Source organism: Arachis hypogaea, chromosome 16 (assembly GCF_003086295.3).
Source record: "Arachis hypogaea cultivar Tifrunner chromosome 16, arahy.Tifrunner.gnm2.J5K5, whole genome shotgun sequence".
In the NCBI taxonomy this organism is placed as follows: Eukaryota; Viridiplantae; Streptophyta; class Magnoliopsida; order Fabales; family Fabaceae; genus Arachis; species Arachis hypogaea.
The window spans coordinates 22919918-23064096 of record NC_092051.1 but is presented as its reverse complement, the minus strand read 5'-3'; the positions used below and the strand labels follow the sequence as shown (position 1 = coordinate 23064096).

Sequence of the window (144179 nt, the reverse complement as noted above, 5' to 3'; positions counted from 1 at the left end):
TCGTATCAAATTGAGAATCACTTAGGCTTAGTTTGGTAAAGCTTTTTGGAGAGGTGTTTGTGCTTTTAAAAGGCACAAACACCTCATTTTGTGTTTGGTAAATTAAAAAGTCCAAGTGCTTGTGTTTGCAGCTTTTAAAAGTTAGGGGTGCTTTTGAAAGCACTTAACAAGGAGCTTTTCAAAGTTGGCTTGTGCTTTTTAAAATTTAAAGTCTAATATAACCTCATATGTTAACTAATTTTCAAATTTAATACTTGCATTTATGTCTATTATAGTATTTTTAAATTTTAAAAGCTATTTTACCAAACGTAATTGTTGTTGCTTGTGTTTATTGAAAGCTATTTTTAATTTGATTTACCAAACATAAATGCTACAACTTTTATAAAGCCATCTTTTAAAAGTTAGTTTTTATAAGCTACTTTTGAAAAGTAAAAGCTTTACCAAACTAAGCCTAAGTAAAATAACCTGAAGCAGATTGGCCAATGAGTTATAGCTCAAATGGCATAGTCTTTTCATACTCAATTAAGAGATTGCGGATTCGAGTCTCCTATCTTTGATAAAAAAAAAAAAAAAACTGGAGCAGATTGATAAATTGATTACAAATCAAGTTTATTGAGAATTATAAAACTTGACTTAGTACTGATTCCATTATTCTACTCTTGGAAAAGAATATACGTCCTTTTTGTGTTGGCACTTTGGAAAACTAGCTACTTTCTTCGGTCATAGCCTTAAGAAGTAAATAAGAATCAATATATACATCTGAGAGTAACATATATACGGTAATACTTTTACTGAATTAATTAATGGCATTAAGCAGATGAATTCAAACAACAAACAAAAAGGTCCAATTCATTAGTTACCTAACTCATCCCGTAAGTGAGGATCCTCATCCAGTGATTATAGAACTAGTGTGCTCCTGTTTGTTCGAATTAAAAGCTGTTGCTATCAAATTGAATCGTAGACGCCGTGTATTGTGATCGATCTGTGCATGTATTTCTTTCGTTTGGTTCTGAAATTGATATAAACATCTGGATGGTTGCGATTAAGATTTTAAGAACAGGGATGCCACCTTTGTAAAAATGATGGTATAAATATAAATACATATGTATCGGGCACTGCCCATTGTTAAAATTAGGGGTGTTTAAAACCCGTTATGGACCGAAACGTATTTTGTTGGATTCGGGTTCAGCTTTTTTATTTGTTTTTTTTTTTTTGGTCGAGCTCGGGCTTTGTTTCAAATTACCTAATTCGGTCTAAAGTTGTCTATTGTGATTAAAATATACTAGCGATTTAATTCTGCCACTTTTTTTTATGAGATTTAAAGTTAATTATTTTAATAAATTTTAAAATTTTAAATTCGAATAATATAAAAATAATAATATAGAATAATCAATGATAATTAAAACATGTTCAAATTAAAATAATCATATATTATCTATCTATAAATAATAACAATATAAAAATGATTTAATTATAATAAACACATACATCATCTATCTACAAATCTACAAATAACATAATTCATAAAATAATTATTACAATAATATTTTATGGGATTTTATATAACTCAAAGTCATAAAAATAAATAGAAAAATACAATTGTTTACAAAAAATGAGCCATATTTAAAAGTCATATTTTTTTTTTGTTTAGGGACTTTTTTTTTAAGTGGTAAGTCAAAGTACGGATCTGTATTTGAAGAATCTTTCTTGTGCCTACAAAAAGTGTAAAGAAGAAAATTAATTATGTCCTTTTTTTTGGTGATTATAGATCAAACTATAAGTAAAAACGTTAAAATAAATCTAAATTTATTTCTGAATTTGTACCTAGAAAAAATCTTTAGCAATTCCTCATACATTTTCTTATCAATAAATTCTTGAGCCTTGAAGAACTACAAAATTTAGAAATCAATAAAATATACCATAGGCCAATACAAATTTCATTATATTTGAACGAAAAGTTAACAATAAAAAATATAAAACCTGCAAAATTGAAATTTCTTGTTTGAGGTTGGATTTCCTACACATGCACAACAAAAGAAGCCATTAAACCCTCTGTAGAGCATTCAAATCTATAAGTATCCGATATTACCTATATTTTGTGCGGTTTCTTAATCTAATGATAGGTACCTGCAATGTTGTTCTTTACTAACATCAGTTAGTTCCGCTCCTATGAGTTTGTTGCTGGAAAAAGAAAAATGTTTAATTTATTATCATTAGTTTAAAATTATTTTTTGTAACTTTATTCAATATGGGAAACATAATCTCCGTTACAATCTCAGAGTAACCTTTTAATATTTTAGGCATATACTTTTTTCCTTCATTTTTTATTAGTAAAAGAAGAACATAGAAGGGGATAGATAATAGGCATATCAATAACATTCTGATTACGATGATTGCGTTACCTTGTATGTTGTTGGAGCAGTATTTCCTTTTTTATCATCTTCCAGAATTGGGTCTTGTCTGTTTTAACCGTTCCTCCCCAACCAATAGAATAAATTTGAAGGGAATGAACTTATTAGATAACATATGATTATGATTACTAACATAGAAATAGAAGTATGTATATTGAATGCAATTTTGACAGTAATTAACTTAAAAAAATTACTTTATTGTCTATTGGTTTGATTGATGCAATTGCTTGCTCATCTTTCCATGCACTCCAGAGATTTTAGAATCCTTCTTCCTGTAATTGATATTTGTTAATATATTTCTAGTATATCTAGTATGTCTTAGTTAATGGTAATTAGTACGTACCTGTTGCGTAAAACAAATCTTCAAGGTCGTTGTTTTTATCTCTTGGCATATATTGATGAGCTCATTTGAAATCAAATTGTCTATTTAAAAAATATAAGTCGTTAGTCCTCAATAAATTGAAGTTTGTATACAAAGATATCTATATCAATAAAAAAGATTTAAAGATTAAAATTATATGTAGACTGAATTGTACCAAGAAGTAACTACACACACACTTACTAAGAACATAAATTACCTGTTGGGAAGGTAACAATATTTCTTTGAAAACTATATTTATGGTAAATTCTCCACTTGTTCCATCTATTTTTCCTTCTTTGACTAAAATTTTTGTAGTTGACTGAGAAATACTTCGAGACAGAGCAACATATAATTGGCCATGGCTAAATACATGTTTAGAAAGATAGATCCCTACTTTAGGAATGGTCTGTCCTTGTGATTTGTTTATTGTTATTGCAAAACTCAACCTTACAGGAAATTGCTTCCGGATAAGTATAAAAGGCAGTCCTGAATTTTCTGTTGTTTTGTGTTTTATCCGAGGCAAGAAAGCTCTTCTTTCACAGTGATGACCGGTTGAAATTTCTACGTCTAACATGTTTTGAAAAGTTCCACGACATAGTAACCTTGTACCATTGCATAAGCCGGCCTTAGGGTCTATGTTTCTCAATAACATCAAAGGTGCACCTCTTTTTACCTTCAACACATGAGGTGGCAACCCGCCTGTAGAAACTGAGTTAAGGTATTCTTGTTGATATAAATTATTAGCATCTCCTTCTACCTCATCAAATGAGACTAAATTTTGTTCTTCTCCTGGAAACTGGTTGATAATTATATCATTAAGCTGTTGCACATCATGATTTTTTGGCGTCAATATTGCCCTTTCTACCATGTAAGAAGTGTCCCACCCATGTGATTGTAAGTTTGGAAATATTTCTTCTATTAACTTGTGTAACGATGTTTCACCCTCCCATGGAATTGCCATATTTGCTTGTATCCGTACAAAGTCTTCATGTATGGTGGGCTCAATTCCATCACCAATGCGTATAAGATACTCAGCAAAAACATGATCATTAGAAGATCGCATATTTTGTCGCAAATGGAGAATTTTAGTGGAAGCCCATAAATGAGACTTAACTATAGAAGCTGAAATCATTTGTGACTTACTACCTTTCGGTACCACAGGCAGTATTTGGCAGAAATCTTCTCCCATCACCATCACTTTTCCTCCAAATGGCATATCGTTTGCTAATATATCTCTCAGAGTGTGGTCTAATGATTGCACCGATTCTTTATTTACCATAGGTGCTTCATCTCAGATGATTACCGTTGTTTGTCTAATCAGCTTTGCAAGATCTGATTGTTTGCTTATGTTGCAAATGGATGATGGTTCTGCATTAATTGGGATCTTAAACCTAGAATGAGCTGTTCGACTCCCAGGTAATAATGTTGTGGCTATTCCTGATGATGCAGTTACCAAGACAATATGACCCTTATTTCTCAATTCTGCAATTATAGCTCTGTAAAGAAATGTTTTGCCTGATCCTCCTGGCCCATCAACAAAGAACACTCCACTTTCTCTTCGATCAATTGTATTCATAATGCACTTGAAAGCTTTAGATTGGTCATTGTTCAATCTTGCTACGGAACACAGGTCTTCCTGAGGTACTTCGACAGACAGTTCTTCTTGGATAACTCTGGGTATTGAGTTGTCATTGTCATTTTCATGAGTTAGAGCTGGCAAATCGTATTGTGTAATCTATTTTTCGTGCTGAAGGAGTATATCATTTATATCCCTGAGTAGCCGATTTGTGAACACTAAGGCTGTTGTGGTGCTGGCTGACGGATAATCATCCACCATAAGATGGTTGCAAACACGCACGGATGGCAATCGTAAAACACATGGCAATCGTAAAACAGAAGCCTCAACCAAACACGCACGGATGCTACTGTCACTCTCTAACAATCCTCAGTGTTGAGCAGATTGCTTGAAGGACGAATATTGGACCCCATTCACTATTAGCAAGTCATCCCAACTGATTAGTCCTCTGACATTAGATAATAGAATACGCAAATAGAATTTTTCTCCTTCTGAAGGTGATACAGTATAAATTCGACCGATGGATCTTCTCTATGTCTTGCGCTGACGCCATTCCTTTTTCTTGTTGTGCCAAGTGTAATACTCTGGAATTTTCCTGTACAGAAGATGCCTAGATTGTTGGTCCTCCTCACGATTTAGGGCAAAGAACTCAGTGAGCATTGTTCTAGAGAAATAATCATCATTAAGTATTTCAGGAATGGTTTGGTGATCATAGAAGCTCACTTGATGTTGATTTGGCAAATGAATTTGTAACCTTTCCACTGATGGATACATTCGGTAAAGGTTAAATTTAAATATTCTCCAACATGCCTCTGGAGCAGCGATCCATCTTGCATCAACAAACTGTTGGACCTCGTCAACATTAGAACCGTTGTGAACTTCCATTGCAACTCGGTCTGGACCCTTGTAGCAATATTTGCAGAGATACTTTATACTCTTTATGCTACTACATATCTCAACATTAATATGACAATCATACTTTAGTAGTAGCCAAGGGTTGTACGGAACTACCCATCTATTGTCAACTGTGACATTTTGGTTAATCGGTACTGAAGTGTCGAATCGTCGCCTATATTGCGGATATGAGTCGTCACCTCTTCGTGTTTCTGCTGCGAACTCTTTTGGGTAGTTTCGTTTATATTGGCCATTTTTCATACAGGGCGAAGATTGATCAAGTATTCCGCAAGGACCATGAATCATATGTTTTAACACTGCATCATGTAGGTGTGGTTCTACTTCTTTAGATGGTATCTCTGCACGTACCAAACTATCATAATGCTCCGGATCAATTAACTTGTCATTGTTCTCTAAGATTAACAACATATGTACATGTGGCAACCCTCTTTTTTGAAACTCAGTGACATAAATATAGCTCTTCACCTTTTTCAAGACACCCTTAGTAATTACATCCTCTTTTAGCTGTTCAAATTTGGCTCGAAAAATTCTTGTTGTTAGATCTGGACGATATTGTGGAGTTTGAACTGGGTTGAGTTCTGAAGTTATTTCAGTCCAAGATGGATTGCATGTCATTGTGAGAAAAATATCTGGCTTACCCTCTTTAAGAACAATCGCAATTCCATCTTCATATCATTGGGTCATGTCGCGACGGCTACCAATGAACGACGATGGTAATATTGTTCTTTTTCTTCCAATATTTTCTGAAGACAAATATATAGAGAAATATTATTAGTTTTAATAATTATTTTGGGTAATTCTTAATGATTTACGAAGTAGAAATTAGATACAATATTTACCTGCATTGGTTTCTCCTGTGTGCAAAGCATCTTGTAAGCCTTTGTATAATTCAGCCCGTAATTTCTTCTGTCTAGTTCGAACCCATCTTAACTTTCCGGTTTTAATTTTCACATAGTTATCAAAAACATATTGTTGTAGTAGTCGCCCTGCTTGCAATACGGTGGAATGATCATCGGGGCGGATCTACAAATTTTTAAGAATTTGCAAAAAAGATTAGATACATTGAATAATTTTTTGGCAGAATTTTATTGAAGTCTATACTGCGTAGGAAATGGGAATTTGTACCTGGAGCATATAGCTATTATATGTTCGGCATGATACTTTGCCGCCACTTTGACTTCGGGTATTGATATCCCATCCATGAGTTCCAAATGGAAAAAGAAGAGGATATTGTAGTGGATCGTAATAGCCAACGAATTCCTGAATCCTTCGTAGGCTACCAGCATGAGTTTGCACCTTAATATCTCGCCCACGAATCATTGTTTCAACGTCATCACCAACAATTATAGCTGCTACCCGCGACGCAGTTGGAAGACTATATTGTGGCTGATTAGCAGGTCGCTCTCTAATGACCAAACAACACTCATGTACATCTGACCGTTGTGCAAGCTGGCGAAACACATGGAGAAAAGGATTATACCGGTGTAGCAATTGTTGTAACTTGAAAACTAATGTTTCATGTAGTTGTGTGTTCTCCAGCATCCTATTCTGCAACTCGTGGTCAGTATCATATATGTACAGTTGCAAAAACTGTGGCCGCATGTCCTGATTTGGATGAAATCCCCCTATATTGTGATATATTGAGCCTTGAGCACGAAATGTATATATACCACGACCTATTATAGCCAGTTGTTCGTCTATGTGCACACCACACGAAGTGAAGGAAAATACATGATTGTATCCACGAATATGTTTTCTAAAATGGTTTCCTTCTGCAGAGGGGTCCAAGAAGATTTCAAGCATTTACTCGGGGAAGAGAGACTTTTCCCCATTACAGTGTAACAGCCCAGACCACCCGCTAGCACGATATTGTCCGCTTTGGCACACAAGGCCTCACGGTTTTGCCTTTGACGATAGGGATGATAGCCGAAACCCCCCACACTCACTCGTCAAAACGCGTCATGCTAGGGAGAGATATCCACACCCTTATAAGGCATGCTTCGTTCCCCTCTCCAACCGATGTGGGCCTTACAATCCACCCCCCTAAGGGAGTCCAGCGCCCTCGCTGGCACATCGATCCGAGCTCTGGCTCTGATACCATAATGTAACACCCTAACTACCAAAGCTCACGCTTCCGGCTGTGCAACTCTGATAGCTCGGACATTACGATGACACTTATACTATTTAATACTAAAATATGAGCCTGTTTAAAACTTTAAACCGCAAAACCGCTCCCGAAAATTACTTTCGTTCGATAACGTACATCCATAGATACCATACAACTTACAAAAACTCATAAAGAGTACATCCATATATATATATATATATATATATATATATATATATATATATATATATATATATATATATATATATATATATATATATATATATATATATATACATACATATACGTAAATAATATTACAAACATTAACCAATACAATTCCTATCCCTCTTACAGATTATATCAAGATAAAGGCGAGGGTACAATAAACCATAACTAAAATAATACAGAGCATCACAACAACAATTAAATAAGCTCTTCGTAGCTTCTGCGCCCATATCCTGAAAGGGGAAAAAATGTAGGGGGGTGAGAACATCATCCTCGAAAGGGTTCTCCGTAGAGGGTTTTTGGGAATTACTGTAATAGGATACATGAAGATAAACCGTACCAGTGATTAATAACCGACTTATGCCTCTTTTCAAAAACAACTGTTTACAATAAAAGTAAAGTCGGAAATCTTTTCTAAAAGAGGAACCGTTCAATTCTCAAAACATCAAAGCCTTTCAAAATGGTTTATCTATACTGAACCAAAGTAGCCTTTCATATTTTATTCCCAACTAGAAACACGAAACCAAAATCAACCATCGGTTCATCTCATTCCAACCACGGCCCTAGGCCCAAACAATCCAACCATCAACTAATCACCACAATCCAACAGAGTCCCAGATGCAAACACAAATAGGAAGTTCAAGCACAAACAAACAGTTACAGCAAGTAGAACAATTAGCAGTTAATCACAAAGGCAAACCACGTACAATATGCACACCCAAACAATGTCACATAGATGCATATGATGCATGCCTGTCCTAGTGGCTGATGATATCATCTATCGGTTATATAGCCAACCCGACACGTCCTGGTAGCTAACCATGGACAGAAACACCCATCGCGGAGCAAGTAGGTTTGAGCTACAACCCCATTGCTACTACCCGCTCAACCCAGAGCCAGTGGAATAACCACTACTGCGGCTACTACCCAGGCGGGTGTTTAACAGCTCAACCTGGAGCGAGTGGAATCACCACTACTACCGCTACTACCCAGGCGTCACAGTCTCTGACCTGGAGCAAGTGGGACGAACCACAACGCTTGCTACTACCCAGGTATCTCAAGCATATATTCATTCATTTCCAGTCATGGATCAACATCCATCTCAGCCATCCGGCTTAAATTCATAATTCATAGTCAGCCATACGGCCCATAACTCATTCGGCAATCAGCCATAAATCAATATCATACACAGCCATTACGGCTCACGGTTCAATCCAAAACAAGCCAATATTCATAATCATACATAGCCATTCCGGCCCATAACAAAACAGCACTTCCACCACTCAACATCATCAGATTCATAAAACCGGCATTCAAGCCATAAATCACTTTTCTCAAGCCATTTCACTTTGAAAACAAATTTCAACTCTTTTCAGCCTTGGCTTTAAAGATCTCATTTCTCAAATCATCTCAGGCTCACAAGCCACTTCTACTCAAAGTGAGTTCCCTTTTTAAAACAAAGCCACTATCGGCATTCTCTTTCCAAAACTTCCAAAACCATGGCAAGTTAAGGATTTATTTCAAAGTATCCAAAATCACCCACCCAACAGTAGAATTTCATAACAAAAGTTTTTCGGCAGAGTCCCAAGTCTTTAGGGGAAGGTCAACTTACATCAATTCCTTAAAATTCATTGAAACTCTTAAAATCATAGATTCTCAGTTCAAGTAAATAAAATTGAATTTATTATGAAACCAAACCATACAAAATCATAAGTTCCAACCCGGTCCAAAAATCAACTCATTTGAAATAGAACCGGTTCATTTGAATCAAACCGCTTTCAGATTTCTTTTTGGAACCCATTTTTCCAACTCTTCCAAAATGCCTCAAACTTGATTAATCAATCAAAAGTCTAGGTTCCTTTAAAAATCACTAAAAACTCCTTTTTATATTGAAATCAATATTAGAGCATCATTATTTCCTTCAGTGATTCAAACGGTAAAAATAGTTCAGTTCTAAATAAGCCGAACTCAACGTATAAGGTTCATCAAATAAATTAAGCTGGAAAGCATAAATACCCTCTTAATAAATCAAATAATACAATTTCTCAAATCCAAACCTTTTAAATAACCTTTCAAACAAGACTAAGATTTTATAGAAATTTCGGCAGCACCTCCCCTAAAACTAGGACTTTTGCCACCCGGTTCGGGTCCCAACTAAACCGTTCCTCATTCCTTTTCAACAACACAAAATCAGAAATCAATTCAAATCAAGCTAAATCCAACAATCGCCTCAGTGGCGTATCTCAAGGATACTATTTCAAAATCAACTCAATATCAATCGATTTAACTCATTTCCAAAGCTTTAAAGAATCGATTCAACAATAAATCATTTGTCCGAAACCAAGTCAATTAAAGTAAACCAGGATGAACTCAAAAGTGTTCTATCTTTCACATCATCCAAATAATTGACTCAATTCAAACCAATCCTCAACGGATTAAACTCATTTTAAATCTTTAAAGAATCAACTTCCAAAGATTACATTTCACAAAGCCGCACAACAATTCAGCCAAACAAACATTCATAATCATTCGATACAATCAATTTATACATAAGGCCGATACAATCACCAAATACACATTTTCTCACAACAGTATCCATATGTAATAATTCCAATACATAAAGCATAGTTTTTGGAAAGCGCCCCTACCTCAAAACGCAATTCCATAACCCAAACGTCTCACAGAGTCCTTTCTGCCTCAACCCGAGGTCAACAATCAAAATCCCGGCAGCCAAAACCTCGGTTCCAAGCCACTTTCGCAACGGTCTCAACAACTCTAATCGCAACATACAACAACCGAAACTCAATCTCATAGCAATTAACACCATAAACATCAGCGTGAGATTACAGAACAGTAACCAAAAGGGCTTTCATATCGAAAACGCTTACCAAAACCAAGAAAGAACGGCCAAATCAAGCAACGGTAGTCCCGGCGGTGGTTCTGGCAGCAATCGCACTACACCCGATGACCAGAACGGCAGCAATCAGAACTCAAACCTATGTTACCAAACCTCAGAGTCTTTAACCAAGCATTACAGAATACTGACTAAAAGGGCTTTCCAAAATAACACGCTTACCGCAACAAGGGAAGAACTACACCGAGTAGCGGCAACCCCGATGGTGGTTCCAGCAACACCCGCGCCACTCCCGGTGAGCGTAACGGTGAAAGAAGCGATGCAGCCGCTCCGAATGGCAAGCACCGCGACGAACAACGCCAGCGGCCGTGAATGGCAGTAGCTTCGGCGTGGGTCCGGTGGTGGCAACTCGCAATAACTCCAAACGACACCGCTTCAGTGGCGGTTTCCGGCGGCAATGGCGGTGTGCAGCTCGATGGCAGGCTACACCCGCGGCAGCAACGGTAGTCACAGTGGCCCTCTGCCTCGCAGCTCTGCCTCCCTTCCTCCACGCCTCTGTCAGCGACAGCCAAGGCTCCAACTGGCAACAGCGGCTGACTCCACCCAAGGCGACAATGACTGTTCAGATAGCAGCGGTCGCATACGGTGGCGCGCGGCAACAGCCACGAGTCCCTCTCTACGCGAGGTTGACTCCACGCCTTCCTCTTTCTCCAATTCGAACCTGACAGAGGAATCCACGACGGCGACGAGGAAAACTTGACGGCGACGTCGGCGCGGTCACGCAAAACGGCGACCCCGCAGCTCTGACGGCGACCCCGCAGCTCTGTCGGCGGCAGCAGCGCGGCCCTCTTCTCTTCTTTTTCTCCTGGCGACAGCAACGGCGACGGCACTCCTTGTTGGCACCGCACCATCCCACGCCTCCGGCTTCCCCTCCTCTGGCTCACCCCTGACTCGTCACTCTCTCTCTCTCTGTTCTGTTTCTGTTGGAGGGATTTTGGGTGGCAGCGCGTGTTTCAAGCCTTGGGGGGAAGTGTTTGCTAAAGAAGGGTTGCGGCTGCTGGGTTTGTGAAGGGAACCGGGTCATGGGTTAGGGTTTCAGGGTTAGGGTTTCATTTTCAAAAATTAGGGTTAGGGGCATTTTAGTAATTTCAGATGAAATTGGGAATAATGTAGTAATTGAAACCCAAATTAAATCCAACACTAATTGTATATAGAAAAATGCTATTTGCTCATCAATCTTACAAATTATTTTTCATAAAATGCCCAAATCAAAATAATTAGAAATAATATAATTAAACCCTTTATTTTCCAAAGTAACAGTATTAATATTTAAAATATTAATTATTTAATCCGAATCATATAAAAATCCTTATTATTTCACAACTACCAACTTTATAATATAATTATAGAAAATAATCCAGTAATTATCAAATTGGATAATAAATCATAACTTGTCTCAAATTCAATAAATCACAACTTGCCTTAATTATCTTTAATAAAATAGTTTCTGAAATTAAGGCTATAAAGTTCACACTTCCGGCTGCGCGACTCTGATAGCTCGGACATTACGACGACTTTTATACTATTTAATACTAAAATATGAGCCTGTTTAAAAACTTTAAACCGTAATACCGATCCAAAAGTACTTTCATCCGATATCATACATCCATAAATACCATACAACTTGCAAAACTCATAAAGAGTACATCCATATGTATATACATATACATATATAATATTACAAGCATTAACCAATACAATTCCTATCCCTCTTACAGATTATATCAAGATAAAGGCGAGGGTACAATAAACCATAACTAAAACAATACAGAGTATCACAACAACAATTAAATAAGCTCTTCATAACTTCTGCGCCCATATCCTGAAAGGGGAAAAATGTAGGGGGGGTGAGAACATCATCCTCGAAAGGGTTCTCAGTAGAGGGTTTTTGGGAATTACTGTAATAGGATACGTGAAGATAAACCGTACCAGTGATTCATAATCGTGGGTGGATTGTAAGGCCCACATCGGTTGGAGAGGGGAACGAAGCATGCCTTATAAGGGTGTGGATACCTCTCCCTAGCATGACACGTTTTGACGAGTGAGTGTGGGGGGCTTCGGCTATCATCCCTATCGTCAAAGGCAAAACCGTGAGGCCTTGTGTGCCAAAGCGGACAATATCGTGCTAGCGGGTGGTCTGGGCTGTTACATTATGGTATCAGAGCAGTCCTTCCTGTAGAGCCTGAGGAATGGACCGACTATGCTTCAATTGCATACTCTGAGCGTTTGTCATGTATTAGGTCTTGTCGAATGACGAGAATTAGAGCTTTATGCACATGATGGTCTATTGATTAACGCTGTTAGTCTTGCATTGCAAAATTCTTGGTATTAAGTTTGGCCGGCTTAATACTAGTGAATTATGTATATGAAAGCACTGATGGGTTATCATAGATGATATACGAGTTTCGAGTAAAGCGAACTGCGGGTTTTGGGAATGTTGGAAACTATTTCTCGAGGCTATTCAGTTGTGTGTCTTGAATTCTGTTCGAGTCGACCTGTTCTTTCGTATCCTAACTTGAAGTTCTTGTTTGCTAATCCTTTTAAAAAGTAGTTTGATTTTTCAACTCTATTCCTCTATTCATATGCATTCTTGTTTTATCTTAAGTGCATATGCTTGTTTGAAATCCTTGTTGTATCTATCTTTCTCTGTTTGAGTTCTTCTTGATTCAAGTATTCTTTGATACAGCCTTGAACTTGTCTTAATGTGCTGTGACTTTTAACTCCGGGTTCCGAGTTCATTCTTAGAGAACTTGTTGATTCAGTTTTCTTCTTATTTGACAGTGATTACAGCTAATTTTGAGATTTTTATAAAAATTGCTGTTGACTAGATATACACTTATCTATATGTGGAACTTTGAAGATTTCTTATACAGTTTAACAACTATTTATTTCTAATGCCTCGCATGTGCTTTTACTGGTTTATGGAACTGCATTTACCTTAAATTACAATTTGGCTTTCTAGTAATTTTACTATAATTCCAATGCACATCTTCATTTGATTATGTATTTGGATATTTTTCAAAATTTTGAAAAGAAAGGATTTACTACTTTTGTCTCGGTTGAGTTTCGTTTGATAAGCTTTACTTAACTTATTTTGAATTGAGTTTGATTTAGCATGCTATATGATTCATGCCATTGTTGTTCTCTTGAAAGTGTTGGACTCGCATCTTTCTTCTTATGAACGGACTCATTCTCTCCTAAGCTTTCCATCTCCATGAGTGTCATGTTTGACTTTGTTTTTAACTAACCTTTTACATCTTGTGCACATTACCATTGATCTTGGTTTTTCCTCTCTTGTGAATCTCACTCTTATGTGAGTCAACTTGATTTGTTTCAATTTCGTGCACCGTTTATCCTCTCATTGTCTTTACAAGAGTTTTTAGTCAAAGATTTATCCCTGAGAAATTACTAATGGTTAAGTTGTCTTTTTTTATGACTTTTGTATTCTTTTGAGTCAATTGAAAGCTTATTTGATGTCTCATGCCTAGTGGATCTTGTTTGAGCTATCTTGGTTTAAGATCCTTTCTTGCATGGCTTGACTTCTTTTTAGTACATCTTAAACTTCTTGAATGTTCTTCTGAGGTGGTGATTTCAAGAACACTTTTGGAGTCTTGTTTTGAATCTTTTAAAGAAGTTTCGAATTCTCTTGTAAGAAGTTTTAAACGGAATTTACTTTCTGTTGCTTGATTGAGAGTGAAACCATTATTCGATTTTGACAAAATTGTTCTTAAAGTTGGCATGCGCTATTTTAAATAAGGTTTTGGAGAGCTTCCTTGTTTAGTGGAAATCGGTTCGTTTGTAACGCACCACTTATTTTCTTTACTAAATTGTAAGCAAATTTCTACCTCGGAATTTCTTTTCTAAAGAGAGTTTAACTTCCTCTTGCGTCCATGCTATAAATATTATACACGCTTGTTTGAATATGAATTTTTAGAATTTTTGAATAAGCATTTGATTACTTCCAAGTTTTCATGAACTGCTTTTGGTTAAGCTATGCACGTAACTGTCTTTCTAAAATATTTGAGGAAATATTTTAGCGCTTAACCAAACCTGTGTACATGTTGTTTTAAAACTCTATATAATATACTTCAACATGAACTTGTATTAAAGCAAAGCCACGTTTATGTTTTTGATACTCTCTTGAAGAATGGTTGTTGCTTAACTTTTCTGTTAGCCTGCGAGGTGATTTTTTTGCAAAATTTTCGACTCTTTTAACGAACAGAGTATTCGGAAGTATTTTAATCGTGCTCTTGAGTTCTGTGAGCCTTGTCTTGGGTTTGAGATATTCTCTGCTGTAAACCTCATACTTCTTCGACTCAGTTTGAGTTTGTTTCAAACTGATGCGCTAGTTTTCTTCTTATTGATCCAATTGAATTTCCTTGATCTAAGGGTTATTTTTGGAGTTGTTAATCGATTTATTTCTGGCAAACTTCTTTGCTTGAGCACCCTTGTTTATCTGGAGTTGGATACATTCTCTCAAAATCTAGGAGTACTATCTTTGACATTTGACTCTCCTTTCTAGAATCTTGTATCCTTTTGAGTAGACTCGAGAATTGTTTTGATATCACGTGTGATTTGTAGACATAGTAACACGATGCGTTAGTTCTTTAAGACATGATATGTGTATACGGAAGTTGAAGCGGTAGGTGTACAACGTTAGGAGTTGTGGGTGTTCTGTCCCTTGCAAACGAGCTTGCGATTGTTAGGCTTATGATCAGATACGAGAATTGTAAGGTGCTTGATGGAGTTGGAAGGTTGAAGCTTTGAGGTTGAGGTGAGATTAGTGTGTAGATGTTGAGCACGTCGTTGTAACCTCATCCTGTTTTATAACCTTCAATGCCTTACCTTACTATCACATGTTTGACCCATGTCACCTTTTGCATTGAGCCTACCTTGTAGCGTTTGCTTTGCACTCACACTTCTACCTTGGCATCCTTATGCATATGACAATCAAAGTATTTGAAAACCGTATATATGTTTATATTTTGAGATATTTTTGCTTCTTCCTTAAATGTGTTTAAGAGTGAACTGTTATGGAATTTCTTTCGTTTTGTATCAATTTTCGAGGGCGAAAATTTTTATAAGGTGGGTAGAATGTAAGACCCAGAATCTTTGAAAAGTCTTTTTATGATCAAGTCTCAAATCACATAGTTATTTATAGCCTTAATTTCAGAAACTATTTTATTAAAGATAATTAAGGCAAGTTGTGATTTATTGAATTTGAGACAAGTTATGATTTATTATCCAATTTGATAATTTCTGGATTATTTTCTATAATTATATTATAAAGTTGGTAGTTGTGAAATAATAAGGATTTTTATATGATTCGGATTAAATAATTAATATTTTAAATATTAATACTGTTACTTTGGAAAATAAAGGGTTTAATTATATTATTTCTAATTATTTTGATTTGGGCATTTTATGAAAAATAATTTGTAAGATTGATGAGCAAATAGCATTTTTCTATATACAATTAGTGTTGGATTTAATTTGGGTTTCAATTACTACATTATTCCCAATTTCATCTGAAATTACTAAAATGCCCCTAACCCTAATTTTTGAAAATGAAACCCTAACCCAAAAACCCTAACCCATGACCCGGTTCCCTTCACAAACCTAGCAGCCGCAACCCTTCTTCAGCAAACACTTCCCCCCAAGGCTTGAAACACGCGCTGCCACCCAAAATCCCTCCAACAGAAACAGAACAGAGAGGGAGAGTGACGAGTCAGGGGTGAGCCAGAGGAGGGGAAACCGGAGGCGTGGGATGGTGCGGTGCCGGCAAGGAGTGCCGTCGCCGTTGCTGTCGCCAGGAGAAAAAGAAGAGAAGAGGGCCGCGCTGCTGCCACCGACAGAGCTGCGGGGTCGCCGTTAGAGCTGCGGGGTCGCCGTTTCGCGTGACCGCGCCGACGTCGCCGTCAAGTTTTCCTCGTCGCCGTCGTGGATTCCTCTGTCAGGTTCGAATTGGAGAAAGAGGAAGGCGTGGAGTCAACCTCGCGTAGAGAGGGACTCGTGGCTGTTGCCGCGCGCCACCGTATGCGACCGCTGCTATCTGAACAGTCATTGTCGCCTTGGGTGGAGTCAGCCGCTGTTGCCAGTTGGAGCCTTGGCTGTCGCTGACAGAGGCGTGGAGGAAAGGAGGCAGAGCTGCGAGGCAGAGGGCCACTGTGACTGCCGTTGCTGCCGCGGGTGTAGCCTGCCATCGAGCTGCACACCGCCACTGCCGCCGGAAACCGCCACTGAAGCGGTGTCGTTTGGAGTTATTGCGAGTTGCCACCGCCGGACCCACGCCGAAGCTACTGCCATTCACCGCCGCTGGCGTTGTTCGTCGCGGTGCTTGCCATTCGGAGCGGCTGCATCGCTTCTTTCACCGTTACGCTCACCGGGAGTGGCGCGGGTGTTGCTGGAACCACCATCGGGGCTGCCGCTACTCGGTGTAGTTCTTCCCTTGTTGCGGTAAGCGTGTTATTTCGGAAAGCCCTTTTAGTCAGTATTCTGTAATGCTTGGTTAAAGACTCTGAGGTTTGGTAATATAGGTTTGAGTTCTGATTGCTGCCGTTCTGGTCATCGGGTGTAGTGCGATTGCTGCCAGAACCACCGCCGGGACTACCGTTGCTTGATTTGGCCGTTCTTTCTTGGTTTTGGTAAGCGTTTTCGATATGAAAGCCCTTTTGGTTACTGTTCTGTAATCTCACGCTGATGTTTATGGCGTTAATTGCTATGAGATTGAGTTTCGGTTGTTGTATGTTGCGATTAGAGTTGTTGAGACCGTTGCGAAAGTGGCTTGGAACCGAGGTTTTGGCTGCCGGGATTTTGATTGTTGACCTCGGGTTGAGGCAGAAAGGACTCTGTGAGACGTTTGGGTTATGGAATTGCGTTTTGAGGTAGGGGCGCTTTCCAAAAACTATGCTTTATGTATTGGAATTATTACATATGGATACTGTTGTGAGAAAATGTGTATTTGGTGATTGTATCGGCCTTATGTATAAATTGATTGTATCGAATGATTATGAATGTTTGTTTGGCTGAATTGTTGTGCGGCTTTGTGAAATGTAATCTTTGGAAGTTGATTCTTTAAAGATTTAAAATGAGTTTAATCCGTTGAGGATTGGTTTGAATTGAGTCAATTATTTGGATGATGTGAAAGATAGAACACTTTTGAGTTCAGCCTGGTTTACTTTAATTGACTTGGTTTCGGACAAATGATTTATTGCTGAATCGATTCTTTAAAGCTTTGGAAATGAGTTAAATCGATTGATATTGAGTTGATTTTGAAATAGTATCCTTGAGATACGCCACTGAGGCGATTGTTGGATTTATCTTGATTTGAATTGATTTCTGATTTTGTGTTGTTGAAAAGGAATGAGGAACAGTTTAGTTGGGACCCGAACCGGGTGGCAAAAGTCCAAGTTTTAGGGGAGGTGCTGCCGAAATTTCTATAAAATCATAGTCTTGTTTGAAAGGTTATTTAAAAGGTTTGGATTTGAGAAATTGTATTATTTGATTTATTAAGAGGGTATTTATGCTTTCCAGCTTAATTTATTTGATGAACCTTATACGTTGAGTTCGGCTTATTTAGAACTGAACTATTTTTACCGTTTGAATCACTGAAGGAAATAATGATGCTCTAATATTGATTTCAATATAAAAAGGAGTTTTTAGTGATTTTTAAAGGAACCTAGACTTTTGATTGATTAATCAAGTTTGAGGCATTTTGGAAGAGTTGGAAAAATGGGTTCCAAAAAGAAATCTGAAAGCGGTTTGATTCAAATGAACCGGTTCCATTTCAAATGAGTTGATTTTTGGACCGGGTTGGAACTTGTGATTTTGTATGGTTTGGTTTCATAATAAATTCAATTTTATTTACTTGAACCGAGAATCTATGATTTTAAGAGTTTCAATGAATTTTAAGGAATTGATGTAAGTTGCCACTGTTGGGTGGGTGATTTTGGATACTTTGAAATAAATCCTTAACTTGCCATGGTTTTGGAAGTTTTGGAAAGAGAATGCCGATAGTGGCTTTGTTTTAAAAAGGGAACTCACTTTGAGTAGAAGTGGCTTGTGAGCCTGGGATGATTTGAGAAATGAGATCTTTAAAGCCAAGGCTGAAAAGAGTTGAAATTTGTTTTCAAAGTGAAATGGCTTGAGAAAAGTGATTTATGGCTTGAATGCCGGTTTTATGAATCTGATGATGTTGAGTGGTGGAAGTGCTGTTTTGTTATGGGCCGGAATGGCTATGTATGATTATGAATATTGGCTGGTTTTGGATTGAACCGTGAGCCGTAATGACTGTGTATGATATTGATTTATGGCTGATTGCCGAATGAGTTATGGGCCGTATGGCTGACTATGAATTATGAATTTAAGCCGGATGGCTGAGATGGATGTTGATCCATGATTGGGAATGAATGAATATATGCTTGAGATACCTGGGTAGTAGCAAGGGTTGTGGTTCGTCCCACTTGCTCCAGGTCAGAGACTGTGACGCCTGGGTAGTAGCGGTAGTAGTGGTGATTCCACTCGCTCCAGGTTGAGCTGTTAAACACCCGCCTGGGTAGTAGCCGCAGTAGTGGTTATTCCACTGGCTCTAGGTTGAGCGGGTAGTAGCAATGAGGTTGTAGCTCAAACCTACTTGCTCCGCGATGGGTGTTTCTGTCCATGGTTAGCTACCAGGACGTGTCGGGTTGGCTATATAACCGACAGATGATATCATCAGCCACTAGGACAGGCATGCATCATATGCATCTATGTGACATTGTTTGGGTGTGCATATTGTACGTGGTTTTCCTTTGTGATTAACTGCTAATTGTTCTACTTGCTGTAACTGTTTGTTTGTGCTTGAACTTCCTATTTGTGTTTGCATCTGGGACTCTGTTGGATTGTGGTGATTAGTTGATGGTTGGATTGTTTGGGCCTAGGACCGTGGTTGGAATGAGATGAACCGATGGTTGATTTTGGTTTCGTGTTTCTAGTTGGGAATAAAATATGAAAGGCTACTTTGGTTCAGTATAGATAAACCATTTTGAAAGGTTTTGATGTTTTGAGAATTGAACGGTTCCTCTTTTAGAAAAGATTTCCGACTTTACTTTTATTGTAAACAGTTGTTTTTGAAAAGAGGCATAAGTCGGTTATTAATCACTGGTACGGTTTATCTTCATGTATCCTATTACAGTAATTCCCAAAAACCCTCTACTGAGAACCCTTTCGAGGATGATGTTCTCACCCCCCTACATTTTTTCCCCCTTTCAGGATATGGGCGCAGAAGTTACGAAGAGCTTATTTAATTGTTGTTGTGATGCTCTGTATTATTTTAGTTATGGTTTATTGTACCCTCGCCTTTATCTTGATATAATCTGTAAGAGGGATAGGAATTGTATTGGTTAATGTTTGTAATATTATTTACGTATATGTATGTATATATATATATATGGATGTACTCTTTATGAGTTTTTGTAAGTTGTATGGTATCTATGGATGTACGTTATCGAACGAAAGTAATTTTCGGGAGCGGTTTTGCGGTTTAAAGTTTTAAACAGGCTCATATTTTAGTATTAAATAGTATAAGTGTCATCGTAATGTCCGAGCTATCAGAGTTGCGCAGCCGGAAGCGTGAGCTTTGGTAGTTAGGGTGTTACATACAGCACATCTCGAACGTCTCATGGTGAAATAGACGTGCGCTATAGTAATGACATGTCCTTGGAATTGGTAGCGGAGTTCGAATTATTGTTGCATCCTCTTGAAAATTTCGTGCACAATTATGGGATGCTCGAACATTTTTTCTAATTTCTGTACTCGTATTAAATTAACATATATTTGGTTACATTCATAATGAAAATCAGAAAATGATGAACTTTGTAACAACTAAAAAAATAGTTCTTTGTTGATTATAAATACAAAGAATTACTTCCATTATAGTGGTCATCATACGAAAGAGATAAGTAGCTATAAAATATTTAAGTGATGTTTCAATCATTTTTTTTAACTTTGTTACATTGTATAATATTGTGATGTTATTTGACTTTATTTGTTTTAAATTTTGTTATTCAAATGTATTTAACAATTTTAATTATAAAATATTTTTTTTTATTCTTTACAAAGATGTTTTGTATTCATTAAGTAAATAAGTAAATATTTTTATTCTTTTAATTATAAAAAATATTATTTATTCTGTAGCAAAATAGTTTTATTCTTTTTTAAATAAAATCATTTTGTTTATAACTTTTTATTCGAAACTGTTATAACAAAGTTAAAATCACATATGATCTATAACAACATTATATTATTCTAAATGTTTATTATTTTCTTGTTCTATTATATGTTTTTGTTTATATGGTAACATTATGTTTATCATGGATTATGTTTATCATGGATTATTTTTTTTAGATTAAATAGTCAATACAATATAGTTTGAGTCTGAAATAAATAATTTTTTTAAAAAAATGCTTTCTTTATATATTATAAAATTTTTTTTGTATAAAGTTTTCTGTTCATCAATTGTCTTATGGCATTTTTTAGTTAATTATCTTATATAGGGTATGACAATTTTTGCCTTTGGCCAAATTTTTTAGCTTGTATGTTTTGTTTCATGTTTTTTAAATGTTTAGATATTACTGATCGAAATAATACAATACATGACGATAATATTGGTTCATATTTTATTTGTTCTATTACTTCTAATAATCTTTATTTTGTATGCTTTCGCCTAGAGTTATCATTTTAATTTTTACTATTTATTTTATTTCTTAAAATATATTTTATTTAATTATTTTATGTTGTCATATTTGTGTAAATTATAATAAAATAATTCAACAAAATGTAAAAATTCTTAAATTAATTTTTGTTTCGTTTTCGCTAAAGTTTTCATATTTTTCATTTTGATTGGCAAATAAATATTTTAAGTATTATATTAGTTTTTATAAAATTTTTTGTGTATAGATTTTAATTTTTTTTTGTTAGGCACGGGCACTCTTTTTTTATAATTGGTTCTTGTAATGATCTTAAATAAATAAATTTTTTAATATTTTATTTAATTATTTTATTTTGTCATGTTTGTGTGAATTATAACAGAATGATTCAATAAAATATAAAATTTTTTCAATTACCTATTTTTTTTGCTTTAGCTAAAGTTTACATATTTTTCATTTTAATTGGAAAATAAATATTTTAAGTATTTTATTGGTTTTTATAAATTTTTTTGTGTATAAATTTTTTTTGTTAGGCACTGGCACTTTTTTTTTATAATTGGTTCTTGTAATGTTCCTAAATAAATAATTTTTTTAACACCAATTATGCTCACACTTAATATTTACTTTGAATACATTAATATGCTAACATATAAGGATAAAACAATATTTTTTTATAACTTTATTTACCTATTAAAATTATATCACAATACTAAATATATAAAGAAAAAAAAGTACAATACTAACCAGTTACATTTTCTTCACGTCTACTGTTTTGATCAGATCTATTTTCATGAATTTCTGATAGTATGTAAAAAGAACACATCAACAAATTATAAAATTGTTCATTAAATTAAGTCGGTACAGTATCAGTGGTAATTGAGAGGTTACTTTTAAAGAAATAAATCATACAAAATTAAATTGATTGGAAGTAATAGAATACGTAGAATACCCATTAATATCATAATTATCCAAACTCTGAATAACTAAAAAGAATAGATAGTGACCGTAAAATACAAATACATGATAGGCAGTTTGAGTTCCTGAAAAAAGTTACCATTTGAAAAATAATTCAAGTGTAACCGTATAATAGATTTATTAAGTGAAGGAATTTTCATTTATTTTTTACAATGTTATATATATTTATTAAAAATATTTTAACATTTTTTGTGTATTAAATAAAACGTTTAAAAGAATTGTAGAATATTAAAAAAGATATGAAATGTAAAATTCTATTAGATATTAATTGGACCACTATTATTATGAGCATCTGAATAATAGCAATTATATTATTGGAACGACAATAATATATTTTAAATGATTATATTTTACAGTGTATAATTTTTCTTTAGAGATAAATAATTCGTGAATATAAAAATTATATTAAACTGGTAGCATAATAATTATATTAAAAATAGTAAATTTATCAATTTAAATTTATGTAGTGAAGAAATTAATACTTCTGATATATCTATTTTTGATAAGAAAAAGTATAAAAAAATATCGAAATACTAATTATTTTTGTTATACAGTGAAAAAATTTAAGTTACAATTATATTATTAAACACATATATCTAATATATTTTTTTTATAATGATGCGGCGTGAGAACATTTTATTTATTCTTATAATAATATTATATAGGTTAATAATGGAAGGTTTATTGAATCAAAATTTATGAAAAAATAAATAATATACAGGAGTTCTATCCATATTTATTACTAATTAGTCTATTACTTGAATTAGTTTTGCTTTTATTATGAGTATCTAAATATTTAAAAAATTTAAATTATTAACATAAAAATAATGTATGTTGACAATTTAATAAATATATTAAGTAGATAAATTACAGATAAATAGTACTAAGAGTACATTAACATAGAGATATTGTAGAAATAATTCAAATTAAATGACAAATTAAATTGTAGAAAAAAAGTTAAAAAAAATATACCTGAATTATCTACTAAAATTTAATAACAAATATATTATTAAACATTGAACATATATATTTTTTTATAATAAAATATAGTTATAAAAATTATTTGGCAGTATAATATTATATTAAAAAATTATTAAACTATTTAATAATTGAGATTATAATTATGTAAAGTACATTAAGACAATATAATAATATCTATAATAATATTATTTAGGCCAATAATAAAAGATTTATGGAATCAAAATTTAAGAAAAAATAAATTATTATTAATTAAATAAATATAAATATATAGAATTCCTTCCCATATTTAGACTGTTTGGGAACGACAATAATGTATTTTAAATGATTATATTTTACAGTGTATAACTTTTCTTTAGAGATAAGTAATTCGTGAATATAAAAATTATATTAAACTGGTAGCATAATAATAATAATTATATTGAAATAGTAAATTTATCAATTTAAATTTATCTAGTGAAAAAATTGCCACTTCTGATATATCTATTTTTTAGAAGGAAAAGTATAGAAAAATATCGAAATTATCAACTAATTTTTTTTGTTATACAGTGAAAAATTTAAGCTACAATTATATTATTAAACATATATCTAATATAATTTTTTTTATAATGATACGGTGCGAGAACATTTTATTTATTCTTATAATAATATTATTTATTATTTAGGACAATAATGGAAGATCTATTGAATCAAAATTTATGAAAAAATAAATTACTATTAATTAAATAAATATACAGGAGTCATACCCATATTTATTACCATTCGATCTATTACTTGAATCTGTTTCGCTTTTATTATGAGTATCTAAATATTTAAAAAATTTATTCTTAACATAAAAATAATGTAGGCTGAGAATTTAAGAGTACATTCGGTGTAGAGTACAGTAACATAAAGATATTGTAGAAATAATTCAAATTAAATGGCGAACTAAATTGTAGAAAAAAGGTTTAAAAAAAATATTAGAATTATCTATTAAGTTTTTTTTACTACAGAGTCAAAATATTTAATAACAAATATATTATTAAACAGTGAATATATATATATTTTTCTTATAATAATACAGTTAACTAAATTTTATATTTGTATGATATTATATTAAAAAATTATTAGATAAGTATTTAATAATTGAGATTATAATGATGTAACGTACATTTAAGATAATATACTATTATTATTTAGCCCAATAATAAAAAATTTATTGAATCAAAATTTAAGAAAAAATAAATTATTATTAATTAGATAAATATAAATATAGGATTCCTACCCATATTTGGATCGTTTGGTATATTACTTGAACCAGCTCCGGTGTTACTGTGAGTATCTGTATATGGAAAAAATTCATTATTAAGATGAAAATAATGTAATTTGATAATTTAAGGGTACACTCAAAAAATAAATTATACATAATTGGTATATATCGTAAAAAATAATTCATATTAAATGATAAACTAACAATATAAATTTATTAATGAGAAGTATAACTTAGAGTACCTGATATAGAGTATTGTTGAGGAGGTATATTTGTGATATCTTGTATGGTGTTGCCATGTTAGTTGGTCCACTTGATGTATCGATTTGTTTTCCTCGTCTAATACTCTCTCGGTAACTGGCACGCCTTCTGGCAAGGTGTTGTTGCCTCTGTTCTTCACTCATATTTTGTCTTCGTTGTCTGGCATAGTCTTGCCAAATTCGTCAACCACTTCCACGTGAATCTTTCATTGGTATGTTGTCAACTATAATTAATCAAAGAAACATATAAAAACAGTTCTACACTTTTATTTAATGACGAAAAATAAATTACAGTAAATTTTACATTATATTTAGGCAAAGTGAGAAGAAGGCAAGAGAAGATAAAGGAAAAATGAAGAAAATTTTTTTTATTATGGAGAGATATGGAGTAACCAGTGAAGTGAGAGAGATTAAGAGGAAAAATTTGGAATAATACAATTGACGCAGTAACTAGTGTGAGAGAAATTAACTGATGCAGTAGTGGGAATTAAGTAGTAGAATTCTGTAACTGATGCAGTAGTGGGAATTAACGTGCAGAAGTTATATTGAGGTGAACATGGATGGAAATGAAGTAGTAGAATGTTGTAACTGTAAGTAAGTTATTAAAAAGGATAAAAATGGAAAGTAAAATTGGACACCAAAAATGGGTTTTCCCATTATATATTGTTATAGATATGTACAATGGACTATTTGTACAATGTGTACAATGGGCTATTGAGTTACAAAATGAACATCTCTTACACTATCTAGAATAACCATCCGAGTATACTAGCGATAATAAACATCTTCCTAAAAGCTTAAACTGATTTTGGGGTTCACCAAAGATCGAACTCTTGACTTTTTGGATCTAGCGCTCTAATACCATGTCATGAAATCACTCATCCCAAAAGTATCAACTGATGGAAAAAGGTAACACTAATGATTATATCTCTAATACTCCCTAAACCTCCATTGTACACATTGTATAAATATTCCATTGGTTCCTCATACTTTTCCAATATATATTTTAGAGTAAATTTTTTTTATATCAAAGGTATAAAAATTTTATTAATAATACAATGATCCAATAGGATTACAAACACAGTAAAAATAAATATGTTCCATTAGAAAAAAAAGATATGTTAAGACATGTTACATTGAATTAGGAATTGTATTTCTCTTAGTGCTCTGTGAAACTTTTCCACTGACAGTTTCTATGCAAGAATTAAGGAATTTTTTTTCTTTGTTCTAAAATTAGTTCATTTCTCGTCTTTCAATTCTATCAAGTAAGATACATTGTTATTACATTCTTTTTCAAGTTATTTCTTCCTCTTGTCAAATCTCTCTGAAAATCTTTCCACCATTTTCAGACTTCAAACTCGTTGTTTGAGTGAGGGAGTCCAACAAGACACCAAACTTCCTTGGAATTAGCTAGGAGTGACAAACAGACCGAAATCCATTGGATCGGCCCACATAACTCATCAAAAAATGTGGATTGGATTAGAAATTTGAGACCACCATAATAAAAAAATTCACTTAACTCGCACTACCTAATCTACGGATTTTGGCGGGTGGACTTACCCTCCGAACTTGCCATTCCACAAGATGATGAAATAATAATTGAATTTAAAATATTATTTTTGTGCTTTTATTTGGAATGTTTGTTCCAATTATCTGTTTTATTTTAAGTTATAGTTTGAACTATTTTTTATTGATTAGAGATCTGACAATGTTTAATTTAATTATATATTTTGGATAATTGGACAACGTCAATTTTGTTATTTTACTTCAAAAAATTTGGTTAATGATTATGGTTATTAGATATTTAGAATTATAAAAACTTTAGTATTTGTGAATTTAGAAATTATAATTTTTGTCTTTAGAAATTATAAGTTTATTAAAATTTTTGTGAAATTATATATTTATTTTAATATTTAATGGTTTAATGGCTTAATAATTAAAAAAAATAAATAAAAATTGACGAACTTGACCCCTCAACCCGCCATTAGGCAGGAAGGGGTAAAAATTTAGGACTGCCTCAATAGACAAAGTGGGGCGAGCTAGCCTGCAAAATGATAGGCTTTTGACGGGACGAGACGGACTAACTCATTTGCCACCCCTAGAGTTAGCATAGGTCCAGAAGCAGTGAACCATCATTTCAGTTGCCGAATTACACTTGGGCATAAAGGGCTGACCGATGAAATTATTAAGTGTAGCTTGGCTTTTACTGGCAGTCCTTTGTAAAGAACTTTTAATAGAAAATTTTTTATTTTTGGTTAAATTTTTATGTTCCAAATACATGATCATAGAGCTTTGTTTTGGCATTGTTTAAGGAGAAACTTTAATGGGGTGATTGAATTGAAAAAAATTTTGTATTCCTAAGACACAGAATAGCAGCTGTTATTCTCATTTATCCAGGTAATAGCATCTTCTTTCCCATATTTTATATTGTTGTTCTAATTATAGTTTGAGCAATATCTGAATTGAATAATTCTAAAATTTTTCTTTGATTTCATTGTCTATTTGGTAACATGAGTTCTGAAATCCATACAATGTTTGAATTAGAAGTAATAGTAGTGAATTCTCTAATCTAGGAGTCTTCTCGAATTCTCAATGACAAGCTTCTACCAATATTTCATAGTATGCCTTTTTCTAGAATTTTTTTGCCTTTCATAATACTTTTTGAGCCGTATGATGGGTTATTTCTTATTTCTTCTATTAGAAAATCAATAAACCTGTAGTACTTACTTTTATAAACCTTTGTGATAAGGGAGTTTGGTTGGGTCAAAAGCCTCTATCCTTTTTTTCTAGCATTGCAAGGTTAAAAGCTTTCAAGTCTTTAAAGTTTAAATCTTCCTGTGCCTTTGGTCTACAAGTAACTTTTTAACTAATCCATTGCATTCTTCTTTCCTCATCCTTCTGAACACATCAGAAATTTAAGATAGATCTTTGAATTTTCTGTAATGAGGTGTCCAGGAGTTTAAAGAAACTCAAGGTATATTAAGGGACTGTTGTCGTGGATCAGTACTTATCTTCTGCTTGGTGAAAGTAGTATTCTCTTCCAGTGTTAAAGTTTTTTTTACCTTGTCTTTAATATAATTAAAGGTCTCTTAGATTTCTTGACAACTACTGGTAAACCTGATATTTATTCTAATTTCCTACATGCGGTACTTCAAGGATATCATCTAAGTGGTTTTGAGCTTGAATAAGAGTGTTCTTACTGAAAAATGTTAACAATTTGTCTAAATTGACTGCTTAGCCACTAATTTCCTCATAGATCTGTAGGATCCGAATTAAGTTCTGACAATCTTTCTCTGCCACTCTATTGAAAAGGATCAAGTCATCAGCAAAAAATATGTGGTTGATTCTAGGACATCTGTGATTAAGTCTCAAACTAAAAATTTTCTTACTCTGTTCTCCTCTGTGAAGCAGATGGAAAAGTCTCTCTGCACAAAAATAAAAAAAGATAAGGTAAAAGAGGATCGTCTTATTACAGTCTTCTACATGCTTTAAAGTAGCCACGAGGTTGATCATCCACAGTAATAGAATAAGAAACTATCATCATATACTCCTTGATCAAATCCAACCATATATTATAAAAATCCAATTTCTTAGCATAGCCCAAACAAAAGATCATTCAACTTTGTCATAAGTCTTATTCATGTCCAATTTCAGAGCTAATTCACAGTCATCATATCTCTTGTTCTTAAGAAAATGCATAAATTCATGATTTATAAGAATATTACCATTGATCAATCTTTCTTTAACAAAAGCCCTTTGATTTCACTAATCAACCTATTCATAATCAACCTATTCATAACAAACTGCAATTTGTGGTCAATATCTTAGAAATTTTTTTTATAAAAGATGCTACAAAAGCTTATTGGTTTAATTTACTTCATAGTTATGGCATTAGTAATTTTAGGAATGAGGCATATATGAGTGTGATTGAAAATATTTAAAATTTTACCTCTCTAAAAGAAACTTCTGACCATTTGAATCACATCTAACTTGATTGTCTCCCAGAAAAATTGAAAGAACTTTGTAATGAACCTATCATCTCTAGGAGTTGAGAAAAGATTGATAGAAAACACTATTGTTTTTATCTCTTTCTCCAACATTGGCCGAGTCAGTATCCTATTAGTCACAGTATCAATCTTCTCGTGTATTCCTTGAATTTCTTCTTCTGGATCTTTATGATTGCTTGAAGTGAAAATGTTCTCAAAATGTTGTTGGGCAATGCTTGTAATTCTTTTTGGGTCTTCAGCTTTGTTTCCCTCGTCATCTTCCAATATATCTTATTCTTCGTATTCCTTATTTTGAATTTAGAATGAAAAAATTTGGTATTTTTGTCTCCCTAATTTAGCCATTACACCCTTGAGTTCTCCTTCCAATACCTTACTTCATTCTCCCATTCCTCCTCCAATTCTGCTTCTAATACCCAAAGATCAATAGCATTAGCTTGCGGGTCTTTCTCTTTCTCTGCATTTAATTTGTCTTTGATGTGTATGATTCATTTATGGGAGTTATTTGGTGAATTTCTCTGCCATTCCACCAACCTGTGTCTATGTTTCTTTAGTTTTTTTGCTAGCTTTAACATAAGTGAGCCTATTACCTCTTCACTCCAAGTTTATTTAACTAGAAAAACCATTTCATTTCTATCACGTCAGCTCTCATAAATTCTAAAATTTCTTTTAAAATTTTTTCTTGCATTTCAAAGCACAGAAGGGGTTATGATCTGACCCAGGGTATTTCAAATGAGAGACATATGTATTCGGCCATGCATCACACCACTCAGCTGTGCCTAGTACTCTGTCAAGATGCTCCTTAATCAAATTTCCTCCAAACTGCTTATTACTCCAGATGAACTTCTCTCCTTCAAACCCCAAATCAATAAAACCACCTATACTAATAAAATCATTGAAATTTCTCATGGTGATTTCTGATTTATTCCTCCATCCTTTCTTTTCATGATCTACCCGAATGACAATAAAATCTCCCAAACCTGAATGATATTAAAATCTCCCAAAGTTATCACTCTCGGACTTGCCTCTGTCATCCTCTGCAAAATCCTAGAAAGCTGATCATTTTTTCTAGGTTTCTTTGTAGATAGATAGATTCCAATAACCTCTCATAGAGTTTTTTTGCTGGTCTTCCACCCAAAAGTGAATGTAAAAACTTGCATGCTCCATTATCTGGATACTAAGTTCATTCTTCCACATGACCACTAATCCTCCTACAAGTTCAACCGGATCTACCATAAAAGTTAACTAAAGCTAACCTTTCTTATCATACCCTCCACTATTGAGGCATTATTTTTTGTATCACAAAAAAACAATCCTTAAGAGAAATGAGATTTCACTATCCTTTTGATGTTATGAACTGTTAGGGATTTTTCAAAACCTCGACAATTCCACATCAATATCTTCATCCCTCTAAGGATGCTAATTGAAGGGTGACACCCTCTCCCTCTTTAGATGAGGATAGTCTCCTTGGCATTGCTTTTTCTTGCTAGTTTCCACCTCCAGTTCTGTTATTTTTCTCTTGACTCCTATTACCTGACTATGTTCAACCTCCTACCTTGCTATCTTTTCGATATTCACCTTCTTCCCCACCTTTTTGTCCATCCTTACTTCCTTCTCAACCATAGAGGATATGTTTATAGATTTTTTTTGTAAGAAACTGATTCTTGAGATACCTCCTTATTCTTCTTTTGTTCCCCTTCTATCTCATCACTTTCAACAACTTCCTTACCACCTTTACCACTCTTTGTTCCTGCTAACCGCTTTGAACTTCCTTCTCCTTATCTCTTATCTATTTACTATTTTCATCAACAGATAAACGTTCAAAGACTCAAATTAGATTGAATGGAGTTTGCTTCTTAGTCAATTGCTTACAATTTTCATCTTTTGAGTGTTGATTAGAATTTTGATGCTTCTTATGCTCTTCAATTTTGTACCCAAACTGTTCTGTCTTCAACCAAGAATCCTACTTCTCTTGAGTGTTAATTTCTTTATCCGAGTCCCCCAAATATTGCCTGCATAACTTGATCTCGTGTCCTACAAATCCACGATAATGGAAAAAATTACCAATTCATTAGTACTTATGTTGCACCTCAATTATTTTTTGGTTACTCCCTACAATTTTGAGGATTCGGCACAGTGATTTTGTGACAACTAGCAGCACTTTATTTTCAGCAATCTCTCATCCTTTCTCTTCTACATTGAACAAATCAACCTCTATCACCTTACCTATTGCCTCACCCACTTTCCTCCCAAGACTTCGAGTTTTGTATTGCTCTGGCAATCCCCAAAGATGCACTCATACTAGTACATGAGCAAATTCTACACCAATAATTGCAATTCTATTGCTCCACCTTTTCAAATTTAGTATATAATTTCTAAACAGTCACAATTCCCTTTTCTCAATTCATATTAGGTTAATTTCGTTACCAAAAAAGAATTGAAAAAGGTTGCCTTTGTGATCTAAGACCTTGAACCCGTCCATCTGTCTCCAAATTGCATATAATGCCGTTTGAAGAGTCCTAGAGCTAAATTGTCTATTAGCAAATAGTCTGCCAACTAAACTTTTCGAATACTTCTCTATTCATTCACGTATATTTTTATCTGCAAATTGCACAATTCATTCATTTTCTGTCTCTTTAGCCAGGTTTCCACAATCAGTGTTTGAAGTAGAAGATGTCATTGGAGTCTAGTTGGACTCGGTTTGGATCACACCAAATTAGAATTCTCTACAAAAATCCTAGTAGAGCGCACCACTAAATCCTAGCCGTAGGGCACATTTACATGTTGGTGCTTGTTTAGATTAAAATTAGTAATAAAATATTATATTTTTATACTTTAATTAATATTTTTATATTATATAGTATTATTTTAGTTTTAAAATAATTTATTTTAGTATAAATATAATATAATATTTGTTAAATTTATTTTTAAAAATAAAAGTTTATTAATTTATTATATAAAATTTATAAATTTGTATATACTAATTTTATATCGAGTTGATCCAATTTATTTCGAATCAACTTAGAGTCATATCAAAATAGGTCTGATAAGATATTTGGACTAGCCCAGATCTAATTAAAATTGGCCCATCTTAACCCATTTGTAACCCTAGTTAAAATGACAAATGGTTATGTTAGACATATAAAATAAAAGAAAATGTCTCATAAATTATAAGCATCATAAGAAAATTCATAAATGAATTCATGCTTGTTTTTTTTGTCAGGGTGCAGCTCACACGCGCCAAATAAATTCATGCTTAAATTCTTATTGTTTGTGTAAACTTAGATACTAAGCAGTGACCAACCGTTCGTCTTTATACTTTGGGCCGGGCTAAATTAAATTTCAGCAACCCATTTGTTAAAGCTGGCCTGTTTAAAAAACATAATAGTCAAGAACACGTATATCCCGCAGCCGAGGCCTGGGTCAGATGGCAACCTTGTTTGTCTCCTATAGAGTTGCACCGGGTTCAAATTCTCTTGGAGGAATATTGAACCATTTGTGTGTACTTTCATGTAGTGTGTGTTGTAACACCCTACCATACAGAGTCTTATGCTTAAGTCATAATTCAGAGATGGCAAGGTATTACGACCTCTAAAACAAAAATTTAGTACGTATAGTAGTATGAATGATTGATTATAACTAGGAGCCTTTGTAGAAAAGGGGTAAACAAAAACCATAACTCGAAAGCGCAACACTCCGATCGATAACGTAACGAACAGGGATAAGCTAACGCGAGATCATATATATAGAGTGTCAAAAACGGGAATATCAAGACTCAAAATCCGGCTGCGAAGATAACCGGTCCGAGCATAGCAATATATACATATAATAAAATAAGGAAAACCCCATGGAAAACCCAAAGGGACACAAATACAGAAACCTATTCTCCAAAACCTCCTATAAGATGAGTCATCACAGTTTGTATTATTTAATGGAGATAAAAGTATCTAAACAAGATATATAAACCAAAACAGAGTCCCGAGAACAAAGGATCTTCGCTAAATCCAGAAGTCTCCAGCATGCCTCAACGAGAAGCCTCGCGTCCTGCATCTGAAAACCACAAAATTCGCATGGGTGAGAACCAGAGGTCCCCAGCACGGTAACAGCTTCCACATATATAATACATAATAATAGAGGAAAGCCGAAGGCAATCCTAGAACTTCCTCCAGGTAATATCAAAGCTTAAAAACAAGCTAAACCATAAGTGGAAACTGACTAAAGATTCTTCAGTCTAACTAATACTTCCCTTTCCAATTCCTTCAGACCTCCCAACCACCAGCAGGAGTATAATATAGCAAACACAGTTATATCAGACAAGAGATTTACAAATAGGAACAGATAAGGCATTTAGGCAATTAGCAAGTAATATGCAGTCAATAGGCAATCTCAAACAATTCATGTAGTATGCTTATGATGCATGCCTGTCCCTAGTGGCTGATGATATCATCTGTCGGTTATAGATCCAACCCGACAAGTCCTGGTAGCTAACCATTGGACTGTCCCTCTGTCGTGCATCCCCAACTCGAGTTATACTCATCATAAACTTGATCATAATCATGATCCATATCCATCACCCTCACTGGTGAATATTTATCCATCACCATCACTGGTGAATATTTATGGGGGCGAGCTCATCCGGGCCTTTCACAGTGCCCGGCCACACTTACGACATTGGGTTAATAGAGCTTCGAGTCTCAACCTGGAGCACATGGTGGCTAGCCATTGCTACTACCCAGGGAAACCCTCATCTCCAATGGTGGAAGTGCCAACATTCACAATTCATTCAACAGCATATATGCATTTATACTTAGCCATAAACATGGCTCCGCCGCCACACGGTATAATCCAGCCGTCCGGCTCACGGTTAAATCCATAATCAGCCAATTCATTAACAATTACGGCCATTCGGCCCATGGCATAACAAGCACTTCCACCGCCATCCTCCACATCTCACATAATCATCTTTGATCCTCATGGATCATTCATTTTTCCCTTGCTTCACTCGCAAGTTACCACATTCACTAGCCCTTTTCCTCATGCTAGGCATATCATAATGATTTAAGACATAAGTGGTGAGATTGGAGGCTTAGAAGTATGAAGTTTGGCTTTTAAAACTCAAAAATCAACTTTGGGATGAAAACAGGGCCACGCGTACGCGCACTCCACGCGCACGCGTGGATGATGCTTTCTCGAAGAACGGCGCATACGCGCCAAGTGCGCCTACGCGCGAGGGGTCATTCTGCTAAAAATTTTCTAAGTTAAAAGCTGCAGAATTCACAGATTCAACCCCCAATCTTCCGACGGTCATAACTCTCTCATTTTAAATCATTTTTCACCCGTTCTTCGAACGGCATGGACATCCCAGATCCAATTTCATTTCTAAACAGAATTGGCACAAATCAAAGATCCGTAGTCCAAGTTATGTCCCATCAAAGTATGCCCAAAAACCATACTTTCATTCAAAACCACAAAGTGCCATTTTCAAAACAAGCCACTTTCAACTCTTTTCAAAATCAATTAAAACATGCCAATTTCATCCCTTTTCTTTGAAATCAATCAAAGTGTACCAAATTCAACAACAAGCCATCCTCAACTCACGCATTGACATTTTACCAAAATTCTCAAAACTACCTCCAACCATTTTAACACTTCTCAATCAAAAGGCCAAAGGATAAACACAATATTATGTCATACATCCTTCTCATCCCAATTTCTAACAATATCAATTTCCAATCAACCATCATTATACATAATCATCATACTCACCAACAATATGGCACCACCCATCAATTCAACCTCAATCATTCATCAAGCATATATCACAACATGCATTTTCTCACATATCACACAATCAAGGCATCAATATTCATAATCACACATATGATCACATCATATATCTCAACCATTCCACAACATCATCAATTCAATGCCTATCTTAGGGCCTCTAGCCTAAGTATTTCCTACCACATTACATATTAGATACGGGAAACCGAAACCATACCTTAGCCAATTTCCCAAGCTCAACCAGAGCACTTCCAAACCACTTGTCCACAAGCTCTCAAGGTATCAACACCTCCAAGAACAGATTTTATCACACAAAACCCTCTTCCAAGCTTTCCAAAATCACCAATCAAGCTCCAATATTCACATATACACAACCTAAGCCACAATCATCATACCCATACACAACATCTCAATGCCCAAACCTCATAGAACAACAAATTACACTAGGGTTGAGAATCTTACCACACCCAAGGTCCAAAGAGACAAGATTAACCTTCTCCTTCAAGAGAGTTGGGTCCTATAACATCAAAGAACCCAAAATCTCAACATTTTTACTCATGAAACTCGAAATCAAGGGCTGGAATTTCGAACAGTAAAACGTGGCTTACCTCAAGATTAATTGTATGGGTTTTGTAGAGCTCTCCGCGGTGAACGCGTGGCCGCAAACGGAGCGGCAATCGGAGCTCTAGATCAAAAGTTATGGTGGTTTGAAGATCAAGTGAGAGATAGAACTTGAGAGAGTGTTCTTCCCTCCATGGCCTCCATTTCAGCGTGTTTAGTGTCTCAAATGAGGAGAGAGAGTGCTGAAAACTAGGGTTTTGGTTTAGTTTAGTTGGGCCAAGGGCCCACTTTGGGTCCGGTTGGCCCGGTTTGGCCCGTTCGGTCCAATCTTGGTCCGATTTCTATAAAATTAGTATCGAAATTCTCGTCTCAATTTCCTCTATCATATTAAGCCATAAAAATAACATTTTTGGCTTTCTAGAATAAATTCTCATTTATGGGTTAATTAGCCGTTAATTAACCGGATCTTACATTCTACCCACCTAATTGGGAATTTTGCCCACAAAATTCAAATTCAAATTCAATTACCTGAGAATAAGTGCGGATAATCCGTTCGCATCTCCGACTCAAGTTCCCAAGTGTGTTCCTCAACACCGCCTCGACTCCAAGCCACTTTGACTAATGAAACCTCTTTTCCACGCAACCGTTTGATACTAGTATCATCAATTCTGACTGGAGCCACTGGAAGCGTCAAATCTTCTCTTAACTGAACCGATTTGGGTTCTAACACATGGCTAGCATCAGGAGTGTACTTTCGAAGCTGCGACACGTGAAATACGTCGTGCAGGTTTGAAAGATGGGGTGGTAGAGCCACCCGATACGCCACCGGCCCAATCCTCTCCAAGATCTGAAATGGACCAATGTATCGAGGATTCAACTTCTTTGCTTTAATCGCTCTACCTATTCCTGTGGTCGGAGTAACCTTAAGGAAAACATGATCTCCTTCCTCAAATTCCAAGGGCTTCCGCCTCTAATCGGCGTAACTCTTTTGGCGACTCTGCGCCGTAAGCATCCTATCTCGGATTTTCTTCACTTGTTCAGTGGTCTCAGCTATCATCTCCGGCCCCAACAAGCCTTTCTCTCCAGCTTCATACCAACATAGCGGAGATTGACATTTCCTCCCATACAATGCCTCATACGGAGCCATTCCGATGCTCGCATGGTAACTATTATTGTATGCAAACTCCACTAACGGCATATACCGATCCCAACTCGCCGGTTGGTCCAAAACACAAGCTCTCAACATATCCTCTAGTGTTTGGATCGTCCTCTCAGATTGACCATCTGTTTGAGGATGGTAAGCTGTACTCAAGCTTAATCGGGTTCCAAAAGCTTTCTGAAATGCACCCCAGAACCTCGAAGTGAAACGAGGATCTCTATCAGAGATTATAGTAGCAGGTACACCATGAAGTCTCACAATCTCCTTTATGTATAACCGTGCTAGCTCCTTAAGGGTGTAAGTCATCCGAATGGGCAAAAAGTGAGATGACTTCGTCAGTCGGTCCACAATCACCCAGATAGCATCAAAATCAGTCCTAGTCCTTGGCAATCCCGACACAAAGTCCATTGCAATACTTTCCCACTTCCATTGCGGAATCTCTAAAGGTTGCAACATCCCGGAAGGTCTTTGATGTTCAATCTTTACCTTTTGACAAGTTAAGCACTTTGAAACATATTCCGCCACATCATTCTTCATACCCGGCCACCAAAACATCGCCTTTAAATCATGGTACATCTTAGTACTTCCCGGGTGAATGGAGAATCCGCTTTTGTGTGCCTCCTTTAAGATATCTTGCCTCAAAGTGCCAACATCCGGCACAATGATTCTACCCTTGAATCTCCATAACCCATCTTTTTCTTCCGACACTCTCCACTGTTTTCCTTGCTCGATAGCCGGTAACACCTTCCATAACGCTTCATCATTTTCATGAGCCTTTAGGAGTTCGGACTTAAAGTCACTCGAGATTTCTAATCGGCTCAAACACAAGGTTCCAGATACTTCTCGAGCACCAATTTTTAGACTCTCGAATCCCTTGAGCAACTTCTCCTCTTGAAGCATCATCCAAGACGCATATAACGACTTTCGACTTAACGCATCCGCCACTATATTCGCCTTTCCAGGATGGTAATTTAACTCAAAGTCATAGTCTTTCAACAATTCCATCCACCTCCTTTGCCTCATATTAAGCTCTTTCTGATCAAAGAGGTATTTCAAGCTCTTGTGATCGGAGAAGACTTGGAACTTAACCCCATAGAGATAATGCCTCCACACCTTCAAGGCAAACACAACCGCAGCGAGTTCCAAATCGTGCGTAGGATAACTAACTTCGTGAGGTCTCAACTGTCGTGAGGCATACGCCACCACATTATGATGCTGCATTAGTACGCACCCTAGGCCCTTTAACGATGCATCACAGTACACCTCAAAAGGCTCGTTCGGCTCAGGTAACACTAACACAGGTGCAGTGGTCAACTTTTTCTTCAATGTATGAAAGCTCTCCTCGCACTCAGGAGTCCAAACAAACGGAGTGTCTTTGCGAGTTAACTTTGTCAACGGCAAAGCTAATTGCGAAAAGCCTTTGATGAACCTTCGGTAATAGCCAGCTAAACCCAGAAAACTCCTTATCTCAGTTACTGTGGTTGGTTGCTTCCAATCCATCACAGCTTCTACCTTGGTTGGATCTACGGCTATTCCCTTCTTACTCACCACGTGACCCAAAAACTTCACCTCACTCTTCCAGAACTCACACTTAGACAGTTTTGCATAGAGTTTCTTCTCCTTTAAAATCTGCAACACGGTCCGCAAGTGTTCCGCATGCTCTTCTTCAGTCTTGGAGTAAATTAGTATATCGTCAATAAAGACAACCACGAATTTATCCAGAAACGGACGGAACACTCTATTCATGTAATCCATGAATACTGCAGGAGCGTTCGTCAACCCAAAGGACATTACAGTGTACTCGTAATGACCATAACGAGTCCTGAAAGCGGTCTTAGGGATATCCTCACCCCTCACCCTTATCTGGTGATAACCGGATCGCAAATCGATCTTAGAGAAAACCCCAGCCCCTTGTAACTGGTCCATGAGATCATCAATTCTCAGCAATGGGTATTTATTCTTTATGGTGACCTTGTTCAGCTGCCTGTAATCCACACAGAGCCGCATACTTCCATCTTTCTTCTTTACCAGTAACACTGGAGCACCCCACGGGGAAACACTTGGTCGGATAAAGTTCTTACCCAACAATTCCTCTAACTGAGACTTTAGCTCGGCCATCTCTAATGGTGACATTCTATAAGGAGCACTTGAGATTGGTCCCGCCCCAGGCACCAATTCAATAGCAAACTCGACCTCTCGGTTAGGTGAAAATTCCTCAATATCATCGGGAAACACTTCCGGAAAATCACACACTACCGGAATCTGATCCAACTTTTGATCATCACCCGAAACACCAGCGGTTAACAACAGAATACCCTGACATTCGATTCCAGAACAGTTCACCATCATCGAATTCAAGTAATAATTATTCACCACGACCGGTCCTTCTGTATCTTCCGGCATAAAGTACACCGACTTTGTAGAACAATCAAGCAGGACATGATTCTCAGATAACCAGTCCAATCCCAAGATAAGATCAAGACCGATCATCGGTAAGCAGATTAAATTATGGACAAAATCACGCTGCTTGAACCTAAACGAAACTTTCGGGCATCCTAGCCTAGTTACCATGGCTTCATGGGTAGCATTATACACTTTTAAGTCATAACCTAAGGTTACGATCTTCAACCCTAACTCATGGGCTTTCTCAAATGCAATGAATGAATGCGATGCTCCCGAATCAAATAAAGCATTTAAAGCTTGACCAGCCATTTCACAGTTACCTCGAATGAGTGTCTCGGATCCCTCTGCACCCACAGCTGAGGTGGTGAACACCCGACCAGTCTGTTGTGCTTTCCCAGCACCTTGCTTTTGCTTCTCTGGACAACTTGCGGCTTTATGCCCCGCCTTTCCACAATTGTAGCACAAACCCCATCCGGCCTTGCATGGTACTCCCGGATGGTGACTCCCACACCTAGTACAAGCTTGATCATTCTGAGGCTGCTTCCCAAACCTTTTTCCTTGGGAGTAGTTGTTGTTGGGCCTCCTAAAAGAACCTTCCCTCTTGAAAGACGGACCTCTAGCTGTAAAGCTCTTGCCTCGGTTCTGTGGAAACGATCCTTTGTGACTTCCTTTCTCAGCGGCTGCCCTCTTCACACACTCTTCAGCAACCCTACACTTGTTCACCAACTCGGAGAAAGTTCTAATCTCCATTGGTCCCACTGAACTGAAAATATCGCTCCGGAGTCCTCCTTCGTACTTAACACACTTCCATTCCTCATATTCCACCGGAGTCCCTTGACACATACGAGAGAATCTGAACAGCTCCTCAAACTTGTCAGTATACTCAGATACGGACATAGTACCCTGCTTCAGCTGCAACAATTCAAGCTCTTTGGCCGTCCTAGCAGAAGTCGAAAAGTACTTCTTATAGAACTCCTCTTGGAAGACATCTCAGGTGATATAATCATCACCCTGCTGCAGGAGGCGTCGGATTCCTTGCCACCAATGCGACGCTTCCCCAGTGAGCAAATAGGTAGCGAACTCTACACGCTGCCCTTCAGGTACCACCTACGCTTGCAGTGCTCGTTCCATGGCCTGAAACCATGTATCGGCTTCAGTCGGGCTAGTAGTTTCCTTGAACTTCGGTGGATTAACCTTTAAAAAGTTTGCCAGTGTCATCGGGCCCTGAACTCCACCTCCATCATTACCATGGTTGTTCATCTGTTGACCAAGAGCCTCAGCAGTGGCTTGCATAGCAGCAGCCATGTTCTCCAACGCAGTCATAAAGTTCACCGGGTCATTAGGGTTAGTCTCCGGTGCATGAGCATTCGTATGTCCTCTCTCACGGCCTCTACCGCGTCCACGAGGCGCCATCTGATTCCTATACACACCAAACAATCGATATTAAGTTGATCAGTCTCAATATCGGAAGTTTAGTGCTTCAAAGTCCCAAATGCATGCTCATGAACGTTTATGCCAACCATATCAAATAGATATACTAACAGCACATAACACACATACAGAGAATGCACAGAAGCATAGTCAGTCCATTCCTCAGGCTCTACAGGAACGAACTGCTCTGATACCATAATGTAACACCCTACCATACAGTGTCTTATGCTTAAGTCATAATTTAGAGATGGCAAGGTATTACGACCTCTAAAACAAAAATTTAGTACGTATAGTAGTATGAATGATTGATTATAACTAGGAGCCTTTGTAGAAAAGGGGTAAACAAAAACCGTAACTCGAAAGCGCAACACTCCGATCGATAACGTAACGAACAGGGATAAGCTAACGCGAGATCATATATATAGAGTGTCAAAAACGGGAATATCAAGACTCAAAATCCGGCTGCGAAGATAACCGGTCCGAGCATAGCAATATATACATATAATAAAATAAGGAAAACCCCATGGAAAACCCAAAGGGACACAAATACAGAAACCTATTCTCCAAAACCTCCTATAAGAGGAGTCATCACATTTTGTATTATTTAATGGAGATAAAAGTATCTAAACAAGATATATAAACCAAAACAGAGTCCCGAGAACAAAGGATCTTCGCTAAATCCAGAAGTCTCCAGCATGCCTCAACGAGAAGCCTCGCGTCCTGCATCTGAAAACCACAAAATCCGCATGGGTGAGAACCAGAGGTCCCCAGCACGGTAACAGCTTCCACATATATAATACATAATAATAGAGAAAAGTCGAAGGCAATCCTAGAACTTCCTCCAGGTAATATCAAAGCTTAAAAACAAGCTAAACCGTAAGTGGCAACTGACTAAAGATTCTTCAGTCTAACTAATACTTCCCTTTCCAATTCCTTCAGACCTCCCAACCACCAGCAGGAGTATAATATAGCAAACACAGTTATATCACACAAGAGATTTACAAATAGGAACAGATAAGGCATTTAGGCAATTAGCAAGTAATATGCAGTCAATAGGCAATCTCAAACAATTCATGTAGTATGCTTATGATGCATGCCTGTCCCTAGTGGCTGATGATATCATCTGTCGGTTATAGAGCCAACCCGACAAGTCCTGGTAGCTAACCATTGGACTGTCCCTCTGTCGTGCATCCCCAACTCGAGTTATACTCATCATAAACTTGATCATAGTCATGATCCATATCCATCACCCTCACTGGTGAATATTTATCCATCACCATCACTGGTGAATATTTATGGGGGCGAGCTCATCCGGGCCTTTCACAGTGCCCGGTCACACTTACGACATTGGGTTAACAGAGCTTCGAGTCTCAACCTGGAGCACATGGTGGCTAGCCATTGCTACTACCCAGGGAAACCCTCATCTCCAATGGTGGAAGTGCCAACATTCACAATTCATTCAACAGCATATATGCATTTATACTTAGCCATAAACATGGCTCCGCCGCCACACGGCATAATCCAGCCATCCGGCTCACGGTTAAATCCATAACCAGCCAATTCATTAACAATTACGGCCATTCGGCCCATGGCATAACAAGCACTTCCACCGCCATCCTCCACATCTCACATAATCATCTTTGATCCTCATGGATCATTCATTTTTCCCTTGCTTCACTCGCAAGTTACCACATTCACTAGCCCTTTTCCTCATGCTAGGCATATCATAATGATTTAAGACATAAGTGGTGAGATTGGAGGCTTAGAAGTATGAAGTTTGGCTTTTAAAACTCAAAAATCAACTTTGGGATGAAAACAGGGCCACGCGTACGCGCACTCCACGCGCACGCGTGGATGATGCTTTCTCGAAGAACGGCGCATACGCGCCAAGTGCGCCTACGCGCGAGGGGTCATTCTGCTAAAAATTTTCTAAGTTAAAAGCTGCAGAATTCACAGATTCAACCCCCAATCTTCCGACGGTCATAACTCTCTCATTTTAAATCATTTTTCACCTGTTCTTCGAACGTCATGGACATCCCAGATCCAATTTCATTTCTAAACAGAATTGGCAAAAATCAAAGATCCGTAGTCCAAGTTATGTCCCATCAAAGTATGCCCAAAAACCATACTTTCATTCAAAACCACAAAGTGCCATTTTCAAAACAAGCCACTTTCAACTCTTTTCAAAATCAATTAAAACATGCCAATTTCATCCCTTTTCTTTGAAATCAATCAAAGTGTACCAAATTCAACAACAAGCCATCCTCAACTCACGCATTGACATTTTACCAAAATTCTCAAAACTACCTCCAACCATTTTAACACTTCTCAATCAAAAGGCCAAAGGATAAACACAATATTATGTCATACATCCTTCTCATCCCAATTTCTAACAATATCAATTTCCAATCAACCATCATTATACATAATCATCATACTCACCAACAATATGGCACCACCCATCAATTCAACCTCAATCATTCATCAAGCATATATCACAACATGCATTTTCTCACATATCACACAATCAAGGCATCAATATTCATAATCACACATATGATCACATCATATATCTCAACCATTCCACAACATCATCAATTCAATGCCTATCTTAGGGCCTCTAGCCTAAGTATTTCCTACCACATTACATATTAGATACGGGAAACCGAAACCATACCTTAGCCAATTTCCCAAGCTCAACCGGAGCACTTCCAAACCACTTGTCCACAAGCTCTCAAGGTATCAACACCTCCAAGAACAGATTTTATCACACAAAACCCTCTTCCAAGCTTTCCAAAATCACCAATCAAGCTCCAATATTCACATATACACAACCTAAGCCACAATCATCATACCCATACACAACATCTCAATGCCCAAACCTCATAGAACAACAAATTACACTAGGGTTGAGAATCTTACCACACCCAAGGTCCAAAGAGACAAGATTAACCTTCTCCTTCAAGAGAGTTGGGTCCTATAACATCAAAGAACCCAAAATCTCAACATTTTTACTCATGAAACTCGAAATCAAGGGCTGGAATTTCGAACAGTAAAACGTGGCTTACCTCAAAATTAATTGTATGGGTTTTGTAGATCTCTCCGCGGTGAACGCGTGGCCGCAAACGGAGCGGCAATCGGAGCTCTAGATCAAAAGTTATGGTGGTTTGAAGATCAAGTGAGAGATAGAACTTGAGAGAGTGTTCTTTCCTCCATGGCCTCCATTTCAGCGTGTTTAGTGTCTCAAATGAGGAGAGAGAGTGCTGAAAACTAGGGTTTTGGTTTAGTTTAGTTGGGCCAAGGGCCCACTTTGGATCCGGTTGGCCCGATTTGGCCCGTTCGGTCCAATCTTGGTCCGATTTCTATAAAATTAGTACCGAAATTCTCGTCTCAATTTCCTCTATCATATTAAGCCATAAAAATAATATTTTTGGCTTTCTAGAATAAATTCTCATTTATGGGTTAATTAGCCGTTAATTAACCGGATCTTACATGTGTGAGTGGATTGTGTGAGTGTATAATACATGGGTGTAATGCCTAAGATTGGGGGCTGTCCAATCCACTTGACCAAAAAAAAAACACGTATATCCCTTGTCCGAAAAAAAAATGCTATTATATCCATGACCAAAATAAAAGAAGCTCACCTATATCCATCTAGTATTTTAATTCCCAAAAAAAAAAAAAAGAAGAAAAAAAGAAAAAAGATAGTTTAGTAATGTAATTTTCAATATATTTTATTAAAAGAACATTTTATCTTAGTAACTTAAACAAGTGTTTAAGAAGGTCTCTTAGCTAAATTTTTATTTTATGATTATGATCAACTGATTATTTATGACTTTATGATAAAATAAAGTTTTAAATATTCCTATTATATTTTGGGAATCATCCCTAACTAGTGCAGTGCAAGTGAAGAACAAGAACTGAAAAAGATAAGGACGTCTAAGTATGCAACACACATTGATATGATGAGCATGAAGAGTGCACCACTACTAAACTAACAATAGGTATTCTTTAAATAGTTTTTATTACATTAACTTAAAAAAATTAAAACAAATATATTTAAATAAATTTAATATTTTTTAATTTAAAATATAAATTCAAAAAATAGTTTAAATAAAACTAAACTTCAACAATTTAATTTTAAACTTTCTAACATTAACATATTTTAAAATATAAGGATTTTGGTTCAGTATTGTAAATGGGACAAGTTGGTGAAGTATTTGGGAATCGCTGATTTACGAGCTGCATGACAGGGAGTTTTCCATGGAGGAACTTCACCCGAACACCTAAATCTTGTGCGGAGCTGTTAGACTTCAAAGGAAATTTTAGATTTTTGGTTGTTGCATGATATTTGGACAAAATTCTAGAGAAACATGGTAAAAAAGGTAAGGAACTCTATATCCTAAAGCTATATCATATATCTTGGATCTGTTGAGTGTCCTTTGAATTTCATCCTCCCATTCTACTGGTACTATAAATAGAATTCTCTGAGCAACATCTTGAGAGAATATTGAATTAATTAGGGACTGATTTCATTGCTTATGTGCAGAGAACAGATCACGAACTACGAAGATTGAATGTCCAGTTTGGGACTGACTTGTAAGAGCTAGTGCTGAGAATGATACGGAGGTGGAAGCTATGGATCTCTAAAGATTTGGATTGCTGTTTCAGAACCAACTCTCAAGTTTAACCCCTTTTCAACGACACTTCTACCTGCAAGAATACCCCTCCATCCCCAAGAAGGTAAGGACTCCAACTCTACATCTAGAATATAATTATATCTGAAATATTTTTCTTTTAAGATTCTAGATAATAAAGAATCATGATTAGTAGCAATTCTCCAACATTGTTTACCAAGGAGAATCAAATTTTGTGCATGTAGGTCTTTAAAGTCAAGCCCTCCTTCTTTCTTTGCCCTTGTCATTGTATCCCAACTAATCCAAACCATACGATGTTCCACAACTTGTTGACCCCACCAGAATTGATTAAGAATGCCATGAATTTTCTTGATTAGATTATCTGGAAGTCTGAAACAAGACAGGGTATATATCGAGATTGCTTCTCCTACTGCCCTTAGTAATACTTGTCTTCCTCCATTAGATAAAAGACACCGTTTTTAGTCTTGAACCTTTTTGATAACCCTTTCTTTGACAGCAGAAAATGTGGCCTTTTCGATTTATTTACTAAAGAAGGCAGTCCCAAATACTTGCCCTGAACTCCAATGTGAGAAATATTCATGGTAATAGCAAGTGATGTACGTATATCATGAGGAGTGTTATTGCTGAAGAAGATTACAGATTTATTAAGGTTAACTTTTTGGCCACTAAAACTTTCAAAGTTTCCTAATAAATCTAAGATCCTCCTATAGTTGTATTCTGATGCCTTACAGAATAATATAGAATCATCTGCAAAAAGTAAATGATTAATCTTAGAACATCTTCTTGTAATCTGGATCTCTTAAATATGTCAGTTTTGCTCTGCTTTGTGTAGAAAGAAGGAGAGGCCTTCTGCACAAAATAGAAAAAGAAAAGGAGATAGAAGATCACCCTGACAGATGCCTCTATTTGGTTTAAAAAAAATCGTATGGTTGGCCTTTCACAATTACAGAGTAAGAAACCGTCGTTACCAATTCATGAATCCAACCTATCTATGTAGAATCAAATCCCATCTTCTTCATGATAAACCACAAAAACTGCCACTCAACCCTGTCATATTCTTTACTCATGTCAAGTTTAATGGTCATCTCATACTCTAAACCTCTCTTTTTCTATTTGAGGTAGTGCATACACTCATGTGCTATCAGGATATTATCTGAAATGAGTCTCCCTTTAAAAGTGCACTCTGATTAGGGCTAATAAGTTTATTCATACACCATTGTAATCTATGAACCAGTATCTTAGAGATGATTTTGTAGAATACAGAGGATAAACTAATGGGTCGTACCTGGGACATGTCACAAGCATCAGGAATCTTAGGAACGAGGCAAATGTTAGTGTGGTTGAAACTCCTTAAAATGCACCCTCCTCGAAAGAAACTTCTAACTGCCTTGAATACATCCTCGCCCACAGTATCCCAGTAAAATTGGAAGAATTTTAGCTGTTATCCCATCTTCTCCTGGAACACTCTGCGGGTGTACACTAAAGGTAGATTTCTATACTTCCTCAAAAGAGATCGGATGTTGTAGCCTACGTTGTTACAGTGCTTCTTCAACTGTCTAGATGCTTTAGAAACTTGGAGCAAGCGTCCAATAGCGCACCTGACCCTAAATCCGAACTGCATCTCTTTTTTCAATTGGTGGAGACTCTAAATTGTTGCCCCGAGTTACCGATCTGTGAGTAAGAACTCGGCCTGTTTTGCTTTGATTATGGCCTGGCATATATGGAAAGAAAGGTGTAGGAGGGTGTTCGAACGCCAATCTATGAATTTTGAAGAACTTCTAGCAATTGCTACCAAACAAAATCAGGAACTTGTAAACTTATTCACTGAAGTCCCAACTTAATTCCAACTTTGCTTTCTTTTTAGTTTCATTCTTTTTACCGTGTCTCGCTAATGTTTAAGCGAAGGATGGGAGAATTCTACTTTCTTTTGTGTAGTCCTGAATTTTGGACAAAATATTTTCTTTCATTTGAAATAAAATAACCTACTGTCTTTGAGAAAAAAATATATTTTAAAATATTCCTTAAATATCTCAAAACACAAGTTTCACTGTATCAAACTTTTCACCCGCTCTTAAAATTTAGATCCACAGCGCCTCACACTCCTCCTCTGTTGCCACACTCTTCCCATGTGCCACGCTCTTTCCCCATCTTGCGCTCCTCACTCGCCCCATACTCTTCTCTCACCGTGCTCCTCCCTCAAGCCGTGCTCCTCTGTCACGCCGCGCTTTTTTCCCGTCCCGTGTTCCTCCCATCTTCGCTGCGCTTCGATCTTCGACTGGAATTTGGATGTATAACGCGCTCTTCGTCTTCCCTGTCTCCTCTAGTAAAAGATTCTATCTTTTTAATATATGTTTTTGTTTGTATTTGAGGGAGAATGCTTCATTCTTGTAAGAATGGCTTTGAAGATATCATAGTTAAATAAACATAGTAACTGCTATCTTCACATCCTTCTATTTATGATTTTTGATAATTTTAGATGTGTTTACAAAATATTTAGTTTGTTATTTGTTATTTTAGATGTGTTTACTTAATTTTACTAAAGAAATTTATATTATATATATATATATATATATATATATATATATATATATATATATATTTGGATGTGTTTTAAAAATATTTTATTTATTATTTATTTTAGATGTGTCTTGAATATAATTAAAAATTATACCATAAATTAAATCATTTTTTAAAAGACACCACTAAAAAACTATAAATAACGCTTTTCAGCCTCTTGTGGTAAAAGATTATATCTTTTTAAATCTAAATTTTTGTTTGTATTTGAAGGAGAAAACTTTATTCTTGTAAGAATGATTTTGAAACTATCATAACTAAATAAATATAGTAACGGTTATCTTTACGCTTGATAGTATCCATCTTTTTATATTTTTGACAATTTTGGATATGTTTACAAAATATTTAGTTTGTTATTTATTATTTTAGATGTGTTTATTTAATTTTACCTAAAACTTATATTATATGTATTTTTGGATGTATTTTAAAAATATTTTATTTATTTATTATTTTAGATGTGTACTTAACAATATTTAACAAAAATAAATAAATAAATAAAAAGCGAATTCTATAAAATCAAGTGCATATAAGAAGATAGTAGCCTGTATTTAATTGATTTGGAGTAGTTTTTTCTAAAAAAATGTATTTTTAATATTTTAAGATAAAATAACTAACATGAACTTAATAGTATAAAAAGTTCAAAAATAAGAAAGAATTAAGAGATATAAAAATTAAACTAAATCTTAATAGATACGATTTTTTTTAAAAATTAAAAAATTTATTTAGAAGATGATATTTTAAAAGATAAATAGCATTTTTCTTAAACTAATATGATTATTTTTTATTTTTCGTTTTATTTAGAAGATTATATCTTATTTAGAGTTGTATATATAGTCCCCCAATCCAAGCGTGCAGCCTACACACCCAACAATAACGGAATTAACACGTAATGTAGCGTAATTATTAAAGCCTATGATACAAGGACACTGATATATATACGGACACACTGACACGCAAATTTTAAAATTTTACATGATACGGGAATACGTATACATATAAAATATAAAGTATGTTTTAGATAAATCGTAATGATATTTTAATATTTTATTGATATTAAAATATAAATTATTTTTTTAATTATTTTTAATGTCTTATTTTAATTATATTAAGTATTTAAAATATTTTTTGTTTTAATAAATAATAATATATACTATATCTAAATTTATTTTAAGAAGAATAAGACCAGACACGCTGACACGTGATGGCATTTAGGTGTGTCCGAAAAAGAATTTTTTATTTTTTATTGAGACATGGTTTGGACACAGCATACACACAAACACGGTAACTCAGCAAAGTGTCCGTGCTTCATAGACTAAAGCACATTAATTATTTCGGTCAATAAATCACCAAAAAAAAATTTATTTCGGTCAATGCAAATCAAGCTAACATTTTTGTTCCTTTTTTTCAGTTTTCGAGCTTAACCAAGCACCAAAGAAAATTAAACAAACTTCTCATATTATTATACATCTTCAAAATTCAAACACTTCACACTTCTTACCTTTGACAGAATAATCTTTGCCCATAAGAATTTTATTTGATACCCTATTTATAGACATTTAACTTACAATTACTATTTATATTGAATGCATCTCAAATATACACAAACAATATATATATACCATAATTATATATATATATATATATATATATATATATATATATATATATATATATATATACCATAATTAAGATAATTCTTTTGATGATTAATAGGAGCACTTTAAAAGAGTATTAGTATATAATGACTAATAATTAATTAAGTGAGATCCCATTCCCAAATCGAGTACAAAGCTATAGAGGATCTGTGTGTTAGGTCCATAGTCCTAACAGTGAGAACAAGATATAACTGTCCGTTACTTGAATATTTTCATCAACAAAATGCGTCTTTTGTGATAGTCTCAAATCAATTATTTTTTTTTAAATTAGTACAAACACTAATCAATTAATTAAACATATCAAGTTCGTATTATGTCGCTTGTATTATGAGTCGCTAATCTATATCTAAAATCTTTAATCTTCTCAAAATTTATATTTATGTATAGTATTAAATTGTAATTAGTATTAGGCACATCTATTGTACCTGATAAATCAAATTATATATTAGATGTAATAATATTATATTTTGTAAAAAAATATTTTCAATTAAAAGTTAATAATTGGTATTTTAACTGATAAAAAAAATTGTATTACAATCCGGATAAAAAAACCCTTAAATAGATTAAACTTGACAAATTGCATTATTTCGATATACTCAGTTGTGGGGTAATAATTCATATGTGTAATAAATTGTGTTGTAAATTGCTCTCATAGTGTACACTTTATCCTATCTTTATTACTAACATCGTTAAAAAAGAATTATTTATTGGATAAAACGACAACATGGTCATGTTTTAAAACGAATAAAGAAGTAACAAACAAAATTTAACCAATGTACTGTATGTTGTCCAATTTAAAAACAACATACATGGATTTTTTTTTGCCATTCTTAGTGAATTCAATGAGCAGTGAGTAATCTAATCACATCTGTTAAAGATGACTCGGTAGAAAGTTGTTAGCAAATTGTCAAAAAATTATGGTAAATTTTACTCTACATTTTTTATAATAACATATAAATTATCTTCTATGACATGTTACTCTTTAATTGGTTGTTATGTAACTATGGTTAAATTATTTTGAAATTAAATTATAACCCAAAATGGGTAATCGTATAATTTACTAAAATACTAAAAACTAAATCTTTGATTTTTTTTTCCAAATCATATTGAATCCTAATTTCTTTATAGCTCATCTCCCATCTCGTCGCCGTCGCCGATCTCCAAAACATCACCGCTGTTATCGTCACAAGCAGCGCCGCCGCTGTGCACATATTCGCTGTTCATTATCTGGTATAAGAAAAGAGAGAAAAGGAAGGAAAGAAAGCGAGACAGATGTTCACTAATTTTTGTCACATATATAGAAGTTGGAATTGATTGTAACTGCTCCCAATATTGATCATTCATAAAAAAGGCAAAAGCTAGTGCACTCTAGATAAAGTAGAGAGTGCAGCACTCTTTAAAAATTAACCTACTCTCAAAAGTTATCAAGTAAATTAAATTTATTTAGGGCGAAAGCTAGTGCACTCCAGATAAAATAGAGAGTGCAGCACTCTTTAAAAGTTAACCTACTATCAAAAGTTATCAGGTAAATTAAATTTATTTATTATTGTTATTATTTTTTATTTTTTTTCATGGGCTGAATAAACAAATTGACACCAACAAAAAAACTAATTCTCTCTTTTAACACATGATGACCTTTACACCACAAAAGTACACAGAAAAACTTGATCGAATTCTTCCATTATTCTGTTATTGTTCGATGCGATGTCTTCAAGCATCTTCACTGTTTTGTTTGCTGATTCTGGCTAGCTACAGATTTTGACGTTCTTGAACCCACTCCCTTCCACTTCTGCCATGAATAACCTTCAAAGCCCGAAAAATCGCTGCCATAGAAGAGGAAGAAGCTTGTCTGTCGCCGCTGTTGGTTGGCTAACTCCAAACACAAAATCTATTATGTAGAAGAATATCTTGGTCTCCATGAAGGCGCCATAATTCTCAGATGACGAGGCAGTCAAAGTACAAAATACATGACAGTTACAACAAGTCCATTATCTTTTATTTCAAATTATCGTCAACGTGTACGTAATAAAATGAAAAATTTAAATACAATTATAGGGTTAACCACCAAAAACGCCCCGGAATTATTCAAACGCTGACAAAAATACACTTGAATTTTACTATCGACAAAAATGCCTTCAAATAATTTAAAAACTCAACAACAATACCCAACAGTAAATATGTATTTTCAAAAAATACATTAGAGATTGAATTTTGATGCAATTTTTTGCAAGTATGATTATAAAAATAATATATTATTATACATAAAAATTGGTCATTTTTTGTTAAGTATATAATTTTTTTATAATTATTTTTGTTAACAACCAATAATACTTTTAAAAAATTACAAAATAATATATACTTAACAAAAAATTACCAAAATATAAGAATAATAATATCTCATTTTTCTAATTATGCTTACAAAAAACTGAATCAAAATTCAATCTCTAATGTATTTTTTAAGAAATGCATATTTAATATTAGTTTTTTTACAAAATTATCTAACATTAAATATGTATTTCTCAAAAAATATATTAGAGATTGAATTTTGATACAATTTTTTGCAAACATGATTAAAGAAATGAGATATTAGTATCCTTAAATTTTGGTAATTTTTCGTTGAGTATATATTTTTTTGTAATTTTTTTGTTAACAACTAATAATACTTTTAAAAAATCACAAAAAAATATATACTTAGAAAAAAATTATCAAATTTTAAGAATAATAATATTTCATTTTTTTAATTGTTCTTGTAAAAAATCACATCAAAATTCAATCTATAAGGTATTTTTAAAAAAAATATATTTACTGTTGGGTATTGTTGTTATGTTTTTAAATTATTTAAAGGTATTTTTGTCGATAGTAAAATTTGGGTGCATTTCTGTCAACGTTTGAATAATTCGGAGGTGTTTTTGGTGGTTAACCCACAATTATATTTAAACAATTATTTGTATTATTTTTTTATTAATTTATTCAAAAAATAATTAAACTTTAAACTAATTGATATAAAATATTACAGATATAAAATTAAGAAAAATTTTTATTTGTATAAGAATGAGCCTAATAAATAATTATTCTATATAATATATAATTAAGTGTATTTTTTTTTCTTTGCCAACGAGCTATAATTCAAATAGTATACTCTTTTTATACTCACCTAAAAGATCGTGGATTTGAGTCTTCTTATTTTTATTTAAAAAAAATGAAAACTTCTTTCTTTTATTAACTTATATAATATTTATTGAATAGTCGCGTAAAATTTTTGTTATAGTATTTGAACCAAAAAAAGGAAAATGTTATTTTAAGAAAAATTAATAATATATTTTTAATAATATTTTTAATACAAAATAATAAATTTTAAATATTCTTTTAAATAATATATATTAACTAAAATAATATAATTATTTCAAATAATATATTTTAAATATAGTAAAGTAATATATTTCAATAAAAAAATTGTTAATAAAAAAATTATATAAATATTTTTTATATTAATTTTTGTTTCGCACAAAATAAAATTATTATATGTTTGTTTGCTTCTTACGCTGTATATATGTTTTTTAAATTAAATTTATATAATACAAAATTTTTTATCATTCACTTCATATTTAATGTTATAATTTTGTTTCACACAAAATAAAATTATATATATATATTAAATTTATATAACACAAAATTTTTTATTATTGTATTTATATTTAATATTATAATTTTATTTTACACAAAAAAAAATTATTTAAATTTTAATATTATATACATAATATATATTTAATATTATTTTTTTAAGATTCTAATATATCTTTTTTTTTAATTTAGTACATGAATTTTCAACTTATTTTTCATATATTATTTATTTTAATTCTAAAGTTCAGTAATTTTTTTTGTTGTACAGATATGTTGTTTTTAATATTTATATACTATTTTTTTTTGTTTTGGACTTCAGCTCAATATCTGAAACTTATAAAAAAATCTAAAATTTATAAAAAAAATGGTTAACTTGACTAACAGGTTATCTTTTTAAATTCAGACCATTCAAATAAAATATAATAAATAAAGAGTTCAAATTTAACAAATTAACAAGGTGTGCAGCACTCCATACTTAGTAAGGAGCGTTTAAGAATGAGCCCATAAAAAAACATAAGTACAATTTCAATTGAATTTCTCAGTTATTTTCTCATTTTTCGCTGGTTGGGCTGCCCCTCGTCTTAAAGATGCAAACATATAAATTTAGGATTTTTTTTATAAAATATAAAAACATATAAATTTACTTTTTAATATTTATAAAAATTATCTAATCATTCATCTTAAAAAAATATTTAATTATAAAATGGTCCTACTTTAGTTATCTTATTGAGTTAAATTAACTTAAAGTAAAACTAAACATCCAATTAACATGTGCCATGTCATAGATGATAATTTACATGTTGATTTAGAAGGGGTAGGATAGAACTCACCAAAAATTATATTTCAAGATAAAGAAAAAAATAAATTTCAAAGAGTACCAATAAGGTGAGTCTGAGAATTGACATAGGTGAGAATCAACTCCTTCCAAAAAAATAAAAAACATTTGAAGGGAAATTGATATAATCGACTAATCTTAATTGAGTTTTCCTCTTAAAATAAATGTGAAGTTCATGTGTAGTAGGCTTATATTTTTTTTTAATCATTTTTAGCCAGAGAAAAGTTCAAAATATTATATAACTTCCCATCAATGATTTGATGTTAAAAAAATCTCCTATGAAGATTCTTAATAGAGCATTGGATCCGATATCCTGTTGCAAATAAAACAAGGATTAGGAATCCAAAATATAAATGTAAACTATTAGTTGTTACTTGTTGATCCATGACAACCATCTTAAGCATTGGTTTTCTATATCTGTCTTTAGTAAAGAGAATGAACCAGAATTTAATGGCCCTGACCTTGATGAGTCATGATTGGTGTTCTGCTGCAACATCAAGATCTTTGAGCAAATGATAAGAAGAAGCCATTGAATAACTGACAGAAAATGGATGTTCAACTATAAGGAGGATTTGGAACGATGCAAATAGTATTAAGAGTAGTTAAATTGTTTGAGTGAGGTGTGAGACCATCTAAACCAATTTATAGAAAAAGATGGGATGTAAAGTGGCCATAACGACGGTGTGAAAATACATAATATTGCCACCATAGCTTTCATGTATGAATTGGTAAAAAGTGCACCTATATCATTAGAGTATACCAAAAATATTAGGTGAAAAAATACACATATGTAAAAATGTGTGAACTATAGGTAGTCATATACTATGCATGAAACATGATTGACCAATTTTCTTGAAATATAAAACCATAACAAATGGTAAAAGAAAATCAATGAATATCATGATTACACGATAACGGCTATAAATGCCCAATTATATAATTTGGTTAGCTAGTAGTATCTGTGGAATATAGGTTTTTTATCTTGAATATAATGAAAAATTAGGAATAATATGAATGGGATCTACATCATTAGAAGAATGACCATGAAAAAATAATTTCAATTGAAAAGTAAAAACAAATAAAAATCGAAATTACAACACATACTCTTCAAAACTAAGATAATTGATCAGCTTGAAAATTATCCACACATAGTATTATTTATCAGACAAACTAAATTTTACATTTATAAATAATTACCTATATGAACATATAAAATAGGGACAAAAGAGTGTTTATACAGCATGGAAGCCAAGTAGTTTCGTATAAGAAAAAAATAATTTGAAGTATCTTGATAAAAAAAATTAATCCATACGTGTTATTCGTATAAGGAAAAATAAAATATGTTGTGATGATGATGTTTTTGAACATAGAATAATTATCCAAGAAAGAGCAAATTAGATTGAAGAGGACGGCATAAATTCTCAAGCTGTTGACACGTGAATCAATGAAACAAATATTCCTATATTGTAATTATATTCCTATAAATAACCTAGAACATTATGGGAGAATAGTATACATGAACGGACCAATTAGAATCATGATTTGTATTGTATGATTGATGACTTACGAGGAACACACATCACTATCATTGAGAACTTAGACAACGTGAAATTTCACTATAGCATGCTCTCTTTTATAAGTATAATAGAAGATATATGTACTCATGAATCCCACTTGCCACTGCTATACACATACACATTATATGGATATCCATGGTGTGGCAAAGACAGAGAGGAGCCATCAACCTTGCGCAGCTTGTAGGATGCTAAGCCGAAAATGTGACAAGAAATGCCTCCTTGTTTCCTATTTCCCAGCTGACAAAGTTCCCAATTTTTTTTGGAGAGCATAAAATTTTTGGTGCTAGCAATGTTATTAGATGATTCAAGTAGGTGCCATATACTAAATAAACATAAAAAAAATGTTTGCACCGGCTATGAAGTACTGGATTTGCTGCTAACATACAAGCGCTCTGATTGTCGTATTAGATCATTAGTGCTACCAATTGTGGAACTCCAAGCTCAGTAAGAAGCTACTGCAAAGAGACCAGCTCTGACTGCACAAACGCCAGGGCACGATATTCTGCTTCAGTCCTACTATGGCTCACTTTCGACTGCTTGTGACACTTTCATGAGATGAGGTTTGTCCCTAAGTATACATAATAGCCTGTTATAGAACGTCAATCATCGAGATCACTGGCCCAGTCTGCATCTGCAAACCCCAACAGTCTATAGTCATTACATCTGGAAAATAAAATTACATTACTTAACATTCCTTTCAGGTACTGCAAGATTCTTTTCAGTGCCTTCCAATGATTGTATGTTGGGTTATGCATGAATTGTGACATCCTATTCACAGGGAACGCAAGGTCAAGTCGTGTCATTGACAAATATTGAAGAGCTCCTTCTATAGAGCGATACTATTGTGGATCATGACACGGGTCGGAGTCATTTGCATAGAGCTTCAAGTTTTCCACCATTGGTGTAGGCATCTCGCTTGCATTTTTCATATTTGCTTTTCGAAGAATCTCCAAAGCATATTTCTTTTGTGACAAATGAACTTTGTCACCCTGCAAATGTGTGAATTCTATTCCAAGAAAGAAATTAAGTTTGCCAAGGTCTTTACGAGGAAATATTTTGTTTAATTGTTGTATTAAGGACTCAATTTTACTTGAATTATTTCCTGTTACCACTATGTTATCGATATATATAAGCATGTAAATTACTAATTTTGCAATTTTTCTTACAAACTAGGATACATCAGAGCGAGTACTTACAAACTCAAACCTTGTCGATGTGTCTCTTAATGTGAGATACCAGGTCCTAGGTGTCTGTTTTAAACAATTTAATGCTCTATTCAACTTGCAAACAAGGTTAGGATTCGAATCCTCATAACCTTGTAGTTGTGTCATAAAAACCTGCTCCATTAAAACTCCATTTAAGAACACGTCATTAAAATCAAATTGACGCAAGACCCGTCCTTGAGTGATAGCTAAAGTCAAAACGATCGTTGCTAAAGAGGGTCTTATTACATGTGAGTAAATTTTCTCATAGTCTATGCCTTCGGTTTGATGAAAACCTTTAGCAACTAGAAGAACTTTGTATCTTACTACCTCTCCTTTTGTATTTCTTTTGATAGCGAATACCCACTTGCTTCCAATTATGGTTGCATTGGGTGGTGGATTAACTAAAATCCATGTATTGCATTGGTTTAATGCCCTGAACTCAGCATTCATAACATCCTTCTAATGAGGAGTTTGGATTGCTTGTATGACTATTTTTGGTATTTGTTGAAATAGATTAATCTCATGATGTGCATAATTTGCTTTTGGTTTGTAAATACTAGATTTAGATTGTGTTACCATGTTGTGTGTGCTTGTGGTGGGTTGTTGATGTTGAATTGAGTGGGAATCAAGTCTTTGATCAATAGCCCCCTGAGAAGTACTACATGAGGCACTGTCTGGTGATGTGTGCTCATGATTTATTTATTGAGTTGATCCACTTCCACCTAAAGTCTCTTCAATTGGTAGAGAATTAGTTGTTACATCATGTGGTGAACTTTGATTTTGTGAAGTAGACATAAATTGATGTGTGGGAATGGAAGACACACTGTAATAAGAATCTATAGAATTCATAGATGCAGAATCAGTGTTAGTATTGTAGCTAGAGTGATTTAAAAATAGCTCATTGTATGGAAAGGTCAATTCATAAAAAATGACATGCCTTGACATATACACCTTTCCATTTTTATTCATGCACTTATATCCACAAAACTGAAAATCATAACCAAGGAAGAGACATTTTTCAAAATGGTCTTAGATAAGGAAGGCAAGAACACCCAAAGACCTTTAACAAACTATAATATGGTTTTTCTTTGATATAATTTTTCATATGGAGATGTGTAGTTAAGCACAATAGTAGGCAGCTAATTCATCAAGTAAACAACAGTTCCAAAAGCATCCTCCCGAAATTGCATAAGAAGGGAGAATGTTGCCAATAAAGATAAGCCAATCACAACAATACTTTGGTATCTCCTCTCAACACTACCCTGTTGTTGGTATGTATAGGGACAAGAAAGTCTATGCTGTATACCATGCTGAGATAAGAAGGTAATGAAAGCATTTGACACAAACTCTCTAACATTATCCGTTTGTAAGGCTTTAATTTTGTGGCCAGTAAGGGTTTTAATATAATTTCGAAAAGCTTGAAAGGAAATAAGTGCCTGCGAATTATTAGTTAGAAAATATATAAAAGTATACGTAGTTGAAGCATCTACAAAACTGATATAATATCTCATTCCATTTCTAGAGATGATTGGAGAAGGCCCCATATGTCAATGAAAATTAACTCAAAAGGATTTTTATACACAGTATGTGAAGAATTAAAGGGAAAAGCATGAATTTTAGAGATAGAGCAAATTTCATATATTCGATCTTGAGGCAATTTATTTGATATATCAATGTTACATTGTCTTAAGACCCGTAAAATATTATTGATAGATGTATGACCTAACCTTTTATGCCATAACTCTACATCACAATTTTTTATACCTAGCTATCAAAGCAGCAAGATGATTATTAGTGAAAGTAAAAGGAAATGGAGAATTACAATTATAAGAAAAATTACAATCAGAACTAGACTCACAAGAAGTACAATTTACAGTAGACTTATGAGCACTAGCAATCAACTGAGGTTCAGACAAAGGTATGAATGTAGGAACATAGATATCATCAAATCTATAGATTCCATTCTTAGTGTATCCCTGAAGAAGAGGGCCCTTGGTTACCTGATCACGAATAGTACATTAATAAGGCCAAAATTTAAAGAAAACTCTATCATCTTGAGCAAACTTTGAAACACTCAATAAATTTTATGTAATGGTAGGAACATGAAGTAAATTTGTGAGTTGAAAGCCAAGATTTCTATTTTTAGCAACCAAATAAGAAAAACTAGAGTGATGAATATCAATACCTGTACATGAATATCAATACCTACAAAGAGTTGTTCATGATCAAGATTGTTTGGTGAAAGGGAAAGAAGATTGTTTCGGTTTGCTGTGACATGATGGGATGCTCCGGAGTCTGCATACCATGAAGAATTAGCTATGGAGGATGTTCTAAACATGTAAGATCTGGGTTGATGAAAAGCAGCTGATAGAGGTGGTGGAGAAGTATTGGAATATGAGAATCGAGAAGGGGGTGCAGAAGAGACTGGAACAGGTTGGAATTGTTGGTCAAAACGATAATAACAACTCTAAGCTGCGTAGCCAATTCTACCACAGATTTGGCAATTTGTTCTTGGTGGTTGCCAAGAAGCACATCCTCCTCTTTGGAACCTGCCTCCACCACGACCCCTTCTTACACCATCTCCTTGATTTGTTGGTGGAAAGTATCATTGAGCATAATTTGCAACTGGAATCGAATGGTGGGATGGAGTTTTAAAACGTTCGAGCATGTCTTCATATGCGTGCAAAAAAGTTTCAGCTTCAGCGACTGAGAATGTTTCTAATCTGGACATTACTGCGGTTATGTATCCATTATAATCCTCAGGGAGACCATCAGTGATTGTTTGAATGTGATCATCATCATCAAGCTGGTAGCCAATTGCAGAAAGAGTATCTATGAGTTTTCTAATTTTGGATAGGTAATCAGTAATGGTGCCAATATTCTTGACACACTTATTCTGTGATTTGAGATTCTAAATGCGGGTCTTTGATGTGGTGGAGAAAAAATTAATGATAGTGGCCCAGGCATTATAGAATCTGTGACAATGGAGAATCTTGTTCTTGTAAGGGTTGGTCATTAAGGCCATCAGCCACGTAGTGAAAGATAGATCATCTTGCTTCCATGCTTTGAATGCTTCGGTTTCTTAAAGAAGATCAGTAGTTGAGGCTTCAATTGGTGAATCTATTTTAGAGGTTGAATCTGCTTTAGCTGCTAATGCAGGTTGAGGCTTTGGGACTAATTCAAATCGAGTAGGAGCATTTGGCCACTCAAGATGATTTTGCATAGAGAGACTCTAGATAGTAAGCTTCCATGTGTTGAAATTTGAATCTTCTAACTTCTCAGCAATAGGAAGTAAAGGTTGTTTAGTAGAAGATGAAGTTGAGAGAATGACGGCCATGATCAAGATCTTGATTTTTTGGCTCTAGATACCATAACACGTCTTGAATAAACTCAAAGAAAAGTAAAGAATTGAATATCAGTTACATTAGATGCAGAGAATCAATAATAATGTGTTTACAAGACCAAATACCTTTGCATTATATAGATGCAGAATCATGTACAATAATAATGTGTACTTAAAGTAACGATCTCAATAAACACTTCTTGATCTTGATTTTCTACCTATATCCTACTTCACTTATATCACTTACAATACTTATTATCGGTATTAGTTAACACTTTATTTTAAGGTAAATATATTTTTTTGTCTTCAAAGTTTATTAAAAATTTTAAAAGTATTCTTAAATTTTATTTTGTTTTAATTTTGTCTTTAAAGTTTTCGATTTGCATCAAATATACTCCAGCTAAATTTTCACAAAATTTAAGTTCAATCCAGGTAATAATATATGACAACTGTAGTTTGCTTATGTTAAAGATTGTTGTTGTCAAATTATATTATTGCTAAATTGGTCCTAAATTTTTTAAAAAATTAGTCTGTCAAAAATATATACGATACAATTCGAAAGTTTCTAGGACAAAATTAAAATAAAATAAAATTTATGAGTATTTTTAAAATTTTAAACAAACTTTAAAGACAAAAAAATATGTTTTACCCTTTTATTTTAATACTATTAGAATTTATAATTTAAAATATAGAATTTAGAATATAATTTTTAGTATTTCGAATTAAATAAAAAGAAATACTAGAGGGTCATAAGAATTTATTGATAAAAAAATAATTTTTTTATTGATCATGTAAAGTTTGCCTAAAAAAATTGATTTGCTGGTTAATAGCTAATATAAGACGATGATGCATGTTATTGTATGCATAGTTGTAAGAACTTGGGTCTTCTTTATGGTTAATAGCTAATATAAGACGATGATGCATGTTATTGTATGCATAGTTGTAAGAACTTGGGTCCTGCATGTTCTTCTTGCCACTAAGATATATTATTTTTTATTATTTTAAATACGAATTATTAATTATATAGTAAAAATGTACAATAATTTTTTAGATATTATTTTAATTTTATATTCACTTATATTTAAATTAATTATATTTTTTATTATTCATAATTATTAATATAAATGTCATTAAATTTGTATAAATAAAAATATCAAATATTTTTATTAATCACAATATAATTATTTTTTATGATTATATGATATTTATTAATATTAATTTTCAATAAATACATATAGTATATATCAATATAATAAATATAAACTAATTAGTTAGTTATTAAAATAAAAAATATTTACTTTAATATAAAAATAAAATTAAAAAATCTTTATTATGAAAAAATACTAAAATTTTATATATTTATTTAATAATAATCAAATTATAACTTGTTGATTATAATTTGTTAAAACGTTATTGTTTTTTAAAATATTAGTGAATATATATATATATATATATATATATAACTATTTTATATTTTTTATTTATGTAAGATTGGTTTTGTCAGTTCAACCAATAACTTATTGGTTGAACTAATAAATCAGTAAATCAATAATCTAACTGGTTCGATTATCAGTTCGGTTTTGACACGTATGATTGTATATTGTAGGTAGTTGATGTAAAATCCGGTTAATTAATATATAATTAACTCATAAATTAAAATTTATTCTAGAAAATTAGAACTGTAGTTTTTATGGTTTAATATGATAGAGCTAATTAAAACGAGAATTTCAACACTAATTTTAAAAAATTTAGCCCAAAATTAGGTCGAACGGGCTAAACCGATCGAACCGGACCAAAAACGGGCCCGTGGGCGCAACTAACCCACTTAACTTAGTGAGCTTCAACTCATTCTCTTTCCCTCGTTCAGCAAACACGCTGAAACCATACATGTAAGGGAAGAACACTCTTCCAAAAACATAAACCTTCACTTGATATTCAAATCCACATAACTTTTGATTCGGAGCTTCAATCGCCAAACCGTTTGCGGTCATGCGACCGGAGCATCGAGCTCTACAAAACCCAATACATTATAAGGTATAAAAACTACTTCTATATTTCAGTTTCCTCTTCTCTAAATTTCGAATTTAATGAATAATTATGTTGAGAATTGTTTAATTTCGGTGTTTAGATTCGAATTAGCTTGTGGATTTTGTTAGGTGTGGCTCACTTAAGCTGTGAGCAAGATAAGAACCCTAACCCTCTTATAAAATTATTGAGATTTTGAGTTTAGAGATTAATTATAGTGATATACGTGGTTTAAATTGAATGTTGTTGGTAAGAAAATCAATTGGAGGTCAAAACTTGTGATGTTGGAGCTTAATTGGGGTCTCAGAAGCTTGGAGTGGATTTTTGTGCTGAAAAATCTATTTGAGAGGTGTTGGAGTCTTGAAAGTTTGAGGAAAAAGTGAATTGGAAGTATTCCAGGTTTTATCGGAAAATTGGTCAAGGTATGGTTTTGGTTTCTCGTATCTAAAATATAATGTAATATGAAAACTTAAGCTAGTGATCCTAGGATAGGATTTGAATTGTTGATGTTGTTGATTGGGTGAGGTGGATTGTATTATTATGTATGTGGTTATTGATTATTGGAGGTTGTGAACTTGTGATAGAGACTTGTATGTATGATGTGTTTGACTTGTTTTATGTAAAATGGTTAGTAAAATTGAATTTGTTATTGGTACCATGTTGGGGACTAAGTTGATGTTGTAATTGGTATAAGTAATTAATGATGCATATTGTATAGTATTGAACTTGAATATTGGATGTATTTTGAATTGAATTGTTGATTTGAGATTGATGAAAGTGAAGAATTAGTAGGTTGTGGATTGAATGATAAAATTGAAAATATGTATTGGAAAATATGTAATGCTGAATTGATAAGGTTTGGGGTTGGTTTTAAAATGGTTTGGAATGGTTAAGTTTTGAAAATGGAGGGATTGTAAAGTTTTATGAAAACTATATTTTTGACCAACTTTGGCAGAATATAACTTGATCTTATGACCTTCGATTTGTATTAAATTTATTTAGAAAGAAAATTTAGTCCGAGATGTTTACGTCATTCGAAGAACGGAGGAAAATATTTTAAAACAAGAAAGTTATGTTCAATCAAAGTTTGGTATACAAAGTTGAAAATCTTGGACACAACAACTTTTTAAAGTTTCTGCTATACATGCATACGCGGACCCTCATCATACGCGGCCATTCATTTCTATTTGATGCACGCGCGTACGCGAGCAGGTGCTACATATGCATCTTGGGCCAAATGGGACACTCGCGTATGTGGGCACACGACGGCGTACACGGACGTTCGTCTCTGTCCAGTGTACTTGCGTACGTGGACGAGGGATGCATACGCATCTTGAGAAAAAATTCGTTCCCACGTACGCGTGATATGGCTTGCGTACGCGAAGCCCTGTTTTCTTCCAAATTTTGATTTTTGATTTATAAGGCATTCCTCGAGCTTTTAAAACCTTATTTTCTCTTGTTTAAAGCCTTGTAGATGGATTTTGGGTAATGAAGTATAGTGAGGGCTGTGAGGAAGGTAACTTGTGGATGAAGTAAGGTGTGAATTAGTGATAAATCATGATTGATGATTATTATATGAGTTTGCTGATGATGATGGTGGAAGTGCTGTTTATGTGATGAGCTGGATGGCTGTATATGATAATGAATTATCGTTGGTTGTGGATTATGCTATGAGTCGGATGAGTTTATTGATATTGAATTATGGCTGAGCATGAATAAGTATGATTATTGATTGATAATGTGATTATTGCACTTCCAAATATCTGAGATACGAGTTTTCCTGGGTGAAAGCAGTGACTAGCCTCCACGTGCTCCAGGTTGAGACTCGATACTCTGCTGATCCTATGTCGTAAGTGTGGCCGAACACTGTAAAAGTTTTGGACGAGTTCGCCCCCATGGATAAACACCAGTGTGGGTGTTATATGATTATGTTTGAGAATTACTCGAGTTGGGGATGCACGACAGAGGGGCAGTCTAATGGTTAGCTACCAGGACTTGTCGGGTTGGCTTTATAACCGACAGATGAGACTCATCAGCCAATAGGACAAGCATGCATCATATGCATCTATATGTTTGTTTGGTATGTTTTTGTTTGGAATGCCTAATTGATTGCATAACTACTTGCTACTTGTTTATCTGCTGTAAATGCCTGTATGTAATAAATGTGTTTGTAACAACTGTTTCCGGTGGCGGTTGCGAGGTTCGGAGGAGTTGGATTGGGGAGTATTAGATAGTCTGAAGACCTTAGCTAGTTGCCTGATTTATTTTATGGTTTAGTTATGTTATAAGATTTAATTATATGTCGGAAGTTCTAGTATTGCCTTCGGCTTTTCTGGAACATTATATGTTAGATATGTGAGCACTGTTACCATGTTGAGAACCTCCAGTTTTCACCCCATTCGGATTTTGTGATTTTCATATGCAAGACGTGAGGCACTTCACTGAGGCATGCATGCTGGAAGCTTCTGATAGCGAAGATCCTTGAGCTGTTGAGACTTTATTTTGGTTATATGTATTTATATAGATACTTATTATCTCCACTTATTATTTAAATGATGTATTAACTTCTTCTTAGAGGTTATTAAGGAGAAACAGGTTCTGTAAACTTTGTGTTTTGGGTTCTTTTATATATATATATATACTTATGTGCTCTGGCCGGTTTATCTTTGCGAGCCAAGTCATGAGCCTTGTTATTTTCATTTTGGAACTCTTTAGTATATATATCCTTGTTAGCTTACTCTTACATAGCATCGTGTATGTTGTTGCTTCGTGAATGTTGCACTTTTCGTTTTACCACTTTTGTTTTAACTTTTTTTCAAAGGTTCCTAGTTTTAAATCTTTTTCAGTTATATTATATTATATTATATATATATATAATTTTATTTTTTAGAAGTCGTAATACCTCACCACTTCTGTCTTATGACTTAAGCATAAAATTCTGTGTGATAAGGTGTTACAGTTGAAGAGACAGAGAGAGGATGTTGTAAAAGCGATGGCTTATATATGAGGCGAAGGCAAGGCTTAGAGATCTAGTTTATGGGAGTAGTGGAGCTATTTTTCAGTTGCAAAAGATGATTGAGGAATTGAAAGTAGAGCTAGAATCAATTAGAGCTTGGGTATTTGAGCTGCGACAACAGAAGGGGCACTACTTGTTGATGATGATGATTCATAACCATAATTACAACACTAACACTTTGTCATCGTCAGATCTCATGGCCTTTGATGACTCATCATCAGTTCATCTATAACTATTTGAATTTCTTGTACAAGAAGAAGATGATTGGATAAATTGAATACTAATAATATTCCGTTAGCTAGCTAAATCAATAAACTACATGCATGGTGCGTATATGCGAGCTGAGGATAACGTTTATTTATTACTCCGTACAGCACTTGTAATATGGGTAGTGCTAGGTAGCCAAAAAAATAATGTATAATATATATATAGTACAGAATAAATGCCAGTCTCATGATAAGCGAGTAGAGTACACTTGCTTATCAATAACATACTTATCACTCTACCTTCTTCTCCATGCCTGGAGTAATTAATTTGATTCGCAAAATTAATTTCAGTTTTTTCTCAATCAAATCCCTAAAAATCTCTCATCTACATTTATTTCAATTAAAATGCAATTTCTGTCTAATGGATTAACATCCGAAAAGACCGAGAAATTAACCCGAGTGAAAGATCAAGACTTTTCTCCCCATTTCATTCCATCCAAAATCCCACAATCGAGAAAAACGAAAAGACGCAGAGAGGAGAAACCCAACAGCTTCGTCATCGGAGCATCCCATAGCCTTGACTCCGACTCCTATAGGTATGTTATTTAGTTTCATGTTTCGATTAATTGGTATATTGGGGCTCCACTATCTGTTGTTGCATGTGGCTGGAGTCGATGTTAACAATGAAAGTTTTGGTCTTTATCTCACGTTGATGGGTTTGGGAAAAGGAAAAAGGGAAAAGCTTGAAAAAGATGATGTTTTGGGGGTGGAGATGAAGGGAAGGCATCAAGAAATGGGTTTTTTTTCCGTTTTCATAAGTAGCCATGATTTTTCTGGTGTGTTACGGTTCCCCTGATTTTTTATCTGTTCAACCGTGGTTTGAATTGCTATGTTGCGTGCTTGGTGTTGTGCTTTCTTTCAAGTATTTAATAATGTGATAAATATGAAGCAGCTATTTCGTTCAAGTTGCCTCCATACTTCGAAAGTCTCCACTGGCCTTGTCTCTGACTCCTATAGATATGTTATATTGTTTTATGTTTCGATTAATTGTGTTTCGATTAATTGGCATATTGGGGCTCCATTATCAGTTGTTGCATGCGGCTGGAGTCGATGTTAACGATGAAAATTTTGGTCTTTATCTCACGTTGATGGGTGTGAGAAAAGGAAAAAACTTGCAAAGATGGTATTTTCGGCTGGAGATGAAGGAAATTTTTCAAAAAAGGGCTTTTTTTTCATTTTGATAAGCATCCATGATTTTTCTGGAGTGTTACAGTTCCACTAATTTTTTATCTATTCAACCGTAGATTGAGTTGCTATTTTGCGTGCTCAATGTTGTGCTTTCTTTCAAGTTATTAACTATGTGACTAATATAAAGTAGCCATTTAGTTCAGGTTACCTCCATACTTTGAAGGTCTCCACTGAAAAAGCCGCAATTGTATCTTTAGATGATAAAGTTGAGGCGAAGGAGTAGAGCAAAAACGAAATCGCTTTCATTCTAGCTGCTCCAGGTACCTTTCATTTTTTTTCCTCTTTATCAATTCTACCATGAGACAGAAAAAAAATATGAACAAAAAGTATTTTTTTCATGTCAGTCATTTAGATTATGTATTTTTTAATAGTTGACTGATTATGGTAGTTAACTATAATGGGAGTACATTAGGAGTACTTAAGGTTAGTGGCAAATTATTTTTTTTTTTTTAGATTTCTGTTTTTATTCATGTAAAGAAAAAAAATCCTTCTAGATACGGATGCAATAGAGATGTCATACCTTGATATTTTTTTAGTGTGGATTGCTTTATCTTTTATAAAAAGGTTGAGTTGGAATTTTGCATGAAATTTTTTTAGTGTGAATTGCTTTATCTTTATTGGTGTCTGTTAAAAATTGAACATACATACATATATGACTATTTAAATAATGGTATATAGTTAAACAAATTAATTCACTGAATTTTGATTAGTTACTTTAGTGAAATGATTATGAGAATGATGGATACATAGTAAATAATCATGATTTTTGTATTGAACTAACCTAATTAGTGTGGTTATCACAATAATCACGGTAGAAATAGAAAATGGGATATGAGGGAGGATCATAATTTCATATGCAATCTCTTGATATCATACTTTTGTTCAAAGTTATTTGCAAACAAAGTTGTTAGTTCAGGTGGATATCGAATTTAAAATTTTATAGAAATTAACAGTAAAATCACAAAAAGTTGGACATGTGAATGGTATTTTTGAGGGGCCACTGTGATAGTATAATGATAGAGCAAGATATGTTTCAATTATAGATGTTATACTAATTAAAGTTGTTAGCGTATCTATGCTATTGATAAACATGTTGGTATGTTAATGATTAATTTAAGTGGGTTATTTGAGTATATATAGCAGTTGCTTGTGAACAGGTGTTCAAGAAACAAGTAGGCATGGCTCGTACCAGGAGCAAAAAAGAGACACATAAGAATAACATTCACAAAAGAGGACCGCAAAAAAAAAAAACTGGTGGACCAAAAAAGGTACGTTGAATGGTTAGCAGTGAATTAACTATAAACTCGGAATATTGTGTTTTAATAGTAAATGTTAAAACTGACATTCTCCTTCGTTGTCACTTTGTGCTGATTATGAATGTTTGTGTAGAAAATAATGGTATCTAAGTGCTTGCCATGTTGCGTGGCTTCAGTTATGAAGCAATTAGGTTCAGACGCAGGCAGAGAGAAAACAATGAAGGTGCAGAACATGGGATTTGGCTGGCTGCAAGATGTGCCTGAATGGGCTGTCAACCAAGATATGATGGTGGCATTAGCATCATCATATAGTCGGGATGAGAAGTCTTTGATCGTCAGAATAAGAAAAATTCCCATATCGGTTCAATCAATTGCGCGGTGTTTTGGACTACCGAACTATGGTAAGAACTCCCCAAATAAAATAGGGAGAAAAGGAAAAAAAAATATCCACAATAATCTTGTTGAGTATATATTTTCGGTAAAATTAGCCATTAAAGATTTGGACTGCATGGACTCATTTTGTGTTTGGTAGGGAATAGTTTTAAAATTCCAGAACACCAGTAGAGTACCGACTTGTTAACAGCTTCACAGGAAAGACACGAACAAATTTGAAAAGGGATGTTATCACATGCGCGATGCAGTCCGACGCCGATAGAATCAACTTCCGGAGACAGTTCATCATGTTGATAGCGAAGTGTTTGTTCTTTCCCTCGCCAAAGGCCACCATTTCAGACATACATATACGGGCTGCCATTGATGTATCGAACCCAAGGAAGATATATTGGGCGAGGTACATTTATGATTTTCTAATTGAGGGAGTTTTGAGGTTTCAGGATGTAGGGAAGAAGACAGTAGATGGATGTATGTATGTTCGCATTACTGGTGAGCCGTATATCTCTAACCTTTGATTTGTTGTTTGTTATTTTATAGTATACCTTGTTTATAGCAATTACTATAACTTTCAGATTATATATCTCCATGCTAATAAGAATGGAGATTTAGGAAGATATAATGGGAGAGAACCGTGGATCGTAGACTGGTCGCTTGCTGATCTGAAGAAGATGGATGGAGAGGAAAGTACATCTCACTTGTTGAGGCGTATGATAGATATATAATCTTTTAATAGTGATAACTGTGAAAGATATGTTAATCGTATAACTTCTTTTACGCTCTAACGAAAATAAAACTTATACTATGTCCACTGTAGGGGCTTCTAAATTTAATTGGGAATATGTCTAGGTTACCGAAAAAGCACAACCGTGTATCAAAGAGATGATGCATTAGGAAAAAGAAGAAATTCTAATAGAAAGACTCGTAAAGAAGCTCCCACGGTAGATGAAAATGAGACCAACGTACCGGCTCGTCATGCATCACCGGCTAAATTTGATGAACATCCTTCAAAAAAAAGGCAATTCAATAATTTTTCATTTTTGTTATAAAATTTTATTGATCTAACCTGCGTCTTTTTAATAGTATTATAGTATAAATATTTTTTAGATTTTGCATCTTTTTAACCGTATATAAAGTTTTACCATGTATAGAGTAATTAGTTATTTATCTAATTTTAAAAGCGTGATATTGATGCTGTAACTTGTAGATCTATCTTTAAAAAACTGTTGGAGTTACTTATCTTGAGCATGGCAATAGACCTTACACATGTAAATACATCTTTTTGTGTTTTAGCATTCATTTCATAACATAATAACTTTGAAAACTATGTGTCCTCTCCCTTATGTGCATAGCTAAATACCTTTTACTAAGCTGCTTTGGTTTTAATGTGCAACATGGATGACAGTTTGATGAGCATTATTCCAATTAAATAAATATCTAAGTAATGCCAATACTAGTTACTTTAAATAGTATTTCAAATAGCTAATTTTTATCTTATTAGTTTGGATGTTATGTATGCTTGACACCTGATGTTATCCCTGTGGCCTTATGGATGTTAACTGATTGGAATTACGGATGTTAATGTCCATTTTGTACTATACTTGGAACGAAGTAGCCTTGGGTAAAATTTCGAATTAAACTCATTTATATATTTGGGTGTACTAGATTTACTTGATCGGATTATATTTGTACTAGGTGACCTTTTTTATTATCACTTATAGTTGTTCATCTTTCAATTTATTTAAACAGAAATTGTAGCCAAGATTCACAAGACGGATGCATTGGGGGGGGGGGGATAAAGTGTGTATGAACAAGACATGTATGGAAACGCCCACAGGGGAGGAGACATTGGCCAACACGCCAATGGTAAATGCAACAGATGATAATGTTGATGAAGGGCCTTCCGAGGAAAGGTAAGTTACTGAATTTTCAGTTATAGTATGCAATTTTAAAGCTCTAACCTGCCTCATTTTAATAGTATACTAGTATAATTCTTTTTTATTTGGTCATCTGCATTGACATAATTAATCATTACATTTGTTTGTATATGAAATTTTACCATCTATAATGTAATTTTAATATACGTTACCTACATATAATATTGAGCTTAATTGATAAGGATGGAAACAATAGGGGTTGTAACTTGTAGATTTATCTAGAATAGGAGTTTGAATAGCTAATATTTATCATTTAAATTGGGATGTTATGCATACCTCACACCCGATGTTATCTGTGTGGCATTCTGGTTGCTAACTGGTTGGCACTGCAGATGTTACTATCCATTCTTTACTTTATTCTGTACGAAGAAGCTTTGGATAAACTTTCGAATTAACATCATTTACACATATAAGCGTACTAGATTTACTTGATCAGATCAGATTTGTATCAGGTATCTTTTGTTATTATCACCTATAGCAGCTCAACTTCTAATTTATTTAAACAGAAACTATAATCAAGAGTCCCAAAAAAGGTCCATTAGGGGGAATACTTTGAGTATGAGGAAGAGATGTGCTGAAATGCCCACAGGGGATAAGACAATGCTTGACACACCTGTTGGAAACGGAATAGATGATAATGTTGATGAAGGACCTTAAAAAAAAGGCAAGTTAGATGAATTTAACAATAATACAAATTATTGATAATTATAGTAGGTGCATGACTTTTTATCTCTGACTCTTTCCTGCTTTTGAGGTGGAATGTTTAATCAATAATAGATGTTACCCATATAATCTTATGCTGGTTACACAACTTTCTTTATTTTAGTTCGCGCTTAGTTAAGAGCACTTAATTGTTAAGAGCACTTAATTGTTAATGAATGTGCAAGGAATCGGGAGAACTTGCAATGGTAGTGTATGTTGCGCCAGAGGACCCAGCTCAAGCTGACTTTCCAATCCCATCATTCTCGCTTGGCATCACTCAGATGCAGATACCAGACTCAATGCCGGGATCTCCGGTAACAAATGAACGAAATGCGACTCCGGAACCTGAAGCACCAGAAAACATAAGAAAAACAAAACATGTAGTGGAGACACTAATGACATCTGGGGGTGCTGCAAGGCCTACAGGTAATGACATGAATAGGATATACAAGTGGGTGATAGATCGTTGGGGTGCAAAGAATAACACGCTCGCGTGGATTCGCAATAGTGATGATGTTTAGCTACAGCGAGCGGACCTTCAATCATTGGGATGGCGTAGAAGAGTAAGCGTTACGGTAAGAGCAAATAAAAAAACTGTAATCAATTGCTGAGTATGTGTTCTGCATTAAAGTGCTATGAAATACAATACATTTATTCTATTCAGGTGGTTGATTACTGTTGTGCCATGTTCAATGCTTTGAGCAACGCAAGGTTTGCACAGATTTTTACTGTATTCTGTCGAGACTAATGGTTAATGTAATCTGTCCTTACCCACTTAATATTAATTAATACCCATAGTTGCCTCGGTGAAGGATGCTCTAAATTATTTCGTTACGTGTTTAACTAATGAAAAATGGGTTTGCAGGCCCTAATATTGACTGATGATAATATTAAACGATGTGTCGGGACGAACATTGGTTTTGTCCCTATTCTTAGCAGCTTCATGGGCCGCGGGCAGCACTGGTTTGATGCGGGGAAGGCGAAACAAGTTAAATATGTAAGTAATTCACGTACTTACTTATCCACACACAAAATCTATTTTTCATTACAAGAATGCGAAGAAAATAACTATATGCTAACATGCTTTATTCAACAATGAAGTGGTTTGTTCCAGTGTGTCGAGATGATCACTGGTGGCTATATGTACTCCACCGGCAGACTGATAACCTATGGGTTTTAGACTCCATGCACAATGGCCCAAACTTCGAGCGCCGAGAGAAAATAGATAAATATGTAGTAAGTGAGAATAGATTTGATGATGCATATTTTTTTGGGTGTTAGGTGTTGCCTTGCATGTATTTTTTTTTATATTTTTCTCCCTAATTTTTTCTATCTGGCTTGTCGAAGGGCTTTCTTCTCCAAGAGTTAGCAGCAACTGTAGACCCGAATGTAGTGTTCACAGTTGAGGGCTATGAGTGTTGCTATGAAACAAGGCACCAAAAACAGCCAAATCGGCAAGTCTAGAGATGAAAACGAAGAAGGGTTAAAAAAATCAACCCACGCAAAAATTTTAATATATTGGCACGACTTTTTGTTATTTGTGTTGCATAGGTGGGACTGTGGCGTATATGTCATTAAATGGATGGAAATGTAGGATCCAAAGAGCTTGGTAGAGGATGAATTGAACATGCCTATTTGGATGACGGTTAGTGAAATCCAAAACATATGCTGATACTTATTTGCGTATTTAATAATTGATAAATAACTCTTTTTGGATGAATTCTACTTATGATGGTGGGATTTATATTTGCTTCTTTAAAGTATTTTATACCAAACACAAATACATCTGTTTTGTCACCACAGGCCCAGCTGCAACAAATTCGGAAATAAATTGTAACTGACATACTAATTTGCAAAGACAACATCGCTAGGAGTGAGTTTGAGGGTGTACTCAATGTACCATGTCGTCATGTGGAGGATAGGGGAAAGGAGAAAAATATTGAAGACCCTTGGACGAATCCAAGGACAAGATCACTGGTTCGAAGGGCAGAACGGGCTAAGAAAGCTAAACGGAACTATAAGACATAAATTGAGATTAGAGTTGGTCTGTGTGTGTTTTCTGTTAATTTGATTTCAGAATTTAATGGATGTTATCATGGAATACAGATGGATGTTATCGGATTTAAACTAAAAGCGGGTGCATCTTTTTTAAACGGTTACCTATACTAGACAGAAGGGTAAATATATCTACAAATAATTAATTAGGACTAGAGTTGCTGTCTGTATTTACGGTTAATATGGTTGCAGGATTTACTGGATTTTATCATGAAATACTTGCGAATGTTTTTTGGATTTGGACTGGAAAAAAAAACACAAGAATTCAATATCACAGTAAATAATTATGTATGAAAAGAATTGTTTTTAAATTCTTAGTTTATTTTTTTATATGTGTTTGGCTTGTTTTTGCTCAGATCGAGAACACGTTGATTGAAGTTTGAACTTTCTTTCGAATATCTACTCAAAATTTTTTAATTAAACTTTAAAATTATCCATACTTAACAGCCAGCTAAAAATATCTATGCCCAAGCAATAAACGCTCGATCGTAGTTGTTATTCTAATAAATTAGAGGATGTTATTGTGTACGGATACTTTTAAATAATAAAATAAAGACCTTATTGTGTACGGATACTTTTAAAATTCAATTTTAAACTTCATGTAATGCACCAAATTATTATTATAATGATCAAATTATCAACTGAATATTTATTATTTTAAATATTAGTAACAAATAATAATAGTAAAAAAGAGTAAAAGAATAAAAAAGTTGTATATTAGTTGGTCAAGTCTGTTATTATATTTTGTTTAATAATGGTATATAAAGTTGTAGTAAGGTAAAATAAAGTTGAGTATATTAAAATATATAAAATAAACCGAATAAACCACCAAATCATGATGGGCAAAGTACAAAGTAGTTGCTAAACTCTAATGCTTATGATATGTTGTGTTGTTAAACTTCGAATCCTCAAAAAATGCTTCCCGTGAAAAAAAATTTAAAAATAAAACAAAAGAAGAAACAATAAATAAATGGACATGACATTAATGCTATGAAAAATACACTAGGTACACATATACAATTGTTCGGTGTTATGGAATGAATTCAATAGTAATATGAAGGAACCAGAGTGCGTAGCCAAATTGTCTGTCATTTCTGAACAAGCCTATTACGTATCTTTGTAGGAAGATGCCACATTGGTAGGAGATGGTTGTGCATTACCATTAGGTCCCTTAACACACAAATCATATTGAAAAATAACATCATAACTTATCATCCATTCAACACACTTAAAATAAACAAATGACGGGAAAAAATGGTAGATCTCATATTTACCTTGTTCTTGTGTTTGCATGCCCTCTTTTTAATAGATTTTTCTAGATCTGCCCCAAGTCTGGTGGATGTTGGATGACCTCGCGTAGGAATACGACGTGGGCCCTGTAGCTCATCCCTGCTAACGGGACACTCATCACGCATATGTGAGTTAATCGCACTTGGTACATGTGCAGCTTGATGCTCAGATTTCTTGTGTTTTTTCAGCTTGTGCCGAGCACTGTGCATGGCATCACACAATATAGCAGCAACCTCTGGAGTAGCCACGAAATCCTGAGCAACGTTGTAAAAATCTAAACACAATTCCCTAAAAATGGTCATGCTTTCATCAGAACGGTCCATGTCAATGCTGCTCCTGATGTATGTGTGTCTTCGACTAACATTCTTACTCCATCAGGATAGAATGTATTGTGAGGACACTGCTGTTACACGAAAATGTAGAAGAACAGCAAGACTGTGGCAGCATAGAATACCATTCAATTGGAACCTAAAGCAATCACATTGAACTTTTGATGACTGCGAGCAATACATGACTTGGTATCTGCTATACACTAACATGTCAAACACCATCTTTTGTTGGTCAACTTCACAAACTATACTTGTGCCATGATGGTTGATAGAGGAGATGTCACAATCGACCTCTTTTATAAATTGATCCTGAACGTCTCGAAACATGGAGTTTGTATATTCTCTTTGGAACTGCTTCTCTATTGGTGAGCTGAAAACACAAGGGATAATCCCCCTTAAATCAGCAGCGTCACACTCAAGCTCCTTTTGCTCCTTGTCTATAACACAGTTTTGGTATTGACGAACAAATTGCAACAAAAAGCTCTTACTGTTTAAGTACTTATTGAAAACTAAATGCATGCTCTCACTACGCTGTGTGCTCCTCATGCCAGCCCAGAATTCGTTCTTGAAAAATACTGGCACCCACATGTGTCGGTCAGCAAACATATCTGCCAATGAATAGGGAAAACAAAAATGAAAAAAATAGCGTAAGTTAACCCATAAGTGCAACATCCATATTGAGTATAAAATAACATCTATAATGAAGCCACACAGAGGCAGCAATGGACCGGAATATTATACTACCATTTAGCCACCTAGAATTGTGGAGGTCATACTCTTCAATAAAATCGTGCCAATCTCTCTCAAATGAGTCCTTAGATTTGGATTCAAACACAATCCTCTTCATGCATGTGTTGAGCTGATCGAAACGACGGTAACCTACCAGCTTGTTTGGTATCTTGTTTAGGATATGCCATATGCACCATCTATGGCGTGTGTGTGGTAATGTGGTCTCTAATGCAGAATGCATCTGCAGGGATTGATCTGTTATAACACATATGGGGGCCTTACCCATGCACTTCAACCAAGTACGAAAAAGCCATTGGAATGTACGAATGTCCTCATTCCACAATAATGCGCACCCAAGAAGCGTAGACATCCCATGTTGGTTGACATCTACGAAAGACCCGAACGGCATGTCATATCTAAACAATGGAAATATAAAAACATGTAATGTAGGTAGAAACTCCAAATGCCTTAGCTGAAAAAAATCTAATTAAGTCGAACAAAAAAATAATAATTTGGTACCTATTAGTCTTGTAAGTAGTGTCAAACGTCACGATGTCACCAAAATATTTCCATGCAGCTCTACACCGAGAATCGGCCTAAAACACATTTCTAATGCTATGGTTTTCGTCCACATCTATTTCAAAGAAAAATTTCGGATTGAGCTCCTTCATCCGTGAGAATTGCTTAAGTAACTCTTTTGGATCCATCTCATCCCCGAAAATGCGTAAGTGACGACTAATGTAATTTCTAACATCCTTCTCCGTAAAGGTGAGGTTGGCAGAGACACTGGTGGCATTGGCTAGTGCCTGGTACATCTTACTCGGTCTAATGCCAGCTTGGTCATTTTGCTGTATCATGTCCTTCACATGCATACTTAGCTGACGGTTTGCTGAGAACATTCCAGATAGCTTCGAATTGAGCGGGTGTGAGTGGGACACCTCTACTCGAGAAATCTTCCACTTCCTTGTCATCTTATCTAATGCCAAATAGCAACGGATTTTGCAGTTTGTTGAGGCCACCGTTTTCCTTCTCTTGGGTGCCTTTACACAGGATGTGCGGTATCCATCTCTGTTACAATGCAAAGCCTGATTAACAACCACCCTCTGATCGTTTCTACTCTCCCAGCCGGTGGTTCTTATTTTGATGACAAATCCAGTCCTAGCCGCATATCGGTAATAATATGCACGCGCATCTTCTAATATTCCGAAGCACATTCCCTCCTCGGGATCTAGCTCCTCGTCACCACTGGCTTGGTTTATGACCTGGAAAAAAAAGAAAAAAAAACAAATGAAACTCTACCTAATAGTTAACTATACAAAAGTAGCAAATTTCACTTTCGAGTATAACAAATAAAACACACTACTGTAATTTTAGGTGCTAATTTCATTTTGGGTAGTGCTAAGTAGCCAAAAAATAATGTATAATATATATATAGTACAGAATAAATGCCAGTCTCATGATAAGCGAGTGGAGTACACTTGCTTATTAATAACATACTTATCACTCTACCCTCTTCTCCATGCCTGGTGTAATTAATTTGATTCCCAAAATTAATTTCAGTTTCCTCTCAATCAAATCCCTAAAAATCTCTCATCTACATTTATTTCAATTAAAATGCAATTTTCGTCTAATGGATTAACATCCAAAAAGATCGAGAAATTAACCCGAGTGAAAGATCAAGACTTTTCTCCCCATTTCATTCCATCCATAACCTCACAATCGAGAAAAACGAAAAGACGCAGAGAGGAGAAACCCAGCAGCTTCATCATCGGAGCATCCCATAGCCTTGTCTCCGACTCCTACAGGTATGTTATTTAGTTTCATGTTTCGATTAATTGGCATATTGGGGTCCATTATCTTTTGTTGCATGTGGCTGGAGTCGATGTTAACGATGAAAGTTTTGGTCTTTATCTCACGTTGATGGGTTTGGAAAAAGAAAAAAGAGAAAATCTTGAAAAATATGATGTTTTGGGGGGGTAGAGATGAAGAGAAGGCATCAAGAAATGGTTTTTTTCGTTTTTATAAATAGCCATGATTTTTCTGGTGTGTTACGGTTCCCCTGATTTGTTATCTGTTCAACCGTGGTTTGAATTGCTATGTTGCGTGCTTGGTGTTGTGCTTTCTTTCAACTAGTAAATAATGTGACAAATATGAAGCAGTCATTTCGTTCAAGTTGCCTCCATACTTCGAAAGTCTCCACTGGCCTTGTCTCCGACTCTTATAGGTATGTTATATAGTTTTATGTTTCGATTAATTGGCATATTGGGACTCTATTATCAGTTGTTGCATGCGGCTGGAGTCGATGTTAACGATGACAATTTTGGTCTTTATCTCACGTTGATGGGTGTGGGAAAAGGGAAAAACTAGCAAAGATTGCATTTTGGGCTGGAGATGAAGGAAATTTTTCAAAAAAGGGTTTTTTTTTCATTTTGATAAGCATCCATGATTTTTCTGGAGTGTTACGGTTCCACTATTTTTTTATCTATTCAACCGTAGATTGAGTTGTTATTTTGCGTGCTCAATGTTGTGCTTTCTTTCAAGTTATTAACTGTGTGACTAATATAAAGTAGCCATTTAGTTCAAGTTACCTCCATACTTTGAAGGTCTCCACTGAAAAAGCTGCAATTGTGTCTTTAGATGATAAAGTTGAGGCGAAGGAGTAGAGCAAAAATGAAATCGCTTTCATTCTAGCTGCTCTAGGTACCTTTCCTTTTTTTTTTCCTCTTTATCAATTCTACCATGAGACAGAAAAAAAATATAAATAAAGTATTTTTTCATGTCAGTCATTTAGATTATGTATTTTTTAATAATTGACTGATTGTGGTAGTTAACTATAGTGGGAGTACATTAGGAGTACTTAAGGTTAGTGGCAAATTATTTTTTTTAGATTTTTGTTTTTATTCATGTAAAGAAAAAAATCCTTCTAGATACTGATGCAATAGAGATGTCATGCCTTGATACTTTTTTAGTGTGGATTGCTTTATCTTTATAAAAGGCTGAGTTGGAATTTTGCATGGAATTTTTTTTTAGTGTGAATTGCTTTATCTTTATTGGTGTCTGTTAAAAATTAAACATACATACATATGTGACTATTTAAATAATGGTATATAGTTAAACAAATTAATTAACGGAATTTTGATTAGTTACTTTAATGAAATGATTATGAGAATGATGGATACATAGTAAATAATGATGATTTTTTATTGAACTAACCAAATTAGTGTGGTTATCACAACAATCACGGTAGAAATAGAGAATGGGATATGAGGGAGGATCATAATTTCATATGCAATCTTTTGATATCATACTTTTGTTCAAAGTTATTTGCAAGCAAAGTTGTTAGTTTAGGTGGGTATTGAGTTTAAAATTTTATAGAAATTAACAGTAAACTCACAAAAAGTTGGACATATAAATGGTATTTTGAGGGCCCACTGTGATAGTATAATGATAGAGCAAGATATGTTTTAATCATAGATGTTATACTAAGTAAAGTTGTTAGCGTATCTATGCTATTGATAAAATGTTGGTATATTAATGATTAATTTAAGTGGGTTATTTGAGTATATATAGCAGTTGCCTATGAACAGGTGTTCAAAAAACAAGAAGTAGGCATGGCTCATACTAGGAGCAAACAAGAGACACATAAGAATAACATTCACAAAAGAAGACTGCAAAAAAAAACTGGTGGACCAAAAAAGGTACGTTGAATGGTTAACGGTGAATTAACTATAAACTCGGGATATTGAGTTTTAATAGTAAATATTAAAACTGATATTCTCCTTCGTTGTCAATTTGTGCTGATTATGAATATTTGTGTAGAAAACACTGGTATCTAAGTGCTCGCCATGTTGCGTGGCTTCAGTTATGAAGCAATTAGGTTCAGACGCGGGCAGAGAGAAAATAATGGAGGTGCAGAACATAGGAGGCTGCAATATGTGCCTGAATGGGATGTCAACCAAGATATGATGGTGGCATTAACATCATCATATAGTCGGGATGAGAAGTCTTTGATCGTCAGAACAAGAAAAATTCCCATATCGGTTCAATCAATTGCGCAGTGTTTTGGACTACCGAACCATGGTAAGAACTCCCCAAATAAAATAGGGAGAAAAGGAAAAAAAATTATCCACATTAATCTTGTTGAATATATGTTTTCGGTAAAATTAGCCATTAAAGATTTGGACTGCATGGACTCATTTTGTGTTTGGCAGGGAATAGTTTCAAAATTCCAAAAACACCAGCAGAGTACCGACTTGTTAACAGCTTCACAGAAAAGACACAAGTAGAATTGAAAAGGGATGTTATCACATGCTCGATGCAGTCCGATGCCGATAGAATCAACTTCCGGAGACAGTTCATCATGTTGATAGCGAAGTGTTTGTTTTTTCCCTCGCCAATCGCCACCGTTTCAGACATACATATACTGGATGCCATTGATGTATCAAACCCAAGGAAGATATATTGGGCGAGGTACATTTATGATTTTCTAATTGAGGGAGTTCTGAGGTTTCAGGATGTAAAGAAGAAGACAGTGGATGGATGTATGTTTGCATTACTAGTGAGCTGTATATCTCTAAGCTTTGATTTGTTGTTTGTTACGGGCTTCCATTGATGTATCGAACCCAAGGAAGATATATTGGGCGAGGTACGTTTATGATTTTCTAATTGAGGGAGTTCTGAGGTTTCAGGATGTAGGAAAGAAGACAGTGGATGGATGTATGTTCACATTACTGGTGAGCTGTATATCTCTAACCTTTGATTTGTTGTTTGTTATTTTATAGTATACCTTGTTTATAGCAATTACTATAACTTTCAGATTATATATCTCCATGCTAACAAGAATGGAGATTTAGGAAGATATAATAGGAGAGAACCGTGGATCAGAGACTGGTCGCTTACTGATCTAAAGAAGATGGATGGAGAGGAAAGCACATCTCACTCGGTGAGGCATATGATAGATATATAATCTTTTAATAGTGATAAGTGTCAAAGATATGTTAATCGGATAATTTCTTTTAAGCTCTAACGAAAATAAAACTTATACTTTGTCCACTGTAGGGGCTTCTAAATTTAATTGGGAATATGTCTGGGTTACCCAAAAAGCACAACCGTGTATCAAAGAGAGGATGCATTAGGAAAAAAAGAAAATCTAATAGAAAGACTCGTAAAGAAGCTCCCACGGTAGATGAAAATGAGACCGACATACCGGCTGGTTATGCATCACCAGCTAAATTTGATGAACATCCTTCCAAAAAAAAGGCAATTCAATGATTTTTCATTTTTGTTATAAAATTTTATTGCTCTAACTTGCGTCTTTTTAATAGTATTATAGTATAAATATTTTTTAGATTTTGCATCTTTTTAACCGTATATAAAGTTTTACCATGTATAGAGTAATTAATTATTTATCTAATTTTAGAAGCATGGTATTGATGCTGTAACTTGTAGATCTATCTTTAAAAAACTGTTGGAGCTACTTATCTTGAGCATGGCAATAGACCTTACACATGTAAATACATCTTTTTGTGTTCTAGCATTCATTTCATAACATAATAACTTTGAAAACTATGTGTCTTCTCCCTTATGTGCATAGCTAAATACCCTTTACTAAGTTGCTTTGGTTTTAATGTGAAACATGGATGACAATTTGATGAGCATTATTCCAATTAAATAAAGATCTAAATAATGCCAATACTAGTTACTTTAAATAGTATTTCCAATAGCTAATTTTTGTCTTATTAGTTTGGATGTTATGTACGCTTGACACCTGATGTTATCCCTGTGGCCTTATGGATGTTAACTGATTGGAATTACGGATGTTAATGTCCATTCTGTACTATACTTGGAACGAAGCAGCCTTGGGTAAAATTTCGAATTAAACTCATTTATATATTTGGGTATACTAGATTTACTTGATCAGATTATATTTGTGCTAGGTGACCTTTTTATTATCACTTATAGTTGTTTATCCTCCAATTTATTTAAACAGAAATTGTAGCCAAGATTCACAAGACGGATGCATTGGGGGGGGGGGATAAAGTGTGTATGAACAAGACATGTATGGAAACGCCCACAGGGGAGGAGACATTGGCCGACATGCCAATGGTAAATGCAACAGATGATAATGTTGATGAAGGGCCTTCCGAGGAAAGGCAAGTTACTGAATTTTCAGTTATAGTATGAAATTTTAAAGCTCTAACCTGCCTCATTTTAATAGTATACTAGTATAATTCTTTTTTATTTGGGAATCTATGTTGACATAATTAATCATTACATTTGTTTGTATATAAAATTTTACCATCTATAAAGTAATTTTAATATACGTTACCTACATATAACATTGTGCTTAATTGATAAGGATGGAAACAATAGGGGTTGTAACTTGTAGATTTATCTAGAATAGGAGTTCGAATAGCTAATATTTATCATTTAAATTGGGATGTTATGCATACCTCACACCCGATGTTATCTGTGTGGCATTCTGGTTGCTAAGTGGTTGGCACTGCGGATGTTACTATCCATTCTTTACTTTATTCTGCACGAAGAAGCTTTGGGTAAACTTTTGAATTAACATCATTTACACATTTAAGCGTACTAGATTTACTTGATTGGATCAAATTTGTATCAGGTATCTTTTGTTATTATCACCTATAACAGCTCAACTTCTAATTTATTTAACAGAAACTACAGTCAAGAGTCCCAAAAAAGGTCCATTAAGGGGAATACTTTGAGTATGAGGAAGACATGTGCTGAAATGTCCACAGGGGATAAGACAATGCCTGACACACCTGTTGGAAACGGAACAGATGATAATGTTGATGAAGGACCTTCAAAGAAAAGGCAAGTTAGATGAATTTAACAATAATACGAATTATTGATAATTATAGTAAGTGCATGACTTTTTATCTCTGACTCTTTCCTGCTTTTGAGATGGAATGTTTAATCAATAATAGATGTTACCCATATAATCTTATGCTGGTTACACAACTTTCTTTATTTTAGTTCACGCTCAGTTAAGAGCACTTATTTGTTAATGAATGTGCAGGGAATTCGGAGAACTTGCAATGGTAGTGTATGTTGCGCCAGAGGACCCAGCTAAAGCTGACTTTCCAATCCCGTCATTTTCGCTTGGCATCACTCAGATGCAAATACCGGACTCAATGCCGGGATCTCCGGTAACAAATGAACGAAATGCGACTCCGGAACCTGAAGCACCAGAAAACATAAGAAAAACAAAACATGTAGTGGAGACACAAATGACATCTGGGGGTGCTGCAAGGCCTACATGTATTGATATGAATAGGATATACAAGTGGGTGACAGATCGTTGGGGTGCAAAGAATAACACGCTCGCGTGGATTCGCAATAGTGATGATGTTTAGCTACAGCGAGCGGACCTTCAATCATTGGGATGGCGTAGAAGAGTAAGCGTTACGGTAAGAGCAAATAAAAAAACTGTAATCAATTGCTGAGTATGTGTTCTGCATTAAAGTGCTATGAAATGCAATACGTTTATTCTATTCAGGTGGTTGATTACTGTTGTGCCATGTTCAATGCTTCGAGCAACGCAAGGTTTGCACAGATTTTTACTGTATTCTGCCGAGACTAATGGTTAATGCAATCTGTCCTTACCCACTTAATATTAATTAATACCCATAGTTGCCTCGGTGAAGGATGCTCTAAATTATTTCGTTACGTGTTTAACTAATGAAAAATGGGTTTGCAGGCCCTAATATTGACTGATGATAATATTGAACGATGTGTCGGGACGAACACTGGTTTTGTCCCTGTTCTTAGCAGCTTCATGGGCCGCGGGCAGCACTGGTTTGATGCGGGGAAGGCGAAACAAGTTAAATATGTAAGTAATTCACGTACTTACTTATCCACACACAAAATCTATTTTTCATTACAAGAATGCGAAGAAAATAACTATATGCTAACATGCTTTATTCAACAATGAAGTGGTTTGTTCCAGTGTGTCGAGATGATCACTGGTGGCTATATGTACTCCACCGGCAGACTGATAACCTATGGGTTTTAGACTCCATGCACAATGGCCCAAACTTCGAGCGCCGAGAGAAAATAGATAAATATGTAGTAAGTGAGAATAGATTTGATGATGCATATTTTTTTGGGTGTTTGGTGTTGCCTTGCATGTATTTTTTTATATTTTTCTCCCTAATTTTTTCTATCTGGCTTGTCGAAGGGCTTTCTTCTCCAAGAGTTAGCAGCAACTGTAGACCCGAATTTAGTATTCACAGCTGAGGGCTATGAGTGTTGCTATGAAACAAGGCACCAAAAACAGCCAAATCGGTAAGTCTAGAGATGAAAACGAAGAAGGGTTAAAAAAATCAACCCACGCAAAAATTTTAATATATTGGCACGACTTTTTGTTATTTGTGTTGCATAGGTGGGACTGTGGCGTATATGTCATTAAATGGATGGAAATGTAGGATCCAAAGAGCTTGGTAGAGGATGAATTGAACATGCCTATTTAGACGACGGTTAGTGAAATCCAAAACATATGCTGATGCTTATTTGCGTATTTAATAATTGATAAATAACTCTTTTTGGATGAATTCTACTTATGATGGCGGGATTTATATTTGCTTCTTTAAAGTATTTTATACCAAACACAAATACATCTGTTTTGTCACCACAGGCCCAGCTGCAACAAATTCGGAAAGAAATTGTAACCGACATACTAATTTGCAAAGACAACATCGCTAGGAGTGAGGTTGAGGGTGTACTTAATGTAGCATGTCGTCATGTGGAGGATAGGGGAAAGAAGAAAAATATTGAAGACCCTTGGACGAATCCAAGGACAAGATCACTGGTTCGAAGGGCAGAACGGGCTAAGAAAGCTAAACGGAACTATAAGACATAAATTGAGATTAGAGTTGGTCTGTGTGTGTTTTCTGTTAATTTGATTTCAGAATTTAATGGATGTTATCATGGAATACAGATGGATGTTATCGGATTTAAACCAAAAGCGGGTGCATCTTTTTTAAAGGGTTACCTATACTAGACAGAAGGGTAAATATATCTACAAATAATTAATTTGGACTAGAGTTGCTGTGTGTATTTACGGTTAATATGGTTGCAGGATTTACTGGATTTTATCATGAAATACTTGCGAATGTTTTTTGGATTTGGACTGGAAAAAAAACACAAGAATTCAATATCACAGTAAATAATTATGTATGAAAAGAATTGTTTTTAAATTCTTAGTTTATTTTTTTATATGTGTTTGGCTTGTTTTTGCTCAGATCGAGAACACGTTGATTGAAGTTTGAACTTTCTTTCGAATATCTACTCAAAATTTTTTAATTAAACTTTAAAATTATCCATACTTAACAGCCAGCTAAAAATATCTATGCCCAAGCAATAAACGCTCAATCGTAGTTGTTATTCTAATAAATTAGAGGATGTTATTGTGTACGGATACTTTTAAATAATAAAATAAAGACCTTATTGTGTACGGATACTTTTAAAATTCAATTTTAAACTTCATGTAATGCACCAAATTATTATTATAATGATCAAATTATCAACTGAATATTTATTATTTTAAATATTAGTAACAAATAATAACGGTAAAAAAGAGTAAAAGAATAAAAAGTTGTATATTAGTTGGTCAAGTCTGTTATTATATTTTGTTTAATAATGGTATATAAAGTTGTAGTAAGGTAAAATAAAGTTGAGTATATTAAAATATATAAAATAAACCGAATAAACCACCAAATCATGATGGGCAAAGTACAAAGTAGTTGCTAAACTCTAATGCTTATGATATGTTGTGCTGTTAAACTTCGAATCCTCAAAAAATGCTTCCCGTGGAAAAAAATTTAAAAATAAAACAAAAGAAGAAACAATAAATAAATGGACATGACATTAATGCTATGAAAAATACACTAGGTACACATATACAATTGTTCGGTGTTATGGAATGAATTCAATAGTAATATGAAGGAACCAGAGTGCGTAGCCAAATTGTCTGTCATTTCTGAACAAGCCTATTACGTATCTTTGTAGGAAGATGCCACATTGGTAGGAGATGGTTGTGCATTACCATTAGGTCCCTTAACACACAAATCATATTGAAAAATAACATCATAACTTATCATCCATTCAACACACTTAAAATAAACAAATGACAGGAAAAAATGGTAGATCTCATATTTACCTTGTTCTTGTGTTTGCATGCCCTCTTTTTAATAAATTTTTCTAGATCTGCCCCAAGTCTGGTGGACGTTGGATGACCTCGCGTAGGAATACGACGTGGGCCCTGTAGCTCATCCCTGCTAACGGGACACTCATCACGCATATGTGAGTTAATCGCACTTGGTACATGTGCAGCTTGATGCTCAGATTTCTTGTGTTTTTTCAGCTTGTGCCGAGCATTGTGCATGGCATCACACAATATAGCAGCAACCTCTGGAGTAGCCACGAAATCCTGAGCAACGTTGTAAAAATCTAAACACAATTCCCTAAAAATGGTCATGCTTTCATCAGAACGGTCCATGTCAATGCTGCTCCTGATGTATGTGTGTCTTCGACTAACATTCTTACTCCATCGGGATAGAATGTATTGTGAGGACACTGCTGTTATACGAAAATGTAGAAGAACAGCAAGACTGTGGCAGCATAGAATACCATTCAATTGGAACATAAAGCAATCACATTGAACTTTTGATGACTGCGAGCAATACACGACTTGGTATCTGCTATACACTAACATGTCAAACACCATCTTTTGTTGGTCAACTTCACAAACTATACTTGTGCCATGAATTTTCACAAATATTATCGCGTTGTAAGTATAGTTTCTAAACCAACAGAGAATCTTTTCGTACAAAAGTTTTGGTTGTCACTTAACCAAACCCAATAAAATTTATAACCAAAGTATTTAAACCTCGGGTCGTATCTCAAGAAATTGCAGGGAAGTACGATTTATTATTGGTTATGGAAAACAGTATTTTTGGGTTTTTAAAAAAGGTTTGAATGAGAAAAATAGATTGCAGGAATTAATAAATCAATAGCTAATAAAACTCTTGACACGGTATGAAAATTAGAAGTCCTATCCTAGTTATCCTTATCAATGGTGATGAGAATTATATTTTGCTCCCCACTAAGTCAACCTCTAACTATGAAGGTAAGTCAAGTGGATAAATCAATTAACACCTAAAGTCCTAGTCAACTCCTAAGGAAAGACTAGAGTTATAGAAATTTAAATCAATCAGCAAAGTTAACAATTATCAATCACGATAAGTTTGACAACTCAAGAGTTACCAATTAATCAACCAAAGCCAAAAGGAAAAAATCTAAATTATTTAGATAAATAAAGGAAAGCAATCATAATTCTGAAATACCTCAAATTGCATTAATAAAAGAAAATCAATCCAAGCATAAAGAGTTCATAAACTAAATTGAGAAAATAAATAAAAGGAATATTAAACCTGGAAATTGAGAAGAAGAAATCCTAATTCCTTTAAGAGGAATTCTAATCCTAAATCCTAAGAGAGAGGAGAGAACATCTCTCTCTAAAAACTACATCTAAATCTAAAATTCTGAATTGTGAATGTATGATAATTTGTTCTTCCTTCTTATTCCTCCATTCTCTGGCTTATATTCTGTGTTTTTGGATTCAGAATTGGGCCGAAAAAGGGACCAGAAATCGCTGGGGGCATTTTCTGCAGATTCTGGTACGTGGCATCTGTCACGCGTTCGCGTCATCTGGGAGTTTTCCTTGTCACGCGTACGCGTCGGTCACGCGTACGTGTCATTTGCGTTCTGCTCAAGGCACGCGTGCGCGTCGATGCCTTTTCGCACTAGGCACGCGGCCGCGTCGTCCATGCGTTCGCGTCGCTGCCTTTTCTTCAAAACTCCATTATTTTTCTTTCCTTCTATTTTTGTATGTTTCCTTTCTGTCCTCTAAGACATTCATGCCCTATGAAACCTAAAAATACTTAACACACAAATCACGGCATCGAATGGTAATAAAGGATAATTAAAAATTAATATTTTTAAAGCATAAGAAAACATGTTTTCACATATATCATAAAGTAAGGAAGAAAAAGTAAAACCATGCAATTTACATAAATAAGTGGGTGAAAGATTGAGTAAATCACTTAAATTGAGCACAAAATACATCATAGAATATGGGTTTATCAATGGTTGATAGAGGAGATGTCACAATCGACCTTTTTTATAAATTGATCTTGAACGTCTCAAAATATGGAGTTTGTATATTCTCTTTGGAACTACTTCTCTATTGGTGAGCTGAAAACACAAGGGATAATCCCCCTTAAATCAGCAGCGTCACACTCAAAGCTCCTTTTGCTCCTTGTCTATAACACAGTTTTGGTATTGGCGAACAAATTGCAACAAAGAGCTCTTACTGTTTAAGTACTTATCGAAAACTAAATGCATGCTCTCACTACGCTGTGTGCTCCTCATGCCAGCCCAGAATTCGTCCTTGAAAAATACTGGCACCCACATGTGTCGGTCAGCAAACATATCTGCCAATGAAGAGGGAAAACAAAAAATGCAAAAAAAAATAGCGTAAGTTAACCCATAAGTGCAACATCCATATTGACTATAAAATAACATCTATAATGAAGCCACACAGAGGCAGCAATGAACCGGAATATTATACTACCATTTAGCCACCTAGAATTGTGGAGGTCATACTCTTCAATAAAATCGTGCCAATCTCTCTCAAATGAGTCCTTAGATTTGAATTCAAACACAATCCTCTTCATGCATGTGTTGAGCTGATCGAAACGACGGTAACCTACCAGCTTGTTTGGTATCTTGTTTAGGATATGTCATATGCACCATCTATGGCGTGTGTGTGGTAATGTGGTCTCTAATGTAGAACGCATCTGCAGGGATTGACCTGTTATAACACATATGGGGGCCTTACCCATGCATTTTGACGAACGGATTTTTCTACCAGTAAAGAATTCACAATATCCCGTTGTAAATATAGTTTCTAAACCAACAGAGAATTCTTTCGTACAAAATTTGGTTGTCACAAGTAACAAAATCCATTAAAATTTATAACCGAAGTATTTAAACCTCGGGTCGTCTCTCAAGGAATTGCAGGGAGGTGTGATTTATTGTTGGTTATGGAAGATTATCTTTTTGGGTTTTTTAAGATAAGAAGCAACAATAGTAAATGTCAATAGAAACAAACTAACTATAAAAACTCTTGGTAAGGTATGAGAACTGGAAATCCCATCCTAGTTATCCTTATCAGGTGTGATGAGAATTGTTATTGCTCCCACTTAGTTAACCCTTACTAAATAAAGGAAAGTCAAGTGAACAAATCAATTTGATTCCTCAAGTCCTAGTCAACTCCTATGAAAAGACTAGCTTTAGAGGGATCCAAATTAATCAGCAATTTTCAATTTTCAATCAACAGCTGAGTTTGACAACTCAACACCAATTACTCAACCAAAGCCAAAAGAGAAAAAATCTAAATTATTTATATCATAAATAGAAGAAAGCAATCATAATTCTGAAATACATCAAATTATATTAAATAAGAAAATCAATTCTAACCTGGAGTTCATAAACCAATATTGGGAAAATAAACAAACTAAAACTATAGAATAAGTAAAAGTAGAAGAGAAACTAAATTAAAGGAACATTGAACCTAGAATTGAGAAGACATAAACCATAAACAAAGAGAAATCCTAAATCCTAAAACCTAAGAGAGAGGAGAGAGCCTTCCTCTCTAGAAACTACATCTAAACCTAAAATTGTGAATTATGGAATGTTGTCCCCTGAGTCTCTGCAGGTTCCCTGGCTCTATTCTGTGTTTCTGGGTCAAAAACTGGGTCAAAATTCGGCCCGAAATTGCCCCTAGCATTTTCTGTTATTTCTACAGATCACGCATGTCACGCGTACGCGTCAGTCACGCGTGCGCGTCATTTGGCGAATTTCCTTGTCACGCATACGCGTCAGACACGCGCACGCGTCATCTTGCAGAACTCTAATCCACGCGTACGCGTCAGGCACGTGCACGCGTCACTGCAAGTTTCTCCATTCCGCCCGCTCGCGTGAGCCATGCATGCGCGTCGGTTCTCCTTGGTTTCTTGTATTCCTTCCACTTTTGCATGCTTCCTTTCCATCCTCTAAGCCATTCCTGCCCTATAAACCTTGAAAACACTTAACACACATATCAAGGTATCGAATGGTAATAAGAGAGGATTAAACCTAGCAAAATTAAGACCAAAGAAACATGTTCTCAATCATAGCACAAAATCAGGAAGAAAATGTAAAATATGCAATTTACATGAATAAGTGTGAGAATAATGGATGAAATCCACTCAATTAAGCACCAGATGTACCACGAAATAGTGGTGCATCAAATCTCCCCACACTTAAACATTAGCATGTCCTCATGCTAAGCTCAAGAGAAGCTATAAGAGTGAAGAGGAATGGTAGAAAGTATGAAATGCAACCTATCTATATGAATGCAACTATATGCTAAGATGTTTCTAGCTACTTGGTTAAAAGTAAATAAGCTCTTCAAGACAAACATAAATCAGATTTCACTAATTCAAATTATACAATAAAAGACAAGTAAACTTGTAAGAAGATAGCTCATGAAAGCAGGGAACATAGAATCAAGCATTGAACCCTCACTGGTGGTGTATATGCACTCTAATCGCTCAAGTGTCTAGGGTTAATCACTCTACTCTTCTCTAATCATGCTTTCTAAACTTTGTTCTTCATCTAACCAATCAACAAATATTTAGTATACCAATGCAAACATCATGAGGTCTTTTCAGGGTTGTAATGGGGCTAAGGTGAGGGTGAGGATATATGTATGGCTGAGTGAGCTATAGTATGAATCTTTGACTAACCTAAGCTCTCACCTAACACACACACTCTATGTAATTCTAAAATCTGCTTAGCTACCCAAAATTCCCACTTTTTCATCTCATACTCATGCACCAACCTTTCTTTTAATTTTTATCACATATGCATTGATCTTTTCCTTAACTTAACTTAGCATTGGGGTAATTTTGTCTCCTTATTTATTTACTTATTTATTGAATATTTTTTTGATTTTTTTCTCTGTTTTTTTTAATTTGAAAAATAAACATAACTTATCAATGCACATGGATTTTTAATTTTTCTGGTCTCACATGAGTAGGTACCCAAATTCCTAATATTTTATCAAAGTAAAAACATAACACATTCCTTATTAACCCATGTTCCCACAGTTTCCCCACACTTAGTTGATACACAATCTCTATCTTAAGCTAACCAAAGATTCAATTGGGGTGATTACTTGTTTTTCCGCTTAAGGCTAGTGATGTGGTAAAATATAGAACAAATAGGGATTAAAAAGGTTCAAAGTGGCTAACAAAGGTAAATGAAAGGGTAGGCTAATTGAGATAAGTGAGCAAAAACAAATGATGGCCTCAATCATATGTAAGCATGTAAATACACTAAATAATGGACATATAGACTGGAACAAAATAAAGATCACAATTATAGAGAAGTAAACACACAAGAATTAAAATATTATGGTTAAATAGTGTAACCATGTAATTAAGCTCAAATCTCACGGGTTGTGTGTTCTTAGCTATAAACTATGTTCCAATTTACAATCTTCAAACAAGTTTTAACACAAATTTTTCAATTTAAATTAGTGAAATACTATAAAAAGGGTTTTGAAAAGAAACTCATTACTTTAACCAAGTAGTAGCTAAATGCATAAAATCAAACAAACATGCAATCAAACATGCAAATGCAACAATGAACTAACAAATAAAGAAAAATATTGGTGTTGAGAAGAAAATAACTAACCCATAGAGATTGGTATCGACCTCCCCACACTTAAAGATTGCACCGTCCTCGGTGCATGTTGAGATGTGCAAGTGGATGGGTGGCTCCAACTGACGCTTTTCTCCAAGGATTGTGCAGATGGACTTGTTTGTCTCCCCATTTAGAAGCTTTCCCTTTCCCTCTTGGTGGCCATCTTGAAAAGGGAAAAAAGAAAGGTAACATGCAATTCAAAGGGATAGAGCAAGGAAGAGGGCAGTACAAGTGATAATCATGCTAAGGTAAAGAAGAATGTCATTAACACATGGTCATGACTTCATGTAATTAGGACATCAACGGAAATATAGCAAGAAATACGAAGGCAATTAGATGCAAGATGTTTATTAGTATGTGGTGCATGAAATTGTGATCTCTGAAACGGCGCCAAAAACTTGGTACGCACGATCTTAATCTCAACTCTTTTTCACAACTCCGGTGTCACCCATATTTTAACTTGAACTGACATCAAACTTACTAAACAAATACATTAAACAACAAAATCAATTTACAAGAAATTTACAAAATCAAGATCTTGTTTATAAAATCAAGCAACTTACAAAATCATTAACCAACTAGCAACAATACCAACAATAAAGTAATTCAACAATAATTCAGTAATTCAAAACCTCCAACACTTGATCCAAAACCTCCAACACTTGATAAATCATACTAAATCACTTCAAAACTCAAAAGTAATTCAGTAATTCAACAGAACAGCAAAACGAAACAAAACAGAAGTAGTTTCAGTAATTCAACAGAACAACCAGCAAGGCAGCAACAATGAAATAAACAAGTCAACAACCAGAAGCAATCCATCAAATATAAATTATTGGCTCCTATTTTGTGCTTTATTGTCATCAAAATGCAGTCAAGAGGATTTTCATATCTCTGGATGCATCCTATACCTGTCATGATAAAAAAAATCAAGAAAAGGATTCAGCTTTTATCATAAAACAGGACAATGTAAAATTATACACATCTTTGCCTAACAAAAAATAAGCCATAAATTAGAACACTAAAATTAAAATAACATAAATTAGAACACCAAACCACAAACTCAAATTAAATAATTAAAACAGAGAACACTATAAACTTAGATAATAAAAATAAGAACACAGAATAAATTTTCAAACATAAATTATCAAACAGAACCACAAATTACCAAAGCTGCAAGAACAAATTAGAAAGAACAGAACCAAAAATCCTAAACTAAAAATTATATAGCAAAATAAAAATAGAACCAACTATTAAAACAGAACTAAGAACAACTAATTAGATCCAAAAAAAATTAGAACAAATAATTTACCTGAAAACTAAGAGGCATCCCCATTCTAGATGCAGAGGAATGGCTACTGCAATGACTACAACGCGAGGATGACAGTGGCTACGAACTCGCAAAGGACAACGAACGATAGCTCTGGTGCGTGGAGTAGACGACGAGCTGCTGGAAGAGGTGGTGTGTGGAGGACGACGGAGAGAGAGAACCGCTACGATATGGTGGAGGAGACAGCTGCTGGAGAGGTGGTGTGTGGAGCCGTTGAGGATGAGGGAGAAAGAGAAGCACTACCCTACGAGGAAGAGAGAGGGAGAGGAAAGGGCCATGGTGCCGCGATGGTGCTGTCCGATGGCGTCGACGTCGATGGCAGAGAAGAAGGAGGAGGATTCGTTGAAATTCGGCGATAGAGACTGAGAGAGGGATCGAGGGAGTTAGGGTTTGCTGGTAGGGGACTGCGGTTGGTTTAGCAGGAGATGTGGAGGGAGGCTGCTTTTATAGTAGGGTTTTTAGCAACAGCGGTTCGGTTTGGTTCGGTTCGGTTTTCTTTTCCAGAATCGAAAACCGAACCGAACCGTAAAAAATTGCAAAATTCATTTTTTTCAGTTTTTTCGGTTTTTGGTTTATTCGGTTTTCAGTTTTTTTGGTTTGGTTGATCGGTTTTGTTCGGATTGGATCAGTTTTGAACACCCTTACATAAAATAACAATGGAAAATAAATAGATATAATTAAATAACATTGGGTTGCCTCCCAACAAGCGCTTCTTTAATGTCAATAGCTTGACAGTGAGCTCTCATGGAGCCTCACAGATAATCAGAGCAGGGTTGGGGCCTCTCAACACCAAACTTAGAGTTTGGTTGTGGCCTTTCAATACCAAACTTAGAGTTTGGTTGTGGCCTCCCAACACCAAACTTAGAGTTTGGTTGTGGCCTCTCAATACCAAACTTAGAGTTTGGTTGTGGCCTCCCAACACCAAACTTAGAGTTTGAATGTGGGGGTTTTGTTTGACTTTGTATTGAGAGAAGCTTTTCATACTTCCTCTCCATGGTTACAGAAGGAGAACCTTGAGTGTTGAATACAAGGTAGTCCTCATTCAACTTAAGGACCAACTCTCTTCTGTCAACATCAATCACAGCTTTTGCTGTGGCTAGGAAGGGTCTGCCAAGGATGATGGATTCATCCTCATCCTTTCCAGTGTCTAGGATTATGAAATCAGCAGGGATGTAAAGGCCTTCAACCTTCACTAGCACGTCCTCTACTAGTCCATAAGCCTGTTTCATTGATTTGTCTGCCATCTCTAGTGAGATTCTTGCAGTTTGTACCTTAAAGATTCCCAGTTTCTCCATTACAGAGAAGGGCATGAGGTTTATCCCTGACCCCAAGTCACATAGAGCCTTCTCAAAGGTCATGGTGCCTATGGTATAAGGTATGAAGAATTTTTCGGGATCCGGTTTCTTCTGAGGTAATGTCTGCCTCATTAATGCATTCAGTTCATTGGTGAACAAGGGAGGTTCATCCTCCCAAGTATCAGTACCAAATAACTTGGCATTCAGCTTCATGATTTCTCCTAGATATTTAGCAACTTGCTCTTCAGTGATGTCTTCATCCTCTTCAGAGGAAGAATATTCATCAGAGCTCATGAATGGCAGAAGGAAGTTCAATAGAATCTCTATGGTATCTGTATGAGCCTCAGATTCCTTTGGTTTCTCAAAGGGAAACTCCTTTCTGTCCAGAGGACGTCCCATGAGGCTTTTCTCACTGGGACTAACGTCCTCCTCACTCTCTCCAGGTTCGGCCATGTTGGTCATGGTTATGGCCTTGCACTCTCTCTTGGGATTTTCTTCTGTATTGCTTGGGAGAGTACTGGGAGGAGTGATAAATCACTATTTTATGGTTTATCTTGTGTTCAATTGAGTGGATTTTATCAACTCTTTACCCACTTATTCATACTATTTGTATGGTTTTACAACTCCTTCCTGATTTTGTGCTATGATTGAAAATATGCTTCTTTGATCTTATATTTGCTTATTATTAATCCTCTCTCATTACCATTAGATGCCTTGATATGTGTGTTAAGTGATTTCAGAGATTACAGGGCAGGAATGGCTTAGAGGATGGAAAAGAAGCATGCAAAAGTGGAAGGAATACAAGAAGTTGGAGAAATTGCTAAGCTATCTAGCCTGACCTCTTCGCACTCAAACGGCTATAACTTCAGCTACAGAGGTCCAAATAACGTGGTTTCAGTTGCGTTGGAAAGCTAACGTCCGGGGCTTCGATTTGATATATAATATGTCATAGTTGCTCTGACGCTAGGCGACGCGACCGCGTGCTTCATGCGGCCGCGTCGCAGTGACGGAAATCAGCGTGTTTGAATTCTTCTCCAGCAATTTCTGGGCTGTTTTTGACCCAGTTCTCGGCTCAGAAAAACACAGATTAGAGGCTATAAAGTGAGAGAATGCATCCATTCATAAGCAAGCTTTCACATTCACAATTTTAGGAGTAGATGTAGTTTTTAGAGAGAGAGGTTCTCTCCTCTCTCTTAGGATTAGGATTTAGGTTTTCTCTTAGTTTTAGGAGTGGCTCTCAATCCCATGTTCTTTATTTTTATTTATTTTTCCAATTCAATTTATGAACATCTATGCCAGATTTAATTTCTTTTGTTAATGCAATTTGAGGTATTTTCAGATTTAATTTTGCTTTGCTTTATTTATATTGATACTTTTTAATTTAGATATTTTCTTCCTTTTGGCTTTGGTTAAGTAATTGGTAACGCTTGAGCTGTCAATAAAGCAGTGATTGAAACTGGGAGTTGCTCCAATAACTCTAGTCTTTCCACAGGAATTGACTAGGACCTGAGGATTAAGCTAATTAATCCACTTGATCTACCTTCATAGTTAGAGGTTAACAAAGTGAGATTAAAATCCAAATTTCATCACAACTGATAAGGATAGGACCTCCAGTTTTAATACCTTGCCAAGAGTTTATTTTATTATTATTATTTTATTTTTCTTATCATTCAACATACTGCTTCCCTACTTTCTAAAACCCCTACCTTACAAGACTCATAACCAATAATAAGAACATACCTCCCTGCAATTCCTTGAGAAGACGACCCGAGGTTTGAATACTCGGTTATCAATTTCAAAGGGGTTTGTTACTTGTGACAACCAAAACGTTTGTAAGAAAGGTTGATTGCTTGGTTTAGTAACTATACTCACAACGAGAGTTTACTACAACCTCTAAACCATCAATCTTCAGTTTTTTCAAGGAGTTTCAGTAATCTTCTTACTCAGCTGACCCACTTGCGCCTCCAAATTTCTAATGGAGGACCTTGTTTCATTCATGAAACTTAGTGTGGTCTTGGATAGATCAGAGACTGTGGTTGCCAGGCCAGAATAGCTCTGTTTAGAATTCTCTGTCTGTTGCTGAGAAGATGATGGAAAAGGTTTGCTATTGCCAAACCTGTTTCTTCCACCATTGTTATTATTGAAGCCTTGATTAGGATTCTGTTGATCCTTCCATGAGAGATTATGATGATTTCTCCATGAAGGATTATAGGTGTTTCCATAGGGTTCTCCTATGTAATTCACCTCTGCCATTGTAGGGTTCTCAGGATCATAAGCTTCTTCTTCAGAAGATGCTTCTTTAGTACTGTTGGATGCAGCTTGCAATCCATTCAGACTCTGAGAAATCATATTGAGTTGCTGAGTCAATATTTTGTTCTGAGCCAATATAGCATTCAGAGTGTCAATCTCAAGAACCCTTTCTTCTGAGTTGTCCCATTATTCACAGGATTCCTTTCAAAAGTGTACATGAACTGGTTATTTGCAACCATTTCAATGAGTTCCTGAGCTTCTTCAGGTGTCTTCTTCAGATGAAGAGATCCACCTACAGAGTTGTCCAATGACATCTTGGACAGTTCAGACAGACCATCATAGAATATGCATATGATGCTCCATTTTGAAAGCATGCCAGAAGGACATCTTCTGATCAACTGCTTGTATCTTTCCCAAGCTTCATAGAGGGATTCACCTTCCTTCTGTCTGAAGGTCTGGACTTCCACTCTAAGCTTACTCAATTTTTGAGGTGGAAAGAACTTTGCCAATAAGGCATTGACCAGCTTTTCCCAAGAGTTCAGGCTGTCCTTAGGTTGTGAGTCCAACCATGTCCTAACTCCGTCTCTTACAGCAAAAGGGAAAAACATAAGTTTGTAGACCTCAGGGTCAACCCCATGAGTCTTAACAGTATCACAGATTTGCAAGAACTCAGCTAAAAACTGATGAGGATCTTCCAATGGAAGTCCATGATACTTGCAGCTCTGCTGCATTAGAGAAACTAATTGAGGCTTAAGCTCAAAGTTGTTTGCTCCAATTGTAGGAATTGAGATGCCCCTTCCACAGAAGTCAGAAGAGGGTGCAATAAAGTCACCAAGCATCTTCCTTGCATCTCCACCATTGTTGTTGGGTTTGGCCATGTTTGTTTTGTCTGCTTCCTTTTCAAAAATTTCTATTAGGTTCTCTTCAGAGAGTTGTGCTTTAGCTTCTCTTAGCTTTCTCTTCAAGGTCCTTTCAGGTTCAGGATCAGCTTCAACAAGAATGCCTTTATCTTTGTTCCTGCTCATATGATAGAGAAGAAGACAAAGAAAGTATGGAATCCTCTATGTCACAGTATAGAGATTTCTTGAGGTGTCAGAGGAAAAGAAGAATAGAAGAATAAGGTAGAGAGGAGAATTCGAACTTATAGAGATGGAGTGAGTCCGAATTGCTAATGGAGGAGAAGTGTTAGTCTTAAATAGAAAAAAGCGAGGAGGGAAAAATATTCCAAAACAAATTTTTAAATAAAACTAAAAATTTTAAAATAATTAAAAAGAATTTTGAAAAAGTGGATGATGGTTTTCGAAAATTAAAAGTGAGAAAGTGGTTAAGTAATTTTGAAAAAGATTTTGAAGTTGGCAATCAAAAAGATATTATTGAAAATTATTTTGAAAAAGTTGTGATTGAGAAGATATGATTGAGAAGATATGATTGAAAAACAATTTAAAAAGATTTGGTTTTTAAAATTAATGACTTGGCTAACAATAAATTTAAAAGATATGATTCTAAAATTCAAATATTGAACCTTTCTTAACAAAGAAGTAACAAACTTGAAATTTTTGAATCAAACTATTAATTGGTAGCAAGGATTTTTGAAAATAGTGAGAGAAAAATGGAAAGGATTTGAGTATGAAAAAGATATGATAAAAAAAATATGATTTGGAAAAGAGTTGATTTTGAAAAATTTTGAAGATTTGAAAAAGATTTGAATTGAAAACAAAATCTTCCCTCCTGTGCCATCCTGGCGTTAAACGCCCAGAATGGTATCCATTCTGGCGTTTAACGCCCAAAATACTACCCTTTTGGGCGTTTAACGCCCAGCGAGGTACCATGGCTGGCGTTTAAACGCCAGTTTTCCTTCTTCACTGGGCGTTTTGAACGCCCAGCTTTTTCTTTGTGATTCCTCTGCTGTATGTTCTGAATCTTCAATTCTCTGTATTATTGACTTGAAAAGACAAAAATTTTGAATTTTTTTTTTGAATTTTTAATGATGAAAAATAACAAAATGAAATTAAACATGGAAAATCAAGATCAAAACAAATAATGCATGCAAGATACCAAACTTAGAAGTTTGTATACTAGGGATAATAACAATTTGAAAATGCATTTGAGAAACAACAAAAGACACCAAACAGAATAGTTTAAAGATCAGAACAACGAAAATCATCAAGAACAACTTGAAGATCAACAAAGAACATAATGCATAAGATTTCAAAAAATGCAAGAGAAAGAAGAAAATGCAATTAACACCAAACTTAAAATCTGACACTAGACTCAAACAAGAAACACAAATTATTTTTTATTTATGGTTTTATAAATTTTTTGTATTTTTCAAAAATTAATTGGAAAAAGAAAATAAGGAATTCAAAATTTTTAATGATAATTCCAGGAATCATGCAATGTTAGTCTAAAACTCTGGTCCAGGAATTAGACATGGCTTACTAGCCAGCCAAGCTTTCAGTGAAAGCTCCGGTCCAAAATACTAGACATGGCCAATGGCCAGCCAAGCTTTAGCAGATCATTACATTCAACAGCAAGATTGATAGAAATCAACAAGCTCTTGTGATGATGAGTTGAAACCTCGGTCCAAAAGTTTAGACATGGTTTCACAACCAGCCAGACTTCAACAAATCATCATGAAACTCTAGAATTCGTTCTTAAAAATTTTGAAGACATAGAATAATTTATTTTTTTGAAAATTTTTCGAAAATAAAAATAATAAAAATAAAAAAGCTTAAAATCAAAATAAAATTACCTAATCTGAGCAACAAGATGAACCGTCAGTTGTCCAAACTCAAACAATCCCCGGCAACGGCGCCAAAAACTTGGTACGCACGATCTTAATCTCAACTCTTTTTCAAAACTTCGCACAACTAACCAGCAAGTGCACTGGGTCGTCCAAGTAATAAACCTTACGTGAGTAAGGATCGATCCCACGGAGATTGTCGGCTTGAAGCAAGCTATGGTCATCCTTGTAAATCTCAGTCAGGCAGATTCAAATGGTTATGGGATTTTGATAATTGAAATATAATTAAAATATAAAATAAGATAGAAGTACTTATGTAATTCATTGGTAGGATTTCAGATAAGCGTATGAAGATGCTTTGTTCCTTCTGAACCTCTGCTTTCCTATTGCCTTCATTCAATCAGTCATACTCCTTTCCATGGCAAGCTGTATGTTGGGGGATCACCGTTGTCAATGGCTACCGTCCGTCCTCTCAGTGAAAAAGGTCCAAATGTGCTGTCACCGCATGGCTAATCATCTGTCGGTTCTCACTCATGTTAGAATAGGATCCATTGATCCTTTTGCTTCTGTCACTACGCCCAACACTCGCGAGTTTGAAGCTCGTCACAGTCATCCCTTCCCAGATCCTACTCGGAATACCACAGACAATGTTTAGACTTTTCGGATCTCAGGAATGGCCACCAATAATTCTAGCCTATACCATGAAGACTCTGATCGTGAACCAAGAGGCTAAGAGATATTTATTCAAGCTTGTTTTCATGTAGAACGGAAGTGTTTGTCAGGCACGATTTATAAGTGAGAATGGTGATGAGTGTCACTTGATCATCACATTCATCATGTTCTTGTGTACGAATGAATATCTTAGAATAAGAATAAGCTTGATTTGAATAGAAAAATAATAGTACTTTGCATTAATTCATGAGGAACAGCAGAGCTCCACACCTTAATCTATGAGGTGTAGAAACTCCACCGTTGAAAATACAAAAGTGATGAAGGTCCAGGTATGGCCGAATGGCCAGCTCCCAAAACGTGATCAAGAGATCAAAAGATACAAAGATAGTCTCCAAAATAATCTAAAGATATAAAACAAATCACTAAAAGTAGTTTTTATACTAAACTAGTAGCTAGGGTTACAGAAAATAAGTAACTAAGTGCAGATAGTGCAGAAATCCACTTCCGGGGCCCACTTAGTGTGTGCTTGGGCATAGCATTGAAGCTTTCACATGTAGAGACTTTTCTTGGAGTTAAGCACCAGCTTTGGTGCCAGTTTGGGCGTTTAACTCCAACTTTTATGCCAGTTCTGGTGTTTAACGCCAGAATAGGGTAGAAAGTGGGCGTTCAAACGCCAATTTGCGTCATCAAAACTCAGGCAAAGTATGGACAATTATATATTGCTGGAAAGCCCAGGATGTCTACTTTCCAACGCAATTGAGAGCACGCCAATTGGGTTTCTGTAGCTCCAGAAAATCCATTTCGAGTGTAGGGAGGTCAGAATCCAACAGCATCTGCAGTCCTTTTTCAGCCTCTGAATCAGATTTTTGCTCAGGTCCTTCAATTTCAGCCAGAAAATACCTGAAAACACAGAAAAACATACAAACTCATAGTAAAGTCCAGAAATGTGATTTTTATTTAAAAACTAATAAAAATATAATAAAAAAACTAAAACATACTAAAACTACCTAAAAATAATGCCAAAAAGCGTATAAATTATCCGCTCATCAGCATGCCGACAAAGGCATGAGTAGCATAGATCAAGCATTAATTGCTAAAATGTATTATCACTCGTAACAAACCAACAATCATGTTTGTATTGACAATTATAATTAATTAATAAAATATAGGAAGGATTTTGTGAAAAGCAAGCATTAGAGTAGAAAAGTAGAATAATTAAAAATGCACAATGTTATACGGGCTTATTCACAAACACTTGGTATGCATGTTTAATATGATAGGGAAAGTATTAAATTTGAACATGCAAATAACCCAAAAATAATAATTAGTGATAATTGTCAAATAATTCCCTAAGAATCCACAAGCAAATATGGAAGAAAACAATCATCCAATTAGATTTCTAACACCAAGTAAAATAATGTAAAAATAGATAAATAATAAAAAGAAGAAGAAAAGGAAAATAGAAAGAAAGAACCTTGAGAAGAAGGTGATAAAGAGGGGGTAATGAAGAATGTGAGGTGAAGAAAATATGATGGAAGGGAAAAAGAAGAGAAGAGTAAAGAAAGAGAAATAATGGAAAAAGATGGGAGAATAAAGAAGAAAGAAAAGAAAGAAGAAATAAGAAGAAAGAAATTAGGATTTAGAAAGATAAGATATGAAAAACAGGGCTGCGCAGGGTTCAGGTACGAATTCGCGAATGACGCGTACGCGTGGGTCGCGCATTGAGGGGGGCGACGCGTAGGCGTCGGTCACGCATACGCATGACCATGTTTGTGCTATTCGTGCGACGGCATCGTGGCGCTCGCACAACCCTCTGTTCGTTTTGGGATATGTGCTAAAATGTCATATGACGCGTGCACGTCAGGCACACGCAAGCGTGGAAGTGCAAAAGTGGAAAATGATGCGCACGCGTTAACAACGCGTACGCATGGGTGGGTTTGTGCTTCTAGCACAATTCCAGCTCCAAGCCAGCATAACTTTCGGCCAATACACCTTTTACGTCGAATTCACAAGGTTACGCGTGCGCGTCATTGACGTGTACGCGTGAGGGATGCGTACGCGTGGTGATGCTTGTGCGATTGGCACACTTTCTGAACTGTTTCCACGCAATTTTCTATTTTTTTATGCAGATGAAAATGCAGATTATATGCAATATTAATGAGAAGAGTCACTAAAATAAAACTAAGGAGAGAAAAGAAAGAACGATCATACCATGGTGGGTTGTCTCCCACCTAGCACTTTTAGTTAAAGTCCTTAAGTTGGACATTTGGTGAGCTCCTTGTCATGGTGGCTTGTGCTTGAACTCGTCTTGAAACTTCCACCAATGCTTGGACTTCCAATAAGCTCTATTAATACCAAGTAAATTTCTCAAGCTTTGATAAAGTTCTTCACAAGCTTTGAGCTCCCAAATTTGATCCTCATATATTCCCGGATCCCAAATCTTGTTTCTACACCCGTCTTCAAGTGGATCATGATGATTCCATCCAGGTGGTTCAGCCTTAGAATTCTCATTTAGGCACCCAAACATCCTCCTAGACCCAATTAATTGAGAATTATGCCAACCCTTGTAATCAGGCCTTGAGCTTCCAACCATAACGAACCTAGGATGGTGTTGCCAACCACTACCCATCTCCCTTTTACTCTTAATGCCACAAAGAGCTCTAAGTTGACCATCTGTCTCAAGTAAACCATATTCAAGTGGGAAAGTAAAGGTCAAGGATAAGAATTTTACCCACTTGAATGTTGTATTGGATGGTAATGGCTTTGGGAGAGAGGTCTCCAACAGCTTTGGCAAGGTGATTTTAGGCTCCATTCCCATGTGCTCTCTCTTGGCAACTTCCACCTCTTTGCGAGCTTCTTCAGTTTCAACCTCTTCCTCTTGGTAGCTTTCTTCCAATTCAAACTCTTATTCATGGCTTACCAAGGGCATGGGGGGTTGTGCTTCTTTTTCTTTAATCTCCATCTCTTGATCAACCTCTTCAAAGGCCTCAACCATGATATGCCTTGGAGGTTGTACACCCTCCTCAATATCAACATCAAACATCTTGGAAGGAGGCTCTATGACTGGACTTTCCCATGGAGGTTCCGCATCTCCTAAATCTTCAACCACTTCCTCTTCTTTAGTAATTTTGGCTTTCTCCACTTGCTCTAGTACAAAATCAGACTCCTCCTTGATGTCTTCCTTTCTATGACAACTCCTTTCAACTATTCTTTCATCTTTGAGGGTCTCTCTTACCGCTACCTTTAGGGCCTCCTCTAGCTTCTTATGAAGTATGGATTCACGAAGATGATTCCTTCTCTCTTGTTCCATGTCAATAGCATAACTGGGATCATCTTACTCTTGGATTGATGGATATGGGCATTTTGCACGGAGGGTGGTGGTGTGCTAAAGCTTGAGGGTTGAATATTGGAGGTAGAGGGTTGGTTCATGCGGGATATAAGATTTTGGAGTGTAGAGGTGAGACCAATGATATTAGAGATGAGTGTGTTATTATCCAATGGAGGCTGGGGTGGATAGGAGGGTTCATTTATTGGGAGAAAGGGCTCATAATATGGAGGTGGTTCTTCTTGATAAGGATATGAAGATGGTGAATATTGAGGTTGTGGTTCTGGGTGTGGTTCATATGGTGGTTGGTGTGGTGGATAAGGCTTAGGGTCATATGGAGGTGAATGGTGGAAATGGGCTTGTGAGTATGGTGGTTCAGAGTTATGTTGAGGAGGGGGTTCATAAGCATATGGTGGGGCTTGTTGGTAACTACAAGGAGGTCCACCATATTCATCATCTTTGTACGCTCCCTGAAATGGCTCTTGACCATAGTAATTTGGTGGAGGTTGGTTGTCACGAAAGGGTCCACCATAAATATTGTCTTGGTATGCATCACAGAATGGTTGTTGGTTATAGCGCATTAGAGGGGGTTGTTGCCAAGAGGGTTGATCAAATCCTTGTGGCGCCTCTCATCTTTGATTCTTCCAACCTTGATGCCTGTTCTCATTATAGCTTTCATTCCTTACAACAACATTGGAACCAAACTTGAAACCAGAGGGGTGAGAATTCACAGTAGCTAAAGAAAATAAAAACAAAAACTAATAAAAATTAATGAAAATAAACTCCTAAAACTAGAAATACTAACAAAGAAACAAAAAAAAAACAAATATTAACAATAACCAATAATAAGGCACACGTTTCCAATTTCCCGGTAACGGCGCCATTTTGACGAACGGATTTCTCTACCAGTAAAGAATTCACAATAAATTCTCGTTGTAAGTATAGTTTCTAAACCAACAGAGAATCCTTTCGTACAAAAGTTGGTTGTCACAAGCAACAAAACCCAATAAAATTTATAACCGAAGTATTTAAACATTGGGTCGTCTCTCAAGGAAGTGCAGGGAGGTGTGATTTATTATTGGTTATGGAAGATTATCTTTTTGGGTTTTTTAAGATAAGAAGCAACAATAGTAAATGGCAATAGAAACAAACTAACTATAAAAACTCTTGGCAAGGTATGAGAACTGGAAATCCCATCCTAGTTATCCTTATCAGGTGTGATGAGAATTGTTATTGCTCCCACTTAGTTAACCCTTACTAAATAAAGGAAAGTCAAGTGGATGAATCAATTTGATTCCTCACGTCCTAGTCAACTCCTATGGAAAGACTAGCTTTAGAGGGATCCAAATTAATCAGCAATTTCCAATTTTCAATCAACAGCTGAGTTTGACAACTCAAGTATCACCAATTACTCAACCAAAGCCAAAAGGGAAAAAATCCAAATTATTTATATCATAAATAGAAGAAAGCAATCATAATTCTGAAATACCTCAAATTATATTAAATAAGAAAATCAATTCTAACACGGAGTTCATAAACCAATATTTGGAAAATAAACAAACTAAAACTATAGAATAAGTAAAAGTAGAAGAGAAACTAAATTAAAGGAACATTGAACCTGGAATTGAGAAGACATAAACCATAAACTAAGAGAAATCATAAATCCTAAAACCTAAGAGAGATGAGAAAGCATCCCTCTCTAGAAACTACATCTAAACCTAAAATTGTGAATTATGGAATGTTGTCCCCTGAGTCTCTGCAGGTTCTCTGGCTCTATTCTGTGTTTCTGGGCCGAAAACTGGGTCAAAATTCTGCTCGAAATCGCCCCTAGCGTTTTCTGTTATTTCTGCAGATCGCGCATGTCACGCGTACGCGTCAGTCACGCGTGCACGTCATTTGGCGAATTTTCTTATCACGCGTACGCGTCAGGCACGTGCACGCGTCGCTGCAAATTTTTCTATTCCACGCGCTCGTGTGAGCTATGCGTGCGCGTCGGTGCTCGCTGGTTATCTCCTTGGTTTCTTGTATTCCTTCCACTTTTGCATGCTTCCTTTCCATCCTCTAAGCCATTCCTGCCCTATAAACCTTGAAAACACTTAACACACATATCAAGGTATCGAATGGTAGTAAGAGAGGATTAAACATAGCAAAATTAAGACCAAATAAACATGTTCTCAATCATAGCACAAAATCAGGAATGAAAATGTAAAATATGCAATTTACATGAATAAGTGTGAGAATAGTGGATAAAATCTACTCAATTAAGCACAAGATGTACCACGAAATAGTGGTGCATCACACTTCAACCAAGTACGAAAAAGCCGTTGGAATGTACGAGTGTCCTCATTCCGCAATAATGCGCACCCAAGAAGCGTAGACATCCCATGGTGGTTGACACCTACGAAAGACCCGAACGGCATGTCGTATCTAAACAATGGAAATATAAAAACATGTAATATATGTAGAAACTCCAAATGCCTTAGCTGAAAAAAAAAATCTAATTAAGTCGAACAAAAAAATAATAATTTGGTACCTATTAGTCTTGTAAGTAGTGTCAAACGTCACGACATCACCAAAATATTCCCATGCAACTCTACACCGAGCATCGACCCAAAACACATTTCTAATGCTATGGTTTTCATCTACATCTATTTCAAAGAAAAAGTTTGGATTGGGCTCCTTCATCCGTGAGAAGTGCTTAAGTAACTCTTTTGGATCCGTCTCATCCCCGGAAATGCGTAAGTGACGACTAATATAATTTCTAACATCCTTCTCCGTAAAGGTGAGGTTGGCAGGGCCACCGGCGGCATTGGCTAGTGCCTGGTACGTCTTACTCGATCTAATGCCAGCTTGGTCGTTTTGCTGTATCAGGTCCTTCACATGCATACTTAGCTGACGGTTTGTTGAGAACACTCCAGATAGCTTCGGATTAAGCGGGTGTGAGTGGGACACCTCTACTCGAGAAATTCTCCGCTGCCTTGTCATCTTATCTAATGCCAAATAGCAACGGGTTTTGCAGTTTGTTGAAGCCACCATTTTCCTTCTCTTGGGTGCCTTTACACGGGATGTGTGGTATCCATCTCTGTTACAATGCAAAGCCTGATTAACAACCACCCTTTGATCGTTTCTAGTCTCCCAGCCGGTGGTTCTTATTTTGACGACAAATTCAGTCCTAGCCGCATATCGGTAATAATATACACGCGCATCTTCTAATGTGCCGAAGCACATTCCCTCATCGGGATCTAGCTCCTCGTTACCAATGGCTTGGTTTATCACCTGAAAAAAAAAAGAAAAAAAAAACAAATGAAACTCTACCTAATAGTTAACTATACAAAAGTGGCTAATTTCACTATCGAGTATAACAAATAGAACACACTATTGTAATTTTAGGTGCTAATTTCGTTTTATTATGTATGTTAACGTGGATGTTAACTTCATACAATTATGGATGTTATTCATCTGAACTTATTTATTGTATAAAGCATGAACTTTACACAAATGTTATGCATATAACTAAAGTGTCAAAATTGGCAGTTCACTAAATAGTACAATATAAGTATAACTGAGAATACAATTAGTATCATACTCGATATAGTGAACGTTGTATGACTGTGCTGGTGCTTGAAATAATAATAACAATAGAAATAATACTTTATATATAGACATAAAAACAAGATATGTCTATTTTGATTTTTTTTTGTCTAATAAAAATTTGTCGATAAAATAAATAAAAAGTTCTAATCTTTTAAAAAGACAATATAAAAATTTTATAGTTTTTTTTACGGATTAATGTGCTGGTCATGATAAAATAATTTTTATATATTTATTTATTTTGAATTTTTTTAAAAAATTATTGTTATTAAGCAAATTAAAATAAAAAAAATCCATAATTTAATAACTAATTAACCATAAGAAAAAGGAATTAAAAGCATGATTAATTATATAAAAAATAACATAAATATTTATTTAAATAAATATTATTTCCTTCGTCCACGTATGTTAAAAAAAAAATAAACAACATAAACAAAAAAGAGATAATTGGCAGAATTTTGGACTAATAAGTTATAGTGCTTAGTCTTTCCTTCCTGTTGTCTTATTTGTTTCTTTTTTTTTATATAACCAAAAAAAATTAGTGAGCAAAATAAAAAATTTAAATACTATACCAAAAAAAATTAAATACTAAAAAAAATACTTCTTATTTTAGAGATCAACATTATAAAAATATTTTTAAAACTTAAAAAATATAACAAAAATAATAAAAAAATTTACTTTTTCTTTACATAAACAGCAAACAAATAATTATCAAGAATGTTATGCATATAACTAAAGTGTTAAAAAATACACAAAAAATAATCCGAGTTATTACCATACCTCATCAGAGCTAGTGTAGTTTTCCATATTTTCAGAAATTATTGATTGACTGGCAATAATTTCGTCGGGTGAGTCTGTCTGTTGTTCAAATTCTTCAGCACCTTTTGCCATAGGTACTGTATTAAGGTCGAAATCAATTGCCATACAAATTACAATGATAAAAACAATTTCTTGTAAAATTTCTTGGCTTATACACTATTGTGCTTGCAATGGTGTTATTCTTGTGATTTTTGAATGAATATGATTGAATTAACATAAAGTATATATTAGGATAGGTTTTATATTTTATATCTCTAATAATTGATGATAAACGGACAAAGAATCAATTGTAATTATTTAATGTAATTGATATTATAATTACCGTTCTTAATTATGATTATTATTAATCTTTATTGTATTTTTATATATAAAAATTAAATTATAAAAAAAATATTAAATATTGATTATAAGAATGCCTAATAAAAAGGGATATGATTTTATAATTAATATCATTAATAAGTGAATTTAATAAGAATATGATAAGTAGAATGATAAGAGAATGGGATTAAAAATAAAACTGTTATTAAGTAATATAAACGAAGTAAAATGAACTAACTATATATATATATATATGCATTGTGATACCCCGAAGGTCGAAGAACAAGTTTATTTTATTAATTGAAATTAGTTCTATAGCATTATATTGTGAACCTGGGTGCTTTCATATGTAATCCTCCCCTTTGGCGCACAGTTACAAAGGAGGTATGTACATATTCAGATACTGCAGCTATTATGTTCGATCTATGATATAAAATAATAATAATAATAATAATATAGGTTATATTTGCTATTTGGTATACCTAATAAAATTACTGGTGTGCACACATTATTTTTACATAGTTTTCTCCTTTTGAAATTTCAGCAACGCCCAAGAAGATATAGATCATTACAACGTTCTAGAAGCCAATGAGTTAATCCAAAGCTTAATAGATTTTTTAAAAATTGAATATCATCTTCGTATATAAATTCATCTTGATTCCGGTTGTATGTAGTAGAAGAAAACCGAGTAAGGATGGAAGTCGTCTGGACAGAGTTCTTTGAAGCTAGAATGAAAATCCTACTCTCACTATTTAGAGAAAAGTCTATCATGCATGGGACAATACTCACATACAGCGTGAATATATTCATAAAATATAGAATGCTGGTATATTTGATAGTAAAATTGTATTTTATTTAAAAAAAAAACGTTTAGGGAGTTAATATTTTTATTAAAATTTAGTCAGTATTTAACCAATAAAAAAATGAGTAATTTCATACCATTTGATGAAATCTCACACCATTATTAAAAACATTATTAATAACTAATTGATGGCTACAAATCACAAAACTTGTTAGTTCCTAACACTCCTCTAAAAAAAATAAAATTCACATATCTAATCATTCATTCTTGTTCTCTTATATTTTTCATACAATGTCATTACGTACAAGAATAGATACCTCATTCATGAAAAGTTTTTTTTATTGGTATATACTTATGAAGCATGGAAACTTCTTTGATTTGTCTAATCAATCTTGTTATGTTATTAACAATATTTCTGTCAATTTCTGCTAACTCTTATTTATGACTATATTTAATAGAAGTGTCTTTGTGGATGTGTCTAATAAAAATATCTTTTTTATAAATGTATCTAATAAAAGTATCTTTATAGATGTATTTCCTATATGTGTCTCTTTGTACATGTGCTTAAAATATAATAATTAATTATTGTTGACAATACGATATTTGTTGACACTCGTCGACACATGTGTTTTTTAATCCAATTATATTTTAATAATAAAAAATAATTTTTTTAAACACGTTTAAACATATTTAAATATCATTATGTGTCACTGTGCATCTTTACTCTTAACATGTATTTTTATTTGAAATGAATTTTAAAATAGTATATATTATTAATTATAAAATGAAAAATATTTTAAACACTTTATATAATTTTAAAAAAATATATTAAAAATAATTAAAAATAATTTAAATTTTAATATCAATAAAATTCTAAAATATCATTATAATTTATCTAAGAAATAATATATATATCGTATTTTCATATCTTATAAAAATTTTAAATTTGTAGATCGGTATGTCCCATAACGTGTTATATTTCGTATTTGTATCCATGTAACTATGTAAGTAGTGTCTATGTATGGTAGGTACATACATTCTATAATTTTCCTTTTTTTTTTCGGTTTCTCATAATATTTTCAACCCAATAATCAGATTAATGACTAATCTGTCACAATACTAAATTTTATTTAAAAATTTATTATTGGCCAATAAATTACTATATGCATAAAGTAAAATTTAAATTCGTTTAAATAGATTAATGAACTAACTACTGGTTAAACCAATCCAACTTGTCTATAATTTTCTTTTGACATTGAGGAATGGCGAAACTGCGAACATCTCTTTTTGGTAAATAAAGGGGCCAAACAATGGATTCATCTAGCATTTAGCAACTGGCTTGGCCAGATGGACAAATCCTCCCTCCCAACTCCCAATTAATTGCAACAACAGACAAACTTCATGACCAAAAAAAAAAAAAAAAAGACAAACTGTAAGAAATACTTAAATATTCTAAAAAGTAAAAACAACTTAAAAATTTTTAGGAGTCATTTAAATAAAGAGAGTTAAAATATCTTTTTTTAAAAATATTTTTTAATTATTAAAAATTAATATATATAATCTATTAAATCGTATTATTTTTATTAAAATTAGATCGAATAAATTGATTTAGCCAAAAAAATCGATAAACTAAATTTTAAATCGGTCTAAATTAATATTTTTTTATAAAAAATAATTACAATATTTTTATTATAAAAATAATTAAAATATTCTTATAATTAATTTTAAAAATCCTAAATCTTAACCCTACGATGACACAAAGAGAAAAGAGGTGTTAAGATTTAGGATTCTCGATAGATATATATATATAATAAGAGTATTTTAATTATTTTCTATAATAGGAGTATTGTAGGTTTGTAGCAATTTTTTTATAAAAAAATATTAATTTAGACCGATTTAAGATTTGGTTTACCGATTTTTTATCAAATCAATTTGTTTGATTTAATTTTGACAAAAATAACACAATTTAATCAATTATATATATTAAATTATAATTATTAAAAAATATCTTTAAAAAAGGGACGTTTTAAGTGTAAACCCTGATTAAATTAGTAAATAATTAGTCAATAAATTAGTTTTTAATAAGGAGGATTAGAAATGTGAATATTATATCAAATTAGAATAGAGCTCATCGAAACGAGAATTTTGACACTAATTTCGAAGAAAACGGTCCAAAATTGAACCGAACAGACCAAACCGATTGAACTGGACCCAAACCGGGCCGTCGGTCCAACCGGACCAACTCATTAAAATGAAGCTGAACCCCTTTCAATCCCTCATTTGGATGCAGCAGCGTGAAACACCTCCAGGGAGGGGAGAAAGCTTCCGTAACTTTACGGTAAATTTCCGATCCCCGTAACTTCTCCGTCCGAGTTCCAATCGTCGCACCGTTTGCGGCCACACGTCTACCGCGTCGAGCTCTCCATTTCTACCGGAACAATTTCACTGGTAACTTGTTTAATTACTCTCAGCCCTCTTTTCCCCCAATTTTCGAATTTTAAGTGGGAATGTTGAATTTCTTTGATTTCTGATGTTTTAGGATCCAATTAGCTTGAGAGAAACGTTCACTCTTGCTTATGTGAAGCTTGGGTAATGTGAGGATACGATAATTCTATTTTATTTTCATTGAATTTGAGCTTTGAGTATTAAATTGGATATATATGTGTTATGAATGTGTATTAGGTTGTGAATAAATAATTGGAGCTTGGAATTGTGAATACTGGAACTTGGAGGAAGCGGATTAGTTGAGTTTTGAGGGGCTGCCTTGGTTTTGAATAAATAGCTTTGGTCGTTACGTGGAAATCGGCCAAGGTATGGTTTAGGTTTCTTGCATTTAATATATAATGTTCTGTGAAAACTTAGGCTAAATGACTATTGGATAAGTTGGAATGCAGGTGTATGTTTAATGTTTAGTAATTTGTCGATGAATATATTTGGTTGAAGTTTATTGGATAATTAGTTTTTAATTTTGGATGGTGAATGTTGTTATGTTAATTTGGAGAGAATTATGGTTGAATGTTATTGTTGATGAACATGGTTAGTTTGGTGCTTGTTGATTAACTAATGATTTGGTGAATTATTGATTTGAGGTTTAATTATTATGGAGGTTGTTGTGATAATGAGGTATTTTGTGTTAAAAACCTAGGATTTGTGAACTATGATTCTTAGTTGGATTTTGGTTGTTGGACTTGAATATTGCATGAGTTTAATTGTTGATTTGAGGTAGATTTATTGTGGTGATTGTTACGATGATGAGGAAGGGTATGTTGAATTGAAAAGAATGCAGGTTTGGACCCGAAAAGGGTGGCAAAGTCCGAGTTTTAGAGGAGATGCTACCGAAATTTTATAAAAATTAGAGATTTTATTTAGATGATTATTTAAAAGAGATTTAGATTTAAAGGTTATATGGTTTGATTTTGAGTCATTAAGAAAATGAGTATGTTTTAAGTTTGAAGTTTGATTTGTAGAAAAGAATGAATTATGTTTTGAATTGGAACTATTGATGGACGGAATGAGAGGTGTGATAATGAAGGATAAGGATTGAATATGTTTAATGTATGATGATGAATGAGATGCAATTGAGAATGATGTGGATGTTGATGAATTATAATTGAATTATTTATATGGCTTATGAATTTGAATAATCTGAGATACGAGATTCCCTGGATTAAGTGCCGTGGCTTGCCACCACGTGTACCGGGTTGAAAACTCGATACTCTGTTGACCCTACGACGTAAGTGTGACCGGGCACTATATAAATTCCCGGGAATGTTACCCCCATTGAGCAATATTGATTATTTGAGAAAAATCTATGCATAGACTCTTGGGGAAGCACGTCGGGGGACAGTCTAAGGACAATTCAGACTTGTCGGGTTGGCTGGATAACCGACAGATGAGCCTCATCAGCCATAGGACAGGCATGCATCATATGCATATTACTTGAATTACTTGCTTGTGCTCTAATTGGGTGTGCCTATCTGTATTTGCCATGCTAAATGTGTATTTGTTACCTGTAGTAGTTGTAACCTTCTTGTGTTTGCCTTTATCTGTCTATTTGTCCGTGAAAATGCATGATGGAGTTGGAGGTATGGAGGAATGACAGTATAGGACTTAGATTTAAGGTTAAGTTAAGTTAGGATTAAATATTTTTAGGAAACCACCTTTTATGGCTTCTGTTTAATACTTTAAGCTCTATAATCTGAGTGTCGGCGTTCTAGGATTGCCTCTGGCATTCCCAGGACCTTATATATTATGTGTGTGGCACCTTTACCATACTGAGAACCTCCGGTTCTCATTCCATACTATGTTGTTGTTTTTCAGATGCAGGTCGGGAGCCATCTCGTTAGGCGTCTGGACTCTTAAAGCGGAGGGGTTACTGGATAGTGTTGTTGTATAGTTTTGTTGTACAGTGATGTATATATATGTACTTAGCTTTCTCTCCACATAACTTGTCCTTTTTGATCCTCTTAGAGGTTTATGGAGAGGCAGGATTGTGTGTATGTACTTTTGGGTTTTGGATATGTATGTATATATGTGTAAATATTCTCCGGCCAGTCTTGACTTCGCAGGCTGAGTTAGGAGCTTGTTATTTTGTATCTTTGGCACTATATTTCTACTTCTGTTATCTTATGTTTGACAGTTACGATTTTTTTAGCATGCAAGTTAACTCGTTCCTTGAGCGTTGCGCTTTTATCTCACGATTTTTATTTCCCCTATTCTTCAAGGCTCCTAGCATATTATAACTCTTCTGCTATTATATGTACTCATTTTATTTTAGAGGTCGTAATACCACATCACCTCTGTTTTACGACTTAAGCGTAAAAACTTTGTGTGGTAGGGTGTTACATTATGGTATCAGAGCAGTTCGTTCCTATAGAGCCTGAAAGACGGACTGATTGTACTTTTGTGCATTCTCTGTATATGTGTGTATGTGCTATTAGGATATCTGACTGATATATATGGCATAAACGTTTGTGAGCATGCATTTGGAACTTAAAGCATTAGACCTGCGATATTGAGACTGATCAACTTAATATCGCTTGTTTGGTGTGTATAGGGACCAGATGTCGACTCGCGGACACGGTAGCAGGCGAGGTAGAGGTAGGACAGGCACCGTTACTCCTGCCCCCATAGGGACTGATCCAGTAGACTTTATGGCTGCCCTGGGAAAATGGCTGCAGCTATGATAGGATAATATCCGCATATCCGCGGTAATTATCCGCATTCGATCCGAATTTTGTGGATATTATCCGATCCGCACTATGATAGGATCGGATTGCGAATTTGGCAGTGATATCCGCGGATCCGATCCGCAAATCCGCATATCCGCACATTTCATATAAATATTATAGTTTAAGAAAGTAAACTCTAATGTGATATGAATTTTAGTGTGTTATTTTATGAATTTTATGATATCTTGTTTTTAATTTTTTATGTTATACTTCAACTTAGAATAATTAAACTTAAATCTTGTGTTATTATTTTGTTTTTGTTATTCAAGAGAATTTTTATCGATAATATTTTAGAAGTAAATAGGCTTAAATAGGTGAAAAATGAATTTTCTAGATATTTTTTTTGTAAAAATAGCCAAACAAAATCTTAAAATTATTTTTTTGAATTATGCGGATATACCCGATATCCGATCGGATCGGATCCAGCCTGGAAAAATGCGGATATCGTATCCAATCCGATCCGATGAGTGCAGTGCGGATTGGATAGAATTTTAGGCTATATCCGATCCGATCCGATCCGATCCGATCCGTGTGCAACCCTAATTTAATCAATTATATATATTAAATTTTAATTATTAAAAAAAGACGTTTTAGACGTCTTTATCATAGTAGCTCCTATTACAGTATTGTGAAAATTATTCAATACGCTGTGTTGGCTAGGATGTTACCTAGGGGTGGCAAAACGGGCCAAACATGTCGGGCTGACCGCGCCGAACCCGCTAAAAAGGCGGGTCGGGCTAGGATTTGGAACCCGCCAAATTAAAAAAATCCGCCAAACCCACACCGTCAAATTTGTGGGTTGGGGCGGGGCGGGGCGGGACGGCCTGCCGGGCCAAAGACTTTTATTTTTTTTATTAAATAAAAGAGTGATTACTACTACAAAATTAATAATTATATACTTTTCAAACATTTTTTTATTTTTTATTTTTATTCTTCTTATTAACTTTATTTATTTTAGAGTAAAGTATCGTTTTTATCCCCAACGTTTGGGGTAAGTCCCAAAGTTGTCCCTAACGTTTCAATCGTCCTATTTAAGTCCCTAACGTTTTAAAATTGACTCAATGTTGTCCTGCCGTTAGGGATCCATTAACAGAATTGATGGCGGGACAAAATTGAGACAATTTTAAAAGGTTAAGGACTTAAATAGGACGAAAACGTTAGGAACAAAAACGATACATAAAAATAAATTTTAATTTAATTTTACCTTTCAATAATATTAATTTTTTACTGTACATAGTATTCAATTATTTTTTAATTACATATAAATAAATTACAATTAATTACATTACTTTTATTTTAAATAAATTTATTTTTTTATAATTTTAAAGAATTTTGATACATTAGAGATAAAAGGTATAATTTATATTTTATTGTATATATATATATATATTTTTTTTCTGCAAGTTTATATACTTGTCATTTTACAAATATTTCATGATAACTAAAAATCTTTAAGAGTAAAATTATAAAAAAAAATAATTTATTTAAAATGAAAGTAATATGATCAAGTGTAATTTACTCAGATGTGATTAAAAAATAATTGAATACTATGTATAGTAAAAAATGATATTATTGAAGGATAAAATTAAAATTTATTTCTATGTATCATTTTTATCCCCAACGTTTTTGTCTTATTTAAGTCCATAACGTTTCAAAATCGTCTCAATTTTGTCCCGCCGTCAATTCTGTTAACGGATCCCTAACGGCAGGACAACATTGAGTCAGTTTTGAAACGTTAGGGACTTAAATAGGATGATTGAAACGTTAGGGACAACTTTGGGACTTACCCCAAACGTTGGGGACAAAAACGATACTTTAGTTTTTATTTTATTTTACAATTTCGTATATATGCTCAAATTATGTGACTTATTTTTTAAAATAAAGATGATTCTATTGACAAATATTATTTTGAACAATTTTATTGATGTTAAAAATAAAAAAAAGATAGTAAAAAATTATATTATAATTTGATTATTTTTTATTTGTATTTAAATTTTTAATTATTATTTTTGGTTAATTTTAATACATTTTATTTTTCAAAAAACAAAAACAAAAGAATCAAGCGGGCTAGCTCACTGGCCCGTCAATCCGCCATAAAATGAGGCGGACTAACATTTTAAACCCACTTTAGTTAGTTGGGCGGACCAGCCCGCCCCATTTATGGTACGGGCTTAAACAGGACGGAGCGAATTGAAACGAGCCTGCCGTTTTACCACCCCTATTGTTACCACGTGTTCAACACGCTCCTCGTGTATTGACCAGAATATTACCACGTATTCAATACACCTTCACACATTAGAACACGTCCCTCACATGTTGACTTTCTAATTTCTCCCTACAAAATCCACCCACATACTTATCATCAAATAATTCCATTTTTAACCGGAAAAAAAAAAAACCAATATTTTTTCCACAAAAAAAAATCGGCTATTTCCAACATGGATAGAGTTCTTATCTTTGGAGAGCGAGCAGGACAAGAAATCCACCGTCCATCTTCATTCTAATGCCACGTGTCAACACCAGGGATCCTCATCATACCCTGATAGTTCTTTTTTTTTCTTGTCATGGACCCCACTTAAGGCAAAGTGTGTACCAAGTACCAACCATTTGATACAGACCAGTAGAGTGTGTGCGTACGTGTTAAGAGATAATGGCGGAAACGGCGTCGTACTGGGTCATAACACTTGGGTTGTCGTGTCCCTAGCAACAAGCGGAAAAAGCTGCGCTCCCACACTGAAATCACAAAACCGACAGCGTATGATGATGCCCAAAACGAATAACCAACAAGTTTCTCTTTTGATTGCTCTCTCAGATGCTCTTATTTTCTCTCCATTCGCGCTGATCATGCAGATTTCTCTTTTGGTTAGTTTGCTCAATCATTCTTTGTTTTTCTTCCCCAACAATTACTATGTTGGAGTTTTAGTTTGTTAGGGAGATTGTAATGTTCTGGTTGATTAGGAATTCGCTCATCTTTTCTGTGATAGTGTCTATATTTGTTTCGAATTTCATGTGGGTGTCGATGATTTTTATGATTGTTTTGAATATGGGGTTTGCTTGACTACTTTGATTTGGTTTTGTTAAAGTCTTTAGCTTGAATCTTTCAGAGGTTTCGGTTTCTATTATCTGTTTATTCCTTACCCCTTGAATATGGGTGATTCAATTAATAGCAATTAATGCTATTGTTGACTGTCTTTACCTGAATGAAGAAGGGCCGCTAATCATTATTATACTGCATGATTAATGATGAAAAATAATGATATACCCTCTTAAAATTTTCCTAATCATCTTCCTAAATGAAGTAAAAAGTAGATAGAATCAATGTATTCGCGTCTTAAAATATGATCAATTCTACTTTCAAGGTCAATTGAAGATTTCTGAGGAGAATAAGTTATTTCCCTTATTATGTTTCTAAATAGTGTTGAAAGGGCTAAAAGCTATTTCCCTTATTATAATAGACATTAATGTAAAAAATTAAATTTGGATATTAATTAATGTATGAGGTTATATTAAACTTTTTTAATTTTGAAGAAGGTGAGTAAGAAGGCTTGTGGTGAGAAACCGAGAAGTAAGAAAGCAGAGGCAGAACAGGGAAAAGAGAAAAAGATGAGAAGGAATTTGATTTAACTGAAAAAAGGTGTTATTGAAAGAAATTTTTTTTTTCTGCATAATCATACACTGAACCTTACTATTTTATGGCCAAGGATAACTAACTCCTAGCTAACTCTGGACCTTGCTATTTTATAGCGAAGAATAACTAACTCTAGCTAACATATCTCACAAAAAGTACTTATATCTTTTAAAAGCTGTAAGCACAACCATTTCTTCAAAAAACTTTACGGAACCAAGCTTTAGTGACTCAAAAGTTTTAAGCATGTTGCTGAAACACCATGGTGTTTGTTTGGACTTTGAATTATAATCTAGTGACTTTTGTTGTCATTCCTTTACCCTTGAGAAGTACATTGGTAGTCAACTAGTTCAGATAATACAATCTCATTTTTTATTTCATGGTTTTTACTTTTTCGTGCATTAACGCATAATTTCTTTCAAAATGGATTCAGTTGTTCCCAACCATTAACGTTCTTGTTTTGCACAGAAATTTTGAAACAAGAGTAGGTAAGTGATGGCAGCAGCCGAAGCAAGAGCTCTGTGGCAGAGAACTGCTAATCGTTGCTTTGTCCAAGAAGACGCGAAACGAGCTCCTAAGTTGGCTTGTCAATCTTCATGTGCAACATCAAAATTGGTGGATGCTGGACCAGCCAATATAGTAGATGAATCCAATCATGTTGTTAATGTCACCCATTTTGACAGGAAATCATCATTTTCTGATCCATCAGCTGACTCTAGGTGGTGGTTACGTTTGCAACCTAATTATGGGTATCAGAAGGATGAGGTTGAAGCAATGAAAGCTAGTGATGAAAGTAAAACATTCAGCAAAAATTATGAGGCATCTCCTGAATTAATGGATGTGGTGGCAAAACATGAGGCATTGCAGATTGATTCTGTTGGCTGCTCGGTGTCCAAGCAAACAAATGATTTTTCCTTGGAATCAGATTACTCATGGATTGATGATGATAAAGCTGAGCCTTGGTGGCGGACGACAGATACAAATGAGTTAGCTTCCTTTGTCTCACAGAAATCCCGTAGCCATATTGAGAATTGTGACCTTCCTCCCCCTCAGAAGAAGCATTTTAGAGGACATGCATATGCTAATATCAGCAATCACAAAATAAGGACAGCATCTCATGAATGGGAGGCTAAATTCAAAGGTGTTTCCAATTTGACATATCATGAACAAGGAAATATAGGTTCTGGGTTGATGCATAAAAAGCAGGGATCTTCAGCCAATGAAGGGCTTTCATATTTAGTTTCCCACAAATCTTTGAGGTACTTTTTTTATTGATGTCATTATTGCATTAGCAATTTGAGGAATATATTCTAGTATTTATTTATTCATTTGTTTTTTGTTGGCCAAATAACTAAAAGTATAGAATTCATGTGGATTTTGTTCTTTCGATTTAGGGTGCAGAATTTGGTTTCCAATTGAATTAGTTCATACTTATAGTTGTTTGGACCTGTAAATTTGCTTCAGTTATACGACCAAAGACGAGGATGTCACGACAAGGCAACGAATATTTGAGGGAGACCCCAGTAAAGCTCAACTAATGGAAGCATTATGTCATTCTCAAACTCGTGCAAGGGAAGCAGAGGAAGCAGCAAAGAAAGCTTACGCAGAGAAGGAACACATTGTTGCGCTCATTTTCAAACAGGCTTCACAACTCTTTGCATATAAGCAATGGTTCCAACTGCTGCAGCTTGAAGCACTTTACAGTCAAATTAAGAACACAGATCAGTCAATCTCTACTCTCTTTCCAGTGTCTCTTCCACGGAAACCACGGAAGAGGAAGCAGGGAGACGAAATTCAATCGAAGCCAAAATGCGATGTTACAACATATGCCGTTGCGATTGCTTTAGGATTGAGTCTTGTTGGAGCTGGATTACTCTTGGGTTGGACTGTGGGGTGCATGTTGCCTCGATTATAGTATAGTTGGCTGCATGATTTGTAGCATAGTCCTGTTTGATTCATGCTATTCTATATAAACAAAGTGAAATTGTTGAGTGGGAAAGAAGCCTCAGTTAATTTGTCAAATTTGTATGTATTTTTGTAGATATGTTAGTGCCCGTGAATGTAAATGTGATGTACATAAAATCCGATTTCCGAATATGCTACTTGTGAGATGAATGTGCTGCATCTGTAATGTATGTATCTAATTGATGAATTTGTAAGTTCTGTATGTTCATTTACAAAAGTGAAGTCAGTCATGCCCAACCTTCACAATTTCGTATTAACAGATAATTACACCTCCCTCGTGGTTTTAAGTGTTATTTATATAGTTATCTCCAAAAATTAATTTTGCTACTAAAAAAAAGGTAAAATAACAAGGACTACAATATGTTTTTTGGTATTTAAGGAGTACAGTAATTTTGTTTTTGGGGGTATATTTCAAAGAATACAGTTTGTTGGACAATTCATACTTTTAGACATTATAATATTATAATATTTTGTTAAGCTTTCACATTTTTTCTGGTTTTTTTTTTTTTTTTTTTGTCGTGGGCTGGAACGTTGTTAATTGGCCACAGGGCTCAGAAATTAATTGGCCACATGCCTCTGTTTTGTTTATTCGACCCGGTCCCGTCCAAATAATATGTATTAAATATTCAATAAAGAGAAAGAAAAAAAAAAAAGTAAAAAACGAGAGAAGAGGAACCGAGAAGATCCAAGCTGAGCTTGTGACTAGAGGAAGTTGGGAGAGAGAAGAAATCGAAATCTAAATAGTAATTGAAAATGGGAGTGATGGAGAAACTGAAGATGTTCGTTGTTCAAGAGCCCGTTGTTGCTGCTTCCTGCCTCATCGCTGGCTTCGGTATCTCTTTCACTCACTAAACCCTAATTTCCTTCCCATATTTTCGTTTCAGAAAAGCTCTGTTACTGCCTATAATCTTCACAATTCAGTGTTGCTTGGCATTTCATATCTGCGATCGATTGTCACTGGGACTTTGATGCAGTCGGACTGATCTAATTAGGGCTTATTCCAATGTCTTAATTTTTTTTAATTGCGGAAAAAGATGTCCCTCGAAAATCTTGGCCGTTGAATTGGATTGAATCAAAACATGGAAAATTCTTGTTACTACCGTATATAACATTGTACGGACATGAGAACGCGAAATGTAACTAGAAAATCTGCTAATTTAATTAATTTTCTTTGTATTAATATTCAATGCAATGAGTTTCATATGGGGGAAATATGTTCGCTATAATCATTGTATGTTGTTTCACCAATCTAGTCATAACTTATTTAGCATTGGATATAGAGATTTCCTATTGACAGGTTGTTCACTTATTATGTTGTGAAATCCTTGACAGGCCTTTTCCTTCCTGCTGTTGTGAGGCCCATGCTAGATTCATATCAGGAATCCAAGCAACCTCCTCCACCTGCTTTAAGCGATGTGAGTGTTCTTTCTGGGACTAACTTTCTGATACTGTTTTCTAAATGTGTGATATAATCCCATAACCTTAGCATCGAATTTTCTGTTTGATGTTGCATTTTCAATTCTAGAATGCTATTTTCCATTTTCCCATTATTTGGAGAGGGAGTACTTCTTGGTGCTATCTGTGAATAATTTCTAGGGAAAATTACACTAACTTTGGTCGAATTTGGATGATATTTACACACATTTCTCTGGATTTACAGAAATAGATACTATGGTTCCGTAAGATTTAGGTGATATTTGGAAGTGTGGCTATAAATATGACACTGAGTACCTCTGGGTGTTTGTATAGGCATGACGAAACAAGAGGGTAATGGGTATCATTATATTAAATATATCCTTATTTCTAATTAGAGCCTTCTAACAAAAAAGGTTACCGAATGCTTTTTCACTTGCACCCCCGCACGTATATGATCTTCTGATATTGACATATGTTGCATCATTGCAGGTAGTTGCTGGTATGACGGGTAAAAAGTAATGTAATTCACACTCGAGCAAATTATTGGAGTTCCCTGCTTGAATTTATTTTCGTTCATACTTTGAAATGAATAAGAGTACTGACTCTGGGATTTTGGTTCCATTTATGACTGTCATCTGTTGGTTTTTCTCATCTCATGTTAATTAGGCCAAATGTTGGGTTAATCAGTTTTTCTTCCTATTTAATTTTGCCTCCCTTTACAAGTGCGGATTCTGAAAATGTTTCTACGGGTCAAATGTAAAGGTTTTTTTTTTTTTTAGGCTATGCAAGCTTGAACATCTGAATGTAGTTTTATTATCGAGTTGGCACTTTTAAAGAGGAAAAAGTGACACTTTATTAGCAATAATACTACTATAAATGTAGTATATATTAAGGGTGTATTACGTCACATTTGAGTTCATTACTGATTACTTCATTTCAGTATAGGGTTTTCTTTTTCCCCCAATTCACATGTTTAACCTATCGGCGTATTTGGATCATCATAAGAACAATATTTTGCTGCAATCAATAAATGGGCATGACTCAATCTGGCCCAGGCTATATTTGCTTGGTTATGGTATGATTCATATGAACCTTTAGAAGAAAATCAACTTAAGATAAAGCTAAGCGCATTTTAGTATTAAAAAAAAGGGTTTAGTTAGGAAAATTATTTGAGGATTAGTAAATTTATTGTTTTTTGATCAGCATTTTAACTCATTGTTCTAATTCCTTGTCTAGTAATTTATAATATATTTTTAGTCAATATTTTTAAGATTAATTATTGGTAAAAAATAATAAATTTTGATATTTTTTAACATCTTTTAGTTAATATGTGTCTTGAGTCATATTTTAATATTAATATTAGTAAAATTTATTTTTTTTAGTTAATAAATACATAATAAATATATTAAAAATTTAAATTTTATATATAATTTATTATATTTTAATTGATAACCTCAACATTAGCTAAACTCTTAAAAAAATGTAATTAGATATTTATTGTATTACATAATTTCTAGTATTAACTTAAATAATAGATTAATCATATAAATTAGCATTATTGAGTATTGAGTACATATCGATAACATTGCCAGATTACAGTAAGATAGTTACCCTTCTATTCTAATCTAGGTAGAAAATCATGTACAATTGATCAGATGAGGCAAAGGAGACAGGTTCCGCAGTATGAGTGGTGTGGACACCCAAAAGAAACAGCCTGAGTGCAATTACTGTCGTCCTCTTCCAATAAAGCAAATGTGGTACGGTTGCTGGGATAGCTTCAAAGATGCATGATTAGAGGGTATGGGTGCTCCCAGCATCCTTGAGTTTCTTGTTTTTCCATGGAACCACCTGCTTCAAACCCTCATAGATTGTTGTCTGCAACAATAAGCAACAAGTGAAAGCATAAGATTTAATTTGGAATCCATGAAAGCTACATGAGTTGTAAGTAATAATGTTACCCAGACACGAGGCTTATAGCCATAAGGGTGGGAAGTGGCGGAGAAGCTGGCAGCACGCTTCAAGTTACTGTCCCTGATGAAGGGCTTCTTCTTCAAAGAACCAAACCACCGCCCTCTGTTCCTGTTCCTCTTGAGATTGATCGCATTGGGAGAAGGTATGATGAGCCTTGCCGGAGGGGTAGGGAGGTGGAGGCACTTTGGGAGAAAGTCTTTGGGATCAGAGAAGGGGATAAGTGCCGTGCAAGGAATAGGCTTTCCGGGCACTTGCTCCCACCGAAATGGGACCGAAGCTGACGTCTCCAGCGGAGGAGTGAGGCTGCCTGACCTCTCTTTCTCCGGAGACTTCTTGAGACTCAGAAGGGGAAGCCTTCCTGTGCTTTTCATTTCCTCCTTCACTTCTCACTTCTCACTACCCATCACTCACATTCTCCCTCTTGTTTTTATATACTACTTTTCTTTTAACTAAAATATGTCCCTTTCATCACTTGGTCCAAATAATATTCCGCTAAGCTAAAATAGAAACACAAGAATTAAAATTAGAGTCGCCCTTTTCCTCGTATCTTGTACATGATTCTAGCAATAGCAAGCGTTTATCACGAGCAAGTTAAACTACATTACTTTTCATCGTTTTCACCAGTAACAAAACTATGCCAGCCAATAATTAAATCACGGGATTAACCAAGTTGAGTTGATCTAGTGGTTAGTTCATTAGTCCGCTTAAGTAAATATCGAAATTCGAATTTCGTTTTGTGCATGCAGCAACCCATTGGCTAACGACAAATTCTTAAATGAAACTTAGTATCACACAGATTAGTCCTTAACCTATTGGGTTGGGGGATACCATAAAAGAAAAAAAACCAAAAAAATAATTAAACCAAGGGGGCAAAATTACTGCTAACGGTGAATGTATTGCTATTGAAAAGATTAAAAAATGTGCAAAAGTGGAAAGCTTAAAGAGAAGTCGGTATATAAATAGGAATTAATAGGGGCAGCGTAACTCATAACAGTTTGGAATATCTAAACTCGATTGCAAAAGTCAAAAAAGTAGGGGAAACAAATGGGAGAAAGCATTTCAATCACTTTCCAAGTTTTGGTCATAATAACACAATGGAATGGAACTGAGGTGGAAGATGCAACCAAGCACGTTCATTTGCCGGTGAATCAAGAAGTCAAGATACATAGCGAAAATATACATAGAATATTGACTACACTTATTATAAAAAAAAAAAAAAAAAAAAAAAAAAAAAAAAAAAAAGAATCCACATTGATTTTTTTTTTCTGTATCTATGTACTGTTGAAATATGTATGGAAGTAAGCACATTATTTGCTCTCCTTTTAATTTCTTCCAATCTCAACAGAACCTTTTTTCCGCCAAATTTCATTGGCTAGTTGTTATGTTAAGTGCTGAATAATTGTTGGTAAATTCAGTTCAATATTCATAAGTGAGATGATGAGTATTTAGGGTTAACATTCTGTGGGCATGATTGTCTCACTTGGGATTATGAATTTGTTCTGTGAAAGTGTAATATTATTATTATTCAATCGCTAATGCAAGTGTCGGTGCTGTCGTGGCGCACACATGTGTGCCTCTAGATCATGATAATGCCTTAAACTTAAAACTCTAAATCAAAACTTTTTGCTTTTGTCTTGTTACCGGCAGGAATGTAGAGCATTTTTTGTTTTTATTCATAAAAGTAGAACGCCAAAGCAAAAAAAGGGGAGGAAGGACTTGCTACAGTAATATAAATCAATCATCATAGCAATGAACGTATATTCAGTAAAGTAAAAAGGGGGAAAAATAGTAAGAAAAGAGAATTACCATTTCACTGTCCCTCTTCATTATGGCTCATAGTCATAGCATAGTTTGATAATGTTCCCGAGCACAGATCATACTTGCTGCTACCTGCATAATCACAACGTCTTCATCTTTCAAATTGCACAGCTGCCAGTAAATCTCTGTGACACTCATGATTTGGCCATGTGTAACGGTATGATGACGTGTTGGTCAACGACATGTGGCATGTTGACATGGATGGGTATGCCACGTGTCACAATGCTATTTTACCACATGTCAGATTATGCCACGTGTTGCAATGCTATTTGTCCACATGTTATCCACTATGTTTTTCATTATAGTGCAATTTTCTCAATCTCAGGGATATAATTGATGCAATTGAAATCTCAGGTACAATTTTAGTGCATGGCGTCAATCTCGGAGACCACTATGGGAGTTTACTCCACAGTTGCTGTAATTTGTTTTTAATTTTTTTTACACAGAAATATACAAAGGGAGTACGAGTCTTGATATGAGTCTTATGGGACAAACTGAGAACTGTCAAATGCCAATTGGTCCAATTACAAGAGCAACAACTAAGAGAATAAAAGAAGGTTTTGCAAATATGGCTAAATTATGTGTTCATGAGATGCATAAAAAATTGGGTAAGACAATAATTAACGATTATCAAAAGTCACACGTCTTACTATTTTACAAGATGCATTGAAGACTTTCATTAGTCAAGATGAATTAAAAGAGACATCACTTTCTTAGAATTTATTCTATATTTATTTTATTATTGTTATTTGTTTGTTTTAGGTCCAATTATTATTTGCCCCGTATTTTATTCTAGTAAACTTATGAGTTAGGGATTTAATTTTAAGAGGTATAAAAACCCTCTAAAACCTAGTAGCCATTTTTTTTCTTAATTTTAATGAATGAAATTTTCTTTGAGTTTCTTTGAGAAATTTGGGTGTGAACAGGTGAGGTAGAGTGATTCCCTTAACTGTTGCATCAGGAAATCAAATTGAGGTAGAGGAGTCCCTTTCTTCGATCTTCCATCTTATCCTAGGTTACGTTTCGTATCATTTGGTATCAAATTTCAGGTATTAGATTAATTTTCATTAGTCTACGTTCACTCTTTTTGTGTCCTATATAAATTTAAAAAAAAAAAATTTCAGCCACGCATAGTCACTTTATCCTTACGTCTTCTTCTTTTTTTGTTGATTGGCTTTTAATTCCTTTCTCTAGGATTATTTTCTTTTCTTGCTGCCTTTGTGTTTATCATTATTCTTTTCGTCCTTCCTTTTTATTATTTTATTATCATTTTTCTCATTATTCGTAAAAAAAAAGAGTACGCACTTTGAAGTTTTTTTCTTATTATTAGTAAATTTTCTTTTGCCAACACACCTTGAATACCTAAAAAAAAGACAAAAAAAACAAAAAAAAAGAGTACATACTTGAGAGTATATACTTTGAAGTTTATACAGTAGCACTTAAGCAAAAAAAAAAAAAAACACAAAAAAAAGCGGTATTCTTATAAAAAAAAAACAAAGCAACAATCTTAAAAAAAAAAATCATTACGTACGTTATTATTATTATTCTTATTCTTATTATTTTTATTTTTTTTATTATTCTTATCTTTTGTCATTTGTGTCTTTGTCCTTTTTTATTATTCTGTCCATCTTTTTCTCTTATCGTTGTGTCGGATTTTCTCTATCTTTTATTTTTATTTGATTTCTAAAGTGCAACAGTCAAAGAGATTCAAGAGTGGTAAAAGGCAAGAGTGGTAAGTTCAATAGAGGGTAAAAGCCAATTTTGAGAATAAATACGAGTGTCCATCTTTGAGTGAAACACGTGAGCGAGTGATTGTGAGGTCCTTTTATAACATTTTTGTTACAGGTTCATTGTTATGGCCGCTAATTCCAAAGATACTTTAGTTGACATGGAGTTGATGCAAAGGGCCATTCAACACTTAACTAATTGCTTGACTGAATTGGAAGCATGGAAGCAAGAGGTGACACAGACACTGTCCAAGATTACTAAACAAGGACCTTTCTGGAATCAGCGTCAGAATCATGTATCTTTTGATGATGACTCTGATGGGGTTATAACACCTCGACATAAAAGTCAAGATAGCAATATCAACACCATCAAGATGCAAATACCACCATTCAAAGGGAGAAATGATCCTGAAGTTTATTTCGAGTGGGAACGTAAGGTGGAAAGAATTTTTGCTTGTCATAATTACTCTGAGGCAAAAAAGGTTCATTTGGCAGCAGTTGCATTCTCTGACTATGCCTTGCTTTGGTGGGATGAACTAGTGAAGACACGACGGCAGAATGATGATCACCCTATAGAGTCTTGGGATCTTATGAAGCGCCTCATGAAGAAACGATTTGTGCCTTCGTACTACTACAGGGAAGTGCATCAGAAGTTACATCGACTGACTCAAGGCTCCAAGTCCGTTGAAGACTACCATAAGAAAATGGATATGCTTATGATTACTGCCGACATAGAAGAGAACACTAAGGTTACTATGGCACGATTTGTGGGTGATTTGAATAGAGCAATTGCTGATGTGATGGAGTTACATCATTATGTGGAGATGGAGGATTTGGTCAGTATGGCAATGAAGGTGGAGAGGCAACAATAAAGAAGAGCACCAAGAGAATTATCGCATGCTAATCCAAAGTGGGAGTCTCGTAGTGCTGACACAACAAAGACTAAGGGTGTTGAATCTAATGCATTGCTTGATGCTACGAAGAAGAAAGGTAATTCCAACTCTTCTTCTGCTACTTCTAGACATCGAGATATTAAATGCTTCAAGTGTCATGGTATGGGTCATTATGCTAGTGATTGCCCAAATAGGAGATTGATGATTATTAGAGGAGATGATATTGTGTCTGATTCTGATCATGGTGATGACTCTGATCATAATAGCATGCCATCTTTGAAGGATTGTTCTGATGGTGATGTTGAGTATGCAGTCCATGGTGAATCTCTTATTGTTAGACGTGCTTTGAATTTGCAGGTAAAAGAAGATAGTCTAGAGCAACGCCACAATCTTTTTCACACTAGATGCTTGGTGGGTGAAAAAGTGTGTAGTCTAATTATTGATGGCGGGAGTTGGACTAATGTGGCTAATACACTTATGGTGGAGAAATTGAGTTTGACATGTGTTCAACATCCTAAACCATATACCTTGCAGTGGTTGAATGATAGTGGAGAGATCAAGGTTGACAAACAGGTGATAATTGCATTCTCTGTTGGCAAGTATGTTTATCAGGCATTGTGTGATGTGGTGCCAATGCAAGCTTGTCATTTATTATTGGGGCGACCTTGGCAGTTCGACCGTCGAGCACTTCATGATGGTTACACGAATCGATTTTCATTTGATTTTAATGGTCGCAAGATCACTCTTGTTCCTTTATCACCTAAGGAGGTTTACCTTGACCAGTTGAAGCTTCAACAGGATACTAAGGGGAACATGGGATGTGAGATCACAGAAAAATCTGAGAGAAAAGAGGCTATGAGAGAAAAGAATATAGCAAAAGGCCCAAAGGTGAGTGAAAAGAAAGAAAAGAGTCCATGTCATGAGAGTAGTACAAATACAAAAAAAATTGAGAAGGTTGAGAGCAAATTGTGTTTCTTCGCAAAAGAGAGAGATTTAAAGAGTGCTTTAATAGGCAAGAAAGCTTTGTTTATGGTTCGGTTTAGGGATACTTTATTCTCTGACACTGACCTTAACCCAAATTTGCCAAATAGCTTTGTCTCTTTGTTGCAGGAATTTGCCGATGTCTTCCCTACTGACGTACCATGTGGTTTGCCTCCATTACGTGGGATTGAGCATCAAATTGATTTTATTCCTGGTGCTAACATTCCTAATAGACCAGCCTATAGGAGTAATCCTGAAGAGACAAAAGAGCTTCAAAGGCAAGTGAAGGAGTTATTAGCCAAAGGTCATATCCAGGAGAGTATGAGTACATGTGCTATACCAGTTTTGTTGGTTCCAAAGAAGGATTGTACTTGGCGAATGTGTGTGGATTGTCGTGCAGTCAATAAAATTACGGTAAAGTATCGTTATCCTATCCCTAGGTTAGATGACATGCTTGATGAGTTATATGGTGCATGCATATTCACTAAAATAGATTTGAAAAGTGGGTATCATCAAATTAGAATGAAACCAGGGGATGAATGGAAGACTGCATTTAAAACAAAACATAGGTTATATGAGTGGTTAGTAATGCCTTTTGGGTTAACTAATGCCCCTAGTACTTTTATGCGTCTAATGAACCATATTTTGCGAGACTTTTTGGATAAATTTGTTGTTGTTTATTTTGATGATATTCTCATTTATAGCACTTGTTTGGATGACCACTTGTCACATGTTTCAGCTGTTTTGGAAGTGATTCGAAAAGAAAAATTATATGCTAATCTTAAAAAGTGCACTTTTTGTATTGATCGAGTTATATTTCTTGGTTTTGTTGTGAGTGCAAGTGGAATTGAAGTTGATGAGGAAAAGATAAAGGCTATTCGTGAATGGTCAACACCTAAGAATGCTTCTGAGGTACGAAGTTTTCATAGGTTAGCTGGGTTTTATAAAAGATTTGTAAAAAAAATTTTCTACCATTGCTGCGCCTCTCACAGAGGTTATAAAAAAGGATGTTGGATTTAAATGGGAAAGGGAACAAGACATTGCATTTCATACCCTAAAAGACTGTTTGTGTTCTGCTCCTATTCTTGTTTTACCTAACTTTGATAAAACCTTTGAGATTGAATGTGATGCTTCTGGGATCGGTATAGGTTCTGTTTTAATGCAGGAAAAACGAGCCATTGCCTTCTTCAGTGAAAAGTTGAATTTAGCTCAGCGTAAATATTCAACATATGACAAAGAATTATATGCTTTGGTTCGGGTTTTAGAGGTTTGGCAACACTACCTCTTACCTAAGGAGTTTGTAATTCACACGGATCATGAATCTTTGAAGCACTTAAAAGGACAAGGTAAGCTTGATAAAAGACATGCTAAATGGGTGAAATTTATTGAAACATTTCCCTATGTGATTGCCTTTAAACAAGATAAAGATAATGTCATTGCTGATGCTTTATCTCGGAGGTATGCTTTGATTACTATACTTACCTCTAAGTTATTGGGATTTGAGTTTTTAAAGGAGTTGTATGTCACTGATTCTGACTTTTCTGCTATTTATGCCTCTTGTGAACATAGTGCATTTAACAAATTTTATAGACATGAAGGTTTTTTGTTTCGTGGTAATAGAATTTGTGTGCCTGCTTGTTTTGTGAGGGACTTACTTGTTCTTGAATCACATAATGGGGGTTTGATGGGTCATTTTGGTGTGCATAAGACATTTGATGTGTTATCTGAACATTTTTACTGGCCACGCATGCGTAGAGATGTTGAAAAATTTTGTGCTAAGTGTGTTGCATGTAAACAGGCTAAATCTAAGTCTTTACCACATGGTTTGTATGCCCCTTTACCTGTTCCTATGTATCCGTGGGTTGATATTTCTATGGATTTTGTTCTTGGTTTGCCTCGAACAAAAAAAGGTCGAGATAGCATTTTTGTTGTGGTAGACAGATTTAGTAAAATGGCTCATTTTATTGCATGCCATAAAACTGATGATGCAACAAATATTGCTGATCTGTTCTTTAGAGAGGTTGTGCGTTTGCATGGTGTTTCCCAAACTATTGTTTCTGATCGTGACGTAAAATTTTTGAGTCATTTTTGGAAAGTTTTATGGGGTAAATTAGGCACAAAATTATTATACTCCACTACTTGTCATCCTCAAACTGATGGTCAAACTGAAGTAGTAAATATAACATTAGGGACCTTATTACGTACTGTTGTTGGTAAGAATTTGAAAACTTGGGAAGATTGTTTACCTTTTATTGAATTTGCTTATAATAGAACTATTCATTCTTCTACTGGGTTTTCTCCTTTTGAACTTGTTTATGGTTTTAATCCTTTAACTGTTTTAGACTTATTACCTTTGCCTTTGAGTGATATTGTTAGCTTGGATGCAGAAGGTAAAGGTGAAAAGGTTAAAGCAATGCACTTGAAAGCACGTGAATCACTTGAACAGAAAAATAAGTTGATAGCCCAACGGGTGAATAAAGGTCGAAGACAACTTGATGACTAGGTATGGGTTCATTTGAGAAAGGAGAGATTTCCTACTCAAAGAAAATCTAAGTTAGACCCTAGGGGTGATGGTCCATTTCAAGTGCTCGAAAGGGTCAATAACAATGCTTACAAGATTGACCTTCCAGGTGAGTATAATGTATCGGCTACTTTTAATGTGACCTATCTCCTTTTGCTTGTGATGCAGATTCGAGGACGAATCTTTTTCAGGAGGGAGAGAATGATATGAGCCCTATGGGACAAACTGAGAACTGTCATATGCTAATTGGTCCAATTACAAGAGCAACAACTAAGAGAATAAAAGAAGGTTTTGCAAATATGGCTAAATCATGTGTTCAGGAGATGCATCAAGAATTGGGCAAGACAATGATTAACGATTATCAAAAGTCACACGTCTTACTATTTTACAAGATGCATTGAAGACTCTCATTAGTCAAGATGAATTAAAAGAGACATCACTTTCTTAGAATTTATTCTATATTTATTTTATTTTGTTATTTGTTTGTTTTAAGCCTAATTATGATTTGCCCCATATTTTATTCTAGTGAACTTATGAGTTAGGGATTTAATTTTAAGAGGTATAAAAACCCTCTAAAACCTAGTAGCCATTTTTCCCCTTAATTTTAATGAATAAAATTTTCTTTGAGTTTCTTTGAGAAACTTGGGTGTGAACAAGTGAGGTAGAGTGATTCTCTTAACTGTTGCATCAGGAAATCAAATTGAGGTAGAGGAGTCCCTTTCTTTGATCTTTCATCTTATCCTGGGTTACGTTCCGTATCAAGTCTGACAGACATGGCAGTGATGCAAAAGAGAGTTGCCTTATTCTTTTTTTTGTTTTTAGTTCCATGTTTTGTTAGTTTTGGTTACATGTTGGATCTTATGCTCCTTTTCTTATACTGAAGAGCTCGGATTTTTTGTCTTTTGGGTATACTAAGAGTTCACTACATCCCCTTTTTGTTGCCAAAATTCCACGGAGCATCTTTCATGTTTACATTACCCAGCGAATTAAGATGGGCTCATTTCCGAATCACTTTCTCATTGTTTGCATTACGCCCCATATCCAAATGGCGAAAAAAAAAGTCCAATTATAATATTTCTTAAGACTGGGTTGGGATTGTTGTTTGGGTTTGATTCTAGTTTGGGTTGTCCTGTTTTGGATCTGGGTTGGATTGTTGGCCTAGATCCCTGTCTAAAAAAAAATTATAATATTTTTTAACAATTTATCCATGGGAATTATCTGGAAGGTTAACAGAGACCCGTAAAATCTTCGCGGAACGACAATCCATCCTGCGAATAAATAGAGACAGGGACAGTCCACAAAGACCGCAAACAGAAATTTACTTAAATAATTTTTATATATAAATTGCGTAAGTAATTCTACTTTATTTTATTTTATTTTATATATTAAAAATTGTATATATATGTTACTGTATTAAATTTATTTTTGAATTGTGTTTGATTAGATATATTTTATTGAATTATATAGAATTTTATTATGGTTATATTATTTTTTTAAAAAAATTAAAAATTACTAATATTTATAAATATCTGCGAGTATCCGCCCACCTGTAGAGAGAAATAAACAGAGATTTGTGACGAAAATAAAATGGAAATAGAGGGCATTTATTAAACAGGGACGGGGACAAAAAATTTAAAAGTTAATAATATTTATAAATATCCGCGAGTATCCTATGAAGATCCATTGCCATAAAATGTGTTAAAGATTACCGATTTATAATTTTTTATAGTAAATATGCAGAGAATTTAAGTTTTTAATATATGAACAATGTAAATTTGTTCGACTAGATTGCATTTAGATAATTTTTAAATAATAAATTTTAATATTAATTTTTTTATTAATATATCAATATATGATTGGTTGTCAATATAAAACTCTTTTATGTTAATAGAGTATAAAAAATAAATCCTGTTTATTAAAATAAAAGTTTAAAAAGTTGGAGTAATAATAATTTTAACCAAAATTTTAAAAAGTAAATCAATTATCGAATTAGTAGAATTAGAAGTTCAAAAATTTAACCAAAGTTAAATCAGATTGAATAAGATATTATAAAATAATGTATGTATACAATATATAATTTTAAAATTTAATTTATTTTGTAATTTATTATTTTAAATTGATTAATGGCTAAAAATCATACTATTTTGATTGATTAACTATTTTTTTTATAGAATTTTCTATTTTGACCGATTCATTGTCAAATAGTTTTTACTTTGAAAGTTGAACTAGATTAATTTAATAATTAATTTTAAATTATCCGAATTTAATCTATCAGTTCAATCTAATTCTCACCCTCATAATCTTAATATATATTTTTAGAAAGTACATAATAACTAAATCCATTGAAAGATCAATTATACTTTTTAATTTTCTCCCCATGTAAATAGCAATAAAATGGAAATGTTTTTTTTTTTTTATGTATAAAAAGCATTATACTCAAATACATAAATGATAATATAATAAGATCATTTAATAGCATAAAATTATACTGAAATTTATATTTACTAATGAAGATTATATCACAGTTCCTTAATAAAAATGATTGAAAAAATTAACATATTTACTATACATTCAAATAATATTATAATTTAAATTTAACTAAATAGATCCAACACCAACATAAATCACTCTTATTAAAAAGAGTGTGATTACATTCGTACACATCATTTTTTTAACCAAGTCATTGACGTTTACGCGCTACATTATCGTCGTTGTCTTTTTCTTCGCGTTCCTCTTCCTCCTCCTCCTCTTCTTTTGCATGTTTTCTCCTCATCGTCATTCTTTTGTTGTTGTTGTTATTATTGTTATTGCAATAGAATGTGAGGAGAAAGAATTTTGAATTGTGTAGGACAACGAGTCCAAATGCACTTTAATTCACTCATAAATGAACCGAAATTACATAATTGATTGCGACACAATTAACTCAGAAATGAACCGAAATTTACCATAATGATTGCGTCACATAAACTCAGTTAAAAAATAAGCACACAAACAAAGCTGAATCATGAACAAAAACACATCCAACAAAATCAATTTTAGATAAGACAACGACATTAATATGTTTCTTCTTCTTTTTTGTTTGATATTTTCTTCTCTTTTTTTTTTATTTTTATTTCTCTTAAAGAGAATAAATCAAAAATAATTTTGAGAAAATGAAATAAGAAGGTGAAGATGAAGAAGAAAAAAATAAAAAAGAAGAAGAAGCAGTAGAAGATGAGGAGAAAGATTTTTGAATTGTGTAGGATAACAAATCCAAATGCACCTTAATTAATTCACTTAGAAATGAACTGAAATTATATAATGATTACGACACAATTAACTCAGAAATGAACCAAAATTACATAACAATTATGACACAATTAACTCAGAAATGAATCAAAATTATATAATGATTGCGACACATAAACTCAGTTCGAAAACAAGCACACAAACAAGACTGAATCATGAACAAAAATACATCCAAAATTAATTTTGGATCAGACAATGTCATTAATATGTTTCTTCTTCTTTTTTGTTTGATATTTGCTTCTCTTTTTCTTAGTTTTATACTTCATAAGAGAATGAAATAAGTAGAACTATAATAAAATAAAAAAAGAAGGAGAAGATGAAGAAGAAAAAGATGAAAAAGAAGAAGTAGTAGAAAATGAGGAGGAAGATGAGAAAGAATTTTGAATTGTGCAGGATAACGAATCCAAATGCATCTTAATTCACTAAAAAATGAACTGAAATTGCATAATGGATGCGATATAATTAACTCAGAAATGAACCAAAATTTCATAACAATTGCGACAAAATTAACTCAGAAATGAACCAAAATTGCATAATGATTGCGACACATAAACTCAGTTCGACAATAAGCACACAAACAAGATTGAATCGTGAACAAAAACACATCCAAAATCAATTTTGGATCAGATAACATCATCAACATAGCAAAAATTCAACAATAAGTCAATAACAATAACAATAACGACGATATATATAAGAAGAAGATGACAATGCGATGATGATGATCGAAAAGGAGAAGGATGACAAGGAAGGAGGAGAATAAATTCCGATAAAAATGATGAGGAGAAAAAGGAGGAGGTGCTGGTGGTGGTGGTGACGACAGTAACAAAAGTGAAAAATAATAAAAAAGGAGGAGAAGAAGAAGACGTAGTATCAAGGTGAAGAAGAAGAATACATATGTGAATTTGAAACAAAAAGAAAAAGAGGTGTGAGGGGAGAAGAAAGTGAAAAAAAAGAAGTGCATGATCTAAATTACTTGGATGAACTTAAATATTAAAATTGTTTAGATGTGGAGAATAATTTAAAATTTAAATATAGAAACAGCACTAATATATGCTAAAAAAATGGTCAAATTGCATGATTGATGTATATATGAGAGCAGCGCTTGTAATTTAAGTTTAATTTGATAAAATTTTTATTTTTTAAAAGTTATAACATATATATTTGATAAATTAAATTAAAAATAGTTTTTAATAGACACAAGCAATAATAAATATGTTTGATAAAATAGCTTTTAAAATTTAAAAATATATAATATAATAGTCATTAGGTGTTTTTAAATTTAAAATTTAAAAATATTATAATAATTTTTAAAATTTAGATATTAATTAATGTGTGAATTTATGTTAAACTTTTTAATTTTGATAAATATAAGTTAAATTTAAAAAGTTCTCCTTTAGGTATTTTTAGAAGTATTCCTAACTTTTAAAAATTGCAAGTATAAATACATGAACTTTTTGATTTACCAAACATAAAATAAAGTACTTGTTGTCTTGAAAAACATAAGGAAAAGTATAGGTAACCAACAATATTAGTGAACAATATTAATAATGGATATATTAGATGTTTATTTCACTAGGTATGTGGATGGTTATTCTAATATTAAGATTTAAGTGGATAATTTAAAAGGGTAGCTAGTGTGTTTATTTTTTATCAGTGGTTGTTTATGTTGTTCAAAAAAGTCATTGATTTTTACTTTTTAGTATTACCCTATAAATATTTTTCTAAAAATTTTTACCAAATTAAATCTTAATGCAACAAAAAATACTTGTATTAGATGAAAAGACTTTTTTTACCCTCTCAATTTCCATCCAATCTATTTACTTGCTGAGCTACACATCTACTACTACATCCAAGTTAATTCACTCTTTTTGCCCCAACGAAAAGTTAGCGGTAACAACAGTAGAAATTGCTTTTCATCCTAGCAAATTATCTCTAATTCTCTATCCTTATCTGTGAAATGCACCATTGTGATCCAACTACTGTCACACACTAATTCAGAAAATGAAAGGTGACCAAACACTTCTTATTGCTTTTGTTTCAGGTAACATCGACTATTTTCATCACTGCACTCACCGAGAAATCATAGAAGGCTCCATTTAGATTGTATTGTTTTGACTAACGTAATTAACATTGAAGTTTCGCCATAAGTTGAATAAATGAATGAATAAATTAAATAAATAAGAGTAATTATTCAATGATCTTTGTAACGTAATGAGTTCTTATTATTATTATTATTATTATTATTATTATTATTATTATTATTATTATTATTGCACTACATTTATATAAATATCATAGATTAATAATTAAATAATATTATTTTTATTATATTTTAGAATTAATAAATAAAGTCATCTTTTGATATATATTTTACTATTTTTTATATTCTTTATTTATTATATATTTTATTATTTTAATTAGTAAAAATATTATAAGACGTTGACTTTTAAAAAAGATAAAAAAGATTTAAAAAGATTTTTTGCGAGACTTATTTAAAATTAGGGTGATTTGGATCTGAATGTGAGATCCAAACTCTTTTAAATGAAAGCAATGACGAATCCAAAAAATTTTAGGAGTGGAGGAAAAAATATATATACTAAAATAAATTTTGTTGAATATTATTAATTATACTAAAAATATAATGGAGATATAAAAATTAAAAAGAGTTAGTAAACACTTTTATTTTTAAAACTTGAACTTAAAATATTTTAATTAAATTATAGATAACTTCTTATCCTAACTAATTTTGCTTTTATTTATTTTTATACATATTTAATAATAAAAGTCTGAATCAATTGGCATGTTAGTGTTTAATGATATCCTAGTATTTATAATTTGAAACTAGAATTATATATAAATATCAGAAAAATTAAAACTGTATATGAAAAGTATGTTTATATAAAATAATAGAAATTTAATTTACAATTTTTTCTTTCTTTTTTTTAAAATAATTAAACTTTTATATATTTTTAATTTGATTTTAATATAATATCAGATTAAAAATTTTATGCATCTGTTTAAGTATGTATATTAATTAAAATATTTTTTCATTACTATTTCTAAAATAAAAAATATATTCTAAATGAGTAAATTGATCAATTCATTATAAAAATTTATATGCAATATAATTATATATAATAGAACGAAAGATAAAAAAATAAATAATAAAGATTAATAAATTGAGAATAAAATAAAATATATAAAGTCATAAAGAGAATAAAAAAATTAAATTAATACCTAAACTATAATTGATTGAAACTAAATTTGAAATTAAAAATATAAAAAAAATAATAAAATTGGAAGATACATAGAGCCATGGAGAACTATATAAAAAAATATCGAGAATTTACAATTTACCTTTTGATGAAAAAAAAATGACCACTAGACAAAGAATAGAAAAAAAAAGTTGAAAATATGAAACTAAGAAGAGAGTTTAAGAGAATAAAAGAGTGACGGCTGAGATTTGAGAATGAGAGAAAATTAAATTTCATTAGGTTAGCTAATAGTCAAAATAATAGAGAAATAAAAAAGTGAGTTTGAAACTTTGAGTAATTGGACTTAATTTATTTGTAGTGAGTAGATATGGAGTCATTTAAAATTTGGAGTAGGGCACATTATATATGTATATTTAAAAAAAATTGAAATTACAGCAGGGGCAAGTGCCCCCTATTGTTTAACGTTGGTCTGTGCGTGGGTGAAAGATCCAACATCTCCTGCAGGGATGAAGCCGTCTGAGTTCTTCGTGGGAGAGGTGAGGGTGGTACCTGCAAGAAACTCCGATCCTTAAATTAGCAAAGTTTTAGGCAGGTTTTTAGTAGACTGGAATTCGAAGAATACATGAGGGTGTCAGGGTATTTATAAGTGTAGAGGTAGACTCAATATATAACACCCTACTACTCAGAGCTTTACGCTTAAGTCATAGAACAGAGGTAGTGTGGTGTTACGAACCTCTAGAATAAAATACATACGTATAATAGCAGAAAAATATAATATACTAGGAGCCTTGAAAAATGGGTAAAGCAAAAATCGCAAAATAAAAAGTGCTTAGGAAACGGAATTACTTGCATGCTAAGAAACCTAAAGATCATCGATATGAATAAGCGAAAGAGTGGATAGATAGCCAAGAATACAGCATAACTAGCTCCTAACTCAGCCTGCGAAGCCAAGGCTGGCCGGAGAATATTTACATACATATACAAGTATCCCAAAATATCCAAAATATAGAAATAAAGCCTTAACTCTCCTTAAACCTCTAAGAGGGACAAAATAAACAAATTTCTTGGAGAGAAAGCTAAGCATATATGTACATAAACTGAAAATCAAAAGAACCCAGGGACCACTCCGCTTCGGGGATCTAGACACCTAGCGAGGTACCTCTCGACCTGCATCTGAAAACAACAACACAATATGGGGTAAGAACCGGAGGTTCTCAGCATGGTAAAGATGCCACGCATATAATATATAAGGTCCTGGGAATGCCAGAGGCAATCCTAGAATGCTAACACTCAAATTATAAAGCTTAGATTCTATACAGAAGCCATGAAAAGGGTAGGTGTTCTACGGAATTCTAAACTTATCTACTTAAAATTAACTTTACCACGGAAGCGATCCACCTTTCCTCCGCTCCTCCATCACCAATGATTTAGCAGAGACAAACAACCAAACAATTTCAAGCACAAGTAGAAAACAGGTAGTGTAGGTAGCAAATATAACAATTAGCATATTATATATTCAGTTAGGCAATCCCAAGTAATGCATAACAGACAAAACAAACAGAATGACCATGATATATGCCTGTCCTATGGCTGATGAGACTCATCTGTCGGTTATTCAGCCAACCCAACAAGTCTGAAACCCTTAGACTGTCCCTCGTCGCGCATCCCCATGAGTCTATGCATAGATTTTCTCATTCATTCATAATTCATACATTCATTCATTCATTTATATCTCACTCAATGGGGATATCCATTCCCCGGAATTTATACGTGTCGGGTCACCCTTACGACATAGGGTCAACAGAGTATCGAGTCTCAACTTGGAACACGTGGTGGTAAGCCACGGTTCTGTACCCAGAGAACTCGTATCTCAGATAACATTAAACTCATAAGCCACATAAAATTTATAACATTCATATCCATTCCATAATCATTCATCATAGCCATGTCATCATAAATTCTTCCAGCATTCACATCATTCTCTTATAAATCATCATGTTTACTCTTTTCTTCATTTCCAAGTTACCTCAATTTTCTAGCTTTAACTAATTACTAAGCTTACTAATAAGATCTGGGGTTAAAAGGATAAAAATAGAAGTTTAAAGGTTCGAAACCATGTCTGAATCACCAAAAATACAGGTGCTAAAAAAAATAGAGTATGTGTGGACGCACACAAGTGTGCATGCGCACAATTTGTGAAAGGCAGAGCGTGTGCGTGCGAACGAATGTGTGCGTGCGCACCCCAGCCAGGAACTACGTGCCTCACATATGCGAGCACTACCAGCAGTAAGCATACCCCTGTGTGTGCGTGCGCACCATGGGGTGTATACGCACGTTTTCTGTAAAACACAAGGTGTGCGTGCGCATAAAGGCGTGCGTACGCACAAATGAAATTGTTGCTACTGCTGGGTGCGTGCGCACATCAGTGTGCGTATGCACACACCAAAAATTTTGATTCGGCTGTACTTAAAAAATTTCAGTTTTTTGCACAAGATTTCCGTCGTCCATAACTTCTTCTACAGAATTTGGTTTTTCACAAAATTTATTTCTCAAGCTTATAAAACCCTCTTTGAGTTGAAATAAATCTCATCTTCATCCAAAATTTGAGTTTCGAGTTATGGACTGCCAAAGTTCGTAAAAATCAAGTTTTCGTTCAAAACCTCAAACCTCCATTTCCTTTAAAATTTCAACTTACCATCTTTATATCCATCAACACAACCTATCAATAACATTACCACAACAGCCACCATAATAAACCATACCTCAAATCATCAATAACATTCATACACTTTCCAAATGTATCAAATCACCAACTAGCCAACAAGCACCAAAATCAACACAACATCACTTTACCATTACCACAATAATCCTTCCATAACTACCATAACCTAATTCCACAATATCATATATCAACCTTGCAAATATATCAACAAATTTGTCATCCACCTATCCAAGACATTCATATATTCTTCCAACAAGTTCATAGTCATAAATTCATCAATTCACATCTTTTTATCATCATCCACAACAATAACCCAATACACAACTCATAGTACAATTCAACAACAAGGATACTAAATATTAAACGTTCCTTTACATTCCAACTTATCCTAGGGTCGTCTAGCCTAAGTTTTCACAGAGCATTATATATTAAATACGCGAAACCTAAACCATACCTTGGCCGATATCCGCATTTGGTCCAAGGCAACACTTAAGCCACACACAAACAGCTCCACAATTCACAAAATCACCAAGAATTGACACTAATCCAAGGCCTCCAATGTCCACAATTTCAAGTTCCAATTACATACACACCACCTAATACAAATATACAACACATATATACGCAATCTCAATATCTATTGCACAAATTCATAATTTAGGTAGAGTTATGGTTTCCTCACCTTACCCAAACCGTGTATAAACAAGAGTGAACGTTTTTCTCAAGCTAATTGGATCCTAATACATCAAAGAGTAAAAGAAATTCAACACCACTCATAATTTTTTCGAAAATTGGGGGAAAGGAGAGGCTGGAGTGTTAGAGTAACTAACCAAAAAAAATTATTCCGATAGAATTGTAGAGCTCGACGCGCTGGATGCGTAGCCGCAAACAATGCGACGACCGGAGCTCGGATGAAGAAGTTATGGTGGATTTAAATCATGATGACGGTTTGGAGTTTATCACAAGTTCTTCCCTCTTCCTGGCATCTCCAGCATGATTTTCATGCTGAAAGGGGAGGATATGAGCCTTAGCTCATATGTTAACTGATTTGGTTGGGCCTGGTTTGGGCTCGGTTCAATCGATTTGGTCTGTTCGGTCTAATTTTGGGTCAAATTTTTTGAAATTAGTGTCAAAATTCTTGTTTTGAAGAGCTCTATCCTATTTTAATATTAAATTTACATTTCTAATTTTTCTAATTAAAATTTAATTTATTGACTAATTATTTACTATTTTTAGCGGGGTTTACACAATAATTACCTTTTGAGTAGTCCCACTTTTGATGTGGGTTTGTTACTCCTTTTTGGTAGGGAGGTTGTTGAGATCTCATTTTTAGATGAGTAGAAGAGATTGTAGAAGTTAGTTACTGATTCACGCAAGTAGGACTAAAATAGCATCATTGTGTCCGACCTCTATGAGGTCGGATAGGTGTCGGTTCAATTGATATCTGTTGATTGAGTTTTATTCATTTTTAAGCCTAGCTAAGTAGTGGGTTCGGATATGAACACGATTGTTTTGAAATTTTTAAAAATTATTAGAGATTGTTTTGAGAATTTTTAAATTTTTTTGAGACTATTTTATACTTCACTTTGGAATTGATTTATCCAACTTGCACACGAGAACACTTAACGACCACGTCAGCAATTACCGTTAATGACTAACAGAGTGTGACTGTATTGTCTAACAAAAATAAATATTGAAAACTTGTTTTATATATTTTAAAATTTAAAGGACTAAAATATCCAATTTTAAAACTTTTTAGAATTAATTTGAATAATTACTCAATAAAAAAATATACATGCTAGATATTGCTTCGAAATTTATCTAAAAATAATAAAATATACTATTTCTTCAAACTCTGAAGAATAAAACGTAAAAGCTCCAAAAGTTGTTATGCACACTATTTCTTTGGTTAAATTTTTTACACATGAATTATTTATTACGAAATAAGAGAATATTTGACAATTTTAATATTTTATCCCATTATAGTAATAGTATAAACATCATTAATATTTTATAACAAAAAAATTAAATTATAAAAAAATAAAATATTATTAATATTTTATAAAAAATATTATTCTAATTATGAAAAATCAAAAGTCATTGACGTTTTGATAAAACATCACTAACATTTTATAAAGATTCACGATAAAATATAACACATAGTTTCAATTATTTTTTGGAGAATTTACACGTAATAATTTAATATAGAAAAAAATTTTCTTTTATCTTGATATACTTTTTTCTATTGCGAATATTAATTTTGTAATTCATCTATTATTGAATGATATTGCTAGGGATACATTTTACTTTTATAAAATATGAATATTTTCTTGAGTTATTATTTTCACGTCTCAAACATATTTTGAACACAATATTTATCCAACAGTTAAAAATCTAAAAAAAAGGTGAGTAGTGGCCTCGACTTTATTAAAATTTTAAAAAACTATATTTATATATAAGATATATCTAAAGAAATAAAAAATATTATGTAATTTAACAATTTTATATGTATTATTTTTTACTATATGATGAATTTATGTCTCAATTATTTAATTTACTAATATTTTTTATTTAACCAATTTAATATTATACCTTTAAATCTTTGTACATTTTCAAATTAGTTTTATATAATTATCTCTATATCTATTTTAAAAAAATGTATTTATTTTTTAATATTAACATATTTAATATTTATATTATTATATAAAATATTATGACTTATGTACGTAGTTATATTTTAGTAATCACATTGTGTATTTTATATATTTTTTTAAAAAAAATTATAAAGATATTTTATAAAAGTACTATGTCTTTCACATAATTAATAACTTATAATTTGCTTTTAAATTTTTCAAAATTTTTGAAATATATAATTTCAATTAATAAGATATGTGATAATTTTTTAACTACATACACTATAAATTATTGATATTCAATGTACTCAGTGGCGGAGTCACATAGTGAAAAAGGGGGGGGGGGACAATGACCCCTCTAATTTTAATTTTTTACATGTAAATTATATGTAAATTTCAATTTAGCCTCTCTTAAAATTTTATTTTAGTTTTATTTTATTGTGTAAATGTTTTTGACTCCCTCTAATATTTCATCTAGTTCTATCTCTAAATATACTATTGATATTGTTATGTTTCTTTTATATAGCTATCATGCTAAAAATTAAGTTGTGAAAAAGAATTTATAATTTTTAATATATATATATATATATATATATATATATATATATATAATAAAAAAACTAACTCAATAACTCTAAGTTAGGTCTAAATTGCTCTTATGCAATGAAAAAATATAATAAAAAATAATTAAAAATTTTGTCTAAAATTCGACACCTTTGTATTAAAATTTTTGGATCCACCAACACTTAACAAAAAATACAAAAATATTTCTCTAGACACGCTTAAACACATTTAAATACCATCATGTGTTAACCGTGTGCAGTTTTATTTTTAATCTAAATTCTTGAAATGAATTTAAAAATAATATATATTATTATTTATTAATGTAAAAAATTATTTTAAATACTTTATATTGTTAAAAAGACATTAAAAATAGGTAAAATATATCATTTATAAGGTAATTCACATGAATAAATGATATAAATTTTAAATATTACATCAATGTCCTAAACCCAAATAAGTTATATGGATGTCTCGTTTGCATATTTATGTAACACTTTCTTAATTCAAATGGAATGAAATGGATTCAAATTAGTAGAAAAATATGCATGTTGATTTCGGCATACCCATAGTAAATCGAAACAATTGAATTCGATTTACAGCCCATAATAAATCGAATCAATTGAATTCAATTTATAGGAAGAGGAGGCCAAGATAAATCAAATGATGTAGATTCAATTTACTATTCGCATACCTATATATACAATTCGAATTTACTTGTTTTAAATTACAAATCACAATTTTTTCACCCTCCAACATCCACACAAGAGAAAAAGTGAGATCACAATACGACAAGATTTAAAACTACGGACATGAAAGACGATCGGATCATCTTTATCAGTTGGATAGAGTTGCCCATATTGCTGATAGCATTAATGAAGAGGTTAGTGAATAAATTTTTTTTCTTAAAAATAATTTAGAAATGTTAGCAATATTAAGTCGCTTAGAGTATTTGATTATAAGCATTAGTTATAATTTTTACACTACAAATGTAAGTTAGTGTACTAATTTAGTAGTTTGTTAGAGTTTTAAAACTACAAATATTATTTAGAATAGTTATTATAAATGTTAGTTAGGGTGGTGATTGGAGATTTTATTAGGATTTGGAAGTTATACATGTTAGAATAATTAGTAACTAGAAGTTTAGTTATAATTTATTTTAGGTTTGATGACTTTGTTGGTCCCTATAGTTTCGTGAAATTTTTAATTAGGTCCCTATACTTTTTTTTTTAATTGAGTCCCTGCACCAATTTTTTTTAATTAAGTCCTTCTTAGTAGTAATTGGCTTAATTTTATAAAGAACCAACTAAAAAAAAAGAATTGGTACAGGGACCTAAATAAAAGGAAAAAAAAGTGTAGGAACCCAATTAAAAAAAATTTGGTGCAAGGACTCAATTAAAAAAAAAATATAGGGACCTAATTGAAAATTTTACGAAATTATAGAGATCAACAGAGTAATTAAACTTTTATTTTAAGTTAAAAGTGTCAGTGATAATAATAATTTAAAATTGTAATATATTTTACATGAATTTTTTTATTAAAATTTTTCGTGTTAGGTGATTTTAAATTTAGCTTGGATTTATTTTTTTGAATTTGTTTAATATATGGGTATTATAAGATTATAATTTTGGGTATTTTAATTTTTTCTAAAAGGGCATGCATAATTTAATATTTGTTTAATGTATTGTTTTGTTAATTATTATGGTTTTAAGAAATTGTTTTTTATCAATATGCAATCCACTCGATGTATTACCAGTATGAGGAGGCAGCATGATATGCCCCCAAACGATAGGATCATACCATGCTTGTAGATGGTCGGCTTATACCATCTTGCGAGGCTAAACGAACGCTAGAACACTGGTATTGCTGAGTTTCCGAACTAAAAGCTCCACCACCCCCAACTGAAATACTCCTCCCTAGATCATCATCGCTATCCTCATCAATCACGACAGGCACCACATCATCATCATCA

At 34.0% G+C, this 144179-nt stretch overlaps 7 protein-coding genes, 2 long non-coding RNA genes and 1 other non-coding gene across 11 annotated transcripts; 6 read left to right on the top strand and 4 right to left on the bottom strand.

The window, feature by feature from the left end:
* Window positions 1–4063: 4063 nt before the first annotated feature.
* On the bottom strand, window positions 4064–5878 carry LOC112756860 (uncharacterized). The gene is made up of 2 exons (XM_025805470.1): window positions 4932–5878; window positions 4064–4445 (listed from the first exon to the last, which is right to left on the bottom strand). Exons 1-2 carry the CDS (start codon window positions 5876–5878, stop codon window positions 4064–4066), a joined length of 1329 nt encoding a protein of 442 aa, XP_025661255.1.
* Window positions 5879–5935: 57 nt separating this feature from the next.
* Window positions 5936–7066, bottom strand: LOC140180057 (uncharacterized). Its single transcript, XM_072220448.1, has 3 exons — window positions 6389–7066; window positions 6103–6286; window positions 5936–6006 (listed from the first exon to the last, which is right to left on the bottom strand). Exons 1-3 carry the CDS (start codon window positions 7064–7066, stop codon window positions 5936–5938), a joined length of 933 nt encoding a protein of 310 aa, XP_072076549.1.
* Window positions 7067–61326: 54260 nt separating this feature from the next.
* LOC140179712 (uncharacterized) lies at window positions 61327–64193 on the top strand. Its single transcript, XR_011873522.1, has 2 exons — window positions 61327–61503; window positions 63921–64193. It is a non-coding gene; the product is annotated as an uncharacterized lncRNA (long non-coding RNA).
* A 9775-nt stretch (window positions 64194–73968) lies between these two features.
* LOC140180056 (protein FAR1-RELATED SEQUENCE 5-like) lies at window positions 73969–77338 on the bottom strand. The gene is made up of 6 exons (XM_072220447.1): window positions 77249–77338; window positions 76365–76451; window positions 75346–75914; window positions 75172–75231; window positions 74935–75068; window positions 73969–74531 (listed from the first exon to the last, which is right to left on the bottom strand). The coding sequence occupies exons 1-6, from the start codon at window positions 77336–77338 to the stop codon at window positions 73969–73971; spliced, it is 1503 nt and encodes a 500-aa protein (XP_072076548.1).
* Window positions 77339–95739: 18401 nt separating this feature from the next.
* LOC112760563 (small nucleolar RNA R71) lies at window positions 95740–95843 on the top strand. The gene has a single exon (XR_003180996.1). It is a non-coding gene; the product is annotated as a small nucleolar RNA R71 (small nucleolar RNA).
* Window positions 95844–109914: 14071 nt separating this feature from the next.
* Window positions 109915–112250, top strand: LOC140179924 (uncharacterized). Its single transcript, XR_011874030.1, has 4 exons — window positions 109915–110085; window positions 110177–110231; window positions 110320–110448; window positions 111958–112250. It is a non-coding gene; the product is annotated as an uncharacterized lncRNA (long non-coding RNA).
* A 3223-nt stretch (window positions 112251–115473) lies between these two features.
* Window positions 115474–118675, top strand: LOC112758479 (uncharacterized). 2 transcript variants are annotated; one of them, XM_025807176.3, is made up of 3 exons: window positions 115474–115730; window positions 116962–117752; window positions 117958–118675. In XM_025807176.3, exons 2-3 carry the CDS (start codon window positions 116989–116991, stop codon window positions 118406–118408), a joined length of 1215 nt encoding a protein of 404 aa, XP_025662961.1. In that variant the 5' UTR covers window positions 115474–115730; window positions 116962–116988; the 3' UTR covers window positions 118409–118675. The 2 variants fall into 2 exon arrangements, with proteins under 2 accessions (XP_025662961.1, XP_072076147.1); XM_072220046.1 differs by having other exon boundaries at window positions 115496–115730; window positions 116397–117752.
* A 347-nt stretch (window positions 118676–119022) lies between these two features.
* LOC112758478 (uncharacterized) lies at window positions 119023–120781 on the top strand. The gene is made up of 3 exons (XM_025807175.2): window positions 119023–119290; window positions 119791–119873; window positions 120364–120781. The coding sequence occupies exons 1-3, from the start codon at window positions 119212–119214 to the stop codon at window positions 120391–120393; spliced, it is 192 nt and encodes a 63-aa protein (XP_025662960.1). The 5' UTR covers window positions 119023–119211; the 3' UTR covers window positions 120394–120781.
* Window positions 120782–121384: 603 nt separating this feature from the next.
* Window positions 121385–122901, bottom strand: LOC112758826 (uncharacterized). Its single transcript, XM_025807603.3, has 2 exons — window positions 121833–122901; window positions 121385–121749 (listed from the first exon to the last, which is right to left on the bottom strand). Exons 1-2 carry the CDS (start codon window positions 122214–122216, stop codon window positions 121666–121668), a joined length of 468 nt encoding a protein of 155 aa, XP_025663388.1. The 5' UTR covers window positions 122217–122901; the 3' UTR covers window positions 121385–121665.
* Window positions 122902–126445: 3544 nt separating this feature from the next.
* On the top strand, window positions 126446–128284 carry LOC140180055 (uncharacterized). The gene has a single exon (XM_072220446.1). It carries the CDS (start codon window positions 126446–126448, stop codon window positions 128282–128284), a length of 1839 nt encoding a protein of 612 aa, XP_072076547.1.
* The last annotated feature ends 15895 nt before the right edge of the window (window positions 128285–144179 follow it).

Coding starts and splice junctions, on each gene's coding strand:
- LOC140180055 (XM_072220446.1), top strand. CDS start 126,446: ATGGGTCATTATGCTAGTGATTGCCCAAATAGGAGATTGATGATTATT.
- LOC112756860 (XM_025805470.1), bottom strand. CDS start 5,878: ATGACATGCAATCCATCTTGGACTGAAATAACTTCAGAACTCAACCCA. Junction 4,446..4,931: donor CTGTACAGGAAAATTCCAGA/GTATTACACTTG, acceptor CTCAATACCCAG/AGTTATCCAAGAAGAACTGT.
- LOC140180057 (XM_072220448.1), bottom strand. CDS start 7,066: ATGCTTGAAATCTTCTTGGACCCCTCTGCAGAAGGAAACCATTTTAGA. Junction 6,287..6,388: donor ATAATAGCTATATGCTCCAG/GTACAAATTCCC, acceptor AAAAATTTGTAG/ATCCGCCCCGATGATCATTC. Junction 6,007..6,102: donor CACAGGAGAAACCAATGCAG/GTAAATATTGTA, acceptor ATTTGTCTTCAG/AAAATATTGGAAGAAAAAGA.
- LOC112758478 (XM_025807175.2), top strand. CDS start 119,212: ATGGGAGTGATGGAGAAACTGAAGATGTTCGTTGTTCAAGAGCCCGTT. Junction 119,291..119,790: donor CTGCCTCATCGCTGGCTTCG/GTATCTCTTTCA, acceptor AATCCTTGACAG/GCCTTTTCCTTCCTGCTGTT. Junction 119,874..120,363: donor CTCCACCTGCTTTAAGCGAT/GTGAGTGTTCTT, acceptor GCATCATTGCAG/GTAGTTGCTGGTATGACGGG.
- LOC112758479 (XM_025807176.3), top strand. CDS start 116,989: ATGGCAGCAGCCGAAGCAAGAGCTCTGTGGCAGAGAACTGCTAATCGT. Junction 117,753..117,957: donor GTTTCCCACAAATCTTTGAG/GTACTTTTTTTA, acceptor AATTTGCTTCAG/TTATACGACCAAAGACGAGG.
- LOC112758826 (XM_025807603.3), bottom strand. CDS start 122,216: ATGAAAAGCACAGGAAGGCTTCCCCTTCTGAGTCTCAAGAAGTCTCCG. Junction 121,750..121,832: donor GCTATAAGCCTCGTGTCTGG/GTAACATTATTA, acceptor TTATTGTTGCAG/ACAACAATCTATGAGGGTTT.
- LOC140180056 (XM_072220447.1), bottom strand. CDS start 77,338: ATGAAAGCGATTTCATTTTTGCTCTACTCCTTCGCCTCAACTTTATCA. Junction 75,915..76,364: donor TCGTTTTTCTCGATTGTGAG/GTTATGGATGGA, acceptor TTTTTTTTCCAG/GTCATAAACCAAGCCAGTGG. Junction 74,532..74,934: donor TACTTGGTTGAAGTGCATGG/GTAAGGCCCCCA, acceptor ATTCATTGGCAG/ATATGTTTGCTGACCGACAC.